Below are 144,179 nucleotides of genomic sequence, written 5' to 3'. Positions count from 1 at the left end.
GCAGTGTTTTAGCTACTGCTGAACAGTACTTGGGCAACTTCAACAACTTCTCTGTTTCTCACTGTGGCCCCACCAGTGAGCACACTGGGTGTGATGAGCCTGGAAGGTGACAAAACAGGGACAGCTGACCCAAGTTTACCACAGAAATAGTCTGTAATATATAAGGTCTCGCTCAGCAATGAAATTGGAGTGGGAAGTTTTTGCAAAATAGCCATTTGCTTGAGGACTGGTCAGCATCAGTCTGCTGGTGGTAAGTGATTGCTTTTGCGTCATCTGAGGTTTTTTCTTTTTTCCCTTTTATATATTAAAGAGTATCTTGACCCACAAGTTCTCTCATGTTTGCCTTTCTCATTCTCTCCTCGACACGCTGAGGGAGAGTGAGTGAGTGAGTGAATTCATGAGTGGCTGAGTGGGGACTTATTTGCTCCTCTACCTCTTATTCAGCATATTTTCTTTTAGCACTAGGATTATGCTTGTCTTTCTGTGAAGTGGCACAAACAAAGAGTTGGAGAATGATTTTGCATTTTAGAGGACTTTTCTGCAACTGGTAGTGGATTGAGATTCATGTTCAAGTGAACCTAAAAGTCAAATTCTTACTTGTAAAATAAGAGCTTTGTTATTATAAAATGCGTGTGTTTGTTTTTCATGCATGGTTTGACCTGAACTCTACATTATCTGAATTTATTAAATAATCATAGATAACTAAGTTAAGCAGAGATTTAGATCGAGTTTCTATCTGAGCAGTGAATTGAAACAGCTATGAGTCTGCATTGGGCGTGTGCAAAAGACTGAGGTCCAACACTTGTATTTTATACATGAGAGCTGTCTTGGTTTAGATAACTGAAATAGTTCTCAGGGCCTGAGTTTTTAGCCTCCAGAAGTGGGAAGTGTGAAGTCACCCGTTACAGCCTAACACCATTTAATCCACCTGAATAATGATTCGATATCTCCAGTTTAGTTTTATTTGGCTTTTTATAAAATATATATTAACCTGATATTTAAAAAAAAAAATGTTGATATCTCATTCACTTGTGAAACAATTATCCAGACATCTTATGAAATCAGAGTCCTGAAACTGGCTCCCACACTGTGCGTGGTGCTGGCTACTAGCTAGCTAGCACATCGTGCTTGTGTCACAAGAAGTGTTTTCCTCTTGAATAAACAGCTAATGTCAAGCAATTTGTGCTGAGTGAGGTATGTCTATGGATAAATCATCTTACTGTGCTGACTGACCTCTAGTCCCTGTTATAGCAGGAAGTGTCAACCTTTCTAGTCTTTCTAAGACTAGAAAGACTAGACCTTTTTGTCAGGTTCATTTCTAAACAATTTTATGTTGCATTCATCTGAGGGTTTTTTTATCTAAGCAACTAGTCTCTGGAATTGACTTAGGGATCTAATATGGATAGCCCTATCTTAGGTGAGAAGATGGACTCTTCCAAGCATCTTACTGTTCATATGACTTTGGAAGTTTAATAGAAAAAGTCTCAATATTATTTCTGAGTTTCAGCCAGTGGCAGTCACTGCGTAAATTTCATTCAATCTACTCCTCTACAGATGTCTATTACTGATCGCTACTGTGTAACATCTAGTTATACACAAAACAAAACTCATTTGATAATTTAATTTCTAATGATCCTTTATGCTGATCCTGTATTATTTCCATTTCATTGTAAAGTATTCTTTTATCAGTGGGTGAACGTTTACATTTTCACCAAAAAAACAATTTGAAGATTCTGGCACGGGTCTGATTTTGTGTTAGTAGTAAATAAGGTTCTTCCAGATTTGATGGCACTTTTGAATGAATGCCACTTAAGAAAGTATTATGGTATTCTTTCTAGTTCAACACACTGGAAAAAACCAAACCAGACAAAAACTTCCTTAAATGGACATGGAAAATATGGGTTTTATCCTTCAATTATGTCAACAGCTGCTCTGAAGAAGGGTTTCCTACTGAGAAAAACCTAGTTTAGGAACATCCATGTTCTAGAATGTAAGGAGTTAATGGGAAACATTATTTAAGAAATATCGTTTATGTTAGTATTCTCCTTGGTAATGTTCGTATTACCAGTTAAGATTCCCATATAATGTGCCTTATAAGTTAACATATATGACTTATTCGTGAAACAATAAATCCAAAAAATATCTTTTCTATCAGAAGATGTTTAGTCTTATTATTAAAAATATTTGAGACTAGTATTTTTTAACTTCTTCTGTTTGTTCCTTTTATTTAAGCTGACACTCATCATCATTGCTAATTATCTAGAATTCTTTTCTTTTTTATGGAGTTCTTATGTCTATTTCAAGATTTTAATTTTTCTGAGTGTTGATTGCCAGCATCTTATTATAACAGGAAATTTATGCCTGGCCAAAATATGTAACATTCAAGTACCTCATAAGCTATTAAAATATTTGAATCTATGAAATGAGTCCTTCACTTATTTTACTACAAAGATCATATCTTTTCCTTTTTCTCTTCTCTTTGATCTTTTGGAGTTTCATATCCTACACCATAAGATACAACAAAGATGTTAATGTTCCTATTATAAAGATATTTTACTTTCACATATTCTCAAGAGACTGGATACATTCCATGTATATCACTCTATCTCTGAATTGCTTGATTCAAAGCCTGTGAGTTTTTAATGAAGTTATACAATAGCAAGGCCATGATAAAGCCTTCTCATACTGGGGCTCAGGACAGAATTTTTCAAAGTTTTTTGCTAGTTTACACCTGCTTAAACTTAGCATCATATTTCTATTGCAAGTCCCACAAGGCTAAATGAGAGTTTTTCTAAAATCCCTGTTGTTGTTTAACTCCAGATGACACTAAACCCCACACAACTCATGACTCACTATCTCCCAGGAGATGTAGGAGAAAATCAGAAGAGTAAAAGTGAGAAAAGTTGTGGGTTGAGATGAGAACAATTTAACAACTGAACTGAAATAAAATAGTAATATTAATAATAGCAATGAAGAGGAAAATAACAGAAAGAGGGAGAGAAATAAACCCCAAGAAAAACAAGCGGTGCAAATAAAAATTTACACCAATTGTTCACTAGAAATCAAGCTATGCCCAGCCTTCTCCTGAACAGTGAACCCTTAGACAACGTTCCTCCTAGTCTACATACTGAGCATGACACCCTATGGTCTGGAATATCCCTTTGAGGACAGTTCAGATGCACTGTCCTAGCCATGTTCCCTCACAGCTTCTTGTGCTTCCCTTGCCTGCTCACTGTCAGGGCAGCTTGGAAGCAGAAAATTTCTCCACTTAAGATAAGCACTGCTCAGCAACAGCTGAAATATCAGTGTGTTATCAACACTAATCTCATTCTAAGTCCAAAACATGGCAATGTACCAGCTGCTCGGAAGAAAATTAGCTCTATCCCAACCAAAACCAAGAAAATCCAAAGATAAACTTTCTTTTTAAAAATTAATTGTTTCTAGAAATTGTGGTTGCAGATAGAAACAGGAAAACACAAAATTAATATTTCCAAGTCAATCTACTATTTTTTTTTGTAATCATACCATTATATTTACGCCATAAATAAAGCACATAATTTTTTTTAAATTGTTGCTCCCAAGATTGAAGATTGTAGACTCTTTGGAGAAATCATAAAAATGGTTTAACTTCCTTGTAGCTGCAAATCACATCACCTTTCATCATCTCCTAGCAAAATCTTTATAACCAATCAAAGCATTAAAGCTTTTTTCCCCACCTAATTTTCTTTAAGTTAGGGTAGATTTGTTTCCCAAAAGGCCTTTCTCTTTAACGCTAAGACAGCTCATGTCCTCTAGACGTGTCAAAGAATATATTCTATTTTAATGTAATAATTCTTAATCTGTCCAAACATTGCTCTAGCTAGCTAGTATGATGTTTCCATTAGTATTTTGAGGGGTTTTTTTGCTTTGTAATTTCTGATTTTCTGCAGTGTATTTCCTTGTAATGGTTTATCTACTAATTTTGAAGTGTTAATGAAAATTCCTCAATGTACTGTAACTTAGAAATTCCATTTGGCCAAATTTTTCTCCAAGTTTCAGTTTTATTCCACAGTGAATTTATTGCCTGCTCTGGCAAATAACTGAACACAAGAATACTTGGGGTTTTTCCCTTTTCTTAGGTTATTCACTGCATTCCTTTTTTAACTTATATAGAATACAAAATAGTTGTGAATTGGGATAGAAGTAAGAGACAAATTTCAAACCCTAGTCTCATAGTAACTAAGTAAAAATTTCATTCTACGGGTGTTTGTGTTATCTTTTCTTCTGACTTTGAATTGCATATTGTGTGATTGAGGCTTATCTCTTCCCTCTCAAAAAAAAAAAAACCAAAGATATATTAAATAATGTTTTAATATTAAAACTTGGCGGGGGGCCGGCTCCCGTCCCTGGCCGCCACGCTGGGCAGGCTCCCGGCGGCCTCCCCAGAGGAGGGGAGGAGTGAGGAGGAACTTCAGAGAGCAGAGAGGTTTGCCAGTCCAATCTAGGGGAGGGGGAGGGGGTCTGGCAGGCTGTGGGGTCTCAGTGGGGAGGAACTCTGTGTACCCCTATGAGGTTGCGAGCTGTGCTGGTGATAGTACATGCCATCGGCAGGGTCTTCCATGCCAGACAGGTCAAAACCAAAGGGTCAGATATAATATGTCCATGGGGAGGATGGGCTCACTAGCCTTCAGGCAACCATCCTAGGAGAAGGACAACTCTAATTTCCAAACCTGGGCAGATGGAGCTTGCTTAGCCCTGTAAGACCATCCATCTAAGAGAAGGTCACTGTAATTAAACCTATATCCTGAGGACCTCACTGCCACCATCCAAGCTCTCTTGGCCCTGGTAGATGAACCTTAGGATTAAAGGGTGGGTTCAGTTCCATGCATACTACATCTCACCTAAAAAATCCATTGCGCAGGCTTGAAGGTTTTACCCACATTTGGAAAGCCCTGTAGCGATGGGCGAGGGTCGAAACGGCAGGTGAAAGGTGCACTGGGAGCTGCAGACCCAACCCTGCATGCAGGCGGTTCAGGATATTGGTCATTAGAGACTGACCGGAGATGACAGTCTCTGGGGGCAGCACCCTGAACGACCAAGCAACCTTTTCAAGGACAGCACTGCTTGCTCCACTCGGAGAGGGGCCTAGAAAAGGTGGCCTAAACAAAGCTCATCTCCACCTTCACCCAGTTGGTTAACCGCAGACCAACGGGCATCTTCTACTAATGCGGTCACACAAAGATCAAAAGACAAAGGCATACACCTGCCTCCAAAGGTGTACCTAAATTAACTCTAGCATGTTGGAACATCAGAACCATGCTCGATTCTGCGGATCACGGACGTCCTGAGCGATGTTCTGCCCTAATTGCCCATGAACTGGCTCGTCTCAACATCGACATTGCTGCTCTCAGTGAAGTCCTTCTCCATGAGGAAGGTAGCCTTAGAGAACAGGGTGCCGGTTACACACTGTTTGCTCAGGTAAACCAAGAACCGAAAGGCATCTCTCAGGAGTTGGCTTCATGATCAAAAACTCTATTCTTCCCAAACTCAAAAATCTGCTGACAGGTCACTCTGACCATATTATCTCCCTACACCTTCCACTCCACAACAAGCAACACGTCATCTTTAGTATATATGCCCCAACTCTCCAAGCTGACCCTGCTGAAAAAGATAAATTTTACACTGACCTGCGCCGCCTTACCCAAAACATGCCTGCAGATGATAAGATCATTATCCTTGGTGATTTCAACGCCAGAGTAGGTAAGAATTTTGAAGCCTAGAAAGGAATATTAGGCAAGCACGGTGTTGGAAACTGCAATGATAATGGTCGACTTCTGCTAGAATTCTGTGCGGAGCAACAGCTCACCATCACTAATACTATCTTTCAGCAGAAAAGTAGTGTGAAGACAACCTGGATGCACCCCAGATCTAAGCATTGGCACCTCATCGATTATGTCTTGGTGTGACGGAGAGATGTTCGCGATGTCCACCATACCTGTGTGATGCCCAGCGCAGAATGCCAAACAGACCATCGGCTTGTGCACTGTAAACTCAACTTCAATCTCACATTCAAACCTAAAAGGGTCAGTATCCCAAGGAGAAGACTCCAAGTTAACAATCTCCAATCAGCCACAGTGAGAGACAGATTCCAGGCAAATCTTCAAACTAGGCTTGAAAACCATTCCATAGATTCTGCAGATTCCTCTCCTGAAACAATTTGGCACCATATTAAAAACAGCATCCTGCAGTCCTCTGAAGAATCCTTAGGGTTCTCCTTCAAGAAGAACAAGAACTGGTTTGATGAAAACAATCAAGAGATCCAGGAATTGCTGAGGAAGAAGAGAACCGCCCACCAAGCACACCTTGCACTGCCATCCTATCACGCAAGAAAAACAGCCTTTCGTCTTGCATGCAGCAAACTCCAACAGAAACTCCGTGACATCCAGAACAAGTGGTGGATCGATCTAGCTGAAAAAACTCAATTATGCGCAGATAATGGTGATCACAGAAGACTCTATGAGGCCCTGAAAACAGCATACGGGCCTACATACCAAGTCCAAAGCCCTCTACTCAGCACAGATGGTCAAACGCTTCTAACAGATAAAACCTCCATTCTGAATCGATGGTCTGAACATTTTCAGACCCTTTTCAGTACCAACTGTGTAGTCCAAGACACAGCAATTCAGTCCATCACACAACAACTGGTGAAATATGAATTGGATACTGCCCCCACTTTAGGAGAAACCCTCAAGGCCATACAGCAGGTGAAAATTGGCAAAGCAGCTGGGGTTGGTGGAATTCCACCTGAAGTCTGGAAGCATGGGGGCCTTGCACTCCATGCTAAATTTCACGAGTTTGTGGTGCGCTGTTGGGAACTCGGCGAACTACCATCAGACCTTCGTGATGCAGTCAAAATCACTCTGTATAAGAAGTAAGGAATTAAATCAGACTGCTCAAATTACCATGGTATTACTCTGCTCTCCATTGCTGGTAAAATCCTGGCAAGGATACTCTTGAACAGACTAATACCTGCCATAGCAGAAGGAATTCTACCTGAGAGTCAATGTGGTTTCAGAGCCAACAGGAGCACCACAGACATGGTATTTGTTCTCAGACAACTGCAAGAGAAGTGTAGGGAACAGAACAAAGGTCTCTATGTAACCTTTGCTGACCTCACCAAGGCATTTGATACTGTGAGCAGAAAAGGTCTGTGGCAGATTTTGGAACGATTAGGTTGTCCCTCCAAGTTCCTTAAAATGATCATCTCACTCCATGAGGATCAGCACGGCCAAGTCAGATATGGCAATGCACTTTCCGAGCCCTTTCTAATAACTAATGGAGTGAAACAAGGCTGCATTCTCACATCAACTCTATTCACAATCTTTTTCAGCATGATACTCCAAAGGGCCACGGCAGACCTCGAGGATCAGGATGGTATCTACATACGGTACTGTACTGATGGAAGTCTATTCAACCTAAGGTGACTGAAAGCCCACACCAAGACCTTAAAGGATCTTGTCCAGGAGCTGCTTTATGCTGATGACACCGCCCTTGTTACCCACACAGAAGCAGCCCTGCAGCATTTAACATCCTGCTTTGCAGACGCTGCTGAGCTCTTTGGGCTGGAAGTCAGAAGTTCTCTATCAACCTGCACCTCAGGAAGTCTTCCATCATCCCCACATCACCATTGGCGAATCAGAGCTCAAATCAGTCCAGCAGTTTAATTGCCTAGGTAGCCTCATATCCTCAGATAGTAAGATTGACGGAGAGATAGGCAACAGGTTAGCAAAGGCATATAGTGCTTTTGGAAAGTTTCATAAAAGAGTTTGGCAAAATAAACACCTGAAGAAAAGTACAAAGATCAGACCAACATGGGTGACATTACAGTGTGTGTTCTGTAGGCCACCTGACCAGAAATAAAACAAGGAGACGAGAGCTACAATAGACAGGTAGAAGTCTGGTCCTCATGGGGAACTTCAATCATCCCAATACGTGCTGAAAGGACAGCACAGCATGGCATAAGCCATCCAGGATGTTCCTTATGTGCATCAATGACAATTTTCTAACCCAAGAGACACCAGAGTTAAGAGAAGAAGCGCTGTATCTCATACTTCCCAATAAGGAAGGGCTTGTTGGGGATACGGATGCGAAAGACAGCCTGGGATGCCTTGGCCGTGTCATGGTGGATCCTGAGCACAGAAAGAAGAATGAAAAGAAATCTCACAGCCCTGGACTACATGAGGGTAGACTTTGGCCTCTTCATAGAGCTTCTTGAAGGAATACAGTGGGATAAGAACATAGATAGAAACCTGGTTAATATTCTCTATCATGATCAAGAAAGCTCCATTCCAATGAAAGTCAGGGGAAATGGCCAGGAGGCCTGCATGGATGATGGAGGCACTTCTGGAAAAACTCAGGCTCAGTAAGAAATCATACAGAGGATGGGTAATCTGGAGGCAATACAGAAACATTATCTAAGCATATAGAGGCACAGCTACACAGTACAAAACCCAACTTGAATTGACTCGAGAGAAGTGAAGGCGACAAGAAGAGCTTCTGTAAGTACACAGGTGGAAAAGAAAAGCCAGGGAAAATCTGGGCACACTACTAGAAGAGGCAGGAGTCCCAATGACATGGAATATAGAAAAGGCTGAAGTACTCAATGCTTTCTTTACCTCAGTCTTTATAAGAAAGACCAGTCTGCAGGCACCCCAGGGAAAGGAAAGAAAGAAAGACTGGAGTAAGGTAGATGAACCCTTGGTATAAGAATATCAGGTCAAGGAACACTTAAGCAAATTGGTTGTACAATTATAAGTCCATGGGCCCTGATGAGGTGCACCCATGAGTACTGAGGGAATTAGCTGATGATACTGAAAGGCCACTCTCTATAATAATTGCAAGATCATGCTGACTGGGAGAAATGCCCAAGCACAGAAGTAAACATCACTCTTGTCTTCAAAAATGGCAGGAGGGAGGACTCAGGGTACTACAGGCAACTTAGCCTCATCTTGATCCCTGGGAAAGCAATAGAGTAACTAATCCTAGAAACCATTTCTAGGCACATGAAGGACACAAAAATCATCAGGAGTCATCAGCATAGTTTTCCCTTGGTGAAGCCCATGGCTTTCCCCATGCCTTCACCAAGGGAAAGCCATTCTTGACCAACTTGATAAACCTTCATGATTAAATGACTGACCTGGTAGACAAGGGGAGAACAGAAGATATTGTCTACCTGAACTTCAGTAAGACACTGTCTCTTGTTAAGATCCTCATAGAGAAGCTATTGGCAAATGGGCTCAGTGAGTAGACTGTGAGGTGGATTGAAAACTGGCTAAATAACTGGGCCCAGAGGGTGGGTGGTTCAAAGTCTATTTGGAGGCCAGTGACTAGCAGTTTACCTCAGAGATCAATACTGGCTTCAGTCCTGTTCCACATCTTGAAGAATATTCTTGATGATGAGGCAGAGAGCACCCTCAGATGACATCAAATTGGGAGGAGAGGTTGATATGCCAGAGACAACTCAAGATGGAGAAGTTTTGAATTTTCTGAGATTCAAAAAGGAGAAATGCAAAGTCCTGCACATAAGGAGGTACAATCCCAGGCGCTAGTAAATGTTTGGGGCCCATCCAACTGGGAAGCAGCTTTGCAGTAAAGTACCTGTGGATCATACCAGTGGACACCAGGATGAACATGAGCCAGCAATGGGCCCCAGCCACAGAGAAGGCTAATAGTATCCTCAGTTGCATTAAGAGTACTGCTAGCAGCTCAGTGCAGGCAATTATTCCTCTCAGCCATGGTAAGGCCACACCTGAGGAACTGTTCAGTTCTGAGCTCCTCAGTACAGGTGACATGTACATACCGGAGTGAGTCCAGCAAAGAAAGGGCTACTAAGATGATGAAGGGACTGCAGCATCACTCCAGTGAGGAAAAACTGAGAGACCTGGGACTGTTCAGACTGGAGAAGAAAAGGCTCAGGGGACAAACACCTAAAGGGACTGCAAAGAAGAATGAGACAGGTTTTTTTTCAGTACTGCCCAATGACAGGACTACAGGCAATGGGGACAAACTGAAATGCAGGAGTTTTCTTTTAAACATCACGAAGTCCTTTTTCACTGGGAGGATGACTGAGCACCAGCATGGGTTACTCAACTGGGTTGGATGATTTGGACTTGATGAATATGATCTCACAGAAAAAAAATTGGAACATAGGTGCCTAAAGTTAGGTATATTGAAACAATGAAGCAAGAGTTTTACCCTATAGAATCACACAGACTTTAGAGTAGTGCTAAAACTGCAGAATTCTGCAATTTATATATTGTTATTTGCTAAAGTGGAGAGTTATGTAGTAGTCTATTTATTAATTTCAAATCTTCACAGTAAGCTTTAAACTGAGTTTTCACTTTTAAGCAAATAGCTTATCTGGAATGGTGACATTAATAATGTGCACGGATATACTCATTTCAGGGAAATGACTTTACATAAGTACTTTGAGTTTTAAAGCAGCATTTATTTAAATTACACTTTCTTCACATAGAATTTTAGAGCTTTTTGTAATAATTTCTTCCTTTTTTTACTTTTACTTTTCTTTTTGTAAATTTTCCTCCTCGTTTAAGTTTTATTCTGAATTTGTCATGGTTTTTTGCTTTGTTATGATGTGAATGTTTTCTTTAGCAATTATTGTACTGCATTTATAGTACTGTATATAATTCAACACAGAGCTTGACTTGGAGGATTTCATGTAGTTCTCTAATATATAAAGAAATTTCAAATTTATTCTAGCAATTTTGGCTGAGTCATCAACTTCTCAACAATTTCCTTCCTCATTATTTTCTGTCTTTAGGAAGAATTGGCACAAGTTTAGGATATTTATGTTATCAGGATTTCTACGCCAGTACTCTTTGGCTTCAGCTAGTCAAGTATAGATAGTCACTTTGGTTAAATGGTTTTTGTTTATTTTCTTTGGGCATTACACAGGTCCAAAATGTGCTCCACCCTCATACCCCACCCCCCATTTTTATATGTCTTCTCCCCACCTTTCCCTGGGTTTCCACAAAATTACTTTTGACTACCAAAAAAAATGTGACAGATTCTCATAGCAGATAGAAAGGAAGGGAAAATTATGTATGATTTGCAGATGAGGACACTGGGAAAAGTCAGGATCTGCAATGCATTGCACCTTAGTCCCAAAATATTTTTGTCTCTGTGCTTTGAAATTTCCTTAAATTTTTTTTTTTTTTTTGGTCTTTGCATGGAATCCTCCCAAAGTAGGATAGCCAGACTGGACTTACCTTTGCTTCAGAAATCACAGTCTGAAAAAATATTATTCAACTGCCTTCAGGTACCTTGGCCCAGGAGAGGTGTCATTTGCTGCTTTGGAGAGGCAAAGCTACAGACTAAAAGTTTCCCTACAGAACTAGCTTGTACAGAAGAGACTAATTCATGCTATGCTAAGCCTTCTTTAAAAGTCTTACGAAGTAGTCCAGTCTCTGCACAGATAAATATTATACCAAGTTTGAGGCCTCCATTGCTCAGATTTTTCATTTAGCTGTAAGAGATTTGAAGTATTTCAATCAGATGAGTCTACCAAAGGGAGACCTCATAAATTATTTAGTGCAACTGGCGTAAACTTAACATTTTAAAAAATCTATCAAATAAGCAAGACAAACCTATTTTGTCTAAGCTTTATTATTCTTCCTGCATGCCATATGGAGATATGTCATAATTCACAAACTAAATGACAGCATATAAATAATTACTCACAATGGATGAGCTCTGTGAGCCAAAACCAGTATTTTGATTCACCAACATCCAGTTTCAAATGGAGACATTGGTAGAATGTCAGTTGGTACCTGAGAAAGTTTTAATACAAAACATATCCTATCCAGAGAATAATGCATGCATGACTTTTACTCTGTTTTTGTGATAATCCCATCAAGTCTCATCTTTGGGCTTTACTCACTTTTTTGTTTAATAAATATTCTAGAGATATGAGGATTAACCTTCTCTTCTCAGATGTGAAGCTTTCATTATATATCAAACAATGCACCTGAATAAAAGTTCAAAAGAATGTGAATTTTTAAAGTCATAGTGGTTTATTTTCATTCAATATTGATGTGGGTTTTTTTTCAGAAATCCACCAAAATTGTCCTTTAACATAGAAAAAACCAATGCATTTTAGCTGTCACAATAGTAGCAATAAAAATGTTACATTTCATTACTTTAATGATATCCTATGCTAGATGAAAGTCTTAAGTAAGAAATTAAAAAAAAACTCTAACAGAGAAGTGCAGGTGAATGTCAGAATTTTCAATTTACCAAAACATTAAGGCAGCCATAAATTGGGTAGATTTTCTTCCCATTTTCTACACAGAAGTCAAGATTCACAAAAAGTTCTTGACTAATTCATAAAGAACATGTGCTGTCAATACTTCTCCTAATCATTTATTAGGTTCTAGAAGCTGAAAAGAGAGTCTTTTCGGATTTGGATTTTTTGTATACCTAATACAGGGTGTGAAATGAAAGGATAACCATTATTTGAAAGCAGAAATAAGTAGAGAGTAATATTTAATGGAATAACAACATCACAGAATATATTGAGTTGGAAGGGACCCAGTAGGGTCATCAAGTCTAACCCTTAGCCCTGCACAGGACATCCCCAAGAGTCATACCATATGCCTGAAAGAATCACTCAAATGCTTCTTGAATTCTGTCAGACCTGGTGCTGTGACTACTGCCTTAGGGAGCTTGTTCCAGTGCCCAACTTGCAAAATAGTGGGGTGACAACAGGCAAATTATTTTATGAGGATCAGCACGTGAAATTCACTTCATTCGTAGAAAAAGGTTAAAAAAATCATCAGTAAGGGCAGCAGAATACAAAAACAGATGAAAAGCAGGGACACAGAAGCGACAGTAAGAAAGAAGGAGCATAAATAAAGATAATGAAGAACAATGCCCTAATTTGGGCAAAGACTAAAGATTAAAAGTAAAAGCATGTGAAGACACTCATTTAAGGGAATGAAGAAAAAACATACATAAACAACTGAAACAGATAAAAACAGCAAGTAAAAAATAGCTTAGGTCAGGAAAGAGGTGAGATGAGTGAAATTCAAAGCTAAAAATGTATGAAACTAATTTTAGATAGAAAGAAAAAAAGAGAGAAAAACCTTGATTATTCTATTTAGAAATATGTTTCCTTCCAACATAGTCTAAGAAATGTTGCATATTTTGATTTTAAATTTTATTTAATTTCATTTTCTTCTTAAAAAAATGTTATAAATTCAGCATCTAATCTGCTGAGTCAGTCAACAGAGAGTGATAAAGCTGTTGAGATGGGATGCTGTTGCCATTAGTCCAGCTTTGCTCAGAGAAGAAATTTGTTCTGAAATTTATGTACAATCTTATGCCACCAGAAGATGTTCCATATGGTGGCAAACAACATCTGAAAAGGTGAAAAACAATCATTAATGTTTGAGAGAGATTTTTACAGCAAGAATTGGGCAAAGCTGAAAATACCAACAGATCTTGTTACAAAGGCATACAGGGAAATGTGATGAAAATCAGTCAGACACTGTGATTTATTTGCAAAAATGTATGGAAAACTGCATTTCTGTTTCCTGGTATGCTTTTTTTCATGATGACCAGGTAAGAGAAGAGGGACTGAATGGAAGGAGCATCCAGAGGTGTGTTATCGAGATGAACAATAAAAATCTGGAGCTGCACATATGGTAAGGTTATGAAGATATATGGGAAAAAATAGCAAATGTTAAGCATCTTTCAAAGGAGATGAGGAAAATGATTTTTATTGATCAAGCAAGCATGTTGGTAGTAAACTTGCTGAAGATTGCAAACTTTGAGATTAACCCTGCAGCCTCACTCATACAGTGTCTCTTCCAGAGAAGTATGAGCATTAATATTCTACTCTGGTTTTGTTTTCCTCTGCAGTAGTCATCTAGAGGAAGGTAAAGATAGAAAATACTGCCTGGAAGAGATGTAAAATGAAAGCCACACAATTTCTTTTTTGTATTTTCAAGTTCAGTATCACTGCTGTTTTTCTTTCCTCTGTTGAAAGGGCTGATTAGTCCTTATGATAATTCAAACTGTAGAGGGGCATGTTCTTGTACCATAAAAATCATCTAAATTAATAAATTGTTTTGTACCAACTGATAGTCCAGTCCTAGCAGTTGTTTAATAAGAGATTAGGAGAGGTAAGTAAGTCAGAGAAAAAGGATAATCTTTCACAAAAGTTGTTAAGAGAACATTCAGAAGAGATAAAGAAGTCTGTTCCCTTTTTTACTGTTACTGAAGTGAAATTTGTGTTTAGCGCTGCACTTCATCCCCTGTCCTTGAGTTAAGAACTGAATCTTCTCTCTCCACTCTGACCATTACCAACTTTTTCCTCAAGTAGCTTATTCTTTAAAAACACGATGGACCAAAACCATCTTAACTAAAAAGGAAGAATCAGTCTTAATCAATATGCAAGAACAGTTAAAATATATGATATACCTTCATTAACCATTTTTTTAAAAAATAGAGTAGCATAGTTGCTTTAAACCCTAAATCTCATAATAGCTCTGATTAACAACACTGATGAAATATTAAAACATGTGAAAATTCCACTACTTGCCCTAAGAAACTGGTTAGTGTTGGCTTTGGAGTTAAACATTTTCTTTATGAGCAAATTCCTTCCAGAAAAATATCACATCCAAAACAGTTATTATCCGCACCAATTACACCACAAACATAAAATAATATAGTTCGTTCTAAATATATATATTTTTTTATATATATATATATGTAGCTATCTATATACACTAAAATATAGCATTTTTTTTTGTGAGCTCAAAAGACATTGCAATGTTTCTTTTTCTCTGGATATAGCAGCTGAAACCTTGACTGCTACTAACTAGTGGTTAATATAACCTCTGCGGATGTTTTATCTTTCCCTCACCTTTCTGAGGAGATACTGTTATTTTCCACTGTGCAAGATTTTTTTTCTGAGCATAACATAGGTGTATCTTATTTTACCTCAACTAGAGAAGAATTTTCCTGCTTTTTAGAAGGAAAAGATATCAAATCTCTCAAATCCATTTTCAAAATCATTGTTGTATTCAACATCTAACCTGCACTGCTAGAAGGCTCTGTAAATTATTAAAATTATTGAAATAATTGCTGATTCTTCATAGGTATTAAACACAATTCAGTGCATCATTTATAGCATCTAAAGCCAGAAGGCAGTAATATATCATTTACCCTGGCATTTTCAGTAGCATTCACCATAGGATTTCAAATATCTCAGTCTACTAAATAATTTAATAAAAGCAATGTTGTGCATGAATAGTTTGAGATTATAAATATTTGGCTTCGATAAGTGATGACATTGTTGACCCTTTTTTAATGCTGCTTATTTCTCTTGTATTAAAAGGACTAAATCAAAACCAATGAAAACTTGATGGAAACTCAGGTGAAAATTGCTTGTGTGGGCAGTCTTTTTTGGAGTAAATGTACATAGGTTAAGCAATGGGACAGGAAGCAGATTATTAAAATACAAGAATTGGGGAACAGGGAGCCTTGAGGAAGAGGAAAACAGGCCTTATGTCAAGAACAGTGAAGTTTTTGAGAACTACTTTTTTTTGTAGGCATAAAAACAGCAGCAGGCATTCCATCTTAAGGTGAAACCTTAACAAGAGCTGGGAGGGTGAGGAATGAAATTTGATTGTGATTATCATCTCTTACTTAAGGGCGTTGGTCTCGTATGTGACTTAAGGTAGCATGGGAAAAGATGCAGCCCTTCATAGGGACTTTTCCTACACTGGGTCACATTTTCTGCTGACATCTGATGAAATTATGGGATCATTGGATAAGATTTCACCACTGATCATGTGAAGATGTGAATATAGAGCAATGTGTGGAAATATGGTGAAATATTTCAAGTTTCCAAGAAAACAATGTAAGAAGGAAGTCTTAATGGTCTTCTTTGATCTGACAATCAGGGAAAGAAATTATTTGTCAATGTGAATTAAGGTGGGGCCAGAAAGGAAGATTAGATTTTTCAATGTTGCAGTCAGAAAGAGGGTGACTTTGACCAAATATGTACTCTGAAGCAAACAATTAAGCATGCTAAAGAAATGAATGGGGAAAAAAAAAAAAAAAAAAGGAAGATGTTAGTAATTCAGATAAAAGAGAAGTATGAAAAAAACACTGAGGGAAAGGAAAACATCAGGGAAAAAAATGCCAGAAATAAAGACTGTGAAAAACAGTTTTTTTAACTAAATATACTAGGAGACTAAAAATACTTTCAGAACAGTCCCACTTAGCTGCAAAATTGAAGTCTAGAAACAACCAACCACTGGTTTCTTTCGTTACAATCTACCAAAGGTTAATGATCCTAGCTTCTGAAAAGAATCCATTTCTTTTTTTCTCATATAGATGTATCTGACTGTGATACATAACCATTAGCTCTCAACAAGAGTTATATCATCAAGCATCTAAGATTTTCCATCTTTGAAGACACTACAGTTTATTATCATATTTCAATCTTCTCTTTGGTAAATATATTCACAACCTTAGTTTATTAAGCCATTAGAGATTTTTGCTATTAGGCCTTTCTCAACCCACAAATCACTTCTCTATCTCTTTTCTACACCCTCTGCAATTGTGAAATATTTTTTTAAAAGTGTGAACAACAGAATGCCTCATCATGGTGATATAATGGGGTAAAACCTGTGCCATTTATATAGTTGGAAAATGCTTTAGCAAACCACACTGCAGCATAGTATTGAGACGTGCATGTCCACTGTCATTTATAAATCTTTTTAGAATTGCTTCTTCCTTAGGTCTATTCCTTCAGCAATTTCTGTAGCTTACCTCCCTTGACCACAAGCTAATTACTGTGATCCAATTTTTATAAGGTCCAGAGTTTGCTGTATTTTAAACCACTGTTGAATGTACCCTGTATAGTTTCATAAGACACAGAATGAGAATCTCTGGAAAGGGATGCGTCTTACCCATTTGAATCATCTAATTTAGGATGGAATGAGCTGAAATATTGAAAAATCTTTATGTCAGCTAAATATATACAATTATATATTTAGTCTTCTGGTAATTGGAAGGGTTTAACTACAATTTTCTCTAAGGCAGGAAAGAGCAAGCTTGAGAACTCAAGCTGGCAATATGATGATGAGTTTGAGTGAGGATAATATTTACATCAAACACGAGGGCACTAATTAACATGAACATATGACGTGTCAAGGGTACTGTTTACACTCCCTTATAGGGAACAAGAAATAATATTAAATTGTTGTTACTGTAGTCTGATCTAATAACTTCTACAGACCACTACTACATCCTTAGTCTGTTGTTCCTTCAGTTATTTCCCTTATTGGATCTCTATAAACTAATACTCTGCTTAAAACTATGCAGGGTACATAGTTTTAAGGTAGAGAGAAGAGCTGCCTAAATATGACACACGCAAAGGAATGATATGTACTAAACGTAGGATTTCTGCCGGTACATTACTCAGATACAGACATGAGAGTTTCTGAGCATAAGCCCAATAAAATATAATTGTGTTTTAATAACACACTAAAGTGCTGTTGTTAATATAGGTAGTGAATAAAAATATAACTGAGCTCTTTTCTTTCTGAAATGAGTATTTCAAGAGTTACTGTTTCTGAGGTGAGACACTCCATAATTAAAAAAGTCTAACGATATTTTGACATTCATTCAGTTTTAGACAGTATAGAGTTAATCGTACTAATCACTGGTCCTGCGTCACGCCAATTTCTAAGTAGTTAAAAGGTGCATACATGGAAATTTTTTATGTATTTGTCATGGAAATAAGCTCAGGCTTGCACATTTAGGCTCAACAGTTATATACAATAGACACAAGCACCTGACCCCACCAGCTATGTTTTTTCTGAACACTGTATTTCTTTACACATTTTCCATTTTATATGCCTTTGACATATGATTGTTGAAATGATTGTGGGTTTCTTTTCCAGATTATGAAAGAGATCATTATACATTCAATGTGATGGAAACTGCTATCAACCTAGGAGGTTTTACCATGTGATAAACCCATGTTTTAAGGCATAAATTAGATTCTGAATACAGAATATGGAAAATACGTCATAGATTACATTTCTCTGTCTTCCATAGAAGCTATTTTCAACTGTTCTCAAAGACAAGATGAAATAATATCTAAAGACAATGATAATATTAAATTCAGGTTTTTTTGATCTTTAATATTCACTACCTTGATCTATGTGGTTAATAAAATATCAGTCACAGTAAAATATCTTGATGGGTAGTCATGAAACAGGAAATTCAATGAGATTCTTGAACACTAGGAAGTATTCAACTACTTTTTTAAAACAATTCTTTAACAAGTACATATGCAAGGTTTTAACTATAGAAGGTGCCTTTTCCTTATAAACATAAGTATTCCAAGCTTGCCAAAGTCTTTTAATACAACTCTGGGGTTTTTAGTTTAAATTTTACTAATTTTTTCAATATGTATACTAAGTGCCTCCATCCTTATCATTTCCTTTAAAGGACTGTCCATGAAATATCCTCGAAAAGATTTCTTGTAGTAAAATATTAAGAAACAACAGAGTCGAAGTAACTAAGTCTGGTATATTAGGTTTCCAAGTTTTCTCCTTATTCTACTCAGTATGGAATATATACCTCAAATAATCTATTCATGTGATCAAATATGTCAGGATAAAAATCTTTTATAATTGTTGCTGTTCAACATGGAATCATAGTTTTCTTGATTTCACATTAAGCCTTGAAACCTCTGTCTTATAGACACTCTCACAAATCAGTAATTTCTGTCTTTTTGTTTGATTGATCCAGTGATTAACATGGTTTGATTGGACACAGGACAGGCAGAGAATGCTCATTGTTTTTGTTTGTAATGCATTTTACTTTTTGTGGAGATCTTGAGTTGTCCAGGCAAAAGGTTTGTGTGGTTTGTGTATCATATAGTTACTGTTTCTCAAATTTTGCTCTGTGGTTTCCTAGATTATTTAAAAAATATTTTAAGTGCCACATGCAGATGTTTGAAACAATGCTTGAGAAACCAGTATTAAGTATAAACCACCATGAACTTTCTGATTAAGTACTTGACAGTAAGACTAGCTGGTTTATTCCTGTTTGGACACTAATAATTTCTTGAAACCAGTTGTGAATTCCATGAATTTTCTTCTGTGAGGTATCATATCTGTAAATTTATCTGTCATGAAAATCGACAACAATTATATACAATTTACCACATTGCCGCAAAAAGAAGAGATTACCCTTGTCTACGAAACTGTAAGACTGAAAATCCCAAACCTATTGTACCTTCAAGATCACGGTCAAAATTACATAAATACATTCAGTTTGAAATAAACTGAATTTTGAAGAGATAAATAATTGTTCTCCTAATTCTCGACAGACTCTTCATGACAGAATTATAATTGAACAATGTTGCCAAGTCGCTTTAAAATGTATGTCCTGGATTACTGAATTACAGTTTGATAGCAGATGCTGATAATACTTGTGCAAAATAACACAGTCCATTTTGCCATCTGGCCAAAATTATTAACTGCTTTGGGGGAAAAAGTGTGAAAACTAAGACTTTATTTTTTTAATCCCTAAACACCAATATTTTAAACTGTCATTTAGATGCAGAACAGCTATGCAAATATTTGATTTAGCTTTTGGTAGAAACAAAGAGGCAATTGAAACACAAAGGGAGTATGTGGTGTGGAGGCAAACACTAGAAGCTGGAATGAATAAGAAGAGAAACCCAAAGAGTAAAATTCAGTAAAAACTGATGAGCTGGTTCCCACTGAAGCTTTTAATACCAGAAATGTGGTACTTGTTGCATCCAAACATAGCAGTGATCTGGAATTACAGCTCTTCTCTGGAATTATAGCATACTTCATTTATAAAATGTCACCATGTAATACTTTGAGGAACAAGTAATCTGTTTCACATTTTAAGTAGCTACAGCCTTTAATACTTTAACATTTTTTAAAATTGATAGCTGGTCTTAAGGATGTTCAACTTCACAGAAAGAGAAAAAGGTGCCTTTTTTTTCTCTCTGGAACACATGAGTCAGAATGTCATAAACCTTCACATAGGATAAAACACAAACCTACTAGGTAATAATGAACCAGTGGGTGTACATTGTATGTCAGTACTTCCAAATTCACACTTCAGTGGGCTAAAAAACAGATGGCTCAAACTGTATAAAATTTATTCTTAAATATTCTTTAAATGTATTTTAAAGTAATATAATTTCTTCAAAATTATTCAGATTTCACAATTATTTTCTCCATTAATTCTGTGCTGCAAGCAAGAAAAATGTGCACAATCCTTTTTAATTATGTTACATCTTACTTCTGCTTCCTGTCCTCAACTAATGTGACAGATCAGCAAACTGATATTCCTAATATAATATAAATGCAAATATGAAACTCCAAAACATTTGTATCTGAAGCTTTAAAAATCTGATTGATGGAATTTGTTTCATCAATTACTTGAAGTGAGAATTGTAGTTAAAACCAATATCAAACTCAAAGTAAATAATAGGCAGAAACTTTTACTTAATGAATCTATATGATACTTGGCATGCATCTTTTTAGTAACTATGCATTGAGACATGAAAATTTTTGGTGATGATCTGCTTTATTGAAGATAATAATGCAACTATTATTGTCTTTAGTGGAGTTTGGATTTAGTTTTCCATACAATAATGAAAGAAAGTAATGAAACTGTGCCATCAGAGTTCTTCATTGCAGAAACAGAGGTTGACCACTCTACCTTATCATTCTTCGTTTTGAAACTATTTATGCTGACCTAGACAAGGCTCTGGAGATGTTCATTACTCTGACCTAAAAGCCTGGATGAATCTGTGATTCCACATATTCCTGAACACAGAAAATATGAGTTGAAATAGCAGCATGGATGACATACAAGTGGTCTTTTTTGTCTAATGTCTCTAAAATGTAGAAATCCTGTTTTGCTAATACTCTGTTTGGGGCAGAGGTAATATTTAGGCAAGGGGACTGTTACTATATTCACTTTACTCTCACAAGTGATTTCAAGAGTTACTAGCTAGAATATTAGAGGCTAGAGTTCAGCTAAAGCAATAAAAATCTTCTATGCTTTTTCATCCAAGAATATTACAAATTTCTTACTTACATTAATAAAATGAGTCATGTAACATTGCAGTAATTCTTGCATTATTATATCACTTTACAAGCTGGGAATATTGAGAAGATAAGGTAGCACACAAGTTTTTTGACATAATCTTGAGTGAAAGCTCACATATCCTGACTTTATCCTATGGATAAAAATACTGCTGTTTATTCATAGAACCATCAGTAACACAAATTAAACTACTATTTTAAGCTAGCTAGCAATATATTCAGGAAATACAGTCCATTTTTTACTAAAGGCTTTTCTTTCTAATATATTCCATTTTAAAAAGTCTTTTTTATCTGGGATTATAGCAAGAGTGATAGATACAAAATTTTGCAGACTAGATCTCGGGCTTTTCAGGCTAGGTAAATGGTAGCTCTTTCTTCCAGTATGTGTATTTCTACACTAGTGTGACCTTTTCTGTTTGTAATGTTCATGTTACTAAAGGCTGCAAGCTATGTAATCACAATGAGAAAAAATTTAGCCAGTTAATTATAGACTACTTCTTTTTTCTCTGTGTATTTTTGGAAGAGTTACCAGAAAATAAAAACCTAAGTGATGCCACTAACTTGATGAAGACTTGCTTAAATAGACGTCTTTTTGAAGAAGCATTCATACACCTCCTTGTGTTTGGCTGTAAGTCCCAGTCATGAAGAATAATACTTTTAAAAAGTCACAATGGAGTTAACACTGTCTTTGGCAGAAGGGGGATTTTAGTGTGAACTCTAGATTTCAAGCAAGAGAGAAGCTCAGAACAGCTGCAACACTATGAAATCTTGAGTGTAATGTGAATGAAGGAAAATTCACCTCATTGTTACAACCACTTTTGAAGGTTTTTTTCCAATAGGTGTTCACTCAGCTTTTATTAAGCTGCTACTTAATATGAATCTCAGAGCTAATCACTGTGAAGGAAGAAGTTGGTTAGGAAAACATGCGTTTGAAAGGTTTACATTTTCCAAAAGTTACCAAACAGCAGAAACACTTTCAGTGTTTAAAAAACAAAAGAAGTAACAGAACTATCTTGTAGATATTTCAGTCTTGAACGCATTTCAAATATGTCTTTTATTTGTCAAAGTTCAGTCACAAAAGCCATGACAAAGAAATTATTGTATTTTGGCAAGATCATGAACAATAGTCAGGAGGAACATGTAAACATCAGTGCTGTAATGGTGTAATGGTTCATCTAATGTATAGTATCATCCTTGCATCAGTGGAAAAAATTCTTAAAAATGTGAAACTCCTCTGAAACAAAACTACTAGATATACAACACTTTAGTGGAAGGGTTTCTGACCTCAAAAAAAATCCTTATCGTCCTGAAACAAGAAAAGCAAAACTTCTGTCAAGTATTTTGAACTATTTGTTTGCAATACAGGAGGTCTGAATTTCCTGTTTTACCTTATAAATACACTCAATATACAACCTCTCTTTATATATTTACATGCTATTTTTTATTCATAACTTGCAATAGTAGTCCATTCCCTGTATATTGTTTTACTGCTACTTACCATTAAATCCCCTGTAGGAATATCTACCATGCTGTTGTAACAACCAGATAATATAGAAATGTCAAAAGTAACATTTTGCCATTGTTTCTGCATGTCAAAATTCTTACCAAATCTTTCTGTCAGCTTTCCTGCCAGACACCCTTACAAGAGTTTTTTGCTGGAGTTTTCCTGCCAAAAGATCCTGCTATGGTTATTGTTTCTCTTAGAACACCTGAACAGGGCTACATGCCAAAAAACCACATACAGCCTCCTTTAAACTCTATAAAAGTTGAGGAAATATTTTGGAAAATGAGGAAGAGGAAAAGGACACAGAGAGAGAATGGGTTACCCCAACCGAGCATCTCTCCCCACCTCCTCCTCACCTTTTCTCTGTCACCACATGCTCCCTGCCTGCCACCGTAGAATGAAACTCTACCGGCCGGAGAAGAACTGACACCCACCAAGGCACATGTGTGAGTTACACCTTATCCTTCTACCCTTACTGCTGGACGAAAGATGCTACTGATGGAGCATCGGGACCCTGCATGGCCTGGGACACGGTCAACGTAAGCGGCAAAGCCGCACATCCCAGCTGCATTCCAGAGCACTGAGCTGCAAGACCCCCGGCGGCTAAAGAGATAACATCGGAAAGTGGCAGCGAAAAAAAAAGACAGAAACTGTTCCTGCCCCCCCCCCCAACCCAGATCGGCAGAAAGGTAGTTATGCTTCTAAAAGTAAAATTAGCTTTTTCCAACTTTTTCTTAATTTTTCCTCCTTCTCTTTGCATCTCAGCAATTAATAAAATAAAAATATTATTTTACTTTAATAAAATAAAATTTTAATAAAATTAATAAAATTAATAAATATTAATTTAATAAAATTAATAAAATAGAAATATTTTGGTATCAACAGACAACTTTGTTTGAGTTTTAATTTTGCTTGGGGGAATATTTGAATCTGAAGTTCTTTCTGCAAAGTTTAAGCAGATTGTAACAGCTGTAACAGAAACAAGGATAATGTTTCCAGTGTGGTTTTGTTCTTGTTGTAGTTGATATTTTTCCATCAACAGATGAAGTAGTAGGAACAGGGGATACTCAGACACCTTGCTTCAAATTTCATCATTGGTATTTCTCATGTTCTGGACTTGCAGGTCATTGTAATGATGACGATAGAGTTGCCCGGTTTGTATACTGCATGACCTCTCTTCTACATCTGTCAGGACAGTTTTGTATCTTCAGCTTCAGTAGGTTTGCATTCATATTTGGACAGGCATTTTGGTGCTAAGAAGTGTGTTACTTTGATTGTTTAATGTTACATTTCCATATATTGTTTTTTATTTTATTTTATTATTTCTACTCTAGAGAAAATCAGAGATTCCAAATTTTGTTCCCTGTGCTTTCAGAGATATTCTGCAAACTGAAACTGCTGCAAATTAAAAAAAAAAAAACCAAAACAAAGCAAAACAAAAACAGAACAAACAAACAACAAATATAATCAGGTAATATTAATCCTATTTCTTTATTAATATGAGATTGGCCCACACCAATAAAAATAATCTTTACTTAAAATGAGGAGAAATTTTAAAAATATTTTTTCTGGGACAAACTCATGAGAAAATACCATACCACATCTTTAAAATCAAAAAAATAAAGGCTGCATTTTCTACTGAATTCACAACTGGCATTCCATCGTGTATGTTAAACATATGGTAAGTATCATGAAAGAAAAATAGTCTGGGATATCTGAATTTGTAACAGATTTTTAGATAAACTATGAGAATAATTTCAGCCATAGAATTGGAATGATGAATCTGTTCATATGTTGATTCCAGTTCTAATGCTTCTTAATTTTTTTATGTGTCTATTTCCACTCCTGGATATGAATTTTTAACTGCTGCATAGTAGCTGTAGACAATTGCAATGTGTTTTTAGAAAAATTTAGGATTCTCTTGTTTTTAAAAATGAAACCCTTGAATGGAAAATAATATATTTTGACTATTGCAGTAGTGTCTATATATATATATATATGTGTGTGTATATATATATGTGTATATATATATATATATATATATATATATGTAAGCTACATATTTTTCCTAATTGTAGAGCCATATAAGGTTTTATCAACATACCTATGATATTTATGAAGTCATCCTGGCAGTGTTGCAGTACCAGAGTGAAGTCATTCTCACAATACTCCCACAGCTGAACAATTTTCTTCTTGTTGTGGTTAATGAACTGAAACACAGAAGTTTTAGAGGTCAGATCTACCTTTTCAAGCACAGAATTAACACATTTGGGGGGAGGGTTGGCTGAACATCCCAAGATACTTACATAACTAAGTTGAGAATATTTACCAACACTTACTCTCTGCTGTCACTTCAGAGAAGCCATGAAAAGGCAAAGTAGTTACACTCAATAGCTCTTCTGTTATCAGCAGAGCCTAACCAGTTCCCTAGCTAGTTGGTAATAGTGAAATTGCAGTAAATACATTTTAAATATACATATATTTATCCATAACACTGTCTCATCATGTGTTGTTGTTAGTACTACTTGATGTATAACTGTAATTAATCACTTTTACAGTGGTCCTTTGCTGTTATTGTCAATGTTTGTGTCACATGAATTGTCTCTACGAAATTCTGACAACCCTGTTTGAAGTGTAGAATTATACTTTCTCTAGGTACCACTCAGAAAAGTATCTGTATGTTCTGGAAGCATTTGTGGGTTTGTAAGTGTCTGTTAAAGAAAGAATGAGAGATGTTTCTTTATATTTTGATTTTTTTCTTTAATGCTTGTGCATTTCTCAGCTCTAAATTGCAATTCTTACCAGCTAACTGACTAATCATAATGTTTGCTAGGTGATTACCATTCACCGTATGTGTTGTGTCTCTCAGTTAACCTACTGATAGAAGGACAGTCTGGCCCTAGCCAGTAGTGCATTAGGACATCCGAATTAGTAAGGTAGCAGTTGGAAATCCAGATTCCCAGGGCTATGCTCATTATGATAAATAATGAGTGCTGCCCCTGTAATATTTTTCATTTTTGGTATGTTTTTATAAAATGTTTGAATATTCAGCAAGGTGCCTGCCCTCTGCTATTCAAAATATTGTTCCCAGAACCATTTATTTGGGCATTTCTGACCTGACTGAATTTTGCAATCTTCCTTAATTACTGCTGGAGCTACTTGGGGAAAATGTAATTCCCCATTATGAAGCACACCTTACAGATTAAACAGAATGACAATTGTAATGTTGCAGGGTTCCTGCTTCTTTGTGGCAAAAAATTTCATGGAGAGACCTTATTCCATTGTAAAAACTTTGTAAAATTTAGGTTTATTATATCTTTAGCATTTGGGTTTGGATACAAATTAAATGCCTCTGGCTAGAGCAAAGTAGTTTTGTGGGCTGTATATACTTTTGATTTTTGATCCATTCACCCCAATCAATAAGTACATTATTTTCTATTAGGGTTTCACCAAGAATCCAGACTGCCTGGGTACTTAACAGGTAAATTTATCTTTGTTTCTAATTAGCCTGCTTTCTAAGTATCCTATACACCATGTAGACACTTCATACTGTGCTTTAGGGCTAGTGGGCCAGAAGAGACTAGTAATGTGACCTAGTACTGACTCTGGCTGGGATGAAGTTAACTTTCTTCATAGCAGCCGATATGGTGCTGTGCTTTTGATTTGTGACTAAACCAATATTGATAACGCTGATGTTGTGACTATTCCTAAACAGTCCTTCCACAGCATCAGGGCTATCTCTACATAAAAGCGTTTTCTACACTGCTCTCATCACCAGACTTCTCCAGCAGGTGCAGTGGGGTGGGCAAGGAGATGAGAAAGGACATAGTTGGGACAGCTGACCCAAAGAGGTTCTGTGCCATATAATGTCACACTCATCATTAAAACCTGAGATGGGAAAGAGTGGAGTTTTCAGGTTCCAAGGTGGCCATGACTGAGAAACTGACTGGGCACTGATCTGATCATGGCAGGTGGTGAGGGATTCCCTCTGTGCTGCTTGTTGTTTTCCCCTTTCCTTCTCCTATTACACTGTCTTTATCTTGATCCCCAAGTTTCCTCACTTGTGCCCTTCCTGTTGTGCCTCCTTTCTTGCTGTGGGGCAGAAGAAGAATGAGCAAACAGACAATCCTGCAAATAAATATCACACAAACATTCTAATGAATATGTGAGTTCACACAGACATGTATGCAATTTGTAAAACTGATGATATTTGGATCATTACCATTAGAGGGTCTTTACAGGGAGGAATCATGATATGCAATAGCAACAGAGGTTGTAACTCTGATTAGTAGTAACAGCAAACAAACTAGGCAATGAATTAGAATCCATGGATACATCTATGCATCTCTGTCACTATAAGGCATTTGACAAAAATTGGCACTGGTGCTAAAATCTAAGATAAATCTCTTGAATGTATCTCAGGATGTTTAGCATCTTCAACTTATTTATGCACTGCAAGGCATTATTTGCTAGAAACAAGTGCAAATTGCAGAGCTGAAGAAACCAGACATTATCATTTCCAGGTGTGTGAGTGTTCATTACCATAGGCATATGATTTTTGACCATTAGAAGATCTAATTAAATGAAAGTTCTCATTGCACAAATCTTCATTGCACAAATCTTCATTACACAAATTCAGTAGTTTTTATGTGCTAATTTCTGAATAAATTTTGTTAATAAGTCACATCAGGTCTTCTCTGTAATTATGCACCTCTTAATTTAAGTTATATTTTTTACATTATGTTTCTACCTCCAAATTAAATAAAAGCTTAAAATAATACATAAAAATATTACATACTTGGGGAAAAAAAGAGTCATTTAGATAGATATTTGTTAAGACCAACTGGGAAATACACAAAAATGTTCCTTCTAAATGGTTAAACTTTTGCAATAAACTCTGACAAAAGGAATGCAATGTTTTTATTACTAAGTTGTTGTAAAATCAAATACAATATTGATCAGTTTTGGTTTGACAATCAGAAATGGCCTCTAATAACACAGTCAAAGGCCTGAGGAATTCATCTGACATAAAATGCTGCTGTAAATTTCTTAAAAATCATACTGGTATTTTCTATCAAAATACAGCGATAAATACAAGCATTTGTGTGAAGTCCAAGGAAGATCATTGCCAGCAGGTCAAGAAAAGTAATCCTGCCCCTGTTCAGACATGGTGAGGCACATCTAAAGTTCTGTGTCCAGTTCTGGGGTCCTCAGTACAAGAGACATGAAGCTCCTGGAGTGGGACCAGAGAAGGACTATGAAGATGGTTAAGGAACTGGAGCATCTCTTTTATGATGATGAGCTAAAGGAGCCGGGTCTGTTCAGTCTCAAGAAGAGATAACTGAGGAGGACCTTATCAATGTCTATAACTATCTGAAGGATGAGTGTCATGAGGATCTCCTCGGTGGTGCCAAGCAATAGGACAAGAGGCAATGAGCAGAAATTGATGCACAGGAAGTTCCACATGAATATAGGAACTTTACACACACATTGGAACAGATTGCCAGGGAGGCTGTGAAATCTCCCTCACTGGAAATATTCAAGAACCACCTGGACGTAATCCTGTGCAATGTGCTCTGGGATGACCCAGCTTGAGCAGGGAGGTTGGACCAGATGACCCACTGTGGTGCCTTCCAACCTGACTCATTCTGTGGTTCTGCACCACCCTATCAACTAACACTGGGCATTTCCCAGTGGCTCACTGCAGTCTTAGTGGGAAGATTAATTCTAGTACCCTGGACTGTCTTGTACAATCAGCAGGACAAAGTTGTGTGGATTGAGCAGTTTGGATCACCTTTTGTGAATTTTGTAGTACTTCCATCTTAGTTGATGGATAAATTTATGATTTTCTTTAGTTCCCCTGTCATAGGTTTACTTGTTCTAAAAATCCAAGCAGAAATTTTCCTTTCCCTTGTCCCACTGTAAAAGAAGGATGTTGAATGGGGAGGGGGAAGGGGTAGTTGACTATACTAAAGAACTAGCTGGCTGACCTGAATTCCAGACTAAGGGCCTATCCAAAACTGCAGGTTGGGCAGAGGAGTTTTTTCTCCTCCTCTTCTTGCAAACTAGGGACACTTCACTTTCTGTCTTAATGGAGGTAAGGTGTGTGTGTGCATTGGAAAAGCTTTGAGGCCGTTTTGCTCTCAACCTGGTCATCTGGCTGCTCTCTGGCCTCGGCTTGCCTGTGCACTGCCCTGTCTTCAGCCTGAATCTGCTCAGATTTCATCGTAGAGTTTGTGCTTGTGGAGGGAAGGGGAGAGTCCCGACTGCAGACAACGTGAGTTTCATGGGAAAGAAACCACCCTTCTCTCCCCTTCTCCCCATTTCGGCTCCTCCCGCGATCCGGGGCCCTCACACGGCGACCACCAGAGCCCGACAGCGCCCCCTGCCGACCGACACCGAGCACTGCAGGCTCTGCTCCTCCAGGGATCCAACAGCGCTCCTGCCCACCGGGATTGGAATCGTGCCAGAAGACACAGAAGTATCGAACTGTTTCCGTTTTGAAGGGACTTCTGGGTACAGGATTATTGTTTAGTTGTTTTTGTGTTCTGTTACTGTTTTTACTAATATACATATATCCTTTAATAAAGGGTTGTTAATTCTTCCTTTTTCCATGCTTCCTTGTTTGGAGCCTCTTAATTTCAGATTTACAGTTGCTGAGAGAGAGGAGTTTGGTCTACTGCATAACTCATCCTCTTTAGCAAAACACTCCAGTCTCTTTAAACTGAGACACCTCCTTATCTGGACAAAGAGTCTAAAATTTCACTGATAAATGCCCCAAATCAGTATCTAGATCAGATGATTGACATTAGTATATAATACTCTCTAGTATAATAGTATAATTAGTATAAAATAATTTCTAATATTTTGCAGAAGTGATAGTGAACTCACTATGTAATTAAGGTGATACTAAGACCCTGAAGAGCCTGTTACAAATACCTAACGAGAATAAAGAAGGGAATAATTTTTTCCAACATTCTCATTTTCTCTTCCACAAATCTTACCTTGTAAAAGTGTCTGAAATTGCTTGGTTCAGTATCATCAGCATAGCATAATTCTCCTCATAACTGATGCTTAGACAAAATTCTGATTATATTCAGGATCACGTGAGTAAAGGTGACTTACAGGAGGGAGCAGAAGCGAAAAACGCACTGTATGGTGTACATTTCCTTCTCATTTACAATGTTAGTCTTACTCCCTAGGCACAACAGTGCAAGCAGCAATGTGTATTGAGTGGAGTTAATAGGGGTGAAAACTTTCTCTGTGTAGTGTGTTGTATTCCCTGTAATGTTACATGTTATTTCATCAGACATAGAATAGTGTTCACAGACTGATATGGATGAGACTAATGAGTCATTGATTCTCATTCAAGAAACCAATTAACATAATGCGTTTCCTTATGGTCTGCTGTGGTGATAAATTAATTAATGGCTTTCATTCCACAATCCAGTGAAATTGTCAGTAGATGGTGTTTTGCATTTAAGGTCATTTGTTCATACAAATTATGCTACTTTTTGTTTCTGTCCTTCTAACATTATTTAAATAATATATAACCATACCTATTTAGGTGACTTCTCCATGCTGCAAGTATAATTATTCATGATAATAAAAGCCAAATCAGCAGGAAAAGTAAACCTTTCAGTGTTCATTCATATTAGCTGGTATCTACTTTATCTGTTTTACTTCAGATTGTTGTTAGAAAATATGCTAGCAATGGTAGAAGCAGTATCTCTTTCCAAGCCAAAAGATGATCAGTTAAAAAATCTAAAACATATGTAATATGTAAAGTATTACTCTCCCTTACTCTTATCCTGTCTTTCTCTCCCCTATGCATTTTTTCCCCCCCAAAGGTTATCTCTATGTCACATTGTTATATGACAGCACCCAAAATGCTAGCATACCTGTTGATACAAAATTGTTAAAATAAACCTTATTGATATATGTTTTCAGACACCGATTATTCAGTGTCGTTTCACTCTAATCCACCCCAAGGGAATTATTGATAAAAACCTAGGTTACCACCCCTCCGCTTTCCCCGGGGCGGGTCGTAACATCAAGGCTTGGTTGGATGGGGCTCTGAGCAACCTGTTGTAGTAGAAGGTGTCCCTCACCATGGCAGGGGGTTGGTATTAGATGATCCTTAAAATCCCTTCCAACCCAGGCTGTTCTGTGATCCCCTTCTGGGATAAAACTGACTAGGCAGTCAAGAAGAGTTCTTTGAAGGAAGGAGACATATAAGATATATGATATATATATATTTTAGATTCCAGGATCATACACCTCTGCAGTTTTCAGACTATTAAATAGCCTTATTAACCAGAATGGCTTTTCACTATCCATGCCTTATGCATAGGTTTCTATCATTTTGCTGTCCTGTAGCTTTTGGAAGACTATCTTTGTGGTCTAAGGTACCGTAGACACTCAGAGAGGTATCTACCTGTTTGTCAGTAGAGAGGTAGGTAGTCAGCACTAGTGCATTGGAATGTGAATGTAATTCCTGCAGATTTTCAGGATCAGTACAGATGTTGGTTTTAAGTTGTTGGGTTCTCTGTGTTTTCGGAGCTCTTTTGCTGCCTGCATGCATCATTGTCTTACAAAACGGTTATAAATAGAGTTGAGAGTAATGGATTCTTTTTTTATGGGTAATTGCAATATTCTGGAGAAAAAAGATGCTTACTTTGGAGGCCTTATTCATGGAAGTGTATGTTACGTCAATAGTAGTAAGATAATCTATTCGGTAATTTATATGTAAAAAATAACCTCATTGTTTACTTCGCATGAATATAGATTAATACAGTTTTAATCTTACATACACATGGCTACTAATGCATGTTTTTTCACACTTTTCCTAGCTGTAGTAAAGAAATCAATCAGATACATACATATATAAATTAGAATATTTCCTTATTTGCGTTCCAGTGAGTTACAGTCCCAGCTTTAATATCTCATACAGCAGCCTATTATCGATGGAAAAAATCAGAGTGCTTTTCAAGTTGTCTATTGGAGACAAGTATTCACAGGCAGAGCAAAGAGAAATAATTCCTAAAACATAAAAGGAATTTATTGCTCTTGAAAGTAAAAGGAGATTGTTGGTCATTAATATAAATTAGAAGGTAAAGCTTCTGTAAATTGACAAGGGAAATAAAATTTCAAAGATTAAATTGGCATCTGGGAATGAGAGAATATCTTCTTTCTGGAAAGTACATAAAAAACAAAAGAGCTTTCGATGATACCTTAAAGAGATCATCTGAGAAAAAGGTAGATCTAACAACTATGGGTTTGTTGTGTATGAAGTGAAAAGTAGCTATAGCAATGCTCTGAAAACTAATAAGAGTTTGTATGAATGTTAAGCAGCAGATTCTAAGGAAGTTTCCAAAATCTGTTTAGCTGGATCATTGATAAATCATAGAACACTGGAGTAGTCTCAGAGGGAGGGAAAAATAACCAAAAATACTCAAGTATAGATTTCTAGGTGTGAAAACAGCCCTCACCAAAATACTGAGCTAATACAAAACTCAACTCAGAAAAAAAGAAAAGACAGACAATCCAGTTAAAACTTATAAATGTTTGTTTGTGGGTTTTTTTCAGTGAAAGCAGAGACCTTTAGGTTTGTTTGATATCTTACTGCTTTGGTTATCTAGGTTATCCTTGAGGATTGCTTACCAAAGAAATAAATTATAAATTAAAAAATAGGCTTCTAGGAAATAGGCCTCAGACAACATTTTCATAAAGACATCAATCTGGTACTAAATCTTAAATAGACTGAATCTGGTAGATTTTAAAACACAAATACAACTTAGTAGCTTTTGTATATTGGTATAACTTTTACTATAATAATTATTATAATAATTTTATATTTTCTTCTAAGGCACCAATAAAAATAGTGTTGGAGCAAGAATAAAAGCATATGAAACATGCCCACTTTGCAGTCATTACTAAGAGAAAATTTAAATAATGAAAAATACACTGGCAGATCTGGATTACCTGGCAATCTGAAAATAAGCAAACAATATTCATTTATATATCAATATTCAATAATGATGCATCAGGAAGTAGGAAAGTAATTTTTGTTGACTTGAAGTATAGGTTTCTAAATCAGTGTGAAGTGCTCCTCAATAAAGTTGTGAGATACAAGAAAAATAAATATGAGACTTTGGTGCAACATTATGACTAAAAGTCAATGCACTTTGGATGTTGTGTCATGGACTGTGTATAAGAGCTTGAAAGTTATAACGGGTACAACTTATTTTGAAGTAATATGTCCTGTTCAGATGCCCACAAATTCTACAAGGTCTCTTTCACCTGAAGAATATTCAGCAAGAATCATGCTAATTATTAGACCAGAAGGGAACCAAATTAATTCCATCTACTTATTTTAATAATTAGCATAAATGTAGCAAACAAAGTTTTCAACCTGGTAGGCAAGGTTCAGTAAGGTACTTATATCCAAATGTAAAGTAAGAGACTTTTAAACGCTCATAAACACAGATACTGAACACATAATATCAAGTCTGTCTGGAAAATTTAAGTCCTGGTTTCTTCTGGCATATTGCCATTGTTCAGTAACAATTAATTAATGAAAACCTAGAACTTCTGCTGGGTTAGAAATCATACTAGGTGATCGCGAAAGGTCTCTTAGGAGTAACCATAGCTCAGTCTTCTGGACTAATTCTGTTCTCTATCACTGCTCTCTTGATGTCCAAAATGCTCATACTAGATATCGCTGGCTCCACAGCTAATCCAAGCTAGGCATTCCTTGTTCTGCTTGCTCTTTTTCTCCACGTTTCTACAGTGGATGACAGTGACGAGTACTTAAACTCTTATTTCGCACACCTTTGTGCATATTATCAGGTATTTATTAAAATTCCCTCTTAGTGGAAGGGCTCTATATTTAGTCTACCTTGACTGCCAGTAAGTAGAATGCAAAAGGAAAATAGATTCTGTTCTGTCTGTTCAGAATAGCACCTTGTAGAATTATTCTTAAATAAATAAGCCTTTATTACAAATGTTATAAAGAAAGATCCTGAAACACGCTCCCTACTTGTCAGTCGCCATGGATGGATGGATTGATGACTTAATTGGGGTGCATTCACAGCAGTGAACAAAGTATAGGCAACAAACAGAAGGAGTTAGAAGCCACTGTGCAGCTGGAAAGCAATGATTTAGTGTTGCATGACTAGGGCAGTGATCGTTCCCCTGTACTTGGCATTGGTGGGGCTGCACCTCGGATCCTGTGTCTAGTTTTGGGCCCTCATGACACAAAAGACATTGAGGTGCTGAAGAGAGTCCAGAGAAGGACAACAGAGCTGAGGAAGGGTTGGGAACACAAGTCTGATCATAAGTCACTGAGGAAGCTGTAAGTATTTAGCCTGGGGAAAAGGAACTTCGGGGAACTCCATTGCTCTCTAAAACTTCCTGAGAGGAGACTGTAGCAAGGTGGAGGCCAGTCTATGCTTCCAAAAGACAGGTGACAGGATGAGATGAAATGGCCTCAAATTGTGCCAGAGGAGGTTTAGATTAGACATTGAGAAAAATTTCTTTGCCAGAAGGGTTGCCAAGCGCTGGAACAGGCTTCCCAGGGGAATGGTGGAGTCAGTATCACTGAAGGTATTTAGAAGACCCTTAGATGGGGCACTGAAGGACATGGTTAAGTGGTGGCCTTGGCAGTGCTGGGTTAATGGTTAGACTCAATGGATCTTAGAGGTCTTTCCAACATAAACAGTTCTCTGACTCTATAACTTAAAGACAAAATCTTGTCTTGGAAAGGCAATCAAAGGGCTTGTTAAGAAAATACAACTGAAGAGAATTACCTCTGCCTGAAGTTGCTCTGTGCTTCATTTTAACTTAAAATTAATTTACTGCTGTTACAAACAAACATTAAAAAGAGAGGCATTAAACACCAGTTTGCTGTAAGATGTTTAAGCATGCAAGAGGCTTTACCACATGCAGTATCTGCCTCCAGATAACTTATGCATACCAATAATTCCTCTCTCTGGCTGATCTTTTCCATATAAATACTCCTGGATAAATATATCCATATAAAGACTTCTGACATGCTATCCTTGTGGAAGCTTATACAACTCAAATATGAAATTTCTTTCCTTTACTTCATTCTTCTGTGTAACACAGGAAAAGAATTCTGAATTTACAGAAATGGCCACTATAGGAATAACAGACAGAACTGTAAGCTATGTCTTAACTATCACTCTAAAATATTTAAAGATTTAGCTATATTTTGTACATGTCCAGAAAGCACTTTTTGTGAGTAACAAAAATAATCCTTCTGAGGCATCAAATGCCAAACAGCATACTAAATGCACTAACTGATGTAAGAGTTAGTTTGCTGCTTCTTTCATACTGGTCCTGCTATTCTTTTTTTGTTTGGTTGGTTAGTTTTTGGTGGTAGTGGTATTTTGGATTTTCGTTTATTTGGTTGGGTTTGACTGGGGGATTTTTTGGTTGGTTGGTTGGTTTGGTTTGGTGGGTTTTTTTGTTCTTGTTGTTGTTGCTGGTTTTTGTTTGTTTTTTTTTTTTTTTTGGTTAGAGAAGAAGCCTGAGGTTAGTCTACAGCCCTGAACCACAGTTTCCTTTGGAAGACAACCCTTTTTTACCTCCTTTCATTTCTCAGTAACACTGCATCCAACATATAGGGCTGCCTCTGGGGGTCTGTTACTGAAACATATTAAACAAACAAAAGAAGGAAAGAAATGTCGTAATTTCTCCTCTGATGAACATTATCTCATGAAGTGTGAGTCACTCACAGGCAACTTAGAGGATAGAGAAGAGTCTTTGCTGACTGTCTGCATTTTGATGATTCCAGTTCAAATTAATCTCCATGTCAATAACAAGGAAAATTAAATTGGCCAGGGAGGAAGAATACAGGAATCTCAGTAGTTAGGAACTGAAAAATAATACTGGACTTTCATCGTCATCTAGGTAACACATATTCTAGATTACTTTATAATAGGCTTTACCAGCAGTTTTCCTTTCCCTTCAAGCTTTACAAAATAATGACAAAATTACTTTCCTGTTTGATGTTTTTGTCAGTAAGAGCTGTAAATACTGCCTGGTTCCTACTAGTCAACGAGACAAAACAGTAGTACATTTTCTCTGACATAAACTATGCTTCATGAAGGCATCAAATTAAGACTGCGTGTTGAAATACATTTTCTTTTATAGGTTTTATTCTTATTAAAGAAGAACATTCACATAACATTTGCTGAAGATCCTACACTGATTCCTGTTCTGAGATCAGTAAGTAATTAAAGACCAGTTCATAGGCCTCTGGAATAGTCTTTTTTCCTCCAAGTAGATGTTTTTTTTCTTTAACATATACAGTCTCTGAACTTTTTGTAGTAATGTTGTGACACTTGACGTTAGGAAAAAATTGCCTTCAGAATCCCTGAAATCTTCTAAATCTTCTAAATTTCTGTGCAGCAGGAATGATTGTAGTACACTTTCTGCCTTTTTCCATCACAAAAGAAGTAGGATTTCCTGAACATATAGCCATGGCTATCAAATAGTATCACAAGAATACTTTCATAGAAGAGTCAGAGAAAATAATCTGAAAACGCATTTCAAAAAGTCAAGTGGTGACTAAAATAAACAGAGAAAAGAGCATTTCATTTTATTAGTTCTATGGGTTCCAGCTTACTATTAAATAGGTTATGTGTTTTTGTTGTAAACTAGATCTATCCCTCTCCTTTTATTGTATATTTATTACTTTGTATTATTGAAGACATACACATTCTTTTATTTGTCTATACTCTGAAATCAGTGCATGGTACAGACTGATGCATACTGAAATTGGAAACAATGGGCTAATCCCCACTGTCATATCTTTTAAACAGAAAATGGACCTGAGTTATTATACAATGGCAATTGAAGCAGTTAATGATAGTTGACATGGGGACAGGACAATATTCAGTGAACTTTAAGCTTGATTTGCCTTGCTCAGTTTGGAGAGGGACAGTGGTCAAATTTCATGGGATAATTACTCTGTTTAGAGTAACTTTGCTTGAGAACTACATTTGCTTACAATTGAAAAACAGAGAACACTGAAAATATACTCCTGTCTTTCACAATTGATTTGAAAGATTCTCCTCTGTGTTACTGTGATCCTCTAAGCAACCAATGACCTGGAAGCCTGTTCTTCTAATAAAGCTGGGTTCTCACAAGAATTTATGCTGTTGTAGTGATCTAAGTTCTTTTATTTTATGATATATATGCTTCTAATGTGCACTTAATGCCAGTGCTGGCTGAGGGTACTATGACATACCACCACATTGATCCAAACCATATTGTTCCAGAAGTAGATAAGTGAATGCTGAAATAGCTTCTAGACCATATTAGAACTTGGAAAACAGTGCAGTATGTCATACTGCTCTAAATGTATCTGTACACACAGGTGTATTCACATACACATATCCATACTACACACATTTCAGAAGAGCCTTTTTGACAGGAAAATGCTAGTAAGGACTGACAAATCAATGGGGAAATAACATCAGGGACTTCCTTTCACACAACTTGAGGCAGCATATTACTCACTTACTTCCACTGTTACCTCCCATGATAAAATTAGAATTCTCAGTTGTTTTCTTGGTAATCACAGCCAAATGTGAACATTCCATCAATATCGGTGAGGCCTCCAGATTTCTGAATCCTGGATTTACTGGAAGTATTAAAAAAAAAGCAAACAGTAAAAGTTATTTGCTGAGGAGTCCATACTGTACTGTATTTACTCAGAGTAAAATGAAACTATATTGTTAGTAGTAAACTTTGTTTATAAAATTTCATCTTTTGCTGCTCATGAGCTTAGTAGCAGAGCTTTGGAGACCTTGATTTTGGGCAATGCTTATGTACTAATCTATACAAGAATCTGTGGCCTCTGAAATGAGTCTAGATGCCTGTAACTAACCCAAAGCATTTTTTTAGCAAGTCACAGCATTTGTTATATTTAATTTTCTTCAACTCAGAATCAGAAATAATGATATTCATCTTCCTTAACAAAAGCAATGTTAACATTAGTCTACATGTTTTCCATGTTAGTACTTTTCTTGCACGAAAGGTATGTTAATTATACTTCATTAAATTGAATGCACTTACAGTCATAAGTTTAAACTTAACAATGTGTTCTAGCTGTTTTGTCCTGCTGTCATAATTCAAGATAACCATCCCCTTCTCTTCCTATGGATTTATGGTATTTTTTCATAAGCAGAGCAGCAAAAGCAGACGGATTGTATCTGTGAATCTTCTGTATTATTAAATTTGCATTCAATACTCTTTCACATGCATCACCTGGTTTATGCTGTGTTGAAATTTCAAACAAAATATGTTAAAATATATTAAAAATGTTCACAGCAGGCAGCGTCTAATTATTGTACTTTATCCATTGCTCACAGATTCCACTGAGATTTTTCAATGGACTATTGAACTACTTTCACCCATCTTCGGCTTAAAGTATCCAAGAAAGCAGTAATAAAAAAAGATTATATTAGTCACTCTTGTCTCAAACAGTTCTTGTGGCACATGTATCACATATTACTGTTTTTATTTTATTCTCTCTAAGTATGGATGATAGATAAAGAGCTCTGTGAATAAATACCAACAACAAAAGCAATACGTACTCTTCAGATTGAATATGGCCTATCATATTGCCTGTTGTGACAGAAAAGGACATGATACAATCACTGTTTTTATAAGGGTGAAATAGCAGGATTTGGCTTCTGGGTGATGACAGCTCCTGAATAGGCCTGAAAAGAAAGAATATACTAATAATACAGCAAAGAAAAATCCTGCATTCTGTTGTTGGTAAGTCTCAGAAGTAATATTTAGCAAATGAGGACTTGAAGCTGAGGTGCTAACTCTATTCTTGGAAATTCTGAATCTGGAAAAAAAAGGAGAGAAAGAATAGTGCACTTTCGTTTTATGCGTGAAAATTTTTGAACAGATAGTTGCCTACCTGTTCTTCTGATCAGGATGTTAAAATGCATCTTTGGGTGCTACAATACACTGAGGCACAAGTCCTTTGCATTTTCTCGACTGTACATCTACTACAGAGAACTCTCATCAGCTTTTTTATACTCCTAGGAATAGTCTTATTTAATATTTATATGGGAATATCCATAACATTAATAATGTGTAGTATCTTAGGATTTGAACATAGTAGCTGCTCCACTCCCCAGATCTCAACCACTTTCCTCTGAATTTTAACTAAGGAAAGTCAATGAAGGGGATTGGTGCTGTATCAAAAGCAGTTATTCTGCTCAGCAAACTATACCTATAATTTATAATTTGTCTTAATTTTAATTTCCTTTTTGCAAGTGCTGTGAGCTTCCCAAAACTTAGGCATCCCTTGATAGCTATAGACAATCTATATTGTTTTACTGAAGAAGCATAACACAGTCAGCAAGATCATGTTACAGTGCTTTGATCTCTGTGTACTACTCCAACAGAGTTGAATGAAGAAAACATTCGGTTATGGAGATGTCATCTGAATCAGTGATGTTGCATCTTCCCAGTGTGAGCTCAAGATACAGCTCAGTGGCTTTCAAGAGCTACCATTTATTTCCTGGCTTTTCTGAGTGGATGTTCCCATGCAGATGCAAAGATACTGAGATAATATACAGTACAAACAAAAAAACCCCAACCTTGTTAATGGGCTAGTGGAGCACTCTAACAAAAAAAGAGGTACTGACCATAAATGAGTAATCATTGCCAAATGTGTAATTACACTCATACAGTGGGAATTTCCTGATTTTGGCTGGATAGAATTGGTTTTCTCCCTAGTAGCTTGTACAGTGCCATGTTTTCCATTCAGTGTGAGAATGATAGCGCACTGATGGTTTTGGTGGCTAAGTAGTGCTTACCCTGAGTTAAGGACTTGTCAGTGTCTCATGGTCTGTCAGTGAGGAGCCGCACAAGAAACTGGGAGGAAGCATGGCCAAGACAGGTGACCTGAGTGGGCCAAAGGGATACTCCACATCACAGAACCTCATATCCAGTATATAAACAGGCGACAGCTGCCTGGGAGGAGACGAGAACTGCTCTATGACTGGCTCATCATCAGTCAGTGGGGGGTGAGCAATTTTTTATTGTGCATCACTTGTTTAACTTGGGTTTTATTCCTCTCTCTATTTTCATTACAATATTGTAATTATTTTCATTGTTATAATTATCATTAGTATTATTATTACAATTTGTTTAAATTATTAAGCTGTTCTTATCCCAACTCACAAGTTTCACTTTTTTTTCTGATTATCCTTCCCATCCCACCTGGGGCAGAGGGCAGTGAAGTCAGTGGCTGCACAGTGATTAGTTGCTGGCTGGGGTTAAAGTCTGACATGGAATATCAAATCTAATTTCTGTTAAAATCCTGTATCTCTAATATTTTTTTGCCTCTACTATTTGATAATTATAGATACACTCTGAACTTTGAATATTTTATAAGGAGATAGACTAAAATGATACTCTGGTTTGATATTCACTTTTATTTCTTGAGTTCTTTTGCATAAGCTGTGTAATTAACTGATCAGTTGAATGCATGTTTTTTCACTTAAATACATCTTTCTGTTTAGAACAAATTAATATCTGAATAAAAATATATGTTTTTCTGGTAAGAAAAGATGAGTATTTGGATAACACTGTTTAAGATAGCTCAGTGCTGTCTTAAGTGCTTACTAGCAAGTTAGCATTCAGACTATTCTGGGTGCTTTGTGTGATTGTAGTTGTTGATAATAGCCGTGTTAATGCCTGAAGATATAACTCAATGTTTCTTATCAAAATAAATCATATTTTTCAGCATTCTTATTAATTCAATTGACATGATACAATTCAAAGGAAAATTTTTTATGGTGCTAAGCTACTAAATCATAAGAGTAACTTATGCTGAATGAATGCTGTAGTTGGAACTTCTTTTTTTATCTTTCCCATCCCGTCTTTTCCATGCATAGGCTTCTCTCTTGTAGTGGTAAGAGTTGTGCACTATTCAAATTAAACTTTGCAAGGTGACTTGTACTTAAACCTTTCACATGCCCAAAAGAGACAAGCAGAGCTGGATCAGTCACTGTAGTGTTGCCAGACTCCTGGCTGCCTATGCTTGTCTTTCTTGCTTTGCGGCTGTAATATATTTGTGATGGTATTTCACTATTACTTCTGATTATTTATGTTTTATTTCCCCATGTCATTCAGACTTCAGCACTTTACAGTGATAAGAGACTCTAAGGAATATCTTAATTTGAGAAATTCAAACCAAAGATGTGTAATAATTTGTCTGCTTCTTAACAACAATGGAAAGAGAGCAGATTTTGTCAATGGATTAAATACTTTCATTTAGTGAAATATAAAAGACAATAACAATACTGGTTTAAGATAAAAATTAGAAGCAAAGAAATTTGCACTTTGGACACATAAACTGGCCAGAATATATTGATAGCAGTTGATACAGTACTCCTTGAGAGGGTGGCATACCCCAAAAATGAGTAATAAATAATCATTCAAACAGTTTTGAATTAGTTATTTCTTGTTTACAGGAGGTAAGAGCATTCTTTTTCTTGTAGCATTCATACTGATACTTAGATGTCTTTTTGGCTACATGATGATGTAGCCTCCCTTTCAATGAAATTTCATACACTTTGCATTGTAATACTACACATGATAAATCCTGAGGTGCTACAGGAAGAAGGACTTTCGACAACATACAAAATGGTTTACTGGTCTTCATACCCTGGAAATTACATCTTTTTGGCTTTTTCTTTTTATTTCATCAGTAAGTATGTCTTCACATTGCAGCGAAGTCTTCACTGTATGTCTCCACAGTGCAGGTCAACTATTAAATATTAATTCTCAATAGAAAAATAGAATTTTCACATTTGGGACAAGGATGCCACAGGGACAACCTATTTCATCACATTTTAACCTGATAATTTCTTAATTTTTCTTTCTTTCTGCAGAAGACTTTCTAGGAGAAACCTCTTAGGCCTTTAACGGTGTAACATAATATCAGTGGAAATTCAGAAGTATACCCTGACTTTTGGATAATTATCTAGGAACTTCAATAAATGTAAGATGTGTTTGTTTCTAGCACATCTAATAATAGTGTTTGGAAGTCGGATGAAATTTAAGAACCTCCAGTGTGGCAAAACAAAGAGTGACTGATACTCATGTATTTCCACTGATATATTACCATAGTGTTAAGCAATTTAGGGAAAAAGATTATGTATGATCCCATATGGGGTGTGACACACTAGCTTTTCATATTTCTCCTGGTTAGGAGTCACGATTTTTGACTTAGACATAAAGAGTAAAAGAGGTACTATAGCTAAAAGCTTTTCTAGAGGCAGAAGGTTTGTGCATTTAGTCTGTCTCATGTGAGGTGTTGACAGCAACACCAAGAGGGCCCGTCAATATTCTTTCTATCATCATTTTGCATTCATATTGCCTAGTACAATTAGATTCATGTAACCAATGTAGGTGCTCATGTACTGGCAGCAACTGGAGCTGTCCAGATGGTTCCAGTTTTCTGCAACAGACCCAATACAGGGCACAGCTGAAGAAAAAGAAAGAAGAGCTATTCTGAAGTCGAGAACTCTGAGATATATTTTTTCCACATCCTTTATATATATATATATACACATACATTTACTCTAAGTGGTACAGAAAATGTACAAAGGAATAATTTTATTATTTATATTAAAGAAATGCATAGATATCAACCATGAGCTCTGTTTAGCCTTTGAGATGCAACTTATGCAAGTAAATTTATCCTATAGCATAGATTTTTTTTTATCTTTCTTTCTCCCATGTAATTTCTCTAGCATTTTTAGGTTCTTCTTTGTCTAGCAATACCCAGTTTAAGTTGCAGTTGTTATTAATACTACAATCATCACATCTCACATTGATACCTTTCCTATATCTCACTCAAATCAGGATTTTAACATGGATGGGATATTTTGTATTCAGTGACAAGTTATGATTATTTTTTTCTGTTCTGTCTGTTTTCTTAGGTAGATACTGAAAATCAGTTCTTGTGATCTTGAAATAGTGTGGTTTGCTCAGTACTGCATTTGTGACAGATGGTGGATATGGCTCCTGAATAAGAGTACAACATAAGAGATAACCCATTTCAATTCTCTTACTAGGATTGTAAGGCTGTTTTTAAAAGCCAGAGTTCATTGTTGAATGAAGTAAAGTTGAAGGATAGTGAAGTGAAATTGCCATTCTGGTTCAGTATTTATTGACTCAGTTATTCAGAGTTGGTGTTTTTCTTGATAGATTACTGTGTGACAACGGCCTGGAAGCCAATGAACAAGGTTTAAGACTATTCAACTGCTCTTCTGGTTGTTGGAAGATCTAGACTTCTGTTTACGAACAAAGTCCTATTAGACAGGATTTAGGATTACACATTTTGATTTTAAGATAGGCTTTCTCTATTCAACTGTTACCAATTGATTTTACTTGATATAAACACTGACGTAGTTCATGGATTGCTCTATCTGTTCCCACAGACCAATTTGTTTCTTTTCTGGGATTCAAATTAAGCTTGGACATAGATGCCAATAGTAACTGTAATATATTTTTGTGCAATGTATAAAATATCCAGTCAATTTTGCAACAAGATGATGTAAAACTCAAAAAAAGACAAACAAAAAAACCTAAACAAACAAAAAATATTTGTTAAAATAAGCATTAACCTTTCCCCTCAACTCCTTTTCCACTATTGCATGAAATATAGGTTGTAGTTAAAACTACAAAGGAGGAGATTATTATAGGTACAATATATTCAATTTAACTTGGTACTAACATAAAAATCAAACGTTTCACTTAAAGCTGCTCACTGTTATTTCCCGAGAAGTGTTACACTGCTGGTAACTATGACTTTCAGATTACAAGTAGATCAAGATCACTCCAATGTTCCAGAGGCAAAAAGCTTTTGAGTACTATGAAACAGCTGTCATAACTAAGGTCTCTGTCTTATTATGAGCAGGCCATTACTTGAGATAAAAACCTGAATTCTGCATGTGTTTAGTTCAAGCTTGAAATATATGTGTAGGAAACGTGTCCCAGGGATGCTGCATGAGGCATTCTGGGATTGGTAGTTTCCAGGCTGCACTCTGACACACGTGGGCAGAGTGGATCCTATTGTGGTTGGTCAGGCGAAGCATGGGTTGCCCGAAGGTATACAAGGAGGCTGTTTTCTTCTACTAAAGGATTTGGTTGTTGGAAATCCTAGCAGCTGGATCGGTGTCTTACTACATTACATTAATAAGCCATATATATGCTGCAGTCTAGTGTGGAGTTTTAAATGGGTGAGCACAATTTCCAGCAGCTTTCCAATTGCTTATGTTGGCTGCTTGGTCCTGCTTATCTCCAGCAGTTACAGTTTATCATTACTTTTGGTACCTTTGGAGGGCATTTGTAGCCAATTCAGATACTCTAGACAACCAGTCAACACAACTCAGAAATCCTATTTTAAAGTGTACCGAAGTGCTGCTTTCACTCCTAAGGCCAACAATAGCAACTATAAACTCTTCTTCCCCTCTATTATCCTTTTGCAGCCTCCAGAGTATTTTCTTCTGACAAGTAGTTCTAGAATGCCAGCAGGTTTTGTGCTGATACTGGCAGTGTTTTCACCTCCTTTAGTACTATAGCTCCAGCTGCTTCTGTTAAAGTTCCATCTCTGAAGAGAGAAGTTCTGAAGGATAAAACCAACCCCTTTTTCATGATTTGTTTAGAAAATTGTTTTGAACAATTTACTGAGACAAAAAACATTAACGATGGCTACCCCTCTTTATCCTAGAAGATTGCTGTTAAAGCATTTCTTAAATGGTCTGTAATCTCCTCCAGCTCCACAAAACATAAAGAAATTAATCAGTCTTTCAGAACTTGAAGGATATCATAAAGGAATTTAGGGTATTCTGTTCAGAGAATAAATCTAGCTTAGATACTGCCAAGTGAAGGTTTAAGGGTGTGATGGATATGGAGAAATGTTAATGCATTACAGTTTTAAAGCATAAAATTTGCCTCTGTATCCTCTCCAAAGCAGGCAGACCTTTCTGGGGAGATGTAGCAGTGATGAAGATACCCAAAACAATACAGTCATATCACAGTAGTACAACACTGATAGGGAAAGCTCCCAGGCAATTTAATTCAATCTTGTCTACTATTAAATGGTTAGAAAAATCCCTGCTTTTATCTATCTATCTATCTATCTATCTATCTATCTATCTATCTATCTATCTATCTATCCATCTATCTATCTATCTATCTATCTATCTATCTATCTATTTATTTATTTTGGACCTGTGTCAGTAAGGGTTTTCCCTCATCTTTCTGTGTATACATCAGAAGCTAGTGTGGGGTAGGATGACATTTCTGGTGGGCAGCTATCGCACATTTTTAAAAACAGTTTGATAGTGCAGACACAGGTTGCTCTGTGCTGACTAGGCTCAGTGATGGTCATTTGGTAGTTAACCACTGTAGCAAGTGAGCTTCCAGCATATTCTTAAATAACCAGGAGAGGAGCAAAAGTGGGAATCTTATTGTTATTTGTCAGGCTTTCTCTACAGTGTACAATGGTGCAAAATTTCCTCCCTAGGAAAGAATTGTCCCTGGAATCACAAAAACATCTATACTTATAGAAAGTAAACTACACCACTTTTTTCAAATTAATCAAACTAAATATTCCATTCTTGAAAATTGGTATGAGGCAACTGGACTAGGTAGATTTGGTTAAAGATGAATTTGATAAGAGAAAGCTGGACAATTTGAGGTAGCCTGTTTCAACTAAGGGCAGACTAGTAAGGAGGCTACTGAAAGTAGAGCTTAGATAGGATAAATATTTATTTTAATTATAAATATGAATTTAATTATATTTATATTATATTTACATTAATTATATTTATTTTATATTAATATTATTGTATTAATATAAATTTAATTATAAATATTATGATTTGATAAAGGAGTTCGTCACCATAAGAAATGCTTTTTCTCTTTTCCTCAAAGGAGAATCAGTCAAAATTGCTTGTAGCATTTTGTTTTGAGACCCTGGCAATCTTCATAGTAGGTTTGGGCTATCACATTGGGAAACTAGGGCAGGGTGGATGAATTGTAACAGTTCTCATAGACATTGCAATAGCTTCAGTACAATTGTTTGACCTGCAGGAAAGTTTTGTTACTACCCTTTTACCTGAACATAAATAACTAGTATTGTAATTACTATTCCTGACAGTACCTGCTTGGAAATGTATGATAAACTTTGTACCTAGCCATTTTAGACATGAAGTTTGTTCACTGGATTTATAGATGCAATTTTACATTGTTTTTTTTTTCTGAATATGTTCCCCAGTTGCATGTTCCTAAAATAGAACAGCATACCATCTTGTGCTGTTGAATACAATTATTTTCTCTTATTTCTGATCTTGAAATCAAATTTGGTAATGTGGATCTTCATGTGTACTGGTTAATCAGTGGTGTAAAACCAAAAAGTCTTTTTTCCCTAACTCATTTGTGCATGTTTTACAAGTATTACATTACTTTCCCACTTATGCACCAGCCAGTTTGTAGCATATTTAACATCACGATGCATCATTGCAGTGTTCTTTTCATTTGCGGATGTTTCTGTGAAGCTGATGTTCTCAAGGATGTTTGGTATTGTGATCAGTGACAGGCAAATAGTCTTTGGAGGATCTGAGCATAATTGATTTCTGCATAAGTTGTTATCGGTTACCTTGGCTGAACACTTGGTGTCCACTGAGACTACGCTCAACCCCCTCCACAGAGGGAAAAGGAGGAGGGAAGGGGAGAAAGAACAGGAAAAAAAACCTGCAAAACTGAGGCTGCCGAGAAAGGTGGTTTTGTATTTACACAGAGAGGGAAAAAAAGAGAACTAGATGCACTATACACACAGGGAAAACTGACAATAAAGGCTACTTCCCCACAAAAGGTGTTTTCCTCCTCTGAATAACAGCTGTCTATCCCGCGCAATTGTCCCGGAAGAGAAGAGAAGGAGTTGTTTCTGTCTCGTCTCTTTATATCTGAGCTGGTACAACATGGTATGGAATACCTTACTGGTAAAATATACATCAGGTGATCTGTCCTACTTCCATTTCCCTCCCAGGGAGGGTTACAAACCCACTACAATCTCCACCCCTTATTCCATACCATTTTACGTCACACTTATATCCCATATTCACCTGTATCCTGTGCTTACACAGGTCTTGTCTTCTGTGGTTGTCTTATCGTTGAGCACCAGCATCAGCTTAGTTCAGGGTCTTTCTCGTCTGGTGACTTATTTCCTGCAACATACAACTCAGAATACGAATTAATTTTTTCCCAAGGTTAAATCTCCTTGCGGCACACACTGGGTTTCTCTGTCTTTTCTCGTTATCCACCAAGTATATCCTGGTCCTTGAGCAAAGACAATCCCATGAATGGGTTTGCCTTTAGTCGAGGGAGCAACATGTTTCTCAAGTGAATTACTGGGACTTTGTCTCCATCCACAGTGTGAAGGGACTCTGATTGGGCAGGACTGGCTCAATTGACGGAGCCTCTAGTGTTGACTAACCAAGTAGCCTTTGCTAGATGCCGATCCCAGTTCTTGAAAGTCCCCCCACCAAATCCCTTCAGAGTAGTTTTCAGCAGTCCATTACACTGCTCAACTTTCCCAGTGGCTGGTGCATGATATGGGATGTGATATACCCACTCAATGCCATGCTCCCTTGCCCAAGTAGTAACTAAACTGTTCTTGAAATGAGTCCCTGACTCAATTCACTTTGGGGTGCCGTGTCACCACAGTACTTGTTTTTCAAGACCCAGAATGGTATGTTGGGCAGTTGCATGAGGCACCAGATAAGCCTCTAACCATCCAGTGGTTGCTTCCACCATGGTGAGCACATAGGGCTTACATTGGCGGGCCTGTGGCAGTGTGATATAGACAACCTGCCAAGCCTCCCCATATCTATACTTATCCTAACGTCCACCATACCACAGGGGCTTCACTCTTTTTGCTTGTTTAATGGCAGCACATGCTCACAATCATGGATAACCTGGGAGATAGTGTCCATGGTTAGATCTACCCCTTGGTCTCATGCCCATCTATAGGTGGCATCATGGGCCCATCAAGCTAGGAACAACTCTCCCTTGTGCTGCCAGTCCAGATCTACCTCTGACACCTTGACTTGCGCAGCTCGGTCTTCTTGTTTGTTGTTGTGATATTCCTCATTAGCTCGATTTTTGGGTACATGGGCATCTACATGTCGGACTCTCACAGTCAGCTTCTCAACCCAAGCAGCAATGTCTTGCCACAAATCAGCAGCCCAGATGGGTTTTCCTCTACACTTCCAATGAATCTTCTTCCATCAATCCAGCCACCTCCACAGAGCGTTGGCTATCACCCATGAGTTGGTGTAGAGGTAAAGCCTTGGCCATTTCTCTCATTTGGCGATGTCCAGGGCCAATTGAACAGCCATGAGTTATGTGAATTGAATCAATTCACCCTCCCTTTCAGTAGCCTCTGCCACTTGTCGAGTGGGACTCCAGACAGCTGCTTTCCACTTCTGATTCTTCCCTACAATATGACAAGAACCATCAGTGAAGGGGGCATAATGTTTTTCTTCTTCAGGTAACTGTATGGTGAAGCTTCCTCAGCCTGATCCACTTGTTCTTTGTCCTCCTTATCTGCCAGACTGAAGTTTCCACCTTCAGGCCAATTTGTTGTGATCTCTAGAATTCCAGGGTGATTCGAGTTTCCGATTTGGGTACATTGTGTAATCAAAGCAATCCACTTACTCCATGTAGCATCAATGGCATGATCTGTAAAGGGCACTTTTCCCTTGAACATCCAGCTCAGCACTGGTAATTGGTGTGCCAAGAGAAGCTGTGCTTCTGTGCCAATCACCTCTGAGGCTGCTTGTATTCCTTCATAAGCCGCTAAGATTTCCTTTTCCATGGGGGTGTTTCCATTGGCTTCAGATCCTCTGTAGCTTCAGCTCCAGAAACCAAGTGGTCGGCCTCAGGTATCACCAGGCACCTTTTGCCAGAGGCTGCAGGAGGGACCATTATCCCTGGCTGCAGAATAAAGTACATTTTTCACATTTGGTTCTGTCCTGACTGGTCCAAGTGCCACAGTGTGTGCAATCTCCTGCTTAATCTGTTTAAAGGCTTGCTGTTGTTCAGGACCCCACTGGAAATCATTCTTCTTATGGGTCACTTAGTAAAGAGGGCTCATTATTTGGTTGTACTCAGGAATATGCATTCTCCAAAAACCTATGGCTCCTAGGAAAGCTCATGTTTCCTTCTTATTAGTCGGTGTAGCCATCACTATTATCTTGTTGATGACTTCTGTTGCAATCTGACAACGTCCATCTTGCCACTTCACCCCTAGGAATCAGATCTCTTTGTCAGATCCCTTGACCTTAGTCTTTTTGATGGCAAAATTAGCTTTGAGGAGAATCTGGATAATTTCCTTTTCCAAAAATTTCCTCTACTGTGTCCCCCCATACAGTAATGTCATGTATGTGTTCTGGAGCCTTACCCTTCTCTAGTGTAGCCTGAATCAGTCCATGGCAGATGGTGGGACCGTGCTTCCACCCCTGGGGCAGTCAGTTCCAGGTGTATTGCACGCCCCTCCACGTGACGCCCCGCCCCTAAACTGCGGCCTGCACTCTGCTGCCAAGGGGATGGAGAAGAACACATTTGCAATATCAGTGGTGCTGTACCACTTCACTGCCTTGGACTCCAGTTCATACTGGAGCTCCAATGTGCCTGGCACAGCAGCACTCAACGGTGGGGTAACTTCATTCAAGCCACAATAGTCCACAGTCAATCTCCATCCTCCATCAGATTTATGTACCTGACAGATGGGGCTATTGAAGGGTGAGTGAGTCTTACTGACCACCCCTTGGCTCTCCAGCTCTTGGATTGTCTTATGGATAGGAATCACAGAGTCTCGGTTTGTTCAGTATTGTTGTCTATGTACTGTTGTAGTGGCTGTGGGCACTTATTGATCCTTGACTTGCAACAATCCCACAATGGAAGGATCTTCTGAGGGGCCAGAGAGGGTAGATAATTGTTTAAATTTCTCTGTAGCCACTGTGGCTACCAAAAGCCCATCGACACCCCTTTCTATCTTTGAGGTATCTTCTCCTGAGGTAATCAATGCCAAGATTGCAAGGGGCCTCTGGACAAATCACAATGGGGTGCTTTTCCCATTTGTACCCTGTTAAAATCACTTCAGCCTCTAGCGCTGATAATTCTTAACTTCCTCCAGTTACTCCAGAAATCCAAATGGGCTCTGTGCTTTTATGCCTCGATGGCATCAAAGTGCACTGTGCACCAGTGTTTACTAGAGCTCGATATCTCTGTGGATCTGATGTGCCAGGCCATTGAATCCACACAGTCCAGTAAACTCTATTGTCCCTTTACTTCTGGCTGAAGGCAGGGCCCCTCTATTGTTCCTTGTCAGAGTATTCACTGTCTGACCTTTTCATTGCACAATCAGAGGTCCCCTCATGGGGATCGCAGGAATCCATCTCAGTCTTTCTGCATCTCAAAGGTTGCTGATCTCTTTCCAGGGTCTCTGCATCAACTACATGTATGGCCTTCTTACTAGCTTTATTCCCTCTTAATTCTCGTACCCAGCCTTCAAATTTATAGGTAGGTTCACCATCCCGCTTCTTCATGTCTTCACCTTGGTCACACAGAAAGAACCATAGTTCACCACATGGCCTGCTCTTGGGATTTCCTTTCCTTTCCTTCTGAGTAGGACAGAAGGAGACTGAGAATTCGTTCACCAACCTGGTGGCTGTAATCTTCTCCACAAGTCCTGAAGCTGTGATGGGTTCAGGGACTGGGTAACTTCGCTTTCCTGTCTGATTTCCTCGCTGCTTCTCTCACGCGGAACTGCTTCCACTTCCTCTAGTGAATCATTGGCTATTTGTTCTGCCTCCCCTTCTTCTCTTGGAGACACGGGTGGGGTAGATCCTTCTCCTTCCTCCCTTACTAATTGCGGAGGTAGGCCTTTGGGTCCTGTAGATCTCCTTGTCCATGTCTTCCTTTTCACTACAGTGACAATAATAACTTCAAATGTTGTAGTTTGGGTCCCTGTCTCAGTTATAGTCTTCTTAGAGTATTGAACTGCAGCTCGATAAGCACAGACCAGGCCTCAGTACGGGGTAAGAAGTTGCTGGTTTTCATCAGGGTAGGCAAGGCATCCTTCCATTAAACAACGTGTCAGTTTGTTAGGGTTGAATACTTCTTCTGATGTGAAGTCCCAGGCAATAGGGGGTGTTAAACGTTCTAAGAAGCTGCCTAAATTCATCCACATTCCCTGCCACCCAGGAACTGGGCCCTTTAAGGCACATCGAAGTAAATTCTCTCTCGAAGTTTGTTGTATCTTGCAACAAGGCAACAAAGACAATACTACATTCCCTAATCCCCATAATGTTCTCATAGTATTGGTTATAAGCAGTCCCACTGCCAGACAGTTCAAGTAAGGGTTCCTAAAGATCATTGGTACCTTCATTGCAAAGCCATCTATGTCAAAATTAAGAAGGGAAAGAAAGTTGTATCTGTCCCCCTGGAGGTCTTTTAAAGGGTAAGTCCCACATCCCAGAAAGACTGTTAGTAAAAGTACAGGTATAAATGCTAAAGCTGGGCATAAGGCCATGTTTTATATTAGTATGTTCCCAAGTTAGCAAAAACAAAAAGATAAGTGAGGCAGTGTTTATATAAACTATGTTTTATGGCAGTCTTCCCCAGTTTCGGCACCAATTTTGTTATCAGTTACTTTGGCTGAATGCCTGGTGTCCAGCGAGACTCTGCTCAACACCTCCCCTCAGAGGAAAAAGGAGGAGGGAAGGGGAGAAAGAACAGGAAAAAAAACCTGCAAAACTGAGACTGCCGAGAAAGGTGGTTTTGTATTTACACAGAGAGGGAAAAAAAGAGAACTAGATGCACTATACACACAGGGAAAACTGACAATAAAGGCTACTTCCCCACAAAAGGTGTTTTCCTCCTCCGAGTAACAGCTGTCTATCCTGTGCAATTGTCCCGGAAGAGAAGAGAAGGAGTTGTTTTCGTCTCGTCTCTTTATATCTGAGCTGGTACAACATGGTATGGAATACCTTATAGGTAAAATATAGGTCAGGTGACTTATCCTACTTCCGTTTCCCTCCCATGGAGGGTTACAAACCCACTACATGAGTCTGTGACACAGCAAGGAAATGTGCATTCCAAGATCCTGCCCTAGACCCAAATGTATATGCTTGCATTTAGCCTTGTTAAACCAATAGTGTTAAAGAACTAAATAATTTCTTTGTATTTATGAAGAGGTAGTGGTTAGGAGAAAGCAGATTGTTTTTTATTCACATTTTGAGTCTTCATTGATTTAAGCAGCCATTCATTTAGCTACTTCAATGCTCCTAATTTCAGTACATACTAAGAATTAAGCTAAGCCTTTAGCTGTTTTTTAGGTGGTGGTCTCCTCAGTTAGTAATAATGTTTTACCAATTTAATATACACTTGCTGGTTGGTCAATGGGCTTAAAACCAAAAAACAAATAATGAAAAAATGTAAGTGGTTAAGCATGCCTCACTGTTCTTAAAAACTCTCTATGCATATGTAATTTTAATGCATACAGAAAATTCTATCCTTGTGAAATAAAAATCTGCTTCTAATGATCCTAATGAAAAATGGAAAGAAAAAAATAAAATCTCATCAAAATGAAATGTGATAAAGAGAATGTTAGCTTGGAAAACCACAGGTAAGAATAGCTTTGGGTGTTAAAAACCTAGATTATTTGCAGAATGAACTGCATTTTTAACACAAAACATTGACATGCTCTGCTGCTCTGGAGCAGTACCACCAGCAATTTGATGGTTAAGATACTCATTTAAGATATGAAGATTTAGGATAAAATCTCATTTAAAAAAAAAAAAAAAAGAATGCGCTTGTCCTGGGATGATTTTTCACATGCTTGGTAAGTTCTTCATTAATCAGCATGATTTTGATTAGAAGACTTAAATATATTCACAACTCTGTAAACTAAGCAAGAACTAGACTAAGGGAAATTTCTATGAAAATTTTGTAGCCGTGTCTTCAGCTAACAGATAAGGAAAGAACCTTACAGCCACATGGCGTTACTGAGTACTCTCTGAATACCAGGTTTCTGCTTTTGCCTCTATATAGCAGCAGAGTTACTAGGAAAAGCCCCAGACTTAAAGCCTTGGAGAACCCCTGAATTAACATTTTTAATTAATTTCTATCTGCTAGATTCTACACAAAAAATGAATTTATGGAAAACAAACAAACAGGAGAACATACATCATTAAAATAAAACTTAGAATTCTTACTTTGGCTAAAAAAATTAAGAACACATGAGCATGAAAAGATGTATTGAAGCCAAAATAAAGTAAATAGGTCTGTGTAGCTGTAGGAGGAATACAATATAACTTACTTCCATTTAAATAGTACTTGAAGAATTTTAGCAAGGAAGAAATTCTTGAATATTGTTTGTCCTAGTTTCACCTGGGATAGACTTAATTTTCTTCCTAGTAGCTGGTTACGTATTGTGCTTTGGATTCAGTGTGACAAGAATGTTGATAAGACACTGATGTTTCAGCTGTGTTTGTGTTTACCTTGAGTCAAGGACTTGTCAGTGTCTCAGGCTCTGAGAGTGAGGAGCTGCACAACAACCTGGTAGGCATCACGGCCAGAACAGACATGACTTAGCTGCTGATTGTGGTTAAACCATGACACTATTTTAAAATCAGCCTGAAAATATGAACTTGAGTTGAACCTTTTTAAAAAAGGAAACAAAAATGCCAAGCAAAAGTTAATGATATCGATAAAGGAAAATGATACTTGTCTTTGTTATTCATTTGTCATTCAGTGTATGTTTAGCCCACATGAGATTTTTTTACTTGCTCAAAAGCATAGAGTGGGTGGAATACAATGTGAATCTTCAATATAAAATAACATAATAAATTCTGTCTGTTTGTCTTTTTTTAAATTAATTTGGGCCTTGAAAAACCATTCCAAGAACACTTTGCCTGCCTTGTGGAACTGCAGTATTACCAAGCTTGATAACCAAATAATTTAATGTAGAAATTTAGGTTTAATGGTTATTTTAAATTTATTAAGGTTTTTCATCAGAACTTTGGAAGTACCATTCTACAACCAAAGGTCATTCACTTCTGCAGCTTTCATGTCCAGATTGAGCAGCAGGAATGCTCTCATTTACAACTGAACACTGAAATCTCCCTAATACTTATGACTTTAAAGTCTGGTGCGCTTTATAGACTTCTCTGAGATAAAACCTGTTCTAACAAATGTAGGAAAGATAGTTAATGGGGTCAGAAGTGGTGTTAAAAATGTACCCAGAGTGTTTCATATATAAGAAAGCTACCTCTCACTATATGAAATGTTCAATCTAATTTAACTATTCTAGAATCAGACCCAAGAAAAGTTGCAAAAGTAGAACTTAAGTGGAACTTAGTGAAGGTGTCAAAGTATAAAATTATGTGTGCCTTGGACACACTGCTTAGGTTCTGTGGAGCTTTTGAGCATGTGCTCCCTTGACTCTAGTATAAAAATTCTGTGTGATGAGAGTTTCAGCAAGAGATTTTGTCAATCAGAGCAACATTGTCAGAGCATTGTTGCAAAAGCCAGAAGTGTCCCTTTCAGCTCCTCAGGGTGAGGAGGAAATTTAATCCGGAGCTCACTGTCTGGGTGAGGGCTTTAAACAGTAAGTGTTGTGTGAAAGTGGTTACTTTACCAAAAGCAGACTGCAGCAGCATCATATAAAATTATGATTCTTCCTCTGTTCTATGAAAGAATGGCTGGAGATACATTTCTAGAGTATGGATCACAAAGAACTTCTGATTAGCAGATTGGTGACCTTCTGGGGTGGCTCTTGCCTATTTCTTTTTTGAAACTAGTCTACTATAAATAAATTCAGCATTTGTTAGATGAGGTTGTCTTCAAGCAAAGCTCATTAAATTACCCAGCATAGAGATAATCAGAGCCTCCATTAAAGGAAGTAAAATCTGCCCAGGAATGACAGAGAGACCAAGCCCAGAATCATCATTTTTTGGCAGCTGTTTACATAAATCTTTTTCTTATAATTACAGCTCCTTTAGATGCTTCTCCGAAAGGATTGCATCAGGAAAGGATGCCCAGTGGAAAAATGTTTCTGCCTGCTAGACTTATAGATCTCAGTTGATAATTGGTCAGCGGAGGACAAATATCAAAAGTAAATCTGACTATTTCTTAAATGTCAAATTATGCATGAAATACACTTTTTAATAGGCTACCACCATAGGTTGTACCTTATGCTACTCAACATTACCTGGAAAATGCTAACAAAAACAATGCTTTCCCTCAGAGAATCTGCTCCATGTTAATTTTGTGGATTTGTCTCCATTTTAATCAAAAACAAAGGAAGAGATTTCAAAGCTTTTATTGTAACATTTACAGTTGACTTTGGATGTGTTGGAATTATGGTTGGATGTTGGTTTTAATGTATTTTAAGTTATTTTTCCATTAACATTACATTGACTGATTATATCAGTGGGACAATTCTGAAAAAGTTGTTTCAGTGGGTCACATATTTAAGCTAACATGGACATAATACTCTACATAAATTAATGTGCATGTATTTTATGTACATCATAACATGATTTTCCTCTTGAAATATAATTTCAGAGATATTTGGGCTGAATGAAAATTAAATTAGAAGTTTCTTAAAAATATATTTTTTAGTCTCTTTTCATATGTGTAGTACATCATCACTGCCAGGGCTCACTTGCTACATCTGTTTCTTTCTAGTCTTTAGCTCAAAGGAAACTTCATTGCAAAACCCTTGCATTCTGTAAGCACGGAAATCACTGCTTCAATTTTTAACTTGTGAAGGTGTGAGAATCAGCAAGGAGTTCTAGAGCAGGTTTATTCATGTCAGATTATTTGCCCGTTTTTCATTTAAATTTCTTGGATTTAGTTGTCTTACTTACTTGGTATGCATAGAGAAGTCTGGTCTGACTGTGAGACTGTTCCACTTCTTTTCGACAGATATATAGTCCTTCTGAGAATGCTTCTTGCCACTCTTTCTAGGCCTGTCTGACTTGATTCAGCTATGTTTGATAAATGAGGGAGCAAGTAGAAGTCCACTTTAAAATAACAAGTATATTGCAACACTCTGACTTTATAATTTGAGCCCAGGCTGTAGGACCCTTTTATTTTAGTCTTGCCTGTTATCTGTGTGGGTAGTATCATTTGTTGACTCCACTAAGCTCTGCGCTTATCAGCTTTTTGAAAAAAACAAATCACTATTATTTCATTATTCTTCCATGGAATAAGGGTAAGAATTTTCTTTTCTGTCCTTCGCATAATGCAGGAGTGTATTTCTTTTCTTCAAAGCTAAAAAATATGGAAATCAGGAATGCAGGACATGTTCCCTCAGCTTCACAGTGAACAGAAGAACTGACCAACCACATAACCCAGGGTGGGCTGTGTCCTCCTAAGTGTGCTGACAGGTATCTTTACATTCTTGGATATTTCAGGCTACATGTCTAACCTAATGTTTCTCCACACTAAGACTATGTTGCATTAGAGAAGAGATTGGTAAATGGAGGCCATGTGCAGACATCAGAGGGAGGGACGAGATGTTGAAATTTTTTTTCTATATTTGAACAATCTAGAGAGCTGCCTTACAAGCTGTCCCCCTGGAACAAATTTTTCTGAGAAAAGAGTCTAAGGTGTTATCCTAAACTGAACAGCTAATGGCATATAATCAGTGCCACCATCAGATAAATGAAATCAAATCAATTTAATCAATGACACACAGTAATAAATCCTGAGTATCCAAAGTAGAAGAGTCACTCAAACGTAAGAAAGAAACTCGAATGTGAAACTGCAGAAGTATTAGCCATAGTGTGCTACTGTGCAGTTTCATGAAGCCTCAGTACCAAAACAGAAACAAAATTATATCCACCAACCTAAAAAGGGCCTTTAGGAGGATGGTAGAGTATTCTTGAGTCTGGTTTACCTACTAGGGAAATGGTTTGAAATGATAGCAGAAAAAGAGCAGAATTCATTGCAATTAAGGAGTATCCAGATAATGTGCTGTTCCTGTATTAAAGCAAATTTTAACATATTCCTCACTAAAGACAGTTAAACAAAACTTACCTTTCTTAGGATAAAAAGATAATTTTTTTATGTGTCAACAACACATTAGGAGTCATTATAAAGCTGAAAATGTAGAGTCATCTTTCACAAATATATGTTCCCTGGGTGCTGTCCTACCTGTCTCTGGCATTTCAATTCACTCTCTAAAGTGAATAAGATCTTATAGCAAAGAATGAAAAACAAAATCAAAAACACATAGAGAGAAAAACAACTCCCCCATATTCCCAGGCTCACTTTCACTTCTGACTGCTCTCCTCAACCCTGAGAGCATCACAGGTTATACATTCAGTCCTTTCAATGAGGCTGTGAGTGGCACAAGGTGTTTGGGGTCAGGATGTAGCAGTTTCTCTCTGGTGCTCCTTGTTTTTTGCAGTTTTCCTCTGTGTTGTTGAGGATACTCTGGAAGCTGCAGTCCCTTTTAGGGAGCACCTGCTCCACCTCGGAGCACCTCTTCTGACCTTAGTGTTCCCACCATTGTTTCTCACTCTTGCCTTGTTTCCTCCTTCTCTCTTTTTCCAGTGTTTTTTGCCTTTTCTTAAATATCTTTCCACAAAGGCACAGCCATATTGGCTGAGGCAATCAGACATGCCCTAAAAGGTGGTCCACTGGAACCAACTGGAACTGCACAGGGAGCCTCAGTCTCTCCTCCAAGAGGTTCCTCAGAAGCTGCATGCTGCCAGCACCTGGGCACCTGCACCCAGCACAGGGACTAAGGGGGCTGATGCTCCAAAATTTTCCACAAGAAACAAAAATCTCCACAAATGGGAGTAGAAACAAGTGGACTCAGAGATAACAAGGCAGATGAAATGCAGGGTTGAAAAAATGCACAATGATGAACACAAGGACAAGCACCCCAGACTCTGCTTTGACAATTAAGAACTATTCATTAAAGCACATTTTGCAAGCCAGTAATGGTAGTGGGCAGCTCAATGTGCAGTCCAAAAATCTAGGAAATGTTATAGAAAAACAAAGAATAAACCACTATTGCACTCACATCTTGAACACCATATGCATTGTAATCCATTTTTCAAAATACTGAAGCACAACAGTGCAGAGAAGAGTAACAACAATGAAGTGATAGCATGCTTTTTAGAGGAAAAGGAACTGGAAAACCTGGAAAAGCAAAGACAAAAGCAAGAGATGACATCCATGCAAAGTCAGGTATGGTTCAGAGGTGAGTACAGACTCTTTCATTACTCTTTTTAGCACAAAAACCTGGCAGGCATCCACTGAAATGAAAAGGCAGTGGCTTTTTCTGGGCTTTTTTAAGGTGGAAATGCTTTTTCACAGTGTGCTTAATATTGAACTATGAAGTTAATTTCTGCAGAAGATTGTAATGTCAAAAGTGTAAATGAATATGAAAACAATGATTAGTAGTGGAACAAAGTCCACAGGGACTAATGAATACAATTACCTGACTCAGGATGTCATGAAACAACTGACTCCTGAGGAGGAACACCAGCAGATACATCACTTTGTACGTGCATAGGAGAGCAGGCTCTGTTGAAATAGGTTATTGGACAACGGTCTGAAATGACGTGACAGCCTTTAAAATTCAACAATTGGGGAGCAACCTCACCTAGCCTAATTCCATTGGAAGATATAAGTACTGAAGAAAATGGTCTTCCACTTTTACCTCTTTTTCTCCTTATCAAAAGAATTTTCAAGACAGTAATAGTCTTGAGCTGGCTTCAGCCCACATATGCCTTCCCAACAACTGGGGAAGTCCAGCACTGTGACAGTAGACATGTACAAGACCAGCAACAGGAGTCACACTGGTACTTAACTGAACTGTGTATTGCAATCACTGTATTTTGCTCAATGTAACCTCCATTTTTATTATGTTTTCAGGATATTTTGTTTCATTGATTTATCATTTTGTTTCATTTAATTTATCTAGGAAAACAGAAATCCCAGGTAACATCATCTTCGAATAAGTAAATTTTATATCAAATATATGCCTCTTTATGTGGAATATCTAAAGCACCTGGTCAGAGAGTACTGGATTATGGTACTACTGTAAATCAGCACACTTCCTTTGAAATCACACAGTTACTAAAACTATGTTGAAGAGCCAACCATACCCAAGAAAGATTTCAAAGCTTCTGTTTACTTCCGTGCAAAGAATCTGTCATGCAACACTTCAGTTCCAGTTTGGATATATTTGTAGATAAAGTATTGACTGCAAGAGCAGGTTACAGTTTATTTTTCAATACATAGTCAGATGAATAAACAAGATAACAAAAAGAAATTTCAATCTTTTTCTGCACATTCATTTTATCTTTTATGACACAAATAAAGCTCAGCTCATCCTATCTACTTTGGACTTCTCTTCCTCGTTGTTGATTTCATAGGTTTTATCTCTATAAATATTACTCAACATAATAAGTTTTTCAATGCTCTCGATTCACATAGCTTCACTCCAAAAACTCATACCTTATTTTTAATAAATCCCAAATATATCCACTTTTTTTTAATGGGTAACTTCAGAGCTGATGCACTATTGAGTTCTCTGATAATCTTAGCATGTGTATCTTACTCTGACAAATAGGTGTCTGTTGATATCTTTTGAATTCCCTATGTACATTTCCACAAGTTAATCTGGAATTAATACATTCAGTTTTGCCTTTAATTTTTAGCCTTTTGTTGACCAAACAACAATTTTCAGCTTTCTGTTATTGAAACCATGGAAGTTGTAAACACCCGCCATTTTGTTATATTTATATTTGTACAGCCCTGCACTAGTGTGCAGTAATTGCTAAACACATGAACTGACTGAGCTGTTGTATTCATTTGCCTGCTAATACACTGTTTCCATTGAAATATGCTAAAGTTATCATTATTAAATATTCCGTTTCAGAGTGATGACCAAACTGCTTGAATCTTGGCAGCAGTAGCACATAAAGTTATGACAACAACGAAGTACAAATTTTGATTTCCATTTCAAGTTTGCATTCTCTCACCTCTAATGCTTGGCAGAGAGATAACTTCATCATGAGAAAAAGTATATCATGTAATAGAACAAGATCTGTAGATCTTCTAAAGCACTTATATTCATCCCAGCAATCTGTTGTATGTCTTGTAACCGTCAGACTTTCCACCAGTTAATGGCAGACACAAATAGTAAGAATGAGAGTGTCATGCTGCTATTTTCACCTGTGTTCTTGCTAAACCATTTGCTTACCTCTGCACTTAGTTTAGCTCTGCTAGCTGTATAGCTAAATTATATAAATATATAGCCACATGCACATAGATTTTTCTCTTTGGATTAAACATCATCCCAGTCAACTCTACAGCAAAGGACATTGTCTCTTGGCACTGGTCTTTGGATGAGAGTTTTCTATGTAATGGAGTAGCCAAGGCCAGTACATGTTTTCTTCTAAAATATAAAATACTTGTCATGTTTTGTCCTGTAACAAACTGGAACATACATTCATCCCTGTGGAGGCGGTGCTCTTCCAAGGTAAATACTGACACTGGATGCACTGCTTTTACATCTCTGATATCATGACTGTGGCAATTTACATTGAATTTTCCTGTTATATTTCCCACAGTTATGTCCTTTAGTCTTGGCATTGATGCCGGCCATTTTTATAGATTAAATTGTTAGCTTGAGCTTGAAAGGCTTTTTTAACTTGATAGTTGATCTCATAATTATGAGCTGTTCAGTTCATACCATTATTTATTTTATTGTTTAGACACAGCTTAAAACCATTGAATTCCTAGACCACCTGTAATTTTTCTGCTTTGGAAATTAAAATTAATGCTGTTTTCTCTGAGAGAAAACCCTCTTACCTTTGTAACTCTGCTATAGTTTTATTCTTTTTATGCCATTTTTCATTTTTTATTTCTCTACATCCATTTACTACAACTGAATTTTGACATTTTATGCCTTCATGTTTTCTCTCTGCCTGCATTTCTTTCTTTCTATTTCTGCAGACACTGATTTTAAATTTGCTTCTCCTTTAGTAACTGTTACCTCACGGGTCTTTTGTTGTTAAGGTTCATCAGTCCAGCAAAATTGATGTCTATATTTTTTTTTAATTTCTCTGTAGTTTAATTTTTCTTAAAACACTCTGTTGAACTCATTCTCCTATCCTGGAAATCAGTGAAATTATACTTATTTTATCTCTCTTCTGCCCAACAGCTTGCCATTTAGGTGCATTTCCCTGCCCTTATTTTATGAAATTGTTTTTTCTATTATGGAAAATGAAAAAAAAAAAAAGAAAAAGAAAAATTAAATAGAAAAGAAATTATTTGGAAGTTTAATTTGTATGATTTCTAAAAAACTGTTCTTTCAAAATAACGGAATATAACACTATAGCTTGGTAAAATTGAATATTTTCCATCAAAATTTTTTTTGGATTTTCAGCTGTTTTTATTCCCTTATGAAAAGTATTTACTAATGGCAAAATGAAACTACATGTGAATTTCCTTCCTTCATTCCTTCATTCATTCATTCCTTTCTTCCTTCCTTCCCTCCTTCATTCATTCCTTCCTTCCTCCTGTGAAGAGTGAGTGAGCGAGTGAGTGAGATCATGGCACTTAGTTGCTGTCTGGGGATAAACCCCAATACACATTGATTAAGGAAGACAGAGTATGATATTACATACAAGGCACTGTTCAAGTCAGCAGATATTGAATACGTGGGACAATAATGCATTGGTCAGTGAAAAATAAAGGTTCCTATCAGACAATACAGTACTATTTACAAACTGAAATTTTCTACATTTGACTGAAAATTTTGTTTTTTCTCCACAGAAGAAAAAAAGTAAATTGTGGAAACTGCATAGAATACTTTGCCCCCAAATATACCCATTAGCTCCAACAGTTAGCACTCTTGGCTTCAGCTCCAGTCGTGAATATCTTTACAGTTCAACATTCATGTCATGTTTCTATAGTAGTAACTTTCAATGAAAATGTAAGGAGAGCATTAACTAGAACACATTAACTTTATGACACATTGTTATATGAAAGTAAAGCAATTAAATTGTGTCATGACTGTATTCTCTCAAATTGCAACTCTAACAGATGCTTTACTGCACTCAATCCCTTCATACTACATTGCCATGGAAGTAATGCAGTTTTTAAAATGAGAGTTGTATAACATATATTAAAAGGATTACGATGAAGTTTAAAATAACGCTTTATAGACGGTTATCTTGGTAAGTAACAATGATGAATTTTTCTAATGTGTTCATTGATCACATCACTCACGCAATCTCAGACTTCCCTGTAGCTGGCAAAAAACCCCTTAAGTCTGCTAAGTATCTACTTTAGTTCAAAAGGAGTTAGCTACATGCAAAGCTAACTAGAATAGCAAAGAGGCTTTGTTTTTTGTTTTGTTTCTTTATATGATCCAGTGCTAAAGTTTTTTGTGTAGTAACTGCGTTTCCAGTTTCTGTGTCCATTTGGTTAGGCTAAATTGCACTAGAGGCAAAGGAATGAGATCCCTGCCTGGAATTGTAAAAGGAAGTACAAGAGGTTATTTCGGATAAATCAGAAGTATACAGATTGCCTGGGCTTGGTATTTAAAGATCCACCTTCACCTTGAATTCAGTGTAGGTCATTTAGAGAAAAACCTTATAATAATAAAAAAGGTTATTTACAAGAAAAGAAAAGCTCTAGAGGCTGAATCGATCTAACAGTAAGTTTGTCCCATTTACATCATATATTTTCTTTTGGTCCTGAGGCTGTGTATTTAAAATTGCTCCCCTAATAATTCAATAATGTTAATTTTTCTGAAATAAATTCAGAAAAGTTGAAATTATTTTCACATAAATGAAAAGCAAAATAGGTACCAGCAATTTTATTTCATCTTTAGCAGGTCAGACCTTTCAGAGTCTATTACTATAACAGCTAGGAATAACTGAAGCCCTGACAAAGTTGAAAGTGATCAGCCTGTTTTACTCACGTTCCTGACAAAATTATAGTATTTTAACTTTACTTTGTTTTTCTTTGATTGAAAATAGACTTTGTGAAGTCCTGACTTAATTTTTGATTCTCAGCTAAGGTTTAAAATAACCTGTCATTCCATTTGTCAATGTGTGTACATACTGACATGTTTCCAAATTTAACTGAAGAGAAAAAGTGATTTACAGCACATTTAGCACAGAAAAGAAGGAGAGCTCTACAGGTCATATGGTATTAGACATCAGTTATTAAAAAATAGAAATCACACACAACTGGGAATTTAGGTGGAAATTGAAGTTTATTATTGAACGTGAGGATATACACTTTTTTTTTCTTATCTATTTTTTTCTTTTGTTTTCTACTTGAACATCAAAGATTAAATACTGTCTGAATGATATGGCCCACCAGAAGACTAATCAGTCCACAGAGTCTGTGATTGAAAACCAGAATGGAATTTCTTTGTTGCAGCTATAAGAAAGCTGAGGCTGACAAATGGGGAGACCTTTCTCTATTACGTGTTTTGCTACTTCAAAGAGCAAGATCATCTGCAGACATACATAATCTTTTTGTATATTAAGATAAGGCTGCAACTTAGTGACGTGGTAATTCCTCATTATGGGTTGAAGAATTAATAATAAATGTATGGAAGACATGTTGAGAACAGCGAGAGATAGTATTAAAGTATTCAGCAATTCAATAAATACATTTTTATTTTCTGGTTTTTTCTTGGTCTTGACTGAAAAAAGCACCTATGTTTAGAAAACTGTTATGATGTAAACGATTCTCTAAACTAGGTCTACATGGTAAAAAAACCAACAAAAAAAGTGTAAGTATTTAATTTTAACACATTAAAGCTAAACCCAAATATAATATTTAAAAAGAAGCAAAAATGCTTTAGTAATAGATTGAAAAAACCCTATGTGTGGTAGACATACAAAAGGACTTAGCTGGGGTTTTTTGGCAGAATAGTTCAAGCACTTTAATATTAAAACATGATGTTTAGACTCTACTTAAACATGGAGTTACTAAGCACCTGTACACTTTGAAATTCATCCAGCTGTATCTTTTCTGAGTTATTACTCAGAGCTTAGGTTTATTTAACTGCCAGGTTTGTAATTCATTCTCATACTAGAAGGTAAACTATTTCTCTTGACTTTGAGGATCTGACATAACAGATATTCTCAGAGCATGCTCTCCTGAAAACTGTTCAAATAAAATACAGTATTACATTTGAAAAGAATCCTGTTGCAGTACCATCAACATCACAGTCTGTCGGGGGCCGTGAGGAGAAAGCATACAAAATATGGAAGAGAGAACAACAGACTGATGAGGTAGTCTGTGGCACACCTTCAAGCGAACGACTGAGATTGCTGTGACATAGTGCTTAAATTTCTGTTTATTAAGAGTTGTATTTTTATCCCTTTTATGTACCCCTGTTTCATAAGTTTTTGAAAAATCCACATGGTTCTATACCCCTTGTTATCCACTTGTCCCCGATTGGTTCCCTGCTGCTGCACTGCAGCATTCCCTTATTTGGTCATCCCTTATATGGTTAACCATATAAGGAGTTTATGCCTTCCCCTTTTTTCCTTATATGTCCCTGGTTTACATGCTCCTCCCTTGCTCTGCCTTCTTTTCTAGCACTTTCCTTTGATTGTCTATATAAGCCGGTGCTGCCCTTAAATAAAGGATCACTTTTCACCTCTTACACTTCATGGTCAAACCCTCATTCTCACCAGGTCGCATTAACAGTCTACTTTTGTGATTTTTGCATCTGGAATCTATGCTTAGATGATGGGATTAATGCAAATATTTCCTCATCAGCAGGAATTTTGCTGAAATTAAGATGCAAGGACTTAAGCTTTAGACCACTGTTTACCCTGAGTCTTTAATCCAAGCCCCGGAGTTGAAAGCATGTCCACAGCCAATGGATCAGGACTGATGATGAGTAGGTGCTTAGGATGGCATTAGGGTAAAATCCAAGTGAGATATTAATTGATTCTGCCTTTTTCAGATCATGTGGTAAGAACGGGTGCAGACTGAGGTAGCTTCTGTAATGTTGGCTTTGTTCTGCTCTGCTTTGGCAATTTGAATTCTTGATTGATTAATTCAACAGCTTGTTGAAACTTTCCATATAAGTAATGTAGAATGTTGCTTAAATATCTGCATTGTGAGAGTCCTTCCAAAGTGAAGGCTTTGAAAATAATGTGATAGCTGCAGTCTTCTGCTTATTCCAAAGTATGCATTAGATGCATTTTTTTTGAAACAAAGAACTTGAATATGGATTTTAATGCAAAAAACCTCCTACATTTGACACTTCTTAATGTGTATTTATTTCTATAAATATTGGACCACATATGCACCTTGTTAGTAATTTTAGATTGTGAACAGAACTACGCCATTTTAAAAGCTTCTCCATCTGTTCTTAAATGCACCAAAAAAAAACCAAACCAAAACCACCCCAAACCCCAAAAACACACACATAAACAGAAGGGCCTAAAACCCCCACAATGAATCTGAAGAAAACATAGAAATACAAATATTATATGCAAGAACTAAACAGCATTCTAAATGGGCTGCTTTATTCTGAAATCCTTTCAAACATTTTGTGATGAAAAACGCTCTATCCAAAATTAAAAAAAAAATTATGAATGTAATATTATGAATTATGACCTCAGTCATAATATATGCAGTCCACCACACAGTGCCATGCAATGCTTAGGTCTATCTCACTTTATGTGCTTGCTGTTTTGTAAGCATAGCTAAATGTCCTGAGAACATTGTCTGCTGAAGATTAAACATGTCTGATTTTCCCTGCCATACGTAAAGTGTGGAAGTCTTCTCTGAAGACATACTTCTAACACCACTTGGAGTTGTAAGAGAACACAGCAACTATTGTGCTGTTCATAGTCCAAGTATAAACAGCAGTAAAGAACACTCTTGATATTGACACATGAATCACTTCATATAACATGGTCACAAGCACTGGTCAGTATATAAAATCTAACTGTGGTGTCTGATACATGTCTACATGTCTATAAGTACATTGTTTTAATCTAATGGCTAGAGATGAGAGTGTCCACAAAGCCAGTCATCAGGAAATAACTCCTAAAAAATCTCTCTAATAGCCATTGCATGTATGCAGGGGAGCAGCAGTATTTTTTTTGTTTAAGTGAATCTAATTGCCTTTAGGTTGAACCGAGAATCCTAAAATGAAAGGAGAGAAAATTGAGGTGACGAGGGTAGTATTTCAACCACATCAGAATCAGAGATTCAATTACTGCTCAGATAAAAATGTTTCAACAAAAGTAAATCTGTGCATGAGTATATATAAAAGTCTTAGTAGGAGAAGAGACTTAGTTTTTTCCAATGGGCCAAAGTTAACCTAGACACATTAAAGACAACTTAGTGTAGGGCATTTCCTATAAACAGAAGTGCTTTTCAAACAGTGCATTGTCCTCAATCTTTTGTGTGGCAAACTTATTCAGGTCTACTGAAGGTAAAAATTATTGGAAAGGACTGTTCAACTGAACTAATATTTTGCCTAAAATTTTAAAACAGTTTGAAGTCCTGAGTAATAAAATAGTTCAGCTTACTATGGAAAAGCAAAATGCATCCAGGAAAAAGATAATTTAAGCCTTCACAGAATCATACAATATTTTAAGTTGGAAGGGATCCACAAGGATCCTCACAGTCCAACTCCTGGTCCTGCATGGCCCCAAGAGTCACACCATGTGCCTGAGAGCCTTGTCCAAATGCTTCTTGAACTCAGATAGACTTGGTGCTGTGACAATTTTTCTGAGAAGCCTGTTCCAGTGCTCAACCACCCTCTGGGTGAAGAACCTTTTTCAACTAATTAACCTTAACCTCCTCTGACACATTTTCATGCCATTCCTTCAGGTCCTGTCACTGGTCACCACAAAGAAGAGACCAGTGCCTATATCTCCACTTTCCCTCTTGAGGAAGTTGCAGACCAGGACAGAGTCTCCCCTCAGTCTCCTCTTCTCTGGGCTGAACATACCAAGTGACGTCAGCCGCTCCTCATATGGTTTCCCCTCAAGGCCCTTCACCATCTTCAAAGTCCTCCTTTGGATGCTTTGTAATACCTTTAGATTCTTCTTGTGCTGTGGTGCCCAAAACTGCCACAATATTCAAGGTGAGGCCACTGCAGCACAGAGCAGAGAGGGACAATCCCCTCTCTTGACCAGCTGGTGATGCTTTGCCTGATGCCTCTCAGGACACGACTGGCCCTCCTGGCTGCCAGGGCACTGCTGACTCATATTCAACTTGCCATCAACCAGGACCTCCAGGTCCCTTTCCACGGCACTGCTCTCCAGCCTCTTATTCCCCAGTCTCTCCGTACATCTGGGGTTGCCCCAACCCAAGTGTAGAATCCGGCACTTCCCCTTGTTGAACTTCATATGGTAGGCGATTGCCTAGTCCTCCAATTTCTCGAGGTCTCTCTACAGGGCCTCCCTGCCTTTGAGAGGGTCAACAGCTCCTCCAAATTTAGTATCATTGACAAATTATCTTAGTATCATTTCAAGTCCTGCATCCAAGTAATTTATGAAGATGTTGAAGAGCACAGGGCCCAAGATGGAGCCCTGTGGAACCCCACTAGTGACAGGTTGCCAGGCAGATGTTACCTCATTCGTTATAATCCTTTTTGCCCAATCCATTAGCCACTTGGTCACCCATCACATGATGTGTTTATCCAGCTGTGTGCTGGACATTTTGTCCGTAAGGATACTGTAAGGGATGGTATCCAAAGCTTTACTGAAATCTAAAAAGATTGCATGAACTGGCTTCCCTTGAGGTGGGTGACCTTGTCATAAAAGGAAATCAGATTTGACAAGGAGAATTTCCTCTCATGAGGCCATGCTGGCTGTGACCAATGTGGCATGCTGGTGCTGTCCTTCAAGTGTTTTTCAATACCTCCCAGAACAATCTTCTCCATAACCTAGCAGGCACTGAAGGCAGATTAACAAGCCTGTAGTTTCCAGAGTCATCCTTCTTGCACTTCTTGAAAAGTGGGACAATGTTCACCAGCTTCCAGTCAACTGAGACCTCTCTAGATTACCAAGACCATTCAAAAATCATCGAGAGGCCTCACAGTGACATCAATCAGCTCTTTGAGCATTCTCAGATGAAGCCATCAGGCCCCGCAGATTTACAGTGATCCAGCTGGATCCAGCCCATCATCAGCCCATCATATGATCCTTCATAACTTCAGGGTCAACTGGGAGTTGATCATTCTCACAGTCCTGGTGTGCTGGTTTAAAGGTAAACCAGCAGGGGAAATGAACTCAACTCAAAAGAGAGATTATAAGTCAGAATAACAATTTAATAAAATAATACAATAAGTATGATTATACAGACAAACAATTAGTTTTAACCCACAAAACCCAAATACATAACCCAACATCCTGGGGCATGAACAGAGTGGTGTTCTTTGGGCCCCCTGAGTCCAAACGAAAAGGAGAGGGGAAAAAAACCTGTTGGTGAGAGTGCTGTTGCAGTCTGGTCAATAGTGGTGATTGCAGTCTGGTTGAAAAGTGGTGGTTGCAGTCCAGTCAAGAGTGGTGGTCTGCAGTCTGGTTGAGAGCGGTGGTCTGCAGTCTTCCTCTGGATCCCACGAGTGGTTAAAAAGGTCCCAAGACTCCAAGATTATATATTCTCCAGTTCAGGCAGGAATGCTCAGTACCTCCCTCAGGGTGGGGGGGTTCCTTAATGGGTGTGAGGACAAGAGCAACTCCCATCTCGCAGGCCTCTTAGCACCTAGTTTATAGCCTGAGGAGTCAGGCTCTATGTGCAGATGGTGTAAATGGTTCATTGACAACAGTTTCTGGGAAATGGCATGGAAGGCTATAGAATATACAGTTTTGAGTTACACCTATCCAGTGATGAACTGGTCTCAGCTGTCCTAACTAGGACACCTGGTCCTCCAGTCTAGGGACCCCCTAAGCCCATCATCAGTGCTGAAGACAGAGGCAAAGAAAGTATTAAGCATCTCCACCTTGTCTATGTCCCCTGTCCCTTTAACGAGCAGATGTTATTTCTACCACTGTCTTGCTTTGTAAAACCCTAGGAAGCCCGACTGAGTCAAAAACTTCTTAAAATGGGCATGCATAGTACCATCTTATGACAGGTGCTTTAAGGTAAGGAAAATGGGCCAATTTTTTTCTTAATATTTTACAAAACTGAATCTCCACTTTCTCTTTTTTCCTGGGCAGTCCCTGGTGGATAGTCTTTCATCAAATAGTTTATTGTTGTCTTTATGTGAAGCCGATTTCTTGATATTTAGTCTGCTGTAAAAAATGAGATAATCACAGGATATCTTCTTGTATACCTACAATGAATCCTAACAAAAAAATGCTTCTGCATCACTACCAACCTCAAATTCTTTGCTTTTTTTTGTCAGTAGTATTTTTTAAATAGCACATGTTTTTAATCCCTCTGTTACAGATTGTGTGATCTGTTCCCCCTTGTCCTGCAGCACTAGGCATTTTGAGGACTGACCATTTATTGGAGAGACACCTTGTTTCAGTCAGTGATTTACCCTTCTATGATTTCGATTATGATATCTATGTTTAATTACGTAGAGTTTCTTTCTTCCTCTACTTGCATTTGTGAAGCATGGTTTTTGCTAGCCTTGGAGGTATTTGTCAAAATTTTGCAGAGCAAGCCTCTTTCTTCACACTAACTTGGTATGTGGCCTTTCATGTCATACTACATGTGATCAGTGACTGACTTCTGACTGGGATATTCAAATATGTATGACTTAGCTATATTGCAGGTTTATAGAAAGACAGGTCTGGAGTTTCACAGAGCATCTTGCATTTCCCTCCCAAAATAACATCTTATGCATGGGTTAAAGAATTATTTAAATTTTGAATGACTTAGTCTAGCATTTTTTCCCATTCCTGACGAACACTTCATTTGTTCCTGAGTCTTTAAATGTGTAGAATTTCACACATACGATTTCTTTACATTGTGATTTGCTTTAAGAAGAAGAAAAAAGCTTTACAGAGGCTCAGACATACAGAGGTGGGAGGGACTGTGAAGGCTTTATTTCGCTTTTGCTAAGTGTTTGTTTTGTTTCTCAAACCATGTAATGGAAATGTGGCATAGTGATAGCAAGAGGAAAAATTATAATTTTCTGGGCTTGGTCAAATGTCTCATGGCATAGGGTGTTACCTTTGTTGCTGAAAACTGCTGAAGTAAACATCTACTTCTACAGATCTCTTTAGTTACATCATCCAGAAGCTTGGTGAGAAAATCATCCAAGAGGATGCATTGTTTTAACACTGAAGGAAATCACTAGGAATTGAAGCATATTTAAAAGAGCAACAGAGCTGAATTTTCTTTTCTACCTTTCATTTCCTTCTAGAAGAAGGAAGAAAAAGCCCAGATATTCACTTTAGCTGCTGCTGAGAGTCCTGCCCTCCTGCTTCAACCTCATTTAAACAGTTTAGAAGATCGAACACAAGAAGAACTGCTTCAATCGGAGTCTGTTTTTAAATCGCTTCACTTCTCAGATACAGAAAGTCTAAGAAAGGATATCATCAACACACAAGACAAGTCACACACACACAAGTGACTGTCAGTGTCACTCTTACATGAGAAAGGGCAGAGAAGACTTGGACTGCCTGCCCACAGAAGAGCATTCCCACAGGACACATAGAAATGCAGTGGCTAGAAGAATAGGACAGGTAAGAGCTCCAGCAGACCTAAAATGTGGTAATTGTAAGGTGCTGACTGAAGTAGTGGCTTCAGTTAATATTCACTTGAGACCTGAGACAGAAATCGAAGGTCTGCTTTACTTAAAATGAAAGGGGAAAATACTGAAGTAATAGTTTTTAATTGAAAAGTAAAACTAAATGACTAAATAGTAAGTCTTACAGTCTTAATTGATTAAAATAATCTTTCTTGAGAGAGATGACAGCAGTTGGAGTATGGAGCAGCCCACTAAACAAAGAGATAGATAAAACCTAATAAAACTCACTGGACCAAGAAGAAACTTGGAGATAAGAATTAACAGTACTTTGATACAACGACTGTGAGTTCAAGTTGGCTTAAACCAAAAAAGTTCTGACCTTGAATTGTAAATATCAAAATCAAGTAAATGAAGATATACAGCCTGTGACAGACCACAAGCCAGGGCATTAGATGGCACATGGAAATAAAGATGCAAGACATATGTCAGAGTTTGCATGGGTTGGTCAGTACCTACGGACAAAGAGGACTGCTGCAGAGTGTGCTGGAATGTAGCATTTTCACTTCTACTTTCATCTCTCTGGTGGAATACAAGAATGAGATATGCTTAAATACAGAACTCTACTGTTAAGGATTATTATTCAGCTTGGTTAGAAAAGTTTCACCTTACAAAATGCTACTTTCACTTGAATGGTAAAGGATCAAATTCATTTTACCAGAGTTCAAATACATTTCCCAGCCTTTAGGAAGTAATCACTAAGCCAAATATAAAGATGATACCGAGCAAATTATACACAATTCAATCAGACAAAAAAACTCCCTATGCTGTATAGCAGACAAGGCAAAACAAAAAAGCAATGCAGTGGTAATTGACTAGATTTGAGGAGTCAGGACAAAGGACAAAACCCATTCTATATACAAACGCCAAGAAGTGCTAGCCTGCCAGAAAAGATGTATCTATCGTGGACAAAAAAAAAGGGAGCATTTGTATGGTATAGGATTGGTCAGTGGAGAAAGAGGTCTGTGAACACACAACAATGTTTCATCTGGAGAAAGTTCATTTCATCAAATTGCTTTTTGGGTTGCCCTATAGAAAGAATTTCACTGTGGAAGAGCACAAAATAGTACAGCTGGGATAAAAGTTAACCTAGCAAAGAATGAGGATTTTTTGCAGCCAGCTTGAGCTCATTCATCACTTACTTGTTTACTTCCTCAGACTGCAAAAATACTAGATTCTCTCCAAATAATCAAGTTTTTCTTGAAAATCATTAGCCTGAATTCTAGAACCATTAAAAATGATGCTTTGCAAGATGCACAGTTCAAATCTTTATAATCTGAGATGCTGACAGAAATGCTTCTGGTGTGAGACATGTCCAGCTTTAACTTGTCCAGCCCAAGATTCAGAGAAAGGTGATGCTAAATACCATTTGTAATGGTAGAGTTAAAACGGGCTAACACATCGGTGCTTATGAAAGTTGAGTGTCAATGCACTTTTACTAAGAGATACTCCCATAATATACTATAAAATCCTAAAACCATTGATTTTGGGGAAAAAAACGGAACTCATCATAAATATTATATTTTTGTTGACAAAAGGGCTTCCTAAGCTCTTCCTTATTCTGAGAGTACAGGATGTTTTAGTGCTCTGTACCAGAGCTTGGGCTGGTTGGACTTACCTCACTACAAAGCAATTTCCAGTTACTGCCAAGGAGGACTGACATATTACACTACATCTCTCTTCTGTCTCCTCTTCCTTCTACTCGGCATTCTTTTATTTTGAGGAAAGGACACGGGCATGAAGTACAGAACTAGATGTGGCAACACCTGTGTTTTGCATTGTGGAAATTCTCCTTTGACAGCACACAACCAGACTACAGCATTCTGCAGCAGCTGAGAAAAATAATTTCAAATTACTTGTTTCTGGGCACAAATCTCGATTAATCATACACCTGTCTCTAGCCTAAGATCAACACAAATTTTCACACTCTCCCGTCAGAAAAAATTGATATGTGAAAATAAGTTCTAAAAATTCTGCCCAGGTAAGTAGCAATTTCCTATTCAAGCATTTCAGACTCAGATTTGTCTCTTCTGCTGTAATTCTGTAATTAGAGAAAATTCACATCTTGTGATTAACAGCACTTCACAGTGTGTGTCTATACATATACAATTTTTTTTCCCTTCACACATGGCTTTATTCGGTCAGGGTAGAAACAATGACTTCAAAAACAAATATTCCTTTAGCTTTAATATTAAAGTTTGCAGTCTGTCATAAGCTTGGTAAATCAAATTTACTATCCATAGCTTTTCTCTGAACTATAAAACCAGTTATGCTATTTGTTTCTATAAAAAATAGCTATTTTTGATTTTGTGACATAATTTCCTTTAAAGAGCACTAAAAAATAAAATTGTCTAAGCAAAAGCAAAAAGTTCTCTGCCTTTTATTTAATGCAAATCATATTTTTAACACTCAAAAGAATAAATCTCTGAAATTGATACAGTGTTTATATTTCTTCAAATTAAAAAGTCTTAACACTGAAAAGCTTCTAAAGGACTTCTATAACTGTGACGGGTTAAGATTTTGTATGCTTTTCCTGAGTCATCAAATATGGTAAAAAATTATTTCCCTCAATACCATCTTTGAGAAATCACAATTAATAGGATTATATTTTTACTGCAATTTCTACAGGACACATTTTCATTATTTGTAATTTTTTAAACTTTTTAGTCTAAGAGATTTAAAGAAATATACTAAGTAAAATTCAGAAATATCTTTCTTGATATGTCTATTACATTTAAGGTCTGCCTATCTCGAGTATAGGACTGGAAGTTACGTGACCTGAAGCAATAACCCAACCCTGCTAAGTCAATCAAAATTTAACACCACCTTCAGCAGAGTCAGAAACTCAACCTTAGATCTGCTTCATATGTCTGCCTACTGACCTGGGTGACACTTGGGAAATGTAATTTCCTTGTGGGTTTTTCTTCCCCTGGTTGGTGTTTTCTGTGTGGATTGCAGTTTTTGAGGCAGGCTTTCCCATGGTAATTTAAATACCTAGGACCCTGATCATCTGTGACTGGAATCCTACACCACAGTTTTCAGAGAAATAAAAGAAAAAATATATGAACATTACTGCATTTTAGAGATGACTTGTCCTGAAGAGGCTACTACTTACAGGCCTTCTTGGAATGTGGTAGATGGGGGGGCTTCTGTTTTAAGTGCTAGACCATATTGTAAACCACTTTGTCTTACTTATACTGTAAAACTGCCATTGAAAGCAGTCATTAAAAATGAACTTGATCATATCAATGCAGGCTGATAATATGGGTTCACAAATAATTTACCACAAAAGAGGGTATTCTGTGAACTAAGCATCTGTTAGTTGTTAGGTAGTAAGAGTTTGCATGCAAGCTTTTGTCTGCAGCAAATATGAGATTATGTTAAGGTATCTTTGCTGTCAACAAACAGGGCTTGCTTGTTCATCTGCCCATACAAGGTCTGTAAGTTGCTATAAAGACAGCCATAAATCCTTTCTTCAACAGGGATTTGAGTCCAAATCCTTTGTATGCCAGGTGAGTGCAGAACAGGCTAAATTACTGGTAGCTCTGACTTTTCCCAATTACTAGAAATTCAGTTTTGGGCATGGAGAAGATTTCTTTTTGTTGAAACTTATAAAGATACTATAAAAGTGATGTTGAATTATGCTATTCCATTTAGGGGGAAAAAAAAAAAAAAAAGAGGAAAAAAAATTCTGAACAAGATGTGGCCACACTCAGCAAATACTTCCAAGTGTAACTGTCAAGGAGATATGTCAGACAATACAGCTGAAGGCATATGTGAACCCCCTTTGTAAGACTTTATCAAAAACAAAGCAATAAAAGCCAGGCAATTCTGTAGTGTCTAACTATACAGTTCAACCACCATTAAATTAAGTAAAATTAAAAACAGCAATAATAAAAATGGGAATTAGTTCCCAAAGACTGAGTGGTTCCTGCTGTGGTTTGAATTCAGACAAAAAGCTTCTTTCCCCATCTTCAAATCTATACAGTCTAAGTGGGTATCCTGCTGGAAACTTTTAGTAAAATTATGGTTCTCACTGGGAGGCCATTCACTGTTATTAAAATATAATAAAACCTCACAATCCACCATTTAGCTCCTCAGAAAATCTCCTTCCAGTTCTCAGACATGGAAAATTCATGAAGTAATCTCTAATAATTTCACTACAACGTGTTTAGGAAATACATTTTCTCTGCATGCAGTAATGAGTTACAAAGTGTTATAAATAGATGAAACTAAAACATAGCCTCCAAATAAAAGAAATAGTCATTTAATGTTGTCTCTCCCTTGTTTTTACAACCACAGTTACTCACTTGGAAAAAAAAAAACCAACCAACATGCAAGCTCTACATTAATAGATAAAAAGCAAGTATTATTATGACTTCGAGATACTTCCTTAAACTTAACTTCTGCAGTAACAACTGAAGAGCAGACTGGTAGCAGGTGTGCTGACAACATGTCTTAGCTACAATTAATCACACAGTTCCCTGTTCTGTTTGCCTACTGCCTCTTAACAGAAAGCAGTGCTTAAAATTTCAGGCAGACTCAGCCAACATTGCCTCTGAGTAGGTACTGTGGTGCTGTATTTTGTGCATGAGTCTGGGCTGTGTGGAAACCTAAGTCCCAGGTCTTTAAGCTCTAGAAGCTTGCCTAAAGTAGAGAAGAAAAAAAACAAACGTGGACTTTTTGTGCTATGTTAAATGAATTTGCAAGAATAGAATTATGTGCTTAAGTCTGGTCTCCCTAGCTCAGGAGGGGTATTGAAAACACCATGGCACCAATACAGGGTGCCATGGTTTAAACCCAGGCAGCCACCAAGGCCCACATAGCCGCTCCCTCTTCTGTCGGACATGGGAGAGAATTGGAAGGGTAAAAGCTGGAAAACTCACGGTTTGAGATAAAGACAGTTTAACAAGTAAAGCAAATGCCATGTGCACAAGCAAAGTGAAAGAAGGCATTAATTCACAGCTTCCCAAGGACAGGCAGGTGTTCAGACATCTCCAAGGGAGCAGAGCCTCATCACATGTAACAATTACTTGGGATGACAAACACCATCACTCCAAACATTCCCCCCCCCCCTTTCTCTCACTTTATATACTTGGCATGATGTCAGATATGGTCTGTAATATTCCTGTCTGTGTCCCCTTCCATCTTCCCACACACTCCCAACTTCCTTGCCAGTGTGGCAGTATGCAATGCAGAAAACACTTGGCACTGCTTGGCAATAACAAAAACATCTTCTGTGTGTTCAGCACAAATCCTAAACACAGCTCCATATCAGCCACTGTGAAGAAAATTATCTCTACCCCAATCAAAACCAGTATCACGGCTGGGCTTCGCGAACGAAGATTTGGGAAGGGCTCTACCCATGTTTGTTACAAGCGCGTTGGTGGCTGAAAAGGCCAATACGAGATAGACATGTCCGGTTGCAAAAGGCACAGCAGAAAGCCTCCTTAGGTGGTATATTCTGCAAGACATGATTCTTTCTGCGTTGTCTTTTCTCCTCAAGAGTGATTTCTCCTCAAGAGTGATAAACCAGTATACAGGACAAACAATTTGGGGTCTTTCTGATGTCCCATGGAGTAAGGAACTCTACTGGATCACTGATCTGAGGCCACCTGAAAACAACAGATTTGATGCAGCTGAGTTAAACCTCATCTGAAACACAACTCCTACTCCCAACTTCAACCCACAACCCTGAGGCCCTAACACTGAACCCTACCACCATAACTCTAAACTGTAATGGCCATAACCCTAATCCTAATGACCCTAACTTTAACTCTAAACACAGCCCTAACCTCTCACCCCAAACCTAACCCCCAACCTTAAAACCTAAGAGGAGCCACTTTGGACCAAGATTTCACTGCAGGCATGAGCAAGCACGAAAAAATTAGAACTAACCCCACTACCCACTGCCTGTTCAAGTAACATCACAAGAAGGTGTTCACAGTTCTTTAAAACTCTCAGTCATATCCTATGACTCATAAGAAATACCTGGGTGGGGCTGGACAGTAGTGCAGGTTTTCTTGATTCATTCCCAACAGTGTTACCAGGGTACACTTAAACAATGAGGGCTAATTTCAAAGTCTTGTTGCCTAATGAAGGGGAGGTTTGGAGGTTTAGTGTAGGAGGAGGATTGCTTTTTGGGGTTGCAATCATCTATCCATCTATGTTTTAGATGTGTTTACAACTTACAAATCATTAAACTGCAAGGATGGACATAGGGCGAGAAATTGACTGGACTTTCTTTCATTTGACCTAAAAGAAACATCTAAGTAAAAAGCAGTCTCCTAGCTGAGCCATGTTTTATGTTCTAGAAAGATGGGTTATTCATTCAGACTCCAAACCAGAATTGTATCTGAACAATGAAGTGAATTTAGAACTTGAACATAGGTTCAGGTTCATTTACGTAAGGAAGACAAGGACTTCATTCTTGCAGGATGGACAAATCGAGACAAAAAGGAGAGACAGCGGCATGCATTTCTTACCTCAGGCTATTCAGGCATGTTTCTCCATTTAAGTAGTTTCTTATACCTTTTCTGGACTCTCAACTTTTTCTCCCTTTTTTTTAATTGGACTAGGTATAGTTGTTTCCATCTCTCCCAGCTGCCAATCCCTTAATCATTTCACCCTCATCCTTCTTCTATATCTACTTTTTCTTCTTTCTTTCTCTTCTGTTAGTTTTCCAGTGTTTTCTAACCCTTATTTCTGTTCCCTATTTTTTCTGTTCATCCCAATTGCAAAATATATAGGTTGGCTATTTTTCCTAAGGGCAAATTGTCTTGAGACTGAATGAAAAGGGAAACAGTGCAGCTCATCATTACCAAATTTCACACATACTGTCCCTAGGAAGGAAGACAGTAGCCATTTTGATTTAAAGTAGTGAGGTTCTAGCCCTCCTGAAAGGCATAGTAGCTGAGAGCCATCCTGTATTAGCATAATATTAGCATTTTTATAATGAATGTTTGTGGCACTTTTGAAATATCCTATGTCACAAAAGGAAGGAGAAGATCATGACAACTGACAATGTCTTCTTTTAGATTGGCCCCTACTTGCACGATTAGTCTGCTTGAAATGTGGACATAGTTTATATTTTACTAGAATATAAAAGTGTGCATGGATCAGAGAAATTTGCAATGCAATAAACGCAATGGTGTATGTGCCGAAATTAACATTTTTCCTTGCTGTTACACTGCAACTATATCTGGGCACCTGTGCACTGAGTAAATACACTACTGCACAAAAGAATATAAAACAGAGAATTTGATTTCATTGGGATTTAGCTCTAACACTTTCTTTGGAATTGCCATAAAACTTCTTCTGGAGAAAAATATGCTCTCTTCCTGACACAGGCACACAAGAAATTGACGCAGCCCGGGAAATAAGGGTTCTACCACTCTGGAGTTAGAGGCTGAAATGGCCCTTTATTGAAAGGCAGCGCCGGCTTATATAAGGGAAGGATGGAAGGTGCTGGAAGGGTAGGTGGAGCTAGGGAGAAGCATGCTAATAGGATACATATTAGGAAAGTAGGGGTTGGACATAACGATAAATGGAAAGGAATAATCATCAATTACCTAGGTAGCCTCATCTCCTCGGATGGTAAGATTGACGGGGAGATAGACAACAGGTTAGCAAATGGAAAAGAATAGCCATTTAAGGAAAGGCTGCAACACAGCACTGAACAGCCAATAAGGAAAAAGGGGAATAACAGGGAATACAGAACAATGGGGATTTTTATGAAAATTGGAAAATAGGGTAAAACGGGGGGGTAGAAATACAATGTGCTTAAAACATAAACTTGGGTATAGAATCACAGCAGTCCAAGCAGTCATTTAAATGTGCTAAAGGCATTGGTTTTGGGAGTCCCGCAGATCTCCTTGCAGACATCTATTTCTTTTTTCCACATTTCATAATTGAACTTCTCTTGGTCTCCCACAAGAAATGGCTGAGAAATTCAGGTAAGCTTATCTTCACTGTCTCTGTACTATTCATCCTGTGGTTGTTCTGCAAGGCAATTGCAAACACGAAGTCATCATTGGATGTTAGTCACAAAAATGAAAGGGGAGGTGAAATCTGAATATGGATTCTGACATGCATTTTGTGTCCCTGAACATCAAGAGAAATTTAATTACCACCAACCTCCACCTATATGGTGGAGTAACTATGTGCAGCTCAGTGCACAATCTTTAATTCTGTTGCCTATAAAGGTGAAGTATTTGAAATGCTGCTATTTGGAATGCCAGTATTGCTAAAAATGTAATATTTGACTTAGATAATATTTCAAAGAGGAATACATTTTAATGAAAGTATGTATAGATTATGATAAACAGAAGCATAGAATATATTCAAATTTGGGCTATAAGAGCAATTCTGCAAAGTTTTAGTGTTCTGTGCACGTTAACACAGTAACAATGGGGATGTCCGGTGCCTTTTCTTGAGCCATCAGTGAAAATACTGGAGGATATTGATCTCTGCATGACAACAGATCTGAGTAGCAGTAGTACTTAAAAATTTGACAAAGTATTATTGATTTTTTTAAGTAGGTTTTTTTAACAAAAAATTCAAATAGTTAATACTATTAAATACAGAATTGAAATTGTTAAGCAAATGCAAGAAGGGGGTATCAAACAAGCCTATTCCTGAAACAAAAGCATGTATAAACTTATGACCATTCCACAATGTTGATTCAGTATTTTGTTAAAAAATACTATATAGGAATCAGCTATATTTGCTGTGATTTGAGCAGATTTGCATTAAAATTATACATTAAGAAAATAGTTGGAAGGGAGATGAAAAATTTATTTCATCCATCCTTCCTCCTTTAGTTAAAAATCCAGAGATCTGTGCAACTTATTCCTAAAGACTACTAGTGATGCAAATGCTACAGCCTCCCCAGCAAACCTCTTCTAGAGTTTCTCTATCCTCAGTGATAAAAAAAGACTGAAGTAATTCAGAAGATATTTCTGGGCACCCATAAACAACATGAAATAATCTTAATGCAAAAAGGACTTTATATGGAAATATGCACTAACAAATGTAAATGTTTCAAGTTTCTAGGTAGTTTCTTCAGCATGAAATGCAGCCTTTCAAGAACTCTTTGCCGTAGGAACTAATTAGCACTCTGAAATTTGAAATGCTTAAATGCATGATTATTTCTATTATTCACATTTTTGCTCCTCCAGTAGTCTTCATGAAAGAAATTTTACTGTCATCACCAGCTGCCATGAAATAGTATTTACTGAACATGTTTCTGGGTTCACAGAGCTAAACCATTCCTCCAATTTATGTGAAATAAGCCATACTATTTGATATAAATGCCATTCATTATTTAAATATCATTAGACCGTATGAGAGGAAATAATTTCAAGGCATAATTTAGATAGCCTGTTATAGAGTTATGAAGTGCTGTTGATGATGCATTAAAGAAAGATAATTAAAGGAATTGGTGAAGTACTAGATGAATGTTTGAACTCCCTGTACAGTAAACTCATTTTGTGTAATAATAAATTTAATCATTACAAATGAAATGTACCAAATGAAATGTATACACCTATACACTATATGTGTCTGCCTGTTACTTGAGTACATTACAGACATTATATGTAAAACTATATCAGGAATAATGCCCTAAGAGAGGACAGAGCAGCTAAGCGAGGGATCTTCCTCACTGCAGTAACAGTTGTAAGGTTATTCCTGAATTAAAACTTGGTACTGATTTTGGAGAGCAATGAAGAAATTAGGAACTTGCCCTGGATCCACTTTTAAGCAACTCCTGTGACTCTGGGACCCTGCTATGCAGATAACCTCAGAGCTTAGATTAGCACGCACAGAAGGTGAAGACGCTGAATCACTGCAGTGGATGATCTGGGTTCCCTCCGGATCCCACACCTGCTTTTGACCCAGAAGTCTGTTTTCATGATAGTAGAAGGACAGGCATGGGAACAGCACGAATTTTCAGGAAAATGCCACAGGCTATTGAGTACATTGTGCTTTTGGAGAAGTGCTTTTCTCCATATTTTAATCAAGTGTAGACAGTTTTGCTTTCCAGTAACTGAATAAAAGTTTTAGAGTCTTGATGGTTTGGAGCTTGAAGTCAACTTTTTTGGCCCCTATGGGTGATGGAGGTCACATTCAGTCAGACTGGTTGCAACCAGAGTGAGCAGAGAGAGAAAAGTGCACTGCTGGGCAAGGCACCTCTTGACCACCATCGCCATCAGTTCTCAAGTCCCTTGGATGCAGGCAGCGATTCCTTGTGTGGGAAGAGGATTAGCTCCTAGGAAGCAACAGGGGAGCTGGGTTTTAATCTTCAGGGAGGAGGAAGTGCAGCAGAAGGTGGAGAAGAAGGAGGTGAAGGCACACTGCTTTCTGAATGTGCACATGGCCTGGCAAAGGGCTGCTGTAGCTGACAGTGTAAGCTGCCATTGGCAGCTGTGGGTGGAACCCAGCAAAATCACCTCTGAAGGAAGGTGAATTTGGGATCCTCTGTATCCCAAATGATCCTCATTTTCAACACCTACTGATGATGAGTCCATCTAACTAAAAAAATAATCTAATATATAAAAATTATTTAATGTATAAAAAAGAGTATTGCAGATGCTTAACAGGGTTAACAATACTGATGGAATCCTAAGTGTTCAGCTGAACATGTGATGCATTTTTACAGTAGTATTAAACAGAGTTTTGCATTGAATCATTTTTTTTCTAGAAAAGAATGTATGTCAGCAATTATAGTATAATTATATTATAATTTGAATTTCACTCTCACAGAAAAAATGGGCTCTTCTCCTTTTGATGCTAATGCCTTTTAGAGTCACTTTCTGACACTAGGTCATCAGAGCCATAGCAGAGAAAAGCATAGAAAGACCAGCTTGATCTGGTTTGTGTGGAAGGAAATTGCAGTTTCCATTCCATTCCACTGAAGCTCAATTAAACCCTTCCTACTACACAAAACTGATTTTCAGAACATAACAACTATTAGCAGCAACTTCTCTAACCTTTCTTCCCTTCCAATGCCTGTGAGGGAATACTCTCTTGGGATGGAAAAATCTGCACATCACCAAATTTGCTTGCATCTTTCTGTGAAATGTCTGTTACTGAACAGTTCTGGACACGAGATATCAGAGCAAATAGAGCCAGGGAAGGTTGTGTCATCCCATGAGCTCCCGCTCTTAACCTAAGCCAAGAAAAGGAAGTCACACTAGATTTGTCACAAACCCCTCCTGGATCCCCGTGGGAGAAAGTGATGTTGGTCTTGCCTTCTACACAAATGCAAACTTGAGAGCTGTGGGCAGCTCCCTGTCACAGAGCACAAGCATAGTTCCAGGGCAGCCTAGTCACTTTGAAGAGAGCAAAACAATACTGAGAAAAGCGGATATGGCTAATAATTTATTTTTTCAGGTTGCATTATGCTTTTTTAAGATTATTTTGTTTCGTTTCGGTTTGGGGTTCGGGGTTCTTTTTGTGAGTTCCAGAGAAACCGCCCCAGCAGAAGCTGGGAAAATAATGGATATGTTGAGTCCGCGTGGGTGAAACAGGACGCCGGGGAACGGGGCGCGGGCGGCGGATTTGGCTCCGGAACTCCCGACAGGGAGTGTGCGGGGGCCACGTGGCTGCCCTCCCGCATGCCCACCTTCTCCAGTCGCGGCTGGGGCAGCTGCCAAGGCGGGCTCCCTCCAGTGCCCTTTTCAACCTCCAACCGTCCATTGGGGCAGAGAGGGGAAAAAAATTAAAAATTAACAAAAACCGTTCCTTTCCATCGGCACCGCGTTGGCGCTCCTCCGCTCGAACTTTCTGACGCCCAGCAGGCCATCGGCGTACTCCCGCCATGTGCCAGGGTCGGAAGCCGCGCCTCCCCCAAACACCGCTACCCGGTTGTACTCACCATCGCTCCCCGGACCCGCGGTTGCCGCCCGTTCGCCGCTCCCAAGGAACCGCCCCCGCCGGGCGCGCATTGGCCGCGCTCCGCCCGCGCCCGCCCCGCCGAGCCGGGGGCGGCACCGGCCGCGCCCCCGGGGCCGAGCGGCGCCGCAGCGGAGCAGGACGCGGAGCGGGTGCGGGGCTTTCTTCTCGGCTCGGCGGGCCAGCAGCGGCGACGGCGCGGGCTCGTCTCCCCGGCTCAAGGCGAGCGAGCCGCCGCCTGCACGCCCGGCTGCTGGACTGGGCGAAAGAGAGACAAACTAAACGCCGAACAGCCCCCCAGGCTCTGCGCCCGCCTGGTTTGGTTTTAATTTTTTTTTCTGCTGTAATTATTTCCAGGGGAAAAAAACCCCCAGGCATCGCCGTGTTTTTGGCAATTCTTGCTGCATGAGGAGTTGTTTCCCCGCACACCCCTGACAAACAAAGGAAAAGGGGGAGGGGGCCCACGTTTCGCAGAAGACATGCGTTCCGTCAGGAAGAGGTGGACTGTGTGCACCATAAGTCTCCTCCTCATCTTCTATAAGACGAAGGAAATAGCGCGGACCGAGGAGCGCCAAGAGGCACCTCTCGCCGGGTAATTGCGGGGCGCCGCGCCGGGAGGGCTCCCCGAGTGGGCAGCGGGGCCGTGTCGCTGCCCGCGGTCCCCTCCGCGTCCCCGCCGGGGTCAGTAGGTGCCCCGGCGTCCTCCGGTCCGGAGCGCCTTGTGCCTCGTTTCCTGCCTTGGGAACCTGTCGGGGAGGTGCGAGTTTGCCGGGGTGCAGGTGACTCCTGCCTCCGTCCTTGGAGTTCTGCCTGGGAGCTCGGCATAACTTCAGTGCTCCTCAGGGATGCTTGCGCAGGGAGGGTGTGGGTCATTCCACTTGGCTCCGGAGGTTCCTCCGCTGGAAACTCTGGTCCCTCGCTGAAACCGTCCGTTACATGCTTTCCCCCTCCTGCCTGTCTTCGGCTGAAAACAAAAGGCGAAGAGTCCTTTGCCATTTTTCTCTTTGCACCTCAGGTTTCTCTTTGTCGGTCGTTGTGTTTATGTATGTGAATGCCAGTATTCGTCATTTTTCTCCCAACTTGCAGCTATCCTATGGAGACCTTGGTTTTTCAGCCAAGCTGGGTTTCTCCTTGGAGGAGTATAGGATTTTGTTTTCACTGGGGTGTTGCATAAATGTCTTGATCGCTTAATGAAATCAGCAAAAGCTGAGTAGGGTCTCACGCTTTCTGTTTGCTTTTGCAAGTCGACTAGGGGGGAGAATGCCATTCACAGCAGATTTTCATCTTGTAAACCCTTGCCTTAATTCGAGGAGTAGGCATAAGGAGGTTCTAAGTACCCGTACAGACCTGGAGGAAGCTGCGGCAACTATAGCCTACTTAGTCCCCGCTTGGCCCCAGAGTTAAAGACAGAAAGTGCATCCCTCCTCCCTTTTCAGGCAGTCTAGTGCGACAGCGGGGCACAGGCAGCTGGGCACAGCTGGGCAGCAGTGGCCCCGGATTTCCCGGGAGCAGGGGCTTGCCTCACTTGTGTGTGTGCATTGTTTGCTTCCCACGTTATTCAAGATTTTCACAACTTGCTGGTGTCTTTCCCTGTTGTTCAGCCTGGGTGTAACCCCGGCTTCTGCCACAAAGCTATCTGTAGACTTAGGAGATGTACAGAAGTTTAAAATTTTGGGGTTATAGGTGTGTGAAAACACACGTGAAAATCAGTGTGTGAGGCAGAATTGTCATTAAAGATACCCATGTTTCTTAGTATGTACTCCTTCCTGTTGGACTAGAGGTAGCTGTTAAAATTATTCAGAAATTACCATATATAAGTTTGCAAAGAAAAAACCCCCTCCAGCTTACTGCACGTGATTTGACACAATTGAAAAGGTAATAAAATGAACTGATGTTTTAATATTAAATAAAAGAAAATAAGTGTAATTTGTCATAGTATGTGTGTTCTTAACAAACACTTTAAAATGTAATGTAATGTACTTCTGCCAGATGATTTAGTGATATATTTATTTCTTTGTTATCAGTGAGACTTCTTGTACAGCATGATGCTAGTCACTTTCGCTGTTGAAATACCATTTCTCTTCACAGCCTGTCATCCCATTCGTTACTGTCCGAAGCAGAAAAAAACTCCTAAGTGTATTGCTACTATCTGCTGCCAATATTGGTGTTGCACTTGCCTTTCCCCAGAACTAGGGGTTCATGACATTTGGTTATTTTTGACTGGCCGTGTGGGCGAGCAAAGTCACTTTTCTGCGGGATGCTTTACTTTCAGAAGTACCAGTAATACAGAACTATGAATGCTCAGGATGGTGTGTTTTATAGTTATCAGTGAAACCTCAGGTAAACTCCAGATATTCCAAAATGGACTATATGCAATTCCAAATTATATGATAAACCTTAAACCGTGTGCTTCCGTAGCAAAGTTTGCTAGGAAAATAATTGCAAAGCACCCCCTGATTCAAATAGACAGTAATGTCCCTTTAAAGGTTAAGCAAGTAATGAAACACGGACGTAGCGTGCAATGCAGTGTTTCTTAAACAGTGTCATCTTCCACTGATATGGAATATGCTTGAAGGAAGTTACTTTATTTAATGAGCTATCTTCAGGAGAAGAGATTGTCTCATGATATTGGTCTGATTGGTCGCCAAGGCAAGGAAGTTCAGAGTGAAGGCTGACACTGTAAGTTGCTGTCACATTATGGCAGCTGTTTCATTTACATGACAGGATTTGCAGTGATTCTAGAAGATACAAAGTAACTTAGCTTTATTTCACAGTTATTTACACAATGAAGAGTTACCTGGAGAAATTTTTTTCTTTTTATGTGTTAGTTTATTTAATATTACTTTAAGTGAAAATTAAATAGAACAATGCCAATAAAAGGGAGAGGAGGATTTAAGTGAGCACATTTGCGTTCGTAGTAGTACTTTAACACAAAGTGCCTGGGACCTTCTTTTAGCTCATAAGAACATACTTTAACACTGTTTTAATGTACAAGCTATATAGCTCACTACTGATGTAAATTGTGAATATGGAAGAAAACGACATTTCAAATGCTATGGCGCTTTAAGTGTTGGCAATGTGTTTTGTTGTTGTCAACTATCTCATGTTCAAGTGTCTGCTAAATAATATTTAACCCAGAATAAACTAAAGATATCTCTGAAGTACCTTTAGACTGAGAACTTTACTTGGATGTATTTTGGTAATCTTCTTTTAGATGCGTGCACTCAATGCATCTAGAAAATATATGCAGGAGTATAGATGTAATAAATATTATTACAACCATTATGGAAAAATTTTAGGGAATAAAAAAATTTAATATAGCAAAAAGTATAAATTGCATTCTCCTTAATAATTTAGGGACTTGCGCAGCATCCTCCCGTGCTCTCAAGTTAGTGGTATTTAGATAATTTGCCGCAGGTCTTGTACCTAAAGTTGCAGGTTTTCGATAGGTGGCAGCCTTACATCTGCATCGGAGTGATTTCAGGGCTGCGGGGTGTTGGTGGAGGGGATGGTGAGGGAGAAAGAGCCGTGAGTAATGCAGGGCTGGTTTTGGTGAAGTGTATAACACCGGTTTGTTACTTATAGAGGCTTTCGCAATGATGGATCTTTTTAGAAATTACTGCATGTTACCAGTTTTCTGAATTTAGCCTAATTATTGTCCCATTGCAGGTTAGCTTGAGTTTAGCCTGCTATATAGTTTACCAGCTATTACTGCTTTATATATCCTGCAGTAATGTTACTTTAGTTCTTATTGAGGGCTGGGATCCAATTGTTTTAAGAAGTTACAGCCACCGGAAAACAAGAGTCAGCAATTCCCTGAAAACCTTACAGTCTCACATCTTTTCCATTTCATTGTTTGAAGGGCTGTGGTCAGAAGTTCTGTTTGCAAGTTATGGTTATTGGCAGTATTTCAGAGCATGCTGATTTAACAGAGAAGGAGATTTCTGTACGTTACTGTTCTGTATGCTCCTGTGTTATAAGACATTCTACAAGGTAGAATGTTATATTCAACAACTTTGATATATTTATGATTAATAGCTGTGTTTGAACTCAGCTGAACATTGCTCTGGCACCTAAAAGAGAGTGGTATGGAAGACAATGGAAACATATGGAGATAAAAATGGATTTTATTGCTAACACCTTAAGTCGTTCTTGCAGTGTTTTGGATTCTCTATCCCATTTGTGTGGCCCTACTGGCTAATATTTCAACTGATAACATTATGATAGCTCATCAGGTGTTCAGTGGTTCACCGACTACTTATTGTAGTTTTTTATTTTTTAAGGTTACCTTGCCGAAAGTTATGAATATTACAAGACTGATGGACATGATAAGACAATTTGGGTGGTTTGGATGTGTGCATACAAATTTCAGGAAGTGATGGGGAAATTTTGTGGTTTGTTTACCATTAAATTCCAGAATTTTGTCCATAAAAGTCTTTAAGTATCAACAGGAGGCAAAAGAAATCTATTAGGCCAGTATTGCAGATTTGCAGCAATTACTGGGCAAAGGCTTGAAAGTTAGCACTTAATTGTTAGTTTAGTACTAGAAATTTGGAACCTAAAAGTGCAGAATCTGCCTCACAAACATGATAAAGTTTCATCCAGGTTCACAGTTTGTAGCTTATTGTAGTTTTTCTTATGTCTGTTTTATTACATATATAAACATATTTAGGCTCTTAAATTGCATATTCAGCTCTTAGATATAGCTGTCCCATAGATTTTTTCACAGTTACAGTTCATTTGCTTTAGAAAGCAGAGAGAGAATTGCTTATTTTTGTGGTGAATAAAAGGATATATTGCTGGTGCTTGGGATGTAAATTACTTAAAACTGGAGTTAGCCTTGGGTGTAACTGTGTCTTTTATATATTGCATTGCAGAGATGGTGAACTGAGTTTGAGCAGATCAATGATCAATAGCTCTGATAAGATAATTCGAAAGGGTGGCTCCTCAATCTTCCAGCATGCTGTAGAAGGTTGGAAAATCAATTCTTCTTTAGTAATGGAAATCAGGTGAGTGTCTTAAATGAAAAGCAGTTCGTTTCATATTTTCATTCATGTTACTTATAATTTCTGTGGTCTGGAAACAGTAATTTGATTTACAGTTGCAGGTGGATGGTTTATAACTGTATATATTTAGGTTCAGTGTTAAATGCAGTTGCATTGCATTAGACTTGAAATCATGTCATCCTTCGTAAGAATTAATAAAATGTTTTCATCTGGCTGTGGCAGTCAGACCTGTGCAATCAGCATCTACATTATGTATGTCCACATTTAAGCTGCTTGTTTAGAACTCTTCCACAGTCAGTGGTGAGAATCTGGCACTTTTAGGACATGATTTCCTCTTATCCTAAAGGTTTGAAATAGAACAGCTGAAAGTATCCTGAACATAGCAGTTTTCCTCCCTTGGCTACAGAGGGAGCTTAGACAGACAGCTTAGGTGCAGGAGTCAAGAGCCAGGGCATCAAGTACTGTGAATCCAACACTAGCCATGATTGGTCCACATGGCAGGTCAGGCACTGACAGTATCCATGTCCTAGGCAGTTTTCTGTCTTGAAGTCAGAAAGGCCAAAAAGAGCTTTAGGCTGCTGCTGCTGGGGCAACTCAGTAGCAGAGTTAGAGTGAGTGGATAGTTCTGATATGTGTTAGTATTCATAGTGTGTCTGCGCACCCTGAGAGAAGAACAAGCAGATGCCTCTTAATGTTGTTCTGTCATACCTTCCCCATCTTCATCAAGAAGGTGGCCAGTGAAAGAAGCATGTGGAGCGTGACTTGGCAGTGTGGAGGACTAGGAATGTTGCATTCTGTGAAAAATGAGAGAAAATAACTATTTTTAGCAACAATCACACAGCAGACTAGACTTGATTTTCTGAATGTTAAGATTTTGAATAGACATTTGGTCTAATTAAAATGTGGTTTCTGTGTGATTTCCCTTTCTACTTATTTTTAAGTTTTGTAATTGTTTTTTTGTAAATTAAGGGACTTTTTCCAAACTCCTTAAACAGGCATTGTTTCCGTGTACGAAAGCATGGCTTCTCTGAATGAGGAACTTGAGGGTTTTTTTAATGACTGCTATTTTATGTCCCTAATCCTAAAACACACGGAAGATAAAGGTAGCTCAGAAATGTATGGAGTTGTAGTAAAGGACTGATGTTCTGGAAGCCTTGTGGTATGATGGACAATGCAGCCCCATTGCAAAAAGCCAAGGAGCAGCATAAAGGATGGAAAGCATAGCAGGATTTGGGTAGGCAGAAAATTAATGAAATGCAGCTGAGGTGCATTTTAAGAATGGAGTTTGATCCAGAACCATCCTTCAGCCTGTTTGACCAGTATATGGTTGTTCCATAAAGGCTGATTTCTGCTCCAGGACAGTCTAGGAAAGCAGATTGTCGGCATCAGTGATGGTATTTAAAATTTGTATGCATATAACTGACAATTTATGTTGGAGAAATATTAAGTAACTTTAGAGGAATACTGTTGAAACTTTGTTTCATAGGCTATGGGTCTGACAATTGGAAGAAAACAACTGTTTTTTATTTGTGAAGTGAACTGATTTGGAAGTCGTTGAGTGACTATAAGTAGAAACAGATAACTATTCTCAGTCATTTTGTTGAAAAGTTGAGTATCATATTTCAGAGCCATGTAAATCCAATATGCCTTGCTGGTCAAGCCAAACAACAAAGTAAAAATATGACAATAACTTTTTTTATGAAAATTAAGACATAAAATGGAGCTTGGGTTATGCTAATTTTCCACCTATTTCAGATGCAAAATCCATCCTTCAGACAAAGAGGTAAAATAATAGAGAATGGTTTAGATTTTTTTTCCAGCCTGTTAGTACATGTGTATCATCTCAATGTACTAAAATCACAAGTTACACAATAATTTTTTTCTTTACTGTTGGCTGAAGGGGAACATTCATTTAGTAAATTACTGTTGTGCACTTAAGAAGCATCATGACATGATAATATGGTTTTTTTTAAATATTGTGCAGGAAAGGATTTAATTTTTTGGGAGGGGTCTCATAAATACAGTGAAGAAAAAAGCGTATCTTGTACACTAACTTAAGCAGTAGAGGTTCTACTGTATCTTAACATTTTCTATATAGTAGAGAGCATCAAGCTGAGGTTATGTCCACACTGCCAGTCCTGTTTCAAGATGAAATAGCTACCATCATGAACACTGAGGCGGAGAGCAGGTGTTTTAACTGAACCAGTAAAAGAATTTAAATTATTGTGACATAGGGCCAAAAGTTGACATGAACCATATGAAAGGAACCAGTGCCACCAGCCAGTCACAGTCTTTCCAGAAATCCTCTTTGCTAACATAGCATGGCATATTCAGTTATGAGCATATTCAGCAGTGAGGGAAGGACATTTGGCAAGCTTTTCACTAAGGAAGCCACATGCAGCCCCTTGTGAGATGTGTTTCAATCTGATGCTGACTAAATGATCTGCTTTCTCTCACTTTTACAGGTGGTTTGCTATACACCTTTCTTCCCTGTTAAAGCAGTAAGAAGCATTTTGGCTGTATTTTTACACTTACACACCTACCAGGACTAACTTCAAATGTGTCTAGTGAAGTCCTAGAGTGTTTTTGTGGTTTAACTAACTGTTTAGCCCTCCAAAGTACATTATGTGCACTGTGTAGACCATGAAGATGATTCAAGCTTTATTATTGCAACTATTAACATGAACAGTGGTTGGTGGTCTTGTGGTGTGAGGTTGACCGTAGGAAGTAATGGTAAGAGAGAAACAAAAAACAAGCTAGTGCCTGTTGAATTATACATAAAACATTTTCAGTTCTTAGGAGTGGGGAAATAATTTGTAAAACCATTAGTGTACAGCATAAAGATATTTCATAAAACTTACAATCACCCATAAATGACAGCTACTTTTATGTATTATATCAGCTTTACACCTGCATTAACAATTTTAGAATGAAGAAAATATTTGATAGTGAGCCTTGCTTTGTGCAAGGACTATTGGTCAATAGTATGTTGAACCTAGTTGGCTGGCATCTAGAATATTATACTTTGCTATTTGCTTTGTTGACTGTGGGCATCACCTCCGTCCACTTATTTTTGCTTAGCATGGTGACCAGTCTATCAGCCTCAAAGGTGAATTCTTGGCAAGGCCAGGCTCAGATAGGAGTCAATGAATGAAAATGCTCCTTTATCAGGACCCTATGGAAGGATGGGAAGCTTTCACTTGGTTTCTGGTGCTCTGGGACTTTGCAGCCAGAAAAGGCAGTCTGAGGAGTGTAGCAGCTCTCCTGGGAGGGCAGCAGTCCTTCGGAGATGTTAAGCAGACATAAGAAGAAAGAGCTAGACTTTCTGTGATTGAAGAGGACGTTATTGGTATTATTAATTACTTGAGACTGTGGGAAATTTGATGCCTTGCCAATCATGATTGGTCTGGTGGGGGAGTGATTTTTCCAACTGATGTTACCTTCTGATTGCTTACAACTTCTTTGAAGAATAATAGATAATTCTTGTGTCTAGGGAAGGAAGATTGCTTTCTTGGTTCCCTTTCTGTCTGAATGATTTCAGTCATGAGGAAGAGAATCCATCATGTGCTAAGGTTTTATGTCTTAAGTCCTTTCTACTCTCTGTAGCAATGTGAAGGTTTTCCTTATGGTTGTGGAAATAAGGAAACTTCAGTTGTACTGGAAGCCATAGTTTCAGAAAGGAGGGATGTGTCTGAGATGGTGCAAACCTATCTGGGGAAGAATTCCACACAGGGCTGATGCCAGCACATCTGTGACCTATATGAAATGAACTACAGTCTGATGTCTCAGTGTGTGATTTTCTTACACTTATTTTTGATTAAATATGGGCACTTCTCTTGGAAGGAACAGAAGGTTTTGAATTGCAGGAAGGCAAAATTTAAAAAAAAGTACATTGAGGATGTATTTATCTCTGCAATGTAACAGAAAATTTCCTGTCAGAAAAGTGTGAGAACTTGTAAGATGTTAAAAGCATCTAAAGAAAAAAATAAGGGCAGCTTCCTCCTTAGAAAGGTTCAGATTGTTATCATTGTTTGTCTTTCAAATTTACATGAAGCAGCTACGATAAGTCCCTGAAGTGCAAGCAGTATGTACTGAACTGGCAGTGGAGCACTACAATTGCTCTGAAGCTTTTGGAGCAACATTTTGGGGCCATTTGCACTATTTCCTTCAGATCTTCTGTGTGCCAAAGATTCCATGCGAACTGGGGCTTTCTGGTCTGGTTTGGTCATAGTAAACCTCAGGGGATTTTTGCTTGCCTGTCTGTCTTACTCTACCTTGCTTATCCTCATGAAAAGCTGGCATATGGTAAGCCTAAGTTGAATCATGGTCTGTTTCAAAGTCCTCTTTTCCTTTTGCGTGCCCACTCTCCAGCATTACTGTTTGTGTGGCCTCTGTTGTCTGGGGGCTGCCAGGAATTGTCCCAAGGTTATTTGCAGTTAGGTGTGTTTTTAATGAATCCAAATCGGTGGTTGGACTAGATGACCTTTCAAGTCCCCTTCCATCCCAGACTATTCTATGATTCTAAATCTGCTTTCCTTGAAGAGGTTTTCTTTAAACTTACTTTTAGTCAGACTAAAGCGAAACCCAACAGGTGCAAACACCCACAGTCTCCACTGCGTCCTCAGGAAGCCAACAGGAGCTGGAACTGCAGCCATCTACAGGGGCAAACTGTGACATTTTGTGACCACAGAGTTTGTTCCTTTGTGGTTTTTTTTTTAAACTAATTTAGCTGACAAAAAGTATGCTTTATCTAGGCTGTAGTCCTTGGTGATTTCAAAGGCTGAGACCCACCTTCTGCCTTCCAGCTGGGGAGCATGAAGCAGTGTCAGGACTTGCTAGGGTTAGAAAATTGAGTTGTTTATTAGACTTGTGTGAATTAGTCAGAGAAAGTCTTCAGGAGAGCAAGAAGAGGAATCAGAAATCTACAGTGTGACCTGCACAGCTTAAAAAATAAAAATTTAAAAAAAAATTGGAGTGGCTTCTTATTCTCAAGTAAATAAAGGATTTTGCCAAGAGTGTAGTCTGCCATCCACAGGCAAGTTACTGTGGGAGAAGTGCTAGCATGAGAAGTATTGTGCTTCTGATAAGGCTAGGGAAGCACTGATACAGGCTGCATGGGGAGTTTGCCAAGTCCCCACCACAAGAGGTTATTAGGAACGTATTAGATAAACACAGTCTGGAAGACTTGTAGATAGAGGCACATCTTCAGTGCACACAGAGAGGATTAGGTAAACGCTTAGTTCCGTGATGTGGTTGCTGGTGATCTAGCCCAGCTTCCTGGGCACTGAGGATGCCCTTTAGAATAAAGGGCTTCCCCATAAAGGGCTTCATGGTTACTGTCCAGATGAGCCCAAATGCCCCAGCAGCAAGGGTTTCTGGCACTGCCTTCCTCTAAAGAAATGATTTTCCCTGAAAAAGCATTGGAGGTCATACATCAATCTTCTTGAGAATTTCTAAAAATATAAAATTATTTGTAATCTTAAAAGTCAAATGATTTAGTGGTTTATTTTCTTTCCTTAATCCACACAATTCTGCGGCAGATGAAGAATAGTTTGACATTACAACAATTTCGTAGTAGAAAGGCTACAGTACAAAATAAAACTAAAAAAAAAGGAAGAAAAGGAGAAAAATATCACCATATTGCCCCAGAGCAATACATAGCTATAACATTTGGAAAGCTGTGCAGAGACATTACTATCTGTTACATGAAGTTTATCAGATAACCGGGAGTTTAAATACATACTTAAATATTGTGAAAATTTGTTTCTGGTTGTCGAAATAAAACTTTAGGTCAACCACAGATTATGACACTGTGTTTTTGTATGTCAAGTAAAGATGTTGCAAACAACTGCTTGGCTTAAAATAAGAGCAAGCCACATCTGTCTCACCTGCCCACAAAAGGGTTCAGGCTACACCCATGATAGAGTTTTATTTGTCATAACAAAACTTGGAGACCTCAAATAAAACTGTTTGTTTATACATCGTAGCTTAAGGTTGCAGAACACCTTTGCTGCAAGGTTTGCTAAAAATCATGCTGTTTTTTTCCTTAGTGGAATTGAGGTTACTTTGAATTTTATATGCAGCTTGAAGTGGATTAGCACTTATTTGACATTATTTTGTCATGTCTGTTTAATAAGAATAACCTTGTTGTGCTATTTTTTATTCTGTGAGACAGAACAGACGCTTAAACAAGTTCTTTTTATTAATCAGCATCTAGACTGACTGAAACACTCATGTACGTGTGTTCAGGTTTTGTCACACCCCTTAGACTTTTTTTTCCTCTTAGCACTTATGTGAAAATGGGAAGTACTGCTATCCCCACGGTACAGATGAGTCAGTAGCACAGAGGAACTTAAAACAATAGCATGAACTCTGCATTCTTTATCATATTTCTTTCAGTATTAAAAGATGTCTGGATAGAGTCAGACAAATCAATAAAAATATTTTAATGTTAGCAAATCTCTTACATGAGGATTCTGTTGTGTACTCTAATACCTGTGTGTACTTTTAATTGAATATGCAAATGACAGCTTCAGATAAGAAAACATTTTTAAAAATATGAGAAGATACTAAGATTCAGTGATTTCTGCCCATCTCAAAATTTTTTTGTAAAATAAATTCCTTAGACATTTCAGAAATTTCAGCTGTTTTAAGTAAGTGGTTGATTATCTGATTTTAATTCAGGTCCACGTGAAACTCTTTTTGGAGGACTTCTGTAAGCATATAGATAAACAAGTTTTGAATGTAAATAACCAAATTAATAATGGAAACCAAGGTGCTTTTATTTTTTTGGCACTGTTTGCATAACTTCACTGCCTTCCTCTTTTTTAAATAATACATTGGATACTATATTCATGCACAAACATTGCTACTTGTTTGCTGTCAAGAAACAGTTTTAGGACCATTCATTCTGGGTGTCATGGATGAGTGCTTTAAATTACTAAAGCGAATCTTCTGGTGATCACATGTGACTTCTTATAGTCAGAACTCAAGGTTTCTTACACTTCACGTAATTTTTTTGCTTTTTGAGACTCATTTGTGGTCACCCCTTCTCAAGTCAGAGTGCATGTGAAATGAGTCTCTGGATAGCTTAGGTGATGCTACTCATAGCTTTTGATGCATTTGTCATATCCTTTACAGACCCAGCTATAGTAACTCTGCTCCTAGGTAATGAATACTTTTAGTAGATTTTAATACTTCTAGATTGGGCAGTTGCTTCTTTCTTGCTCTTTTTCATTGTGTAGCAATTCATGTAAGTGTTGCAGAGTGCCCACTAAGTAAAGCTATCAAACCCATGGAGATTTTAAGCCCATTCAACTTAAAGGCTGAAGTTGAGTCATCTTCCTTTTACAGAAATACCTTGCCTGGTTTTACCAAAAGCAACACTTAGGATTTGCCTATCCTGCTCTGTTATTCTGAGCCTCAGTACAGACTGTCTTTGCTCTGATACTGTCATTCATACATGACAGCTGTAACTGATAGCCCAAGATATACCAGATATTCTTTCCCCTGTTTTTTTTCTGCCCTAGTTTAAGAAATGTGAAGAATCACTTGAAAAATATTTTTATCGTGTTTCACTTCCCCTGTGGCTTTTAAGATCTGTTGCATGTTGAGTATTTTGTGTCATTGCTTGCAAGATTCAGACATTCTTCCTTCTCGAGGCAGTGACACAAGACCTGGCTCGTGAGCATGGATGTTTCTATAGTTCATCCCTTTTAACTTGGGGGGGATTATTTCCCCTTTATGGTTGTAACTGAGTGTTGCAACTGCTAGAGTGGCATCTCTAGTTATGTTTTCCTGTTTTGATGTTCTCTAAGGAAGTTCTGCTCTAAAAACTTAATATGTAAAAATAACATTCTCTTAACAAAATGTCTGTTCTCTTTCAAATTCCACTTTACTTACTGAAAACAGTGGAAAATATAAAGTTTTTGTTGTTTTGTTGGATTTGCAGAGGCAAAAGTGTCTGTAAGACTTATCACATGCTGAACACCCTGCCCCAGCTCAGCACTGTTCAGTTCCTTGAGAGTATTGTACTTGTGTTCAAATGTGGTCTTATGTCTTTTCACACACATACATGCTTCACAGAGCAAGGATGGACACAAGTGTTTAAGGCTTTGCTTATTATTCCTGAGCTGCCAGTGGCTCTTGCAGCTCTGGCCTGGAGTCCTTCTCAGCTTTTTATGTCGAGTGTATACTGAAAACTGCTCAGTGCTGTCAGTGCAGGTATTAGTCATCTCATACATTAGTCATTCCATTACAGTTATTAAGTACCTCTTTTGAACTTATGTATGAAAAGTGTGCCAGTACCCACCTGTCATTGGCAGAATGGAAGCTTTGAATGGCTGGATTCAGTCTTAGCCCCAGACTTGGTCACCAGTTTATGTCTAAAGGATTGTATAGGTGCAATTGAACCTTTACCTAATTTTGGTCCGCAGGATTAAGGATGAGAACCCAAATATACTTACATTAATAAAATTAATTATTTATTGATGATCATAATGATAATTATTAGATTAAAAGATTTTGATCAGAATTATCTGTGACACAGTATATAGAGAATTATACCTACTAATATAGTGCACTATTTGTTGAAGCCATATTGAAGCAATGATGCTAAAGCTAGCAAAACTATTGAGCAGAAATTGATGGTACTCAACGCATACCGGTGACTGTGGGCAAGTCACTTCTCAAGTCACTTGAGAAGTAACCTTGAGAGGGGTCCCCACTTGAAGGAGGAATTTCCACACACTTTCCAAGAAGGGCTGTGTTAGAAATCCCTACCATTAAAAAGAGGTGATGGGCTTTTGTAGTATAAGTGATTAACTGTCAGTCATACGTTTTCAGGCCAGGTGTGTCAACTCAGCAGCTTTAGGTGAGTTATCAGCTTGTTCATTCCTTTATCAGTGGCTTTGTCTGCTGCATCCTCACCAGTGCCAGTTTCTGTCAGGAAGGATTATTCTTCACATCCCCGAAATGTTTAACTTTAGAATTGAGAAGTCAGAGCAGTCTCAGCATTCTTCAAAACCAAAAGTAGGGTCATCCACCCTTCTCCATCCACTACTGATAACTTTTGCAATTAGAGTCAAGTATGAGCTGTTTTACCCCCACTTAGGCAGAGCGTCCCGATGCACTAGCCCCATAAGCAGGTACAGTTACCATGACTTGACTTCTTCAGCTGACAAAAAAGCAACCATTCTTGACCTGTTACTTACTCTAGGCTGGTAGTATATAACGGTTTAATTGCCATAGTTCACTTGATCCATGGTAGCTTATTAAAACAACATGTTTTGGTCACATGTGTCTGAACCTGTCTAACAGTTGAAACAATTAGTTGCAGAGAAGCACAGTAAATGGTTCAAAGTGATGAAGAGTTTGTAAGTGATTTTGAGTTCATCTAACAGCTTGACTAGACCCTGAGCAGCAGTAGTTTAATTTGCAGTTTAAATTTTAGTTTAATTTTTGTTTAAATTGATACAAAAGACTGTGGGTGTTCTCATTTCAAGTTAATTAGGATAACTTTAACTGAACTTCAGTTAATTAGGAGGAAGTTTATGCTAACTGAGTATGTTCCTCTTATGGTGAAATAAGAATCCATAAGAGACACAACCATTTCTGAAACAAGCTGATTTCTAAGAGATAATATTTTTTAAATCATAAATACTTCATATATTCAACTGTGTTTCTGTGAAGACAAATGCCACAGTCCTTCTTAAAAATGTGTTTATTCCAGAATTTTGTAAAGATAGTCAAAAACCGTATGCCTTCTAATTTCCAAAGTTATCTTCCCTTGGTCTCTCGGTGCCTTTGTCTGTAGAAGTCATTAAGCTCTGTAGTATTTATGTGTTATATTGTAACCATGATCTGAACTCCCTCCTAACAGCTTTTTTCTAACTCCATCCTAGAGCATGGGAAATGACCTTAGTATGACTGACACTGCCTCCCCTCTGCTTTATGTCGTATGCCTTGTACAGTCTGTATTGCTGTTTAGATAAACTCAGTTCGAGCAGGGAGCGTCGGGTTTTATCTGTGCATTTTTCTGTCAACGCAGAAAGAACATTCTTCAGTTCTTGGATGCTGAAAGAGATGTCTCAGTGGTCAAAACCAGCTTCAAACCAGGAGATGTAATTCATTATGTACTGGACAGGCGTCGCACCCTAAACATTTCTCAGGATTTGCACAGCCTTCTCCCTGAAGTTTCCCCGATGAAGAATCGCCGATTTAAAACATGTGCAGTTGTTGGGAATTCTGGTATCCTTCTGAAGAGTGGCTGTGGAAAAGAGATTGATAGCCATGACTTTGTAATAAGGTAAGTTTTCATCTGCTGTTGAAGATGAAATACGTTTCTTGGCTAGTATGTTTCTTGGAGAAAAGCTAGGAGAAATGTTTTAATCACAGGTGTATACTGCAGGCATTATCTGAAATTAATCTGAAACAATACTCATCACTGTGTGATTCCTCGTGTTTAAATACATGCCCGTTTTATTGACAAGGTTTTTTTTACAGTGAAAATAAAACAAGGGCCGAAGAGAGAAGCTTGTGCTGCTTATTTTTGCTTTTTGCTGTTCTTATTCCAAACAAAATAAATATTCTTACAGACGCCTTGGTAGAATAAATGCAAAATGTTTTCTCTCTCAAAAAATACCCTTTCTTAGCTCTTAGTCAATACAGATGGCCTTTTGTAAATTACTTTATTACTTGTGTGCAGCATGGAGTAAAATTTTGATGTGATGTATTGATGCTGAACCAGGCCGCCATTAAGGTAGTTGGAAGTCACCCATCTCTATTCCTTCACATTGCTCTAATAACACATTTCTGCAGTTTGGACAAAAATGTTGATATGTATCACTTTTTATTCATACTTCAAACATGCACAGTAGAATGCCTTTGGATTTCATATATCAAAGGGGAAAACTGACCTCATTTGACAGCTTGGTGTTATATAGAGAATGTTGAGCAGGAGATAGGTCTTCTGCTTTTGAAGTAAAAGTTGCAATTGGTTTGGTTTGAGGAGGGTGAAAGGACAGAAAACAGGAGGGTAGTAACAGAAAACAATATAGAAATAGTTGTCATTGTAAGTTATTTGCTTTTTCTTTTCTCACCTTAAAGAAAGATGGTGGCAAAAAAATATCAAAAGGACATGGAAAAAGAAAAATTACAGGTTTTTAGTACATAAATCAAGCAGGATATACTTGAGACTTGTATTTCATTTGAAAGGTGTACCAGCAAGCTGCAACTGAAGCAGTAACACATTGTTCTTTCATTTTCCTTATTTGTTTTACTTGTACCACTAGGTATTCAAATTAGCATCCTTACTTCAGAAGGAATCCAAAAATAATTACCACATTTTTAAACCACATTTAGCGTATGGCATGCTTTTGTACTCTCTGTAAGATTAAATATGATTAATTTAACAGGACTATAGAAAAATTTAGATACTATATTTTCTAGATGAAAATTTTCTTTCAGAAGGCAGGGTACATACTTTTATATAAATCATGTGCTGAATTTCTTTGAAGTTGTCCCCATGGTCTTCCAGATGTTTTAACTAGCCGTGAAACTAGGTGATGATATCTGATAGGTTTTAACTTATTCAAGCTATGTGCAAGAATGATAATATTCCTAAATATTTGGTGAAGCTTAATAGGAATAGTAGGAGGTTACTGTTGCTAATCAGTTATACTGGAGAAACATATGGGTATTCTGTGAGGCTGGTGAGAAACTGGCATAGGTTGCCCAAAGAAATTGTGGATGCCCCATCCCTGGAAGTGTTAAAGGTCAGGTTGATTGGGGCTTTGAGCAACCTGTCCATGAAACATCTCTTATATGGTATATGACTAGTAAAGTGATTGAAATAACAATTAGTTAGTCTGACAGTATCATGGTTAATAATCTCTAAGGTTCTGGGAATAGCATGCTTGGCCCTGCTCCCTGTAGGGAATTTTAACACAGTTATTTTATTTTTTTTTCATTTGCAAATCAAAGTTAATATGTTTTTGAAATCATATATTTCATAAGTTAAACTGTATGATATTTATTTGTGTAAGTCTCCATGCATGCATATGTGCATAACATCTGCTTAAATAGCAATAATTTGTTTGTAGTTCAAGTTAAAGAAAAAAAGCATTCTTCAGAATTACAGTTTTCCACATTCCTCATTCTCCATTTAGAGAAAGTTATATGCAAAGCAATATGTAATCATGTGGTGTAATTATGAAGTTCTGGTGTACTTCACAAGTACTCACCTCTATTACTGTTAGGATTCTGGTATTAAAACGTACCATGACACTTTGTTAATACTTTTGCTTTCAGCTTGTCTCTTTTGAAGTGAAATGCACTTACTCTATTTGCTACCTGTTGCTGTTCTGAAAAGGAGTTACTGTATACATCCAGCTGTGTAGGCTGGTGAACATTTTTGTAGAATCTTCTGATGCCAAGTGCATTATGCTTATGTGCTGTGACAGTGTGTCATACTGTTTTGGTAAATGTATTATCCAGTCATTTTCATAGTATTCTTGGGGTTTTTTTTGAAATTTGAAGGGAAATTGTGTCTTTGTTTCTTAGAGCAGTAGTTCTAATGTTAGAGCTAAAACGAACAATACCATTAATTTAATGGTCAAACTGATAGTGAAGGTCTGTGAAAGTGAAGAGGACACAACAGATATCCAACAGTATTTGCAGTACAATAAACTCAATAGCCTGCAGAGGTAACATGAAGGTGTTAATAATAACAAACAAATGCACAGAAGTTACACAAGTTTAGTGAAGTCATCCTTATTTTGACAGTAGAAAATGCATTCGATCTAATTAAAATGCAAAACAAGGATACTCTTTGCTATTAAAAAAATCCTGAACTGTGGCAACTATAAACTACTTCCTGTTTCCCATACTCTTTTCCTTTTTACCTCTCATGCTTTTATATCCTTTTAAGTAACTATTGAACTGTGTGCATATACTACTCTTGCAGTGAGCTAAAGCATCCTGCATTTTGAGACCCAGAGAGGGTCTCAAGCATTCCTAAATCCCTGGAAAGATGAATAAGTACATCTTGTTCCCCCATTGTCCCGAAATTCTCATGCCAGAGCTGAATTAGCTGTTGTATCTTACAGAGCAGATGAACTTGTTATAGAAAGTGGTATGTTTTGAAATGCAGGAGCTACATTGAACTTCCTGGAAAATGTAACTGTGTTTTAAGGTAAGTGTAAAGTAACAATGCTAAACCTTGCCAAGTAATAACTTGGAATTACTTTTAGCAGCTAATCAGTATCAAAAAGAATTTAGTTCAGCTGTGGGTTCAGAATTCAAGCAATGTCAAAGATGAGAGTAAATATTTTTTTTTTTTTTTTAATTAATGTAATTCAACATTCCTGATGAGAAGTATTCAAAAGCAGAGGCCAATCTAATTTTGGATTTATTTGGTTAAAACCAACCAGACAAACAAACCAAGACCTAGTAGGTAATATTGTGTATTTTCCTGTGGTGACACCATGTCTGGAAAAGTCCCTTTCATTTTAGTTGGACTATGTGGAGAACAGGCCTGTTGAGTGAAGCTGTTTGAATAGTTTAGGGCTGCTCTGACAAGGAGCAGCCATGAGAGGATATTAATTGCTTCATTCTTTGAATTGAAGTGCCTAGTTTATGTGTTACAACTCTTCTTTTTTCACTGGAGTTTTCTCCTGCTAACTTGTATCAGCATTTAGGAATCAAATCGAATATTTTGATATCGCCATCAGTGGTGATAAAATTTTACTGTGCAAATGCAGCTCTTTATTTTTCCCAAGTAGTTTGACTTTCATTTTTTAACTTGACAATTCTTGTGGTTAGTGAAGTTGACATGGAAAAACTTGTAGTCTTTTTTTTTTTCTTTTAGAAAGGAAGAATATGTCCTTTAATAAATGTCTTGTTTTGCACAGAGGAGGATAGTCTGTTTTGACTCTTTCCATAGTGTATTGATTTTTGTGGACAATTGTGATATGCAGAAGTAAGCATGCTATGTGGTATGAGCAGAAGACAGCGTATATATGGTGAGGAAGAAGGACAGACCTAACCATACCATGGAGTTGTGGTTGCTTATTTCAGGAGAGCAATTTAAATTACTAAGAAGAGATTAGTAGTAGCTTCTTTAATCTGTGTTGTTCCTTCAGCTGATAGGAAAAAAGTAATCATACATTTGGCAGAATAAAGATATTTAGAATATTAATTTACTTATGTTCTGGAACTTTGTTTTTTAAATTTGTATCAGCTTTTATGTCCAAATGTTTTCTAGTACCCCTTGCTTGGACGATAGCCATGGTGCTGAGTAGAGCTGAATGCTTGGAGACAGCAGATCTGTAGAAAGCAAAGTTGCCAATTTAAAAGACGTGTTTTAAAACATGAGTCTTCCCTTAAAAATAACATATGAATACATCATGACTAGCTCATTAGACCTTTTTCAGATCTCAGATGTGGCAGCTCTATTTTTTGCCTTCTGTCTGTTCCCAAAAATTGTTACACTACATTGAAATGAAAGAAGAACAAAGCCGTTATCTTCCAGTGCTCTTGCTCGGTGATTTGGGTATCTGAGAAAGGGGAGCGGCAGTGTAGGTCTTCAGTGCCAATTACTCAATTAGATGTGAGTGGTCTCCACGTCAGGGGAGCCTCTGAGAAGGCCTGAATTTTTGTGGCCACTCTTTTTCTTTTCTATAGGAAGTTGATTCCTATGGAGGATATTTAAGGACAGAAGTCTAGAAGGCTCAGGAAATATCAGTAAAAGTGACTTCCGTACGCCCTTATACAAATGATCAAGGATTCCAAAGAGTCTGCTTAAATAGTATCCTGTGAGCATGTAGGGCACACGGGGTTAGCCTGAATCTTTTTATAATATGATAATTTATCTATAAAAAGATAAAATTATTTTAAAGTTGCTTACTCCTGCTGTTGATAATACAGAGCTTTTAATTTAGTAGTTTTCTGAACAGCTGCAAACTCAGGAAAACTTTTTCTTTTTTTGTGCATTGACTGTTTTGAGAGGTGACAACATTCAGAACAATTTTAGCCTAAATGTTGCCTTTTTTGCTGTTCTCCATTTTGGAATATTCAAACTACTGCTTCTTTCTACATTCCATACTAAGAACTCAAAGTGCTTCTCCAAAACAATGAAAATTATAATTTGGTCTGAATTTATTGCAAGAGTAATAAAAGTTTTTCAACCCTTTCTGTCCTCACAATATTGCAGATTTTTCTAAAATTTTCTTTATCAGAATTACAACACTTTTACAGCATCTTGATAATTACCTTATAGAATATCCTCTTTATAGATAGTAATGTGTAAAGTATTTTCACATAAAAAGGCAAAGGTATTCAGGATACTACTAAGTTCCATTTCTTAGTTTTTCTTGCATTAAAATATCATTCTCAGTATTTCACCGCTGTAGTTTTTGTGGTTTCTTTTTTTTTTAATATATATGAACAAACTTTCAGTGATAGAAATTCCTTGCTTTATTTTACCATCAAAGGAATGCTGTTGGGAAGAACAGTAAAACTCTAATTCGTGTGCAGCAAGGACACACAGTCAATAATGTGTTTTGCCACTATTTCTAAAATACCACTTAGGCGTTCTCTGGCAGTTCACTATGCTATATCAGTTGATAATAACTTGCCTTTCAGTCACTGGTGTTAAAGAAGATGCTAGGAAGAAAGAATTTCATGTTAACAGTATAGGTTCTAGTCTAGACAATAAGAATTAATGAAGTTTAGTAGCAGGCGATGTTACAAAAAACATCATACTGAAGTGAAATCAATCATAAATTCAGTATTCTTGTGGACTTCTGTTGTAAAAGGGGATATCAGGTCAATAATGTTATATTTTACATGACACATCTTAAAAAGCAACCATGATTGCTGTGTGTGAATAGAATCTATAATGCTGTACCTGAGCCTCTAGGCTTGCAGCTCTCACGAGACATTCTCTGTTGTGCCATGGATAAGGACTGGGATGAAGTGGAGTATGTTAGGGGATTCTCTGCTAATCCAGATCCCTGTGGTTAATTTGAAGCAACTTTAGCCTTTGCAGTAGCCAAACAAGTATGCAGAACATATGAGAACCGTACATTTTATTATTAGATTTTTCAGGGGATATAGGAAGTTGATGCATGGCTCTTTTTGTAAATCTCTCTTTTTTGGGTGTGTGTGAAAGTGATCACAGCACTGCTGCACACCTTTATTTGAAGAGCCACGTTAGAAGATGAGCTGCATACACACAGCAATTAGGGCAATGTGCTTCTTGCATGTAGGCTGAGTAGAGACTATGTATTATTGACAGTAGTCTAGGTAATGCCTTATGTTTCAGGGACGTTTAATATGTCTGCCAGCAACAGTCTGATTTTCATATTTTGGCTTCTCAGACTGTATGTGGTTAATATTGTGTGACTGATATTTTTGGCTTTGTTCTACAAAAAGAGGATATTAATGAATGAATGGTTTTAAAGCACTTTTTTGCAGCCTTTCAGGGTGGTTTCTAAGTGTTTATTTCAACTTGTAATCCTCAAGTGTACCAATTGTTAGAGGATTAAGAAGTGTACAGATTCATGGCCAATTTTTGCATTGTTACTGTATGTAGAATATTATTTCAGTTCTCAATGTCAGGTCAAATGGAAATGGTAGTCACTTTTACTCAAGGAAATTTTCATGGCTTTTATTTAAAATTAACCTGAAAAGAACAACCTATGGTCTATGAATACTATGTATTGGACATTGGCATTCATATACGTGATCTGTATGTTTATTAGTGACAAAGCAAGTTGAACTGAATTTCTGTGGAATAACTGACTTTTCATTTGAGTTTATTTTTGTGACTATGTTTTCATTATTTTTTTGTTAGGCTCTGCTCTCTAAAAGATTGTGTGTATTATGAATGTACTTGGGCCATAAAGATGTCACAGCAAACCTAGGGCTGATTAGTTTGATGTAAGTGTGGTATAGGAGTGCTTACTCCATTCTTCAGTCTTTTCTCATGGCATACAACTCCAGCCATTGGCAGTTTGGTTTTTTTTTCCCCTACGCTTTTTCTGAAAATGTCCCAGTGTAACTAATATATGCAACAGATGGTTTTGGAAGAAGAGGGTTTTCAATCACTGAGACTTTTTGACCTGTGTATCTTAGCATCGCAGTTGTTCTACATGTGTCCAAAATACCACGTGATATTTCAGACATTATCTACTTCTTCCCTTTTGTCCCAGAGCTCTTTTTAGTGATAATATTGCAGTGCATCTTCCTGTTGCAAATCTTCCTGCTATTGCACTGAAAGCTCGCTTGTAGGAGCCCCTGCATTTTTACTATGAATATTTTATATATATATATGTGTGTGTGTGTGTGTGTGTGTGTGTGTGTGTGCCTTTCACTATCACGGTTATACACAAATACTGTGTAAGTTAGGTGCCCCTTTAAACTTATCAATTACCAAAATCATATAATTGATGCCTAATACTAAGTTTAGACTAACTAACCTGTTTAAATGTCTGTGCTGAGGTTTTAGCTATGGTCTGGTCTGATGTCATGGGGAGAACAGGGACTGCGGCACTAATTTGAGGCACCTTGCATATTATTACCTAAGATACTACCAATCACCAGTTATGAATGTTTCCGCTTAGGTTTTTTTGTAACCCCCTCTCCCAAATGTGTAAATCTTTGTCTCATGACACCAGTTTCTGAACACTTCTGCTGTAGATAAGCAGTTAGAAGTAGAAGGGAGCAAACAATAACTCTAATTATTTGCTAGTTTCATGCAAGGGAAGGATGAAGTAGTAGAGCTTCTGATTAAGCACAATTATATAGGAAAAAAATAGCCATAAGATTTTTGTTTCAAATAACATACTTAAAGTGATTCTCTTATGGGAAAAAAATGACAAAGGAACTCATGAAAACCATTATTTAATAAAATTATTTTTGTGGGGCAAAATGCATTTTATCATTTTCTCTGGAAACAGTCAATAGGTTGATCTCAGGAGAAGGAGGTTTACAAACCTTTTTCTAATGTGGTATATTGTCAGTGCTCATATTTACAGTTATTTGCTTAATTGTTAAGTCAATCTTCAGTGCTATGTGTGACTGTTAATTACAATCTGTTCTCATATTCTCGGTGTCAGTAGCCTCACAGCAAGTTTATCTTGCTCACCTTCCACCTGCAGCCTGCTTACTTGCACATTAACGTGAAGACAACATTGGAGTTTTTAGAAGGAATGGCATTTGATGGTATGAAGCAGGAAGTTTGTGGTTTGGAATCAAATTTTAAGCAGGCATATAGTTTCAAGGTATCAATAATGTGGCATGTGAGGAAGGGGAAATTCAGTAAATTACAATCCTCTATTTATTCTTCCTGAAATAAACCCCCCAAAAATATGGTTTCATTTATGGTGTGTAAATCCCTAGATGCATAATGGTAAAGCTTTTGGTGTAGAATCCCTGTCACCTCCTCATCTCTGCTGTGAAAATATTTGGCATTCTGCACCTTATGCCAAATTAACTAGAATTAAAGATTGCAACAAGGTAATGGTATTACAATTACTATTTAGAAGTTGTTCAATTAATAGGCTTCTTAATTTCACTATAAAGAAAATTGTGTATGTTTATGTGTGTGTCTGAATGCAGAGTTTTCTTGAAAGAGTCATGGGAATTGATGAGAGATCATTGACATTTGCTCACTAAATAAACTTAAAAATTCTAACAACAGCATGAAACTGAGGCATAGCATAAAGATGCCTTAGAGTTTCAGTAAAAGCTTCAAAACAGGTAAAAGCTATTTAGGTATACTCAGGGCATATACAAATACACATAGCTAGTTTTATGAGCCTTGAAGCACATAAGAAACACAGGGATAAACTTTTTAGCAAGGTCTGTTGCAATAAGACAAGATGCAGTGGTTTTAAACTGAACGAGGGTAAATTCAGACTAGATTTAAGGAAGAAATTTTACAATGAGGGTGGTAAAACACTGTAACCCCGCAGTTACTGAGTGCATTTGGATTGCTCATTATTTTCGGAAGTTACACTAGAAAAATGTGAATATACAGTATGCTAAGTATTTGAACTGCTTACGCTCTATACCTTTCTAAAATACAGTATTTAAGTACGTTACTGATGTAGCAGTTAATGACATGTAAAGTAGGAGACTTTGTCTTTAGTATGCCTATGATGATTTTTTTCCAGGATTTAGGTGAAATTACATTTATGAGCTGGTTTAAAACCACGCTCTTGAGGTTAGGCACTGATGCTGTTGGCAGCTCAGAAAGGAGCTGTCAAAAGGCATAAAATCAAATTAGAACCATAAGACCTATGTTATGTGTGCACACTGTGCATATGGTGTACAGCTTTTTAAATGATGTGGTGTTGTTACATACATGGTCTGCTTCTCAGAGGAAGCAGGATTTGCAGTGTCAATATCTGTCTTACATTTTTGAGTGATAGATGTCATCATGTGCATATATGTGACTACCAAAAAAACCCTGCTTTGCAAGAGTCCTTCATTATGTTGTGCAGTCTGGCCTAAAAAGAAGTATTTTCAAGAGCAGCAGTAATTCAATGAATTTGTTTGGTTGATTTTAAGTACTTGGTTTGAATTTTTTATCGTTATTTTTAGATTTTAACAGACTTTTAATAATTACAGGTTACAGGTTCATGCATTAAACTTTTCAGAAACAATTTTCAAAGCCAGTATTGAATTCAGTGGAAGTTTTTTTTGTGCCCTACCTGCCATTTATTTCTCTTAGCAGCCTGAAATGCATGCAGATTGTTTATGGAATAGATGTATGAAGATAATGAAGAATGTAAATCCATTTCCTAAGAAAGCCTACATCTGCCCACGTGTTATCAGAAAGTTGTACTTCTTTATCTCCTAGGAATAAACAGGCTTTACAGAACATTTCTTTCTGAAGAAGATAGGACCACTTCTTTAGCTGATAATTCCAGAATGAAAATGATATTCTGAGTAATTCATAGTATCAGTCAGGACTAGATCATCAATTGGTGTTAAGCAATGCTGACTTATTTTTATATGTCATTGGACATCTGACTGTTAGAAGAAGCTGGTGGATTAGCTTAAGTAAAAAGTTTACTGCACAAAAAAAAATAGAAATTGAAGAACTAATGGAGTACTGTTTATATTATTTATATTTATAGGAATGTGCAAATGTTTTGAAGGAGCTACTTCTGACATTACTTCTTAGCGTCCTTTATCTTAACAGAGCAGTCTGTTAAATTATGAAAATACTGAGGTGTCAAGATACATATTTGGGACAAGCCAGCTACAGGCTAATTCACTGAGGATGTTGTGGAGACAATTTGTTTCAGTCAGATAATGCTGGGCACTGAAATCACAAATGATTTCTGAATCATATTTTATCACCTGTGTTCAACATGTCTGTGATTACATATATAAGTATTTATATAACTGAGGTAAAAATCTGCTGAGCAAAGGCCCTAAAAAAACCACAAAGGTACTGAAAAATTAAACAAGGTTTAAAAATGAGATATGAAGGAAAAATTGAAAATTTGATACATTTTCCCAAAAATTGCAGTTCTAAGTCAAATAAAAATACTAAATTTCAAAACGTCCAATCAACTGCAATGATAATACCAAAAAGCAAAGTACCAAAAACTCATTTAAACATGTGGTAATGTTAGTTTGTAAATGATGTTTAAATACTACATTGTAAAAAAAAAAAAAAAAGAAAAATGCATTGACTAATCCTGTATAAGTTATACCTTATTTGGCTACCGTGGCTTTCTTTGTGTGAACTCTTGGTAGCAAGTGAACATTAATGAGGGGTAATAGGTTTAAGAAAGTGTATCCTTATTCACAAATGCTGCTTCAGCTGTCGATGCATTCTAGAGCATGATGACATGGTTTTCTAATGTACAAAGAGGGTTTTTTTTACTCATAGCATTATGTACACTTAATGTCTTTAAAAATTTGTCTGATGAGTGTCCAAGTTGAGTAAAATGCTATGTGTTATCACATCTATTATTTCTGGTATTTTTTTCTCACACTAAATTGAATTGGACTTGCATGTTTATTTTCAACTTTCCCTTCATGCACATGTTTCTCTGAGTTAATGTTTCATATTTATTTTCATTTTTCCATTAATTTTTTCCTCTTCAGGTGCAATCTAGCTCCTGTGGTGGAGTTTGCTGCCGATGTGGGAACTAAATCTGATTTTATTACCATGAACCCCTCAGTTGTACAAAGAGCATTTGGAGGCTTTCGGAATGAGAGTGACAGAGAAAAATTTGTCCATAGACTATCCATGCTGAATGACAGTGTCCTTTGGATCCCAGCTTTCATGGTCAAAGGCGGAGAGAAGCATGTGGAGTGGGTTAATGCATTAATCCTTAAGAATAAATTGAAAGTGCGAACTGCCTATCCATCACTGAGACTTATTCATGCTGTCAGAGGGTAAGTGTATGGAAAAGACTGGTTTGTCCTTAGCACAATGAAACTCATAACTAGAATTCTTAGCAGGCAGAAAAAAAAAGATCAATGTTAAAAGGAATTTGGTATTTCCCTTATTGATGTAATGGATTGCACTTATGATAAGTTTGTTCAGTAATAAATGTCATCACTCATTTAGCCTACTCTAATGCAAATAACTGAAACGCATTAGCACAATAACTCTTAATTGCATTTATGTGTAAAAATGTATCATCGTTACAGTGATAAGCTAATTTAAAAAATAGTCTGAATTTAAAGAATATCTGGGAGTTATCAAATCAGCATACAGTGAAAGTGCAACGTGTCTTCTGTGGGTCAAGACTATGGAGATAAAAAATACAATCTAAGTAGCATGGGGGGGTAAGGTAGCAACCATGTAAATAATGAACTCTGGCAGATCTGAAAATACTGAGCTCCTTCATACAACATCTAGGATTTGTAGCAATCTTTCTCCTTTTGAATTTGACCAGATGCTTGGGCAATTCAAAAACATTGATCAGAATCACTGAAAACATTAATGTAACCACTTGTTAAAAAAAAAAACGCATCCGTGCTTTGTTGCAGAGATTTTTATTTTTAACCCCAGAATTAAACAAGACTGTCAGATGAAGGCTCCAATATCTTTGTCACTACAAGTAAGAGTATATGCCTGTGCCTGAGAAAGATTCAGAAGAAGATGGTGGTGCAATACGTTTGTGCAGCAAATTATGACAATATGGTAGTATTCAGCTTGAGTTCCTTGAACTGTACTGTCTGAGATAAGTTTAGAAGGGATGTTTAAAATGTTACCTCAATCTAGTATGAGAATAAAGCTTAAAAATAAGTTGTCCTTCAGGATATTAGGACTTTGAATATGCTTTTCTCCTTTTGCCATGTCTCAAATAGATAAACTGCTGCATTCCCCATGTGGTGCACTTCTGGCACTGGAAAAATTTGAAAATCATTTGGAAATCCTTTAATTTTTTACCAAGTTCCTCAGTTTTGTTACAGAGTTACACTTTAGCTATTTTATAGGCCTCGATTGTTTTGACTTTTCACATATTCAACATGCCCATAGCACTTGGGTAGGTGTAATGGTTTGTGTGTGTGTGTGTGTGTGTATAAATCTGAATAAATAAAATTGCTTCCAGTTCACGAACAGCTGCTCTAATTTCCGTCTACTAAATCTGGGAAAAAATATCAAATGTGGATGGTAATTCAGAATGTGCAGTCTTTAAATTGGCCAACTTGTAGGTCCTTTAGGGGGCTTTGTCTTAGGAAAAGAATTAGCACCTGCATTGTCTCTCTGAAAGAGGCAACAAAAACTCTGCCATCAGAATTGAATTAGACAGTGCTGTACTTTACATTATACTTAGCAGTGTCATCTGATATGACTGCAGAAATTTGTCCAGTTGTTGAATCTGTGCTCTAAATGTTGGACTCTCCACTTCAAACCTTGTTGTTTAATCAACTTGCATTCCCATTTTTGTTCTTTCAGAAAGTAACCTAATATCTTTGTTGCTGATCTTTTTTGGTAATTTGAATAAAAACAAAACAAGAAGTCCAGTTTAGCTTTGGTCTAACTCTTGACTTTATAAAGATGGGGCAGGTATGTCTTGGTGAGTCTGATTTGGAAGTGATACAGTTAGCAGTAATACATTTGAAACAAATATTGCTTAGATGTCTTACATGGCAGTCTTAAAGATACCAGCCCATTATAATGAACTTTGTATTACAGTAAAGTAAAAAACATCTTGGGGAAGAATACTATCTCTTTACAGGTAGGATTACATCTTCCTAGAATCTGTTAAGTTTGTACATCAAATGGAATACTATGGTAGTAGGAGAATCCAGTAAGCAAAAATTGTTCTTAAAGAAAAGTGTGCCTGAGATAAAAATTAATATTTTCTACAAAAAAGAAAAATATCTTAGAAAATAAAGTTAAATGTGAAGCTGCATACCCTGGTTATGAAATCAGTCCATTTTGGATTGTAAGATTGTGAAGGTTTAAGCAAGTTACAGCTGCTAACTTCAATTTGAAAGTAATGGAAGCTAAGTCTGCTGCCATTTAGAACTGTATGCAACTTACATACTTAGTTTTAAGGAAAATCTTCATTATACTGTATTCTATCTATTATGCTTATGTTTATTTCGAATTCAATTTGACGATGTACGAGTCTCTGGAGAAATAAGGAATTCTTACAAAACTCTCCTTGTTTTATGAATCTGAGCAACTGTTGTGTATTTTTTTATATATATATTTGATATATTTGTTTGTATGTTTGATGCCTTTGCGAGCTCTCCACTCACAAGTGGAAGCCTTTGTGGCAGTTAACAGTGATGACCCAGCTGAGGCCTGTGATGCTGCAAAATGGAAAGGATAAAATAAACAGAATGTGAAGATTGCTGTTAATTGAATGAGGAGCAAAAGCAGGAAATCTACCCACAAAACCTGCGTGTTAAAACACGCAGTAAGACCTGTGCAGAGCATCTAGTCTCCTTGACAGGATGCCTAAAACGTGCTAGACTGAGATTGCAAGGCTTATGCTGTCTTGCAACTTCTTAAGCATCTAAGGGAGATGGAGTTTGGTTTGTTGAGGAAAGCATGATAAGGAAAGGTGAACTACAGGAAGTGGGTTTTTTAAACTGTCCTTAGTTTACACAGGAGACTTACTTGCATCTGCAACCTTTGTTTTGTAGATTGTGAGTGTTCTCAGGTAGTTATGGAGGTGAATACAAGGTGCAATTTTCTGTTTAATAGGCTAAAATATGCCTTTAACCTGTTTCATAAGACTTACACACCCAGGTTGTTTTTCTTTTACCACGGATATACTTACTGATGTGGTACACCACAGGGCTGTATCATACCCGTATAATTCAGCTGGTTGAAATGAGGCTTTTATTTGAAACTTTAATGTATTGTATCTTCTTAATTTAAAAGTATAAAACACTTGGCTAATGAAAACTGCCTAAAAGAGAAGATGACCATCCTAAAAAAGTTACAATTATAAAGTCATCTTTTTTTTTGTTTGTTTTTGGAAACACAAATTCCCAGAGTAAATTGAAATTGGTATCAAGAGTTTTTTCATTTAATGCATCTAAAATTTATTAAAATATGGAAAGATAGTGTGTTGTGGGACAAATCATTTAGTATCGAATCATCAGTAAAGTTCATAATTCCAACCTGACATATTAAATACAAATAAAGAATATTTAATGCTGAAGGGTGCAGGCTGACATCTTCAAGGTTTGGAAAGTATTGTCTCTATTCCTTGCTGTGTATATCACACTGCCAAATTTTTCCGTCATTAGTCTTTAAAGCATACAGTGTAGGCAGTTCCTAATGGCAGAACATGAAGTTTCTTTGACTTCTGATCTACCTGAGGCCAAATTCTATATTTCTAATATACATAATTTAGAATTTGTTTTATCTAATAATGGGCAGTTTTGCTGCAATCACATACAGTACTTAAATTTTCACTCATATTTTCCCTTCTCTTTTAATGAAAGAAACCTTATGAGCAGTATGTAGTATTTCAGAGTTGCAGTTGATCAGAGAGTAGAATAATGACTGCATTGTGAGGTAATTTTTTAAAACTTTTTATTAGTACACTTTTGGGGTCAAAAAAAAGGTAATGTGGTATTGGAAAAAGAAACTACTTTTTTGCAGATTTCATGCCTTAAACTTCTGTAAGTCATGGCCACTCCTCTAAAATCTCAGAAGGATTTTAGGTTTTAAAACCAGAGTCTAATATGATAACTACTTTTTTAATCAGTAGCATAAAATAAATGGCCATTGGATTCAGATTTTTTTCTTCATTAGATTTAGATCAAGTGGCTTCATGTGCTAATATTTGTCTGTATTTTACTTTTTCACTTTTTGATCAACAAGTTTTGAAAAGTAGATTTGAGAAGTGATTTGGGAGCTGTTGCATGATTTTTTCAGAAAGCATCTCTAATTTACAGAACTTTTAATGTAATTGTGCACTTATTGACAAAATAGTTGAGGTAATCAATACGTAACAGAGTTCAAGGTGGAACTAGGATCTATAAATTAAAATCTTAAATGATTAAAAGGATTTACTTGCTCTCTAATGTCACTGCCAAGAAGATTAATTATAAAGTGATTATAATGAGCAAACAACACAACTTGAGCCTGAGATTTAATGCTGAACTGTTTCATTAGGATTATTTGTAATAATATTTTTCAAATGAAGTGATACTTTCTGAGGTGTGGACAGTGTCTGTACAGAGTCATGTCTCAGTAGCAGAACTGTGATGGAATATGGATTAAACAGCAGACAAACAGGAACTGAGCCTGATGAGATTAGAGTCCAGATCATGTTGTTTACTTCCAGTGGTGGCAGACAACCAAACTTAAAAGTAGGATCTGCAGACACATTCTGCTGTGGATCCCCCTTGCGGTTCTGTGGAGGAATTAAAGAGGGTTCCTAAGACTAACCATGTTGTTGGTGCATTAGGTGGAGGTCAGAGTTAACTCCCAGAGGCTTGCACAGCTCTTTTTTTTTTGTGCGTCTGCTAATGAATATCTGAAGGCATCCTCTGAAGGGGCTGTACACCACCACCTCCTTACCCTGCCAAGCAATACAGTCTTACAGTAAACTAATTTTTTCTCCTATTTCCTTTTCTAACTCCGCAAAACGAAGTTCTCACGCTCATCTGTATGTGTGAGAATGTTTTCTTGGCTTTTTTTCCTGCTGGAACCATCCTGTGGACTATTAGTCACTCACCAGCAATATCACTGAGATTGCTCAACGTAAGATTCCTTATCATCTTTTGGGTATGGAACAATTGCGTGGACATCCTGTGGGATTTGCTTGTGCTCCACTTATTTCCTCCTTGATACTGCCTGTAAAAGAGCAGTATTATCCTGCATTAGATGTGGCAGAACTCCCACTGAAATCTCCATGTTTTGCCTATGTAAGGAGTATGCTCTGCCTATTTATGGTCACTTTTCAGTGCAGGGTCTTTTTTTTCTATATTAGTAAGAGCAAACAGCTGTTCTTTGAATGTAGTGACCTTTTGCACAACTTTACCACGAGTCCAGAGTCCTTTACTCTGGGAATTACAGAGAAAATACTTCCAGAAACTCAGACATGCAGAAATCAAGTAGTTCTCCAGCGACTCTGTTCTAAGAAAACAACTACCGTGAGCAATCTATATTGTAAACACTTCTGTTTCTTTTCTTACTGCTAAGAGATTTTACTTAACAGACTCTCCTTTTTTCTTTACTGCTAAAATGTATTTCTGAAGAAAAGACATTTTGCAATACATGGATGAATAAATAATCACCTCAAAAAATAAAAGGTTACAAAAATGGCAATTAACCTAAAAATAGAATTCTAAATATGAAATGACTATGCCTCTTGCATCACATATTAAAATATTCAAAATATTGGGAAAAAGTTTGCACTAGTTTCCCATCTTTTCAGTGGAGTACAATCCTTTTACATATATGAATTTTAAAAATAGAAGTTCTACATTATAGTACCCTAACATATCCTTGGATTGTTTTGGTAAGTTATGTAAGCAAATTGGATACCACTTAGTTTGGACTTTAAGAATTTAATCTTTTGTGTGAAGTTGTTCTTCCAATGCCAGGATTCTGTCCTAAGAGGAGAGCAGGAAGTGATGCTCCCATTCCTGAAGTGGAGACACTCCAGGGTTGATCTTTCAGTCCAGCAGCTAATTACCAGGGCTGCAGCACCCCTACACCTCCTGAAAGTGCCCCTTCATCTCGTTCAAAGTTTCTCAGGATAAGCTTTTATCTTCTTTGCACAAGTTTTCCTATTTTATTCTGTTTCTGAAAGATTTAGCGAGGTCTGTCAAGAGAATATCTCACTATTTGGGGGTGAATTTTCAATGGAGGCAAATACAGTTGAAGTAGAGGAGGACATGAGGGGAAACTGAATGTGCACTAAACTGACTGCTTTTTATATTTTTCATTGCCTGGTCCATTCTGTCAGGTAGACCATGAAAAGCCTAATCATGATAGTAGAAAGAGAACCGTTATGCTTATTTTTATTTTCTTTTATCATTCTTATTTTTATTTACCTTTTAACAATAAAATTTGGTGAGTTTTTGTTTGAGGAGAGATTTTTCAACTCTTTTGCTGTGGCAACTGTTTTGTTCCTTATTATCAGCAATGTATATACTTTAGACTACTAAGTAAAGTCTTCTAAGGTTGAATTTCAGGTTTCAACTAGCAGAGAGCAACAGGATTAGTCATAAGAAAAAATAGTCATGAAATTTCCCATTTTCAAGTTTTGCTGCTTAGTTTAACTACGAGCAACAGCACTGTACTTAATGCTAATGACTGCTACCAGCTATGCAGGGAATAAGTAACATAGTTTATTCATGCCATGTATTTGCAGATTTGTATTTATTATGAAAACTATTTTGCTACTTATTATTTTTCAGTTTTGGGTGGGTTTTTTTTCTTTTTAATTTATCATCCCTTACATAAAATCTGTATTTCTGAAAACTATAAAAATATGTTTATTAACTCTTATTTAAACATATCCGTAGCTGTGCAACTGAGAAGTAAACTAGAAACAGTTTTTGTAGTCTGTCTTTGAGGAACAAATAACAGAGAGGACTGGAGTCCATAGGGAATCATGTTGGCCAGATAGTATTAATAGAATCGAGAGTAGCTTCTTGGGGTTTTTTTTTTGGATGTGTGAGATGAATTATTTGTTGATTCTGGATGGTGCATGTGTACATGAGAAAATTCTATTAGGTTTCCTTCCTGTTTTTAAAGTGATATTTCTAAGGTAAGACAATAATAGAAATTCTACGGTTTTTTGTTTTGATTGTAATGCTTACCAAGAGTTTTCAAAGATAGGTGCATTTAGTTTTGATCTTACTGAGCTTTTGTGATGAGGAGCAGTTGTATTAAGCATCCAGCTGGTAGTGGATTTCATCAAATGCTTAGTTACTGAGGTAACATGGAAATAAGTAAACAAAGCTGTAGGTTTATGCACTGTATGGTTTGGCATTTCCCCTTGGTCAGTTCAAGTTATTGGGTTGTTAAAATGAATAGTGCCTTGGTGAAATAATATGCTAGCACAGTCCTTACAGTGGTGTCAGTATAGGGAGGAGCAGTTTGGCTTAGAATCTTCTGTAGCCTTTCTTTTTAATGCATATGAGTTTCTTCAAGAATGCTTTAATGGATTTGTTTGAAGTCTCCAAATTCTTGTTGGTATACATAGAGAGACTTAAGTGTTTCAGAAGCACTGAGTAGCATTTGAGCATTTTTTGTCTGGAGTTACCAAATGCCAAGGTTATGGCTACTTTCCTCCCAAACACTTGTGCCGAAATATAAGGTGGTGTGTTTTGTGTTTGTGGGTAATACAGTGTTAGTAACACACTAGTGTTTTGGCTGTGCCTGAAGGGGCTTGCACAGCTTCAAAACTTCCCTCACTCTCCCTGAAACCAGAGAGCAGGCTGGTAGTGGGCAAAATCTGGGAAGGGACACAACTGATCTGAACTGAACTGTGCCATGCCATGCCATCATTCACCTAGGTAGTCTATCTCTTTATCTTGATCCTCAAGTTTACTTGGTTTTGCCCTTCCTGTTCTCTCCCCGTCCCACTGAGGTGGGGAATGGGAAAGCATCTGCGCACTGTCAGACCACCATGTGAGGGAAGGAATGTGTTTATTTGCTGCATCAGCCATGTATAAGCTTTTCAGAGACTAAGGGAAGCCTGTTAGCCTGTTTCGGTTTGCATCAGAGAATTAAAAAGTGAGAAAAAGGGTGAACATTGCTGTATTTCAGACCTGTGGGAGGGTTAGGTCAGTGCTGGGATACCTGGTGATGTTTTAAACATAGAATGTGTTTTGAAAGAAAATAACTGATTATTCAGGTAACAGGTCTGGATTCTACTTCTTTTGTGTTGGGAAGGCACACTGTGGTTGAGTTAGATGCTAGTGTCTGTGTTTTGGGTGGAATGAGATTTAAGTCTCTCACCAGTACTCATTTCTGTCCCGTTGGCAACTGAAGTCTCTATCCCTCTACATTCTGTTTTACACATTGCTTCCAGCAGAGGTTGTTCCAGTGAATCCTGTTTTAGGTGTCCTGCTGTGCTTATGCTCATTGGTAGACATATGGACATACCTGTACATGTATGGGAGGTTAGTGTGGTTTGTGGATTCACATTATGGGTTCAATACTGTAAGGTTGCTGTATTGAAATCCTTTTTTGAGGTTTGGCCTTCAGTCTTCAACAAGTGAATTAGTAGGCCACAGGAAAAATTAAGAGAATAACAACTACTTATATATATATATATATATATATGTAAACCTTTGTTTCTACTTTTTTTTTATTTTCAAACAATATTCTGTATACAGTTGATATACCTAATAAGCATTGTAGAAACAGCTTCTTGATGTTTTCTATTCTGTATTTAGTGGGAGAAAGTGTCATAATTTGCATTTTTGAAGCATATATTTAGTGAAGTAGACAAAGAAAATTGACTTAAAGAAAGTTATTTCTAGATTTGCTTTTTCATTTTACACTGAGTTGTACTTTATTGTCTAGCTTTGGGATACAGGGTACTCTCCAAAGTAAATGAGTAATCAAGAAGACCTATAAAAGGATGTGAGAGAGGAGCCTACTGAGAACAAGTGCAGCTCCTGGTTTCGGAACATTCTGGAGGCTCACAGGGGGGATTTTATTTGTTGGTTTGTGGGGGTTTTTCCATTTCAGTACAAGTGTGGACACACTTACTAGAAGAGTTGGCAGAGAGGAAGTAGTAGTGGGTGTTTCATAGTCATACTGAAACCAGCAGGTGGTACATCTTCTGATTGTATCAAATTCTTTAGCCTTAGATGAAATGGAACATACGTTAAAAGGACTGAGAGGGCAGTTGTCTTTGAAAGAGTCATGTGTGGCATGAACTTTATGGGTGAGGCCTTACCTTTTTCACCTTCTAGTCTTTAAGGGTCAGAACACAGCAAATAGAATAAGAAGAAGGTAGTCTACAGAACATAGCTCTCAATGACAAGGAGCTTTCAGAAAATAATCTCAATAAATCAATCACTAAAGAGAAACCCCAAGGTCTGATAGAGAGAAGGTCAAGGGGGAAAGTAGTCCCTCCATGCTATAGTGCATTCCCTCTAAACAGCGAGGTGTGCACTCCTGATGAGGACCTGTGTGGCTGCATGAGACCTCATGAGTACAGCTGTGAGCCCTGCTGGGGAGACTGTGTGCCCAGGAGATGGGCAGCATGGCCTGCTCTAGGAGGAGACCTGTAAGCTGGCACTGGAAGCAAAATGCAGGGCTTGACCCATAGATCCCTGATGGCAATTAGGATTTCTGCTGCCTGCAAGCAGTTTGTCATGGGTGTGCATAGAGGAGTTGATTTGCTGTAGTTAGTGGGTTTCCCCCAGGGATGTTTCATGGTGGGAGCAGATCCAGAGAGATGATGTTCACTGGCTCTGGAGTTCAGTAGAAGGTGAACTGGATGAATTCAGGAGAGAGAGAAGAACAGGTTTGAGAGGATGTCAGTAGAGGAGGATTTGACTCATACATTTGTGAATGTCTGCTCTCTGATGTTGTTAGTAGCAAACTGACTTTTCCAACTGAATCTGTTTAGAGAACATTCTCACCAATGGAGATAATGCTTAAAGACTGTGGAAGAGCACAACATTTGCATCAAATCTCCTTGCTTTAACTCATGAGATTGCTGAGACATCATTGCTATTTTGGTGTATGATCATCCTCTAAAGCAGAGGTGAAAGAGAAGAGGAAATCTGTCTTTCTGAGTTCATTTTCAAATCCTATAAACTTGTTTGTGTTATGCAAAGCAAGTTCCGGGCACAAAATATCTGGAAAATGTGCCAATGTGTAAATACACTTTATTTCTTTACCATTGATGACTTGAAGTTGAGTAGCTTGAATTCAGACTGAAGATCTCACTTCAAATTACTGTTAATTATATGGTTGATGGTAACTTAGTAAAGCCACTGGCAAAATACTGTGGTATCATAATAGTAAATAACAGTAAGACGGTTGAGATTTTTTTTAAAGGCTTTACTTCAGAAAGTGACAACTATTTCCTTTCCTTTTAAAATAATTTTTAAATGCATTTGCAAGGTCTTTTTTTTGCTTTTTCTTTTCTTTTTTAAGATTTCATTTTATTGTAATCTTACAGTCTAGTGAACTAAGTAACTGATTGTGTTAGGGATTATCATAATCATAATTCCTTTTTTTCTGTTAGGGATTATCATAATCATAATTCCTTTTTTTCTGTATTTGATTTATAACAGCAATAATAAAGTAAACAAATAGTACACACCCACCTGCTACATGCCCCTATTGATAAATTTTAAATTGCATGAAACCCACAAAAAGAAAATAAAGCAAGTTGTACAATGGAGAGGACACATTTCTAAATTTTTGGCAAATACTAGCCAATAATGACAGTCTTTTGTCATATTTCTCCATACTCCTCTCTGACATACATAGTAAAAAGAAAAATTGATGCACAGGCCGTCATCAGCAAATCTCGGAGGAAAGCAAGCTAAAGACAGAAAATCGTTTTGGAGTAAAAACATCCATTAATCTTCCTACTAAAAGACCACAGAAATTTCTCTCGGGAAGTTATTGCTTGTAAAATCAGTAGTGAGATATGCAGCCTTTCACATAGATATCATATATTTGTTTCTGACTGAGTGTAGCCATGACTGAAAACAGTTTTTTCCTTGGTGTATTGCATATCCTTGTGAAACCAGCTGGTGGGCTTGGCAGAACTCCAGTCACATCTCATTGCTACTTAAATGGCATTTTGGTTGGCATTGTTTGCAGTGGAGCTAGAGCTTAATAGGATGTGAAAAGTGAGCAATATTCATTCTTTGAAGATGCTGGTCCTTTGACATGGCAATGTGTGGACTCCAGTGTGTTGTTTAAGTGTGCTTTTCATACTTAATGGATTTTCTGAGGCAATCTCTCACTTTTGAGCTCTACATTAAGTTGTAATGAAGCAAATTGTTTCTCTTCAAACACGTTCTTCAACACATGCTTGCACATGCTTCAGTGAATGCTTTTTGACTGATTAAAGGTTTTGTGTATAATCTTGATCCTGAGGAGTAACTTCTGCCTCCATAATTTACTGAAGTAGTTTACATTTATTTGCTTGAAGACTCTCTTCTGGTTGAGTAGTTCAGTGACAACAGTGGGATTTATTAAGGTATAATCAATAGCTTTTATATCTGATTAATCTGCTCTGGTTCATTACACTGATCAAATTTAAGGACATATAATGCATATTTTCTATAATAATCTCTAAAAAGGAAACTTCAGATTGTATTGATTAAATCAAAAGAAGTCCAGTTTTCTTCTATATTATTGAATTTAGTCTAACAAGTAACATAGCACTGAACATGTTGTTATACTGTATCTATCCAGAGCTGATGTTAGGCATTTTGACTTCAGATATCAGGGGAAGTCGGGCACAAGCTGAAAGCAGTTTTAACGTGCTTATCGTCCAATAAGCAAGGAGCATCCTGAACATATGCTCAAATTCACAGGTTGCACTTTTCAACATCAGCTTCAGTATCAGTGCCATTAATAAAATGCTTTCATAGTAGAGGGCATAGTCCTCATCCTGGAATCATCTTTATAAATTTCCCCCCTTGCACATACACAGCATATAATATATAGCAGGGAACAGAATTTCCCATAGTTTTGTGGGGTTTTTTTGTCCTTTTAGGGCAGGTTTAAGATTTGTAAGTTGTTAGAAAATGGTCTCTGAAGAATACAGACCTATGGAATAGATGTTCTGGGCAACAAATGAATTATTATAGGGTTTTTTGAAGTGACAAAAGCAGAATTTGCAATTTGGGTAGATCCTTCCATTATTGTGTCCCTAATTCCTTGATATGCATAGTGGACACACTGCATTTTATTCTTATTCCTCATATATTTGATTTTTCTTGTTTTGTTTTCTGAACATGACTTCACTTGCATTGTTTTGAAAAGAGACAAAATTAGATAGAGGTTTTTTGTTACAGAAATACATCTACTGGGCATTAGCATAAGAACAGATATTCACATCAGTAGGAAAGACTAGATTGGCAAAAGCTAGAATTAGGGCAAGTTACTAATTTTAATTATACCTCTCCAGTAATATTCTAATGAAATTTTCATGGTAAAAATGCTAATCAATTGTAAATTATAGTAATGCTTTCATAAAATATTAAGAATTCTGTAGGTTTTTGAAAGGTGTATCTTATAAATTTAATCCAAAGTTACCTGTGTGTTTCAAAGCACTTAGTAATGTCCCCAGTTTGATGCATCTTACTATTACAACTTTGTAGTAAGACTACACAGTTCTTTTTTTAGCTTACTGTCCTTCAACTGAATTGTTTATTCCAACAGAAGATTTTTTCCTGTTCCTAATTTAACAGGGCTTTCCCAGAGAAACCTTGGTTGATGTAGTTGAAGAGCGTTATCCAATCAGACCCACTCTTTTTACAAACCAAATTCCTTTTTCACTTCATTTGCCCATTTTTTACATGGGAGACAGCTTTGCATGTGGTAATCTTTAATGAACATTTTTTCATGCCCTCACTAATTCCCAGAAAAAAGTCAGAACCCCATGGCACAGTTTACAAAGCACAGAACTTCAAGATTAACATGAATATTGGGTACGTATAACTAAATTATTGGCTGAACATGGGTCAACTTCATTTCTTGCCTGCAGTACCTTTGCTGACTCAAGCCATTGTCAAATTTCCTACAAAGCGACTCCTTCAGTAGTCTTTCTGGGGCCTAAATAGCTACTCTGAGAAATATAAATGAAATCTCTTTCAGGAAGGGAGTATGGCTGGTAGAAAGCAAGGAACCTATTTATCACCCTGCCTGATCTCTGCCTGTTAAAATTACCCCTATGGGCCACGTGAAATTGGTACATTCTTGGGTTCTGATTTCTCAGTTTAGCTCCAGTAGTGGGGGGGGGGGGGGGGGTCCCAGAGTGAGCTTGTGTTTCTGTCCTTCAGCTGGAGATTTACCTCTGACCAGCCCTCCTGGTGCCACAGACCAGACTTCTGCCCAGGAAGCCAGCCAGCCATCACAGTTAGTCTGGATCTACCCATAGGTCCATGAAATGTTCCAGCAGTAGGGAACAGTGATGCTGTCTCTTTTGCCACTCCTGAATGGAAAGGGAGCCTCTAGAAGATGAGTGAAGAGGAAAAGAACTTTCCAGCCATGGTTACCACTCAGGGCAAAGCTTCTTTTTCAGTGGAGGAGTCTGCTTCAGAAACAGACAGAGCATGGTCATGAGTCAAAATATAAGCTTAGGCTATAAATGTCCTAAAAACTGAAAAATCTCAGTGAAGTAAAATATCTATCTCCTATGACTACCTTCTTATGTTGCTGTTAGAAAATGCTGGTTTTTTTCTGTACGGTACACATTTTCTGTGTGTGTGTGTGTGTGTGTGACACTTTTTCCTACTTCCAATCTTATTTCCCCCACCTTTACATATGATTCTGTGTGTGCAAGAGTGGTAGTAGTCTTATTTTACTGAGTAGAAAATTTAGTCTTTAAAACCAATAAAGTATTCTTGTGCCATCTTCAGTGTGTTCATGATTCATCCCTTTGCTTCATTGCTTCTGTTTAATCCAAACTAATACCAGTATCCTTTTTTTAGAGAAGAAAATAAGTACTATTTACAACATACACTAGAGGAGAAAAAGCAATTGACTCCCTCTAAAACATGCTTCATTTGTAGTCCTGTGTTCTTAAAATGCAATTGCTTTCTTTTGCCTGCATTTATAACTGTTTTGTTAGGATTGGGGTCAGTGTGCTTTCCAGAATGGAAATCCAATACAACTTTTCCTACCAAAGTTTTTTTCTTAGCTTATTTTATATTATAGCTATACTTTATATCTATAGACATAGATATATAGTTTATCTTCTGAGATTTTATGCAGAAAGAATGAAACAAAGGAAAAAGGAGGACTACAAAATTACGGCAAATAGTTGCATGGGTTGGTATTCCACTTGGTTCTGTTTCTTCCTAGTTAATCAAATACTTTCTCTTATGTTTTGTTATAATTGCTACTGTACTTTGCTACAGCCATTTGTTTCATATTAGCACAGATTTAACTGTTTATGTGCCATCTAAACACATCTCCCATCTTACATTTCAGATTCTCATAAATTCACATGCATGCTTCCTGATCACAATTCATACACCTACAGGTGACACTGTTCAAGTGTTCTCCACTGTTTTTTAAGGTTTTATCTTAACCCTTAAAAGTTTTTAAACTTTTCCGTGAAGCAAGACAAAAATATATGAAACAATAGTCATTTAACTGTTGGAAGTGTAAAGAGACTGTCTAAAGTGTAAAAAAAAAAAAAAGACCAGTAATGCTAGCAGCTTTTAACAAATGTGTAACAAAAAAAATAACTTATTTGATTCAGGTTCAGTGTATATAAATCAAAAATAGATTGATTTGAACTTACAGGCTGTCTTTTATAAGTGTGAAAGTAGTTCATTAATTTATAATGGGGGAGAGTAGAAGAAAAATAAATTGATGCAATTTTATTATTTATCACTGATGGGTTCTAGTTTATGGCCACAAATTGATTAACAAAAAAGGGTTTTTTGAGCAGGTCAGAATTTTTTAACCTGAATGAAACATTAACATATCTTCATGTGTGTATGAGCCAGCAATATATGTTCACAGACCAGAAGCCCAAGTGTATCCTGGCCTGCATCCAAAGCAATGTGGGCAGCAGGTGATTCTGCCCCTCTGCTCTGCTCTGCTCTGCTCTGCTCTGCTCTGCTCTGCTCTGCTCTGGTGAGACCTCATCTGCAGTGCTGCATCCAGCTCTGGGATCCATAGCACTGGAAAGAAATCTACCTGTTGGACTGAGCCCAGAGACGGGTCACAGAAATTATCAGAGGGATGGAACACCTCTCCTGTGCGGAAAGGCTGAGACAGTCAGGGCTATTTGCTGTGGAGGAGAAAGCCCCAGCAAGACCTCGTTCTTGCCTTCCAGTACCTGAAGGGACCCTACAAGAAAGCTGGAGAGGAAAAGACTTTTTTTACCAGGGTCTGTAGAAACAGGACAAAGGAAAGGAGTTTTGTACTGAAAGAAGGTAGGTTTGGATTAGACAGAAGGAAGAAATGTTTTATGATGAGGATAGTGAGACACTGGAACAGGTTGCTCCAGCCCCATGGCTGGAATTGCTCAGGGCCAGGTTGGATGGGGCTCTGAGCAACCTGGTCTAGCGAAATATGTCCATGCCCATGACAGGGGGACGTGGACTAATTGATCTTTATAGAATTAGTTGGATTGTGTTGTTTTGAATAGGAATAAATGTATATTGTTTATTGCTTAAACTTTATTTCATTTTCATTTCTTTTTTGTTTTGTAAGGTTTGCAACTCCTGATGCTTAAAGTCTCTTCTGCTGGTCTTTACTAGATGCTTCTGGGACAAACCAAGCAAGGCTTAAACTTCTTAAACAGTTGGGGTGCTTCTAGTAAAAATCTTAACATTTATTTGAAATTTCAGTGCATCATTTAGAATTTTTTTCCTTTTTGACTGAGTCACCACTCTGCTTATTTTAGTTAGTTTTGAATGGCTTTATATCCCTTCAGGTACATGGGCATTAGCCAATTTCACAGATATAGTGTACCTCATAACAGTGTGCAAATAAAAGAGCATTTACCGGTGTTTAATGGCTGAGTGAAGACAGTGATCTGGCCTCAGCTGAAATACATTATGCACAAGTTGGTTTACATACGGCCATATGTGTTCAGGGAAACAGCTTGAATTTTGCTAAAATTTGGAATTCTGGTCACATGGTTTAACTCTTATGGAATGCCCAGTTCTTCTGCAATACCTAGGTCATGGTGGCAGTGAGCAGGATGCCAGGCACCCCATTGCTAGCAAAGCTTTGTAGAGGTGTGGACAGCTTGAGAGAAGAGCTTGGTCTTGTAGGTGTGCTCTGTAGGAGGCCCTGTGCCCATTACCAGTCAGTGTTCACACAGTTGCACTACTGTTTTCTTTCAGCAGATGGAAGATGATGATACTCATTCTACTTTTGCACTGCAGAACAGAGTCCACAGCACCTGCTTAAACTTGTACAGTACAGTCTTAAACTTGTCCTCTTCCCTACCTGAGCAGATCAAACCCCGCATTTCCCGCCTTAATATTGTGCCTCGTATCTGCTGGGGGCCTTTCTGGGGAAAGGGAAGCCATCTGTCTGTCCTGCTGGGATGCTTCTACTTTAAAATAAAAAAATAAAAAAAATATGTGGACAGTTTTGAAAGTGTGTTTATGAAGGAAGGATCTAGGACTGGATCATGGTTATCTTATGCTTTGAAATTAATGATGGTTTAACATAAAAAACTGTTGCCATTGGTTTATCAAGGATTGAAGCATAGGTCGTTTCCTTTCGGTGAATGCTTTTATCAAATACTTAAAGAGACTTACTCATCCTGTTATCTCCTTCTAAATCTAGGTCAATAATTTCTGTTTGTTTAGATGAAAACAGAAGGAGCTGGTGTGGGTTCAAATAAAAGTACTCTGATAGTTTGGAAATATTGCAGAAGTGGGACAGAAATTGAGACTTGTTCCCAGACTTAAACATATCTTGTTACTTAGCTCTGAACGCTTTCTCTTTCATATATAGTCCTCACTCTACCATTCCTTTTAAATGTTATGTAGGGCATGAGGATGTGGAGGATTACAGTTATTAGACTAAAGCCTTTTTATGTATTAGAAGAGTTCATGAGCTTAATTAGTTTAAACTTTAGCAAGTGTTTCTTAAGAGCAATATTTGTTTATTTTGATACTTTTTTGTATTTAGTGGATTATTTTCCTATAGAGGTGATTTTCCAAAAGTTGACTAAAGCACCTTTGGAAGCAGATCATGCCAGGACAATGGTGCAAAGCAGAGTAGTCTCCTACAACAGGGAAGCTAAACAATTTTAAGACAGGTGAAAGTGAGCTTTAATATATTCTTAATTATTTTTCCACAGCCAGGAAAGGCTATGCTCACAGTGGTTAAAATTATCTGCCAGGGCAGTGACAGTGTAGAGCAGCCTACTGGCCATGCTCTCACTTAGCTGTGGCACTGGAAAATATGTAACATGACTGCATCTACCACTGATATCACTAGTCTTTTCTTTCTCTTGAAGAAAGATTGCCAGATGGAGACCAATTTTTCAAGTGGTACTTGAAATCTTCTTTATAAGTAAGAATTTTAATTCACTTGACAGTATAGGTGAAGAGGTAAAGGAAAAATGAACAAACAAAAACCAACACTTAACATGAAAGTAGTGAATTAAGTTTGATAAAAAGTAAATGACAATTTTTGAGAGTGGTTCAGCTCTTCATAAAGGACATTATTCCTTTAAAGAAAAGAGGTTTTTGTATATGCTCTTTCAAAATATTGTGTGCTGAAAACTGTCAAGTAGATCTTGCGTAAACACTTACTGGTGTTTCTGTGCTGGCCATCACATTCTCAGTATTGTTTTTCACACTTTAATTCTTTCACACTCTAGATTCCTTGTGCAGCATTCTGCCCAAAGCATGTCTCAGTAAGAAAAGGGCAAATAGTGCATTTTTAATTAAAATATTGACATAAATTTAGAGTGTCAGTTGAAGAGTTTTTCATATCATTGGTGTTTTTAGTCCCATTGAAGACAAGCAAGCACAAGGAAAGGCTTTATTCTACCTGAGTTTGAAGAAGATATTTGCGCTAGCACCTTCAAGAGAAAGCAGATGCTGAGTCCTAGTACATAAAAGTGACTGTTTAAGAGATCCCTTTTTAGCCTGTGGTCTTACTAGTGCTGGGTGCCAACACAGAGGCTTAGAAGAAAAGTTAGAAACAGAGAAATTCTCAAGAGCTTACCTTCTGATATATGCACTCATGGCCAGCAGTTTAGCAAACCATTGAGAAGGAGGTTCACTAGCGCTGGGTGTTTGTGAACGTTAAGGATTTGTATCTTTTTAGTCAGTTCGCTGTTGGCATCCAAAACATCCTGTTGCAGTGAATTCCCAGTTGTGTTGTATAAAAATTGCTTTCATCTGTTTATTTCAGACCTACCACTGAATGACTCCACTGGGTCAATGGTTTGTTGTGTTACAGTGCTTGTGTTAAAGTAGTAATTAAATCCCTATTTCCTGTCTTTACACACTACATCGTTTTAGAGCCTTCTACCATCTCCCCACCTAGTTGTATCTTTTTCAAGCTACTCTATTTAATCTCTCCTCATACAGAAGTCACTTTATTCTTCTGATAACCTGTATTGCTTTACTCCGTGTCTTGTCCTGTTCTTAAGTAACTTTTGAGAAAGTGTAATTAAGAGAGTATATATCATCTATCTTCTTACACTTCCACATATGCTCAAGTAACACTGAAATGTTTTGTCTTCTTTCTCAAAATCTTTTTTCCCTTACCTTCTTATTAATGCTAATATTTTAACTTTTCAAATATCATGTAAGATTTCTCAGAAAGCTCTTTTAAAAATATTTGCTTTGTGTAATGGCTGTAAAAGGAACAAAATTTGAGTGACAAGTAAGTGTGTTGAGAGGGTTTACTTGGAGATCAGCTTACCAGTCAAGGAACAGAGCTTGGTATATAATCTTTTGAACCTATTCAGGGTTATATATTTTTCCTCAGATTCAGCCTTGTCCAGAGAAAGGAGTTAAAAATCCATTGAAATATACACAACCAGATTCTGTCTGTTTATGCATAAACATCTTATGGAATTTGTAGATATGGCAAATAAAGATGTTGAGTGTGCTAAAATATCTGATATTTGAATGTAACCCATCATATCTGGTTTTCCTTGTCTGAGATGACACTTTGAGTACAGAAACGGGAGAGCACATCTCATGTTTTAATCTAGCCTGAAGTCATCTATTCCGGTAGCAGGGTAAACAATTATAATTTGAATTCCCCAGTATCCAGTTGGGTATGATGATTGCCATAAATTGTTGTGTGTATTTGTCATTGTATTAGAGTTTTCTCAGAAGACCATTTTAACATTAACTATTTTTAAAACAGATGTCTGCTTTTTATTTTTTTATTTGAATTTAATTTTTGTCAATAACTACAGGAAGTCATTATCAGGTAGCAACATGCTATTCATTTAACATTTCTTCTGCAGTCATGCTGACAGTAGAACATTCCATTTCCGTAAATGTAAAGTTATCTAGCTAGATACAGGTGAAATTAGGGTGCATTTGACTGAGTATTAAACCACAGGTGATATATTGATCTGGCAGAAGCAGGTTCAGTGCTTTTATAGGCCAGAATATTGAAATTCTGTAAACACTAAGACAAATTTAAGTGTCAAAGCAATCTTTTAACAGTGCTTATGGCTGTAAAAAATGTATCTCATATTTATCAGGGCAGATTTTGACATCTTTAATTGCTTATTTTCAGGTGTGGAAGGAGTTTTCCCCTAAGGCTCTGTCCCTTCGTGGTTCCTCTTATTTTTCCAGGTCGTTACAAAACATAGGACTTTACTGCTGACACAAGGCTTAAGAGCAGTGCATAGTACACCTGATCTGTAAACCTGTAACTGTTTTGAACCCCAGTGGCAAAGAGTTGGTTACAAGTATTGAGGTCTTGTACTAGTGATGGGGACAATCATTTTGCCAGAAGATTACTGCTGACCAGAGAAGGATGTTTTCTATTATATACTGTTAACACTCTGTTTTTCATTTGGTTTCACTTTATTCAAAATTTCTTTCATGCAAGGTTGAGTTAAATAGTGTGAAGTCAGCTGAAGTTAAGAAAAGATGAATGTTTGTGAGTTTTGGAAAACACAGAAAAATGTAAAAAAAAAAAAACAACCTCAAATGTATATTTAGAAGTCCAAAGCTCAAGTAGACTGAGAATTTGTAGACATCAACGGAAACAAATTCTTACGTTCTTACTTTCCAATGTAATCCCATTGGTTCTGAAGGAGGTACAGCAAATACAGGAGTTGATGTTCATGACAGAGAGAATTTTTATGCTTTCTGCTTCTTTACTTGAAAGGGAAAACCTTCTTAAAGCTCTGGGAGAGCAGGAATTGGCATGCAAATACCTGAAATTGCCAGCGTTAGCCTCCATATGCGTCTCTGAACAAGTACCACTTTAAAAGTTTTTACCAACTTTGACAGGCTCTTCTCTTCATAACTTAGATTTTCTATTTGTTAAATTGTGTCCATTTTTTTCTGCGTAGGAGAGTATAATGGATTGTCATATGTCTCAGTGGTATCAAGGCTTTTGGCACTGTTTCCCACGGTATTCTTGCATCCAAATTAGGATGTTGTGGTCTGGATGACTGGACAATTAGATGTCAAAGTCTAGCTGGATAATGGGGCAGGACACATAGGCTAACAGGAGAAAACTCAGCAAGGACAAATGTGGAGTTCTGCACCTGGGAGGGAGTAGTCCATGCGGACTTACAGAGGGGGGCTGACTGAGTGGCTGAAGTCATCTCTGCTGGAAGAAACCTGAACATCTTGGCAGGCAGCAAGAACATGAGCCATCAGTGGTCCTTGTCAGCAAAGGGACAAAACCATCTGGAGCTGTATTGGCAGGACTGTAGCTGGTCAAGCAAGGAAAGTGATTATCCCCCTTTTACTCTGCACTTTTTAGACCACACGTGGAGAAATTTGCTCTATTTTGGGCCCCCCTAAGCAGGAAAGATATTGCCCAACTGAAGCAAGTTGAGCTGGGAACTACAAAGGAGGTTGGGCTGGAGCACAGACCCAGTCAGCAGGGGCTGAGGGACAGTACTCTGAGAAAGAAGTTGGGCTACAGATCTGCTGATGTCCCTTCCAGTAGGAATGATCTCATGATTTTCGTAAAAGGCATTATTACTGAGATGTTTCGTTTTGGTACCCATGTCTCCATTTAAAATCAATTTTTTTGTTATATAGCTTTTATAGATTTTGGTATTATCTTGGTAGAGACAAAGAAGTCTTTCATAAAAAATTACAATTTTACACAAAGAATTTTAAAATGTCTAAGTCTTTTATTCATGGTGTGGAACTGTATGTAAGAGCTAGGCTTCATTAAGATGATAGCATTAAAAGGGAAGGAAAAAAATTATTTCTGAAGCACCAGAAGGTGTTAAAATAATGCTGGTGCAAATCCATTATTGACAGTACTTATCTCCAGTCTTACCAGAAATACCAACATTGTCTTTGGATTATTTCCCTTTTGTCTGTAACATAGAGTGAAACATGCAAGAGATCACTGTTCAGATTTTAAAATCATGTGAAATGTATTTGAAGGGTGTATACCCCGTAAAAGAAAAGATTGCAGAAAGGAGATCCATGTTGTACTGGATCAAAGAGAAGGTCTCACCTGTGTACCATGGTCTAATACGTCTGAGGCAAGTAAAACGTTTTGGAGATACAAGATGCTTCAGTTTGGGATGAGGAGCTGAGGTGAAAATAGACAGAATGATATTAAAAAAAACCAACAAACAGAGTAGAAGCAGAAGGACACTGTTAGAAGAACCAGTACCTGTTTGAATATACCTTCTTTTCATGAGAGAGAGAATTTTAGGAGTCCCCTGCTGTCAGCAGGGTGAGCTTTAATCTTACAGTGTGGGTTTCTTTAGTCACCTGTTCCAAACATGATATATATAAAGTCTAGTTTTATAAAAAACCAGTATATGGACCTGTTTAAGTACTGATCTGACCTTCCTTTCATTGCAGATAGTTCAACATACTCTCTATTCTTGCATGGGCTTTTTTATGTGTTTGGGGGTGCTGTGTTTTTCCCTTACTCCTGGAGGTTTGTTTTTAACTTTTTACTACTAAGCTGAAAGTCATGACACATTGCCAGTGTTTCTACTACATTACCATCAGCCATGTATTTAAAATTAATTTGAAGTGAAATCTCTTTGATTTCAAGCTATTCAACCTCAAGTCACCAATATTATAGAATTGAAGTGTATTTTTGTGCTGGCACATTTTGATAAATTCGGAAATCTTCAATAAATTCAGCCTTCAGGCCCCACAAATTAGTTGTTTTAGCACAAAGTGTCGAGAACAAGTGAGCACTTGTAGTGGTGGACTATGTGGCTGCAGCTTTCCAGTTATAGTCTTCACAGTGATGCCCATTTTCTAATATGGTAAGATGCACCTACTCCTTTTTCAATTAAGCTTATTTCTTTATGCAGCTGGAAAACAACAAATTGGTCAAAAGAGAGATTCTCATGTGGTTCCATGGTAAATTGCTTCCTTCATGTTGTAATCTTAGTTATACAGAAAATGAGCTCATCCCAGAAAAATAAGTCAGAAGAGTACCTTTAGGCTTTAAGCTGAAGTTATAATAAGACTCCAGAAACTGAAAACAGGTACAAAAGTGCTCATTAGTTAAAGCAGCTACAACCATTAGCTTTCACTTTTAATCTGTTTTGCTTTTTCTGTGATATGAAGTGCTAAAAGTGTTCAGATTTCTTCAATAACTTTTCCATAAGTAAACGTTTATTTTCTGGGGTTGGAGTCTCTTCTTTGGCTTGTTTTACAGTGTTGCAGTTTATCAGAGTAAGAAGCAAACTACCTAGCATCCTGTGTCTGAAAACTTGTCTTTTTTAAGACAATGACAAATGTTCCATTTCCTAACCATTTCCAATTGCATTTGTTCCTTAAATATGCTTTTTACCATTCATGTTTTTTACAGCCGAGCAAAATTCTGAGTCATTCCTTATCTTCACTTTGGAGAAGCAATCACTGCCTAGAACTGCTGTTTGCTTGCAGAGGCCCTTAGCTTTCAAAAATAAATTAGCTTTCACATACATAGGTATCTGTGGTTCAAGGCTATGGTTTTGGCAAACAGTGAGACTAAAAAGGCCAGTTTCAATGGGATGGTTAATTTAACTGTTGCACATTATCTGATGCTTTTAGGACACTTTAAAATTTGATTAAAGACATAGTTTTGCTATCCTGTCTCATGGAGGGGGGGGGAGGTGTTCCTCTTGCTACACTGCTAAATTCCTTTACATCAATCTTTAAGTCTGTATACTTTAAGTTCCAACCTATTGTAACCCTGTTTAAGCAAGGCTAACTCTGGTCTGATGAGGTTTATCTGCCTTGACCCCCTTTCTAGACTATGGTAGAAGCCATTCACAGCCCACAACTAAGAGTGTGGTGACACATTGCAATAATTTTACATTTGTGTGGGAACACTGTGTAATGCTTACCTCCCTTACTTGGCATTGTACATTCCCACAGTTTGACCAGTTCAACCATGTGCATGGCTGCTGTTTGTCTGAACCAACAGAACGACCATGTTTAAGAATCTAAATACCCTTTTTTATTTCTATAAAAATGCTAAACAAACTTTATATTGAATCAGTCAGAGAAGTGTTTTACCAATAATAGGCTGACACTATTTTAATGTAATTCTATTTTTGAAGGTTAGGGATGTAGAACAGTATTGGTGGCAGATTTTGAAGGTACCAATATGAGCTACATGATGCAATCCAGATAAGTTCCCATTTTCTTCTTTGAAAACATTCTGCTGCTTCTCAACCCATAACCAGACATGTTGTTACTGGCTCAGGGAAACTGTCCTGAAGCTTCAGTCAGACCTGTTAAGTGCAAAACAAAGACTTTTAAAAATCATTAGCGTAAGATTTTGCTTTTTTGAAGACTGCTGGTAGCAACCAGGAAGCTTTATGTGCTTAATCACAAGCAAGTAGTTAAAACTTCTCTTCTGTTTACTTGTGGAAGTTACATTCTTAAAGTGTTATGTTTATTATTTCCATTTGCTTTTTACTTAGACAGGCAATCTGTGAAATAATCACTAGGCTGATTAAATATTCAGTGTGAGGCTGACTTGATCAGGTGAATTGGATATCACAAGGGATTGGAGTTTGTAGCAAGAGATTGTTCCCTGGTCTGACTGAGGAGGTTAACTACAGCTTTCTAGCGTCTGCAGACATCATGACTTCTGTTTAGGGTTAAAAGTGAACTTAAAACCCTTAGTTTGCCAGCTTTTCTTCAGCACTATGTTAAATAAGGCCTCGCTTATCCTCTTCTAAGAGGAATAAAGGTGCACCAGGACAGTGTCATCATTTACGATCTCGTTTTAGAGAAAAGAATGAAACTTTCATCTTTTCATAGTGTGAAATCAATGCATAGTAGATAAAATAAGTTCACAGGATTTATTCATGTGAGGTTTTATGATAGTTTCTTAATGTACTTTTTCTTTCTTTGCAGCTATTGGCTGACAAACAAGGTCCACATTAAACGACCTAGCACTGGTCTCCTCATGTATACGCTTGCCACCAGATTTTGTGACGAAATTCACCTATATGGATTTTGGCCATTCCCAAAGGATTTACGTGGAAAACCAGTCAAATATCACTATTACGATGACCTGAAGTATCGGTATTTTTCTAATGCCAGTCCTCATAGGATGCCATTAGAGTTTAAAACATTGTATGTATTACATAATAGAGGAGCACTTAAATTAACAACAGGGAAATGCATACAGCAATAAAGCACATGTAAAGTACAATAAATACAGAATACACACTTCATCATATAGATGTTGTGAAATGGCAATGGGACCACAGTGGGGATTTGTTTCAATACCCACTAAGCCATTGGAAAAAGAAATTTTATCAGAAGTACATAACCAGCTATTATACCTGTAAAGTGCTATATAATTAAGCTATCTTGACTGCAAGGGTTCAAGTAAGTGCCACTTTCACTAAGAACAAAGCTTGAATGTATATTCAGTAGTGTTTACAGGATTCAGTGACACATTCATCATTAATTGAAGAAATGAGCCTGCTGATTTGCAACTGTGGTCAGGCAGCTCACAGAAGAAATACCCAGTGGATGGAACATTTTCTTGAGCAGATAAACCTGGCTTTGGCAGAAAAGATCATGGTGGATTTGAGTAGAGAAAGTGAAGTCTGGAAGATCAAGCAAATCAGTAAATGCCTTCAGTCAGAGAACTGTTTCTGATCTTGTATTATAACCTCAACTTTTGTTGCTGTTTTTCTTACTGCTGTTGGTTGGGGTTTTTTCCTTTTAAGTATTGGAGCCCTTACAGGATGTTAAAGATGTTATGAGTAACTAAAGTATATCTGTTTGGCATTGTCTTAAGAAAAAAAGATTCATAAGCATGAGAGGGTAGAGGGGAACATCAAATATTTTATCTAGTGCTATTGTGTTGTATCCTGCTGTCACACAACCCTTAACATCCCAAGTGTTCTTCTAGCTACCGCTGTCAGTACCCATTACACTGAACCACTCAGAGATCATTTTGATCCATTTTTAAAGAGGAATTTTTCTCTCGTGTACAGATTTGAAGACATACAAGAAGGTGCCCTTATTTTTGGTGCCAAAGATTACTCTTATACACATTTTTTCCTTACCTTGAAGAAATTGTGTAGATCATAGAACCATAGAATTAGATTTAGTCTTATGTTTCTTTGCTGCTCAAGGGAACATAGTCTTATTTACATTTTTAAGCATCTCAAAGAAAAGCCTCTTTACTGACTTCTCATATAGAATTCTTCAGAAAAATCTGCAGAAGTAAAGAAGTTATTTCATACATTCAAATATATATGTGTAAATACACACGATTTTATTCCTAGTAGAAAAGAAAACACAGTCTAAAGAAACTCAGGTGACAGGGGAACAAATCTAAAGAAAAAAAACCAGCCAATTAAATGGAAAATAAAAGGACTGCAGATAACACAGTTCTTTTAAAACCTAAATTTCTAATACTGTTGGATGCTCTCTTTATCTAATATACCTCTTTTGTATCAGCTTGATGTTCTGATATGTAATCGACTGAAATAACACAGAGCTGCATTATCTCACAGTCTTCTTTTTATAATCATTGTTTATCCACAAAACCAAGAGTTCTTTCACTTCCTTCACTTTTACTTCCTTTTCTTCAGAAAAAGGAGAACAAGAAATTAGAGGAGTGTAGGAGAGGGTGTAGTGCCAGTACAACATACACCAAGAAACAAAACCTGTCTGCCTGTGGTATGTCTTAGTGCTAAAGGAGCACATAAATGAATAACACCATGGTTCCATGTCTTTCATGTCATGCTTTGCTAAAGAGGAGGCATGCAGATACAATGTATGGGTATTTTCTTGTTATGCTTTCATCTCTATGTTAGGTCCTCAGCTCCAAATATGATATTCTACTGAATTTTGAATTAGCTTCAGCAATTTCATATGTATCACCACACTCACAAACACTTACTTGCTGAAAATGCTATTTATTACTCATTTTCTCCTCTTAAATTCATATGTATTTTATCATGCATGACTGGAGATCTGGGATTATGCAAATTTGGTAGCTAAATCACTGCCTGGCAGACAGTTTTGCCAAAAGTTATGGGGAATAGAGTCAGTTTTGCTATGTCTAAGACACAGTAGTATCTTTCCTTATTCACCAGGCTCTCCTACCCAGGACAGTTTACTTTGACCATATGCTAATATTTTGGATATGGTCCTAACATGAAACTCACTGAAACCAAGGTATCACAAGGAACTAAACAGCCATACAGAGAGGAATGTTTGTAATTTGTTGTTGATAAGCCAGAGGTTGTTATTTGTTCACTATGTACACTTGCATTTTAAGACAAGATTATTTCCTTGTTGAAAGGTGGGCATATTCCTGTTCTTGTTGTTAGGGTTTTGCTGCTTTTGATCTTCTAAAACATATTTCATATACATTGACAGAATTTCTATTAAATAAAGAATTCACAGTTGCCAGTCTCTCAGAAGCTCAGAGGAACATCTGCTTAGATTTATTTTCTCTTCTGGGAATGTCTTCTCTGTAGTGTCAGGCCATCAGCAAAAAGCAGGTTCAAGGAGACTACTGTATTAACTGACACGTGATTCTGTTCGCCTCAGGGAAGGTTTGAATATGCCAATTGATTATGTTTCTGTTAGCGAAGTAGGTGGGGACACAATTCCTGTGGCAGTAAAAAAAACTTATTTGTGTAATTCAAGAAATGAAAAGAATGACGCACAGTTAGAAAGCTTGGTGAGAAAATTTGTCTTTAGAAGTCAGCAGACAAAAACTTGACGTGAGTTGTTTTGCAAGCTTCACATTTGATTCGCTGTGAGTAAAGTTAACTTCAATACACAAGCCATGGAGGCCAGATTTTTACCATTAAGTTTCTCTGACTTGGTGTTGCTTAAGATGTGACAATAGCACCTACTTCCAAGACAACAGTGTTTGCTTATACCTTCTCAAAACTGGGCCTTAAACTCATCTCCTGCAGGCTTTCCACCTTCAGTACTGCACACTTTTGGCACCATGAGCCATGGTCTCACGGCTCTGTACTGTCATCCACACTCATCCTCATAGCCCTCTCCCCTCAAACAGGCACCCACATGTGTCTCCCTGCCAAAACCATTGGACTCCTCATCAACACACCTCTTGTCTCACTCTGTCCTGAGCTGAGGTGTGATGTAGTGAGTGGTGGTTTTCAGACCATTCTCTGAGGTAAGTAGCAGTTGTGGTCTCTGACTGTGCAGGTTTTCACAAATACTGACTAGGAGTCATTTTACTCTACTGTTCTTGCATAAGAACTCCATGTGGAGCCCAAACACTCTTGGGAGGCTCCCTGGTATGTGTTGTGCTACAAATTGTCTGTTTTGAGGTCGTTTGTGATTACCAACTACAGGTTAGTCTAGGATGACCTGAGGTGGGAATGGCCAGGACTTTCCCTGTTAGGTTACATGGCCTTGGTTGGTAGCCCTTGCCCTCTTGGGAAGCTGTAGCAGTGGAGTCATTGCAGACACCCTTTCCTACCTTTCCCTTATACCTCCTGGGGCTCCTGGCGCATTTCTGTTGAGGCACCTCAGGTCCTGAATGGTCACGCACTTCCACTGTGTGACTTTTTCCCTAAAGGTGACCCAGAGCATAGCAGCAAAGGCTTAGCTGCTGTGTAGAAACTTCAGTGTGGAATAGATTTCACCTTGTGGTCCTTCAGCAGTCAATAAACAGCTTAAGCCTCCATAGTTGCCTTGGATGATTTCTGTTGATTTATGTTCATTCAACAACTAATACAAAGTAGGTAAAATAAGTATCCCTAATATTGTAATAGCTGCCCTGGTGAGGAACAACTGAGAGGTACCAATCAGTTTTGTTCAGAGTGTTCCTTGGATTTATCCTCTCATCAGCCGTATTGATTGACACCTATAGTTCCTAAATGTATGTTAGAAATAAGGACTGGGAGCTACGTCAATACAGCAGAACATGTATATTTTTCCAAATGTTATGGCAGCTTTGCATTAAACAACTTGATTTCATTCAGATAAATTTATGTAAATTGTTTATTAAGATACATGTTAATGTTTCCGTGACAGAGTCTTTCATATTTCATTAAAAAAATAGATAAATGTTTGATTGTTAACTTTTCAGCTTTGGGACAGTTCTCTCCCACAGCTCTGAGCCACTCTCCAGTTATAACATCTACTGAACCTTTCAGATCTTGTCTGGTTTAGAGTCTGATGTGTAATAAAGACTGTATCATTCTCTTGTTTAACGGTATAAGCAACATGTGCTTGAGGTCAGTACCTTTTCTCTAATTGACTGCAATTTGGAGCAAATCAGGCGTAGGTTCAGTACTTTTTTTTTTAGTGTTTGGTCTAGCAAAGTGCTGAGCACTTTTTGCAGTGATTTTCCTGGGAGAGACATGTCCAGGATTTAGATGGGGATCTAGATTAGCATATTTCAGAGTATAACTCTGAAATTGCACATTATTTATTTTTAAGAGCACTGTTACTTTGTGTAGGGAAAAGCACAATTGTTATAAACGTAGATAAAATAAAGGAAGAGCGTTTACAGAGAGCTTCATTCCTGCACAGTACTGTTGCTACTGAGTGTATGTAATACAATTTGTGTAGTTTAAAGTATTGATATGTATTCTGTCAGAATTGTCATGTTTGACACTGTTAATATTATTTCAAGTACGGCTATGGGGATTGTTTTTTATTTGTATAACTGTAAAATAAAGAAGTTTTTTCATTTTTTTCTGCTATATTCTGTTCAATATTCCTTTGTAACATAGTTTTGGTTAATTTTTTCAATCATGTGCTACTTGTAAGGTTATGTGGAAGGAGAGTGTCTACTCCTTTAAGGTGTCTGATTAAGGACTTTCTCAACACAAAAGGGGATATTAAGAAAAGAAGGAAGCCATAAAAATGAACAGAAGAACACAAACCTGTCTGACCAATGATAAGGGAGGCAGAGAAGAGAACCAAAACTGACCAGTCACATAAATTGGTAAGGGTATGTGCAATGTAGGATTTTTTATTCCAGTAAGATTTTCTGATCAAGGACCTTGTCAAATGGGATACTAAGGAAAAGGGGGAAACCATGTATGTGGAGACCCAAACCTGACAAGCAAATCATAATGGAGACAAGGACAAGAAGCCAACCTCATCAGTCACACTGAACAGCTACCAAGAAACTGTGGACAAACAGAACTCTGCGACTGATAAGGATGCAGACTGGGGGTCTGGAATGTTGGAGGGGAGGCAGTGGGACTTTGCAAAGTGATGGGGCAAAGCATAGGGGAGGAAAAGAAGAGGAATAGACAGAAAAGGGGCCGGTTGTGTGTAAACCGTGGCAGCTCAGTATGCTTGTCTGGTAGAGTCCTGAGACTGATTGCTGCAGTCTGTCCTAACTCCCTATTAAATCTTCTCTTACTACCTCCTCTGTGTAATCTCACTGTCTGTCCCATGCATGTGCATCCTGCAAGGACTCAGTACCAGACAGTGGGTGACTGCTGGGAGAAGAGTGGGTGCCAACTGTGCTGGTCAGATGAGGGATGTGGATACCACTGGCTTGTGGTGTTGGCTGCTGGACTCAAGTGGTGGAGGTCTCAGTCACCCTCTACAACTCCCCTCTGAAAGGGGGGGGGTTGCAATGTGGATTTTGGCCTCCTTTCCCAATAACAAGGGACAGGACAAGAGGAAATGGCCTCAGGTAGTGCCAGTGGAGGTTTATATTGGATATTAGGGAAAATTTCTTCATTGAAAAGGTCATTAGGCATTGGAACAGCCTGCTTAGGAAAGTGATGGAGTCACCATCCTTTGAAATATTTGAAAGATGTGTGTATATGATGCTGACAGAAATGGTTCAGTGATGGACTTGGGAGTGCTGGTTTAACAGTTGTTCTTAGTAATCTTAAATGTCTTTTCCAACCTTATGATTCAGTGCCAGCAGCTGGAGCAAATGGCAGTCTTTAACGTCCTGTCATGGGAGGGGAATGCTGTGTGCTCCCAAAACCAGCTGCTGGGTAGCACCAGCATAAGGGAGGGAGTCAAGGGCTCAGTACAGATGGCTGCAGCAGGACCACGGGTCACAGCCCATGTGTGTGGTGCTGGTTGCTGGGGGGAGAGTGTTTGTGTTCCCCCCACTCCAAACTGGTTGTGCTTGGAATGTGTGTGTGTGTCTTCGCCAGCAAACTTCTCGTCAGGGACCCTGCATCGGGGCAGGGTCTCAGACGGGGAAAGGGTCTGTGCTGGTGTGCCCAGGGGGACCTGGAGAGTGTTCCATGAGTGCCATACTGGGGGCCTTCCGCCTGCCAGCGCAGGAGGAGGAAGGGGCTGGGCTGTCTGCCCCGGTGGTTGTGAGTTCTCTATGGGGTGATCCCAGAGGCAGAGCTTCCTCAGTGCCAGCGTGAGTGTCCAGCTGTGTTGGTGTCCTCTCTGTGTGTGTCTCTGTGTGTCACAGGGACACATGCTCAGCTTCATCTCTGGGTGCACCTGAAAATTGCTTGAAAGAACGTAGAAATCATACATAATACTGCAAATACTGTACAGTATATTTAAAGCCTATTTAAATATATTTAAATCCAGTGGTATCATGATTTTATCAATAATAGATTTCTAAACCTTTACCAGCCATGGTGCAAGAGTAAATACACACTGGTTATAGAAACTAGAAACTCCACTTTGGTTATAGAAACTAGAAAACATCATCCCCAACCTTTTCTATAATGATATTTTTAATCTATACTTGCAATTTCTGTCTTCACACACTGTTGGAGTTTGTGTGTCTTTGAAAATTCTATGACAGTCAATATTTTGCTGAGCTGTGTTCTTTTTCATGGCACAGACATAAAAGATACCAGATTTTGCTGAATTCTGCTTATAGCTCTGTAATATTAATTAGATTATTTTAAATTGCCATCCACTTTTATTGGAAAAGTGCAGTCTTTGATTGCTTACTACAGCAAAAATATAAACATATAATTGATGAGCAGTAATTGTGTTCATGAAAAATTGTTGCACTGTGATGAAGACCTGCTCACACTGGCAGTATTCAGCCATACTTTCTCCTGCTGCCTTTGACAGTGGCCTCTCCTTTCTGTATTCAGTTTATGCCTTTTTGTCTTCTACTGGTTCTTTATGTACCAAAATAAATGCAAATATAAATCAATGAGATGTTCTCAACATTTTCTTACTGCAAAACTTCAAAGATATTTAATGGGATTCAAGCACTGCCATAAGAAACCTGATTAACAAGCAAGAGTGCTTCTCAAAGGAGTACTGCCAAAAGGAGTACTGTCACTAAAGGCAGGTAATTTCCTCTTCCAGTTTAGTTGTCCCTTTACGGTACTCAGGTGGTAACAGAGCTTGCCAACTGCATAGGTAGTTAGTCAGCACAGTATCACAGAGTGGTTTGTTGGAAAGGACCACTGGAGATCCTCTAGTCAAGCCCCCTTGCTAAAGCAGGTTTATCCCAAGCAGGTTGCACAGCATTGTATCCAGGCAACTTTGGAATCTCTCCAGAGATGGAGTCTCTGCAACCTCTCTGTGCAGCCTCTTCCAGTGGTATGTCACCCTCAAAGTAAGGAAGTTTTTCTTCATATTCAAATGGAACTTTTGTGTTTCATTTTGTGCTGTTGCCCCTCAGAGAGGTGGAGGTCTCAAAAAAAAAGAATACTTCCTTCCTGGAAACTAAAATGTATTCCAAGGGAAGTGCAATGAGAAACATAAAATTACAAAGATGGAATTAGAAGAGTCTTTATAGAGGAGACATAGTTGCTTGAGTCTCAATACTCTTGTTTTAGAGCAAACAAGAAACTTTTCTCCTTGAAAGGAGTCTCTTAATTACAAATCAGCTTCTTAATCTCCTCACAAGTCACTCTATGTTCTCTAGGCTGTGCCCAAGAGCCACAGCAGTTCAGTGAGTATTGCCTGGCAGTTCCCCAGTGATGACAAGGTGTTCCTACAGGAAGGTAAACATGAGCCTCCTCCCCAGAGAAGTGAGCTTTAAAGGTTTGCTTTAGGGTCACGGGACTGTATTATTTGGAAATGTCTCCTAGCCCCTTTTACCTACCCTTCTTTGTTTTGTATTAAGCCAGTGGCTGTACGTTTATTAGGCAGGAAAATTAGCTTTTGAGCAACAGTAATTTTAGTTCACTTCTGGACAAGGGTGTACACACAACTGAAATTTAAGAAATAAAAACTCCTCTAAATTTAAGAAAGAAAAGCTCCTTTAAATTTAAGCATCATTGGCTTTGCCTCTGTTGTCTTCTCCCTTTCTCATGGTGTTTTTTGGAATATGACTGCTAAATACTGAAGCGTTATTGACCTCAGTGTGGGGGGAGATGGCAGGCCCTTGGAACCCCCGGGCCCCCTGGAAGTAGAAGAGCTTGAGGCGTTAAAGGGAGGAAGACCGTTCCCTTGAGAAAAGTAAGAGATAACTGCACATTCCCACGGAAACAGCCCTGAGAGCTGGACAGTGCAAGGTCGAGCTGTTTAACAAACTGCAGGTGTTGCATTCCTAGGTGTTTTGTAGGAAAATGTTTGTAGTGTGTGTGTGGGGGAAAGTGGAACTTAGCACTAAATAAAAAGCTGCCTGCTCATCGTAGCGGGCAGACATCTCTTTGTCTCACTACCCTCATGTGTGTTGTGTGTCGTTCTTCCCCCTTCCGACCGAGACCTTTCGACAGGTACCCAGCGACACCTCAGCATAGACATAATTCAGAAAAGGGGTAGCCAAAAGCAATTCTGCTGTTACATGCTCTCTGAAACAGTTCACTGCCTATGACATAAAGTTTCTTACACAAACTTGAAGAACAGGAGATGATGCTGAAGCTGTTTATATTACCAGAATACAGACAAAAGCTTTGAGATGGAAAGAAGTAAAATAAATTATTCTTGAGGACAGTTTGTATGTCTATTGCAGTCTGACAGGAAATAGATGTGATGGAAAAGCAGCCTTACTCATTTAGGTACTTTTTAAACAGATCCTGAATATTGTGAAATACTGAGACTGGTTGGTTCAGTGACAAAAATTTTTTGCCTGATGGCAACAACATTTTTTTTGCTATAAGTGTTGGGAAAAAAAAAAAAGAAAAAGAGAAAAAAAACCCAACAGAGTTAGTGGACTAGAGATTTTAACACACTTGAAAAGGAAAGAACATTTCCAAGCAATGATCACTAAAACATACTTCAGTCGACATTAAGCTGCTTGGGATGCCAACATGTTAAATCTCCCACTTGGCAGCCAGGTCACTTACCAGTGCTGTATAAAAAGCACTGAATTACATTGTTGTGACTGTTTGACCATTTTCCTTGTCTGCTTTACTCTCATAGGAAAAAAAATGCTATTTCAGTGCTGAAAGTAAGCTTAGGAACAGATCATGAGTGTGAGGAGAAAGAAAACTAATGTTACTGTTCATAACTAGAACATATGATGGACACAATTTTGGTTTACCAGCTTTAAGAATGTCCCTTTTAACATTAAGTCAAATATTTCTTAATAGGTAGTATAAAATTAAAATTCAACAGAGTATATCTGAAAGTAGAAAACTTTATGTAATAATAAGTCTTCACAATCATTGGGGCTTCTCACAATTTATTTTTTTTTGCCTTTTTTTGCCTCTGTAGTTCCGATTTCATTGTTCCTATGTTTCTAGTCTCTGGGGGAAACTTTTACTGCTGGCTGAATTTCCTGAATTTTCATCCAGCTGAGAGATATGATAGCACAAGGTCTTTCAAATCTTGTGTATGGGCAAAGAGGAAACATGCTTTACACATAAATCCGAGAGTTTATGGTTAGTATCACCAAAATCTGAACAATGTAATTCAAGAACTGTTATTAGTCTAGTTCTATTACAGAAAAATAATAACAATAGACTTAAAAAACAGTAAAAAAACCCCTTAGTAAAAGTAAGAATACCTTTTAAATTGTAATACACACACTTAGTTTCTCTTTGTTTGGGTTTTTTTTTCTGATGCTATGGTTGTCCATTCTGTGCTCAATTTGGTTTAATGTCAATGTGTTCATTCTCAAGGTTCATGGTAAGTTATAGGAGTTTGTCAGCATTCAGTGTCCTTTGCCAGGAGGAATGTGTTGATTAAGTTAGTCATTTCTCTCTCACTGAAGGATCCACTTGAGGTCATTTTTATATGTGCTAACACATCTTTACATCTTGCTTTCGTTCATTATTTTTCAGCTCCATGTTACACTCAACCTTACTATATACATACTTTGGATGCATTTGTGTATGTTGCTCACCATTTCTTTGTTCCCTAAAATCAGATTTTATTTCCAGTTACAAGTCTGTATTTCTTAACTGACTACAAGTGAGATGTTTGTTGTGATGGGGTCTCCAGGGCCAAGCCAATGATTCATCTCTCAACAAACTCTACTGTGCCAGATCCTGGGCCTCCACTTTGCAAAGCTTCTGCTGCTTGTAGAATGGTTCAGGTTGGAAGGGACCTTAACGATCATCAGTTCCAACCTCTCTGCTGTAGGCAGGGCCACTTTTCACTAGACCAGATTGCTCCAAGCCCCATCCAACCTGACCTTGAAAGCTTCCGGGAATGGGACATCCACAGCTTCTCTGGGCAACTCATTCCAATGTCTCACCACCTTCACAGAAAAGGAACTCACAGTAAAGAATTTCTTCCTAATATCTAATCTAAACATACTCTCTGCAGCTCGCTGCTGTACTAGACCAGTGCTGGTCTACACAATATGTCAGAATAGAATCTTATGCTACACGAGACGGCTGCTTGTTGCTAGTTACTATAAATATAAAAGATATTTCTGTGCCATGCAAAGAAAAACAACAGTTAGAACAAATTAACCATGGACAGCTTGTCAGCTGGAGTAATTGCTGCCACAGCTAACGCAGGCAAAAAAAGCTGCTGGCAGGTCAAGAGAACTCAAACAGAGCAAGCCTGAGAAAAGTCACAGTCACAGTGCTGAGGACTTGCAGGCTCAATACAAAACAAATGGCCTATTACCTCCAATGGCAATGGGATTTTACTGGGCT

The 144,179-nt window shown here is 37.7% G+C and overlaps 2 protein-coding genes across 3 annotated transcripts; both read left to right on the top strand.

The window, feature by feature from the left end:
• The first annotated feature begins 5,458 nt into the window (after positions 1-5,458).
• On the top strand, positions 5,459-8,254 carry LOC127468897 (uncharacterized). Its single transcript, XM_051782528.1, has 3 exons — positions 5,459-5,607; positions 5,879-6,630; positions 8,052-8,254. The coding sequence occupies exons 2-3, from the start codon at positions 5,982-5,984 to the stop codon at positions 8,252-8,254; spliced, it is 852 nt and encodes a 283-aa protein (XP_051638488.1). The 5' UTR covers positions 5,459-5,607; positions 5,879-5,981.
• A 74,299-nt stretch (positions 8,255-82,553) lies between these two features.
• ST8SIA4 (ST8 alpha-N-acetyl-neuraminide alpha-2,8-sialyltransferase 4) lies at positions 82,554-138,601 on the top strand. 2 transcript variants are annotated; one of them, XM_051782681.1, is made up of 5 exons: positions 82,554-83,042; positions 87,328-87,459; positions 97,505-97,762; positions 108,586-108,879; positions 121,915-122,489. In XM_051782681.1, exons 1-5 carry the CDS (start codon positions 82,930-82,932, stop codon positions 122,018-122,020), a joined length of 903 nt encoding a protein of 300 aa, XP_051638641.1. In that variant the 5' UTR covers positions 82,554-82,929; the 3' UTR covers positions 122,021-122,489. The 2 variants fall into 2 exon arrangements, with proteins under 2 accessions (XP_051638641.1, XP_051638640.1); XM_051782680.1 differs by lacking the exon at positions 121,915-122,489 and adding an exon at positions 133,114-138,601 and having other exon boundaries at positions 82,556-83,042.
• Positions 138,602-144,179: the final 5,578 nt, after the last annotated feature.

This window comes from Manacus candei, unplaced genomic scaffold (assembly GCF_025592945.1).
Source record: "Manacus candei isolate 608988 ecotype Guabito, Panama unplaced genomic scaffold, ASM2559294v1 h1tg000016l, whole genome shotgun sequence".
Taxonomy (NCBI): Eukaryota; Metazoa; Chordata; class Aves; order Passeriformes; family Pipridae; genus Manacus; species Manacus candei.
Note: the sequence above shows the minus strand (reverse complement) of the source record. Positions and strands in the feature narration are given on the sequence as shown.

What these genes read in the sequence shown, in the direction of transcription:
- LOC127468897 (XM_051782528.1), top strand. Translation starts at nt 5,982, where the DNA reads ATGCCCAGCGCAGAATGCCAAACAGACCATCGGCTTGTGCACTGTAAA. An exon ending in ACATTTTCAGACCCTTTTCA is followed by an intron (nt 6,631 to 8,051) that starts GTACCAACTGTG and finishes TTCTAACCCAAG; the next exon opens with AGACACCAGAGTTAAGAGAA.
- ST8SIA4 (XM_051782680.1), top strand. Translation starts at nt 82,930, where the DNA reads ATGCGTTCCGTCAGGAAGAGGTGGACTGTGTGCACCATAAGTCTCCTC. An exon ending in CAAGAGGCACCTCTCGCCGG is followed by an intron (nt 83,043 to 87,327) that starts GTAATTGCGGGG and finishes ATTGCATTGCAG; the next exon opens with AGATGGTGAACTGAGTTTGA. An exon ending in CTTATTCATGCTGTCAGAGG is followed by an intron (nt 108,880 to 133,113) that starts GTAAGTGTATGG and finishes CTTTCTTTGCAG; the next exon opens with CTATTGGCTGACAAACAAGG.